At 38.6% G+C, this 144,179-nt stretch overlaps 1 protein-coding gene across 4 annotated transcripts; it reads right to left on the bottom strand.

The window, feature by feature from the left end:
* Window positions 1–23,360: 23,360 nt before the first annotated feature.
* On the bottom strand, window positions 23,361–95,123 carry LOC136881048 (cilia- and flagella-associated protein 70). Of its 4 annotated transcripts, none has more exons than XM_067153645.2 (5): window positions 94,990–95,123; window positions 89,773–89,903; window positions 82,591–82,711; window positions 69,844–69,993; window positions 23,361–23,634 (listed from the first exon to the last, which is right to left on the bottom strand). In XM_067153645.2, the coding sequence occupies exons 1-5, from the start codon at window positions 94,990–94,992 to the stop codon at window positions 23,617–23,619; spliced, it is 423 nt and encodes a 140-aa protein (XP_067009746.2). In that variant the 5' UTR covers window positions 94,993–95,123; the 3' UTR covers window positions 23,361–23,616. The 4 variants fall into 4 exon arrangements, with proteins under 4 accessions (XP_067009746.2, XP_067009745.2, XP_067009747.2 ...); XM_067153644.2 differs by lacking the exon at window positions 23,361–23,634 and adding an exon at window positions 39,721–39,849; XM_067153646.2 differs by lacking the exon at window positions 23,361–23,634 and adding an exon at window positions 39,721–39,849 and having other exon boundaries at window positions 89,784–89,903.
* Window positions 95,124–144,179: the final 49,056 nt, after the last annotated feature.

Raw genomic sequence — 144,179 nt, 5'->3', positions numbered from 1 at the left:
TTTGAAATTTGATATCTACATTAGTATTCCCTGGTTGTTGGACATCCCATTTATGGTAAATAGCATCAGTGTCAAGTTCAAATTACACTTTAGCTTTATTTCAGCCGTTGAGTGTTTAGATATAGATTACCATTATTATGAGGTCTGCAGTAAAAATTCTTTCTTACTTTTCAGCATTTTGTCTCTCTACAGGAAATGCCTCAAAGTACGTGACATAATAAATGAGCTGGATAATATACCTGAGGATATAGACACTCCCAGTGAATTCAGTAATGATAGGAAGAAGAGCTATGCCCAGACAGTGACACGGATAATGGAGATAGGTGTCCTCAAACAATTGGAGACTCCATTGTTATTTCAGAAACTGATCCTGAAGAAGAAATTTCCAGTTTTGAGGATGAAATGAAAAATGAAATGGTGTATGGCTTTTAGTGCCGGGAGTGTCTGAGGACATGTTCAGCTCGCCTGGTGCAGGTATTTTGATTTGACTCCCATAGGCGACCTGCACGTCATGATGAGGATGAAATGATGATGAAGACGACAAATACACCCAGCCCCCCTGCCGGCGGAATTAACCAATGATGGTTAAAATTCCCGACCCTGCTGGGAATCGAATCCGGGATCCCTGTGACCAAAGGCCAGCACGCTAACCATTTAGCCATGGAGCCAGACAGTTTTAAGGATGATTTTGTTGTTGTATGAAGACGATTGTTGAAGAGGAACGCTGCGATGACTGTGCCTATATTTTCTCTCAGTAAAGGTGTCTCTTTTGAGGTGTTTGATGAACTGATGTTACCAACCGATTATTTCATCCAGTACCTGTGAGAGGACACTGTGGTTTGTATTAGTTTCCATAGTAATTTGTATGCTCAAGAAAAACAAAAGACTATTCCTCCTATTAGGTCAGATGAAATATTTTAATTTTTAGGCCTGCAATTCTTTTTTGGCTACCATTGTGTGCCAAGAATTAGAAATTACTTATCAAATGAACCAGATCTTGGTGTATCTCTCATACAGGAGACAATGAAATGTGACCGGTATTTTCAAATTCTGGCCAATATTCATATACAGCAAATTTTCCGATAAGAAATAATGTTGAAACACAGACAATTCGTTCCACAATCCAATAATATGTATTGATATAAAAATGATCCATGCGAGAAGCAACTTTCCTACGTCTTTTAGAACTCTTTGCCATTGCCTTGATACTCTCATGACTCCTTTTGTTGCATCTAGATCCTATATTTCTTCTTTTCTCTTTAATATTATGCAATTAATTTATGTAGACTTTGTGTAAAATCTCGCATTACACTTACCTTGTTCATACTTATCAATGATTTACTTCTTAACTTTCACTGTAATCATCTCCTCCTTACTCTTCAACATTTTTCTTCACAAGGCCCATTACTTTAGTAAAGTTAGGCTACTAAATAACAGACATTACACTTAGACACAAATAACTTTATGAACACATGTGATTACAGTTCTAAAGTATACAGTAGAATATGTATGGATGTTGACTATACAAGCGAGGCACAGTGACACTTAGCAGACAAATCAGTACTAATCATAGTGCAAAACCTCACTCTTTTTTCAAATCAGATTTTATTAAAAAATTTTTGCTTGTCTTGCAAAATACTCACAGAGAAAGTTGCTTGCAACCCAAGGTTTTTTACTGTACAAAGTTTCCCAAAGCTACAAAAACTATCTGTGAAATATTTATGTACACCACCAACAAAAGTATTTTCTGAGAGACTGTTTGGCACAGCAGGACTCACATGTGTCAGAAAAAGAAGTAGGTTCAATCCCAACAGAGTGAGAATGCTTGTTTTTTGAACAAACTCTGAACACTATTAAGTTACAAATTTTCTTCTTCTTCTTTTGTGAATTTAGCCATTTAAGGATAACATAGAACTTAATGCTTTTTTTTCCATTCCTTCTTTTCTCTTCCCAAAACTTCTTCATTCTGTCGCTTCTCATCTTTCTCTCCTCTTCGGAAATGCTCCATTCGGGCCTCCGTTTTAGTGGTTTCTCTTCAAATGATTTTAGACTGTCGACTCTTTTTCTGGACTCTCTTCTATTGTGGATCATTTGTAATGTGATTCCAACTTCTTCCACATCCTTCTTGACCTCTTCTACCTACTTGGAGGCTGCCTTTAACACCATGATGTATTTGAAGATCCTTTTGGTCAGCCATTTGTCATCCACTCTTACTAGCTTGTCCATAAAATTTCAGCCTCTGTTTCCGCATTGTGTCCGTGATCTTTTCAGTGTACTTGTAGAGCTCCTCATTTTTTCTCTTCTTCCAAATCCCATCAGCAGTCTTCAGTGGTCCCAGAATTTTCCTCAGAATCTTCCTTTCCTTCTTTTTGAGTTCTTGCAGCTCCCCTTTTTAAAATTTAAAATCAGGCACTCTGAATTGTACTGTTTTTAATTCTTTCATTTGATTTTTTAAATATCATTAAATACTTTTTTGATATTTGGTTTGTGGAAAGATTTAAACTTCTGAATAGTATACATACCACAATATATTTAATTTACAATTATACAGGTATTGAAATATTAACATAAAAATAATAAAATAATATTGTATTTAGAAATTTCTATTTTACTATTTTATTTCAAGAGCAGAATGGCTGTGTACGTTACTGCACTATGGCTATGGAGCCAAGCTCTACATTTAGGAGATGCATGGATTCGAACCCCATCTTTAGCTAATCTGATAATAGTTTTCTGTGGTTTCCCATTTTCAATTCCAGGCAAATGCTGGGACAGTTCCTATTCATAGACCACAGCCAATTCCTTCCCCACCGAACTCGATAGCTGCAGTTGCTTAAGTGCGGCCAGTATCCAGTATTCGGGAGATAGTGGGTTCGAATCCCACTGTCAGCAGCCCTGAAGATGGTTTTCCGTGGTTTCCCTTTTTCACACCAGGCAACCAGGCACCAGCATTGTTACAATGGTTTAATTAAAAGAGATCGGAAGGGATACCTTTTTCAGGTGCTATGTGCACTGAAAAAAAGAAAGCCATTTTCATGGGGCCTTAGGCTTAGAAGGCTCATTTTGGTTTAAACAGTTTAAAGAGTGATATGGAATATGGGAAATTGCTGCGAAAGGTGAGTACCTAAGTTCAGTTAGCGTTGTGGCAGATACATTTAAAGAAGAATTTGAAAATTATGTTTAACAGGAGAAGTAATCTCTTCACCAGATTTATGATGCAGTTGAGTCTGGTTTGTACTGGAAATGTTTATCATCCCGTATACTTGTTCATGAAGCAGAACAATGTGCACTAGGCTGTACCTTAATTAAGACCACGGATGCTTCCTTCCCATTCCTAGGCCTTTCCTGTCCCATCGTCGTCGATGCAACGTAAAGCAAATAGTAAAATAAAAAAATCCTTTCCCCTCCTTACCCAGTTTCATTCGCTATCATTCATTTCATCTTCATTAGCTCTTCAACTGAGGTTGGCATCAGGAAGGGCATGTGGCTGTAAAAATATGCCAAATAAATTAATCTCACCTCATCCCCGACCCCGCATCAAGAAACAAGACCAAGGGGCAAACAGACAAACAAAACATTTTATTTCTAGAATGAAAGTACCTATCAGAGTATTGAGACAAATACATATCGTTGTTGCACCTGCGAAAACCGCTATGCAATAATTTTGTGGGAGAAATACTGACCCGCAACTTATGCATCATTAAGGGTATGAATTCTTTGAAATTACTCACACAATATTGAAACTTAGATGGCAGAAGCTTAACAGCCAAAGTTCTAAACTGAAATATTTCACACAGTGGTTTTCATAAGTACAATGACAATATATTAGTATCGAGTATCGACAAAATCTGGTATCGACCCATCTCTAGTTCTTAATTAATATTTTTGACTGATGTCGTTGTTTTCCTTGTAGCCAACAGGTTTCGGAGTCTACAACTTCCAGGTAAATTGTATGCAACACGGTTCATACCTACATATAAATTCAGCAATGTTTAGTGGGGAAATGGCTGGTGAAGACGTAGCAGAAGATACTGAGTCTGCTCTCGTACCTATTTGGCGTGCTACTCACATCACCCCATATAGTGCAGAAAATCTTCCTCCTGAGCCTTTACCACTAATGGCCAAGGATTCTCTAGAATCTATGGAACCAGAGAAAGGTGACATAACTCCCACCGATTTTGGAGAAGGAGAAGAAGGAGAAGGAGGAGAAGAGGAAGGAAGAGAATTTTCAGAAGAAGATCTGATTCGAGCTTTGGAAGCACTAGAATTAGAAGGCGAAGAGGAAGGGGAATACGGTGCTGAACATTATTTGGGTAAGTACAAAATATACAGGCTGAAACAATACTCATGGTTAAAAATACATGGTGTAATCAGTGGTGAAGCATGGGAATTTTTCATGAAATAATGATAGTGATAACCTATTTTATTTAGCATATGGCTTTTAGTGCCAGGAGTGCCAGAGGACTGTTCGACCTGCCTGGTGCAGGTCTTTCTGTTTTGTGCCCATTGGCGACCTGCACATCTGGATGAGGGATGATAATGATGATGGTGATGATGATGAGGTAGGGAGATGGCAGTGTTGGCAAAATGCTTACTCCTGTTGAATAACACCAACAGGTCAGCTCAAGGTTTATAACGTCCCCATCTGATGGACGAATCACCATTAACAACATCATATGCCCTCACTCCATATGAGCACTGCGGAGAGGTTTGGAATTGAATCCAGTCTTTTGTCACTCAGTCTACTGATTAGAAATCGATACCACCAGCTAACCACAATGTCAGACCATACACATTTGATGCCTTAACAGTCATGGCCACCAGACAGGCTATCATAATAATAATAATAATAATAATAATAATAATAATAATAATAATAATAATAATAATAATAATAATAACTTTTTTTTTTTTGTGAGGGAGTGTGGAAAATCTTTCATGAGACGCTTGTGAGTGTCCGCACTCAACAAGTGTGTGGAAATTCTTACCCACTAAAAACCACACTCCCTTTTCCCACGACATTTATCTCCGCCCCGGAAACCGCTCTCGCATTATTTTAGGACGGATGTCGTGTTTAATTCATCTTGTGCTTCATCTTCCTTCTTCTGCTTTATCGTCTGTCGTAATTGTCCAGGTCCTTCTTCTTCTGACACAGAATATTTTCTACGTAGAGTGCCACCTGGTCCCAAGATTCTTGACTTCGTAGCATTACTGACACGATCCCTTCTGGCGTCAATTCTCCCTGCATAACTTCTAAGGATCTTCTTTGTGGTAGCCAATGAACACACACAAAGAAAGTATGTAATACGTCATCGATATCACCACAGTACATGCACACTGGACTAGTTGCTAGCCCTAGCCTATGAAGAAATTTTCGGAAGTATCCATGACCTGTCAAGAACGGTGTGAGATAGTAGTTCACTTCACCATGATTTCGGGCAACCCATACGCCCAGAGAAGGTATCAGTCTTTTCGTCCATTTCCCTCTAGAATCATCTTCCCATCTTGTTTGCCATCATTGCATTCTGCGACTAAGAGCCAAAGCCTTTGCCCTTTTCCTTCCTAGCTTTTCTTGTGTGAGCCAAATTTCTTGTCTTTCGAAGGCCAACAAGTCAATAGGTGCTACTGCTGTTACTACTAGAATCACAGGTTCTGATACTGTGCGATATGCGCAAGCAATTCGTAAAGCTGCTCTCCATTGTACAGCCGCAATTCTTGTCCGATATTTCACAATTTTTAACGATTCAGCCCAAATTTCCGAACCGTATAGCAGTATCGATTGAACAGTCGACATGAGAAGCCGCCTTTTACTAGATTTCGGCCCCTTGATATTTTATAAAAAAATACACATAAACCCCGATATGCAATCCTCTTCACCGAAAAGAAGATCCATTTTAGTTTTGGACATTTTCCATATTAGATAGATTAGGAACAAAAAAAAAAAAAAAAAACTTTACTGTATTGACTTATGTTTGTATATATTGTATATAATGTATATGTTGTATATAGTGTATATATTGGTATGTTTATATTGGTTAAAAAGGTCCCAAACCTTGACCTAAAGGTTGTTTACAGGCTGAAGATGCCCAAAATAATGGGTGAAACATGTACCTGACCAAATAAGTCTACATAAAATCATGTAGATAATAACCACATTAAACGTGGAAAGTATTGAATAGGTGGTTTTTTATTAAATTATCCTTGATATCTATCCCTTGATATTTCCCATGAGTCTACTCAGTGCATTCATGGTTTTCGCTGCCTTATCTGTTACCCGTTGGATGTGGTCCCAATATGTAAGCTTAGTATCAAGCGTTACACCAAGATATTTTGTGCTCCTAGTTGTTTCGATGGCTATCTGCCCGATCTGCATCGGTACAATAGTATTAATCCTTTTCCTCGTCAGGAGGACAATTTCCGTTTTATGATCTGCGAGTTCTAACTTGTGATTTATCATCCATTCTTTGACACGTCACATCACCTGATTCAATTTAAATCGAGCCAGCTCTAGGTTACGGGTTACTATCACAGCAGCCACATCATCAGCATAACCCACAAGTTTTACATCTTCTGGCATCTCCAGCCGTAACAAACCATCATACATGATATTCCAAAGGTGTGGTCCGAGAATTGAGACTTGCGCTGCACCAGCTGTGAGCTGACCATCTTCCGTGTCATATAACAATGTACGGTCTTTCAAATAGTCTCACAGTATATACATGAGATATTCTGGTAGCTTGAAAGTTTCTTGTAGAGTTTCCAAAATATCATTCCATCTTGCCGAGTTGAAAGCATTTTTAACATCTAGTGTCACAAGAAGCATCAGCTTTCTAGAGTAATGATTACCCATTTGAGCTCATTCTGCTGTCTTCACCACTTCCTTCACAGCATCTAGCGTTGAGTGACCTCTGCGAAATCCATGTTGTTTGTCAGATAGGTCGCCAGCTAATCGGACTGCTGCTAGTATTCTCGGTTGTAGTAGCTTCTCTAAACCTTTCCTGGCAGTGTCCAGCATACATAGAGGTCTGTAACCCCCAGCTTTCCCTTTGCTGATCAGAACCAATCTAGCTATCTTCCAACGAAAGCTAAAAATTCCGGCTTTCAAACAATGATTATACATTCTCAACAGCAGTTGAGGACATAATTAGTATTTCTGCTGGAATACCATCTGGTCCAGGGGCTTTCGTATTTCTAAGGGAATTAATTGCTGTTATCAACTCTTCAGTTGTAAAAGGTGGTACATTATCTAGTTCCTTCTCGGCCTTATCATCAATCCTCTCTGCATGATCAGGGAATAGTGTGTGTACTATTTCTTCCATGGTGCGTGGAACCATGATAGGGCTTGGTAGCATCCCGAATTTCTTCATAACAATTTTATACCCTAATCCCCATGGATTTTCATCCATTTCCTTAGACATTTACCACCACTTGTCGGCTTTACTCTTTTTAATTGTATTTCACAGTCATTTCTTATAGTCTTATACTCTACTGAGAGAGCTTCATCGTTATGTCGTGCTCTTTGTGTCCTTCGTCTGAGTTGCAGGCATTGTTTCCTCAGCTCAGCAATTTCTTCATTCCACGAATAATAATAATAATAATAATAATAATAATAATAATAATATGCCACAGTACCACCACATTTGTCACCTTTGTGGACTTTAAGAAGGTGTATGACTCTATCAACAGACAAACTGTAGTCGAAATCCTAGGAGAGCTCAGTGTGGACAAGAAGACCACAGAATTAATCCGCCAGACTCTCACAGACACAACATCTCAAGTGAAGTTTCTAGGTGAACTATCAGAGCCTTTTGAAGTGCATACAGGAGTTCGACAACGAGACGGCCTCTCCCCAATCCTTTTTAACTCAGTGTTAGACAAAGTCATCAGGGAATGGGGAAAAGAAATCGAAGGTATAAACGTTGGTACTCGGGGACAAAGAATTAACATGAAGTACCTAGCTTTTGCTGATGATCTAGCTATCTTTACCAAGACTAGTGAAGAAACCAGGTATGTCATAGAGAAGTTGCATGAGATAGCATCAAAGACAGGCCTCCAAATATCGTATGAAAAGACTCATATCATGGCTAATGGACACCAGAATATCCAAAGATCCCCACTACAGACAAATTATGGAATAATCACACAGGTCCCTTCCTTCAAATATCTAGGAAAAATCATTGTACCATCCAGATTGGACAGGAAAGCTAATTTAGAAAGAGCCACCAAACTCCTGAAAGCATACCGAATAACATGGAACCACTACAATAAAAGAGTGATGCCACGAAATGCAACACTTCGGCATTATAAGACTGTTGTTCTTCCAGAAGCCTTGTATGCCTCAGAAACCACATCTCTAGAAGGCTACTCTAAAGTTGATGAAATTGAAAAAAAAAAAATATATATATTCTTAGGAAAATATATGGCCCCATTCATGTAAATGGTATATGGATCAAAAGGAAAACTGTAGATTTGTACAAAGCAATCGAGAAGTTCACCGATACCGTACACAGGAGACGATTGAAATTCTATGGCCACATCTGTAGAATGGAGACACTGGATATCCAAAAAAACTGCTTGGTATAATTAATTCAAAGAAGGTCAAAATAAGCTGGTTTGAGGAAATAAAGCAGGACTTAAAAGAAATGAACATCACAGAAGATATCATTAGGGATTGCAAGGCTTTTGGGAATCTGGTTGCAAAGCACACATTCACAGAAAAGGCTAAAAGAACCACAGGGAAACAATGGACGGAAGAACGCAAGAAACAGCATAGCGAGTTCATGAAGAGATTTTGGGAGGAGAAGAAGAGAGGAAAACCATCATCAAGCTAACAAGTTCCAACGCACTCTGTAAACGGGCATAACAAAGAAAGAATAATAATAATAAATAATAATAATAATAATAATAATAATAATAATAATAATAATAATAATAATAATAATAATAATAATAATAATAATAATAATTAACTGGGTGAGTTGGCAGTTAGGAGTGCGCAGCTGTGAGCTTGCATCCGGGAGATAGTGGGTTCGAACCCCACTGTCAGCAGCCCTGAAGATGTTTTTCTGTGGTTTCCCATTTTCACACCAGGCAAATGCTGGGGCTGTACCTTAATTAAGGCCATGGCTGCTTCCTTCCCATTCCTAGGCCTTTCCTGTTCCATCGTTGCCATAAGACCTATCTGTGTCGGTGCAACGTAAAGCAAATAGTAATAATAATAATAATAATAATAATAATAATTGTGCTTTCAAATATAGATACAATTGATCTGAGTGAAGAATCAGAGATACTTATTCCCATTGATCAACACCATTCTTTGTTAGCCTCTATCAGACATACAGAAAATAAAACAAGTGATATTCATGGATGTGAAAATAGTTTTAATTTTAAACGAGCAGATTTTTTACACCTTTATGTTCTACTTAGGGAAGAAAACTGGAATGATATTCTGAATTGTGATGATGTAAATCTAGCTGTAGATGTATTTTATGATAAGTTGTATTCAATTTTTAGTAATAGCATTCCCAAAACTAAGCACTATAAACTGAGGTATCCATCTGGTTCACTAAGGTTTTGTTACATAAACTGAAGGTTAAAGAAAAAATTAGGATCATAAAAGGGAAAAAATAATTTTAATTTGGTTATGTACACTGACTGACAGAGCAAATGCAACACCAAGGAGGAGTGATTCGAAAGGGATGAAAGTTGGGGAAAAAACAGAGTCGGCACGGAAGAATAATTGATGTTTATTTCAAACCGATATGCAGGTTACACAATGCGCACGGCATCGACTCAGTAGGATGTAGGACCACCGCGAGCGGCGATGCACGCAGAAACACGTCGAGGTACAGAGTCAATAAGAGTGCGGATGGTGTCCTGAGGGATGGTTCTCCATTCTCTGTCAACCATTTGCCACAGTTGGTCGTCCGTACGAGGCTGGGGCATAGTTTGCAAACGGCGTCCAACAATGAGATCCCACACGTGTTCGATTGGTGAGAGATCCGGAGAGTACGCTGGCCACGGAAGCATCTGTACACCTCGTAGAGCCTGTTGGGAGATGCGAGCAGTGTGTGGGCGGGCATTATCCTGCTGAAACAGAGCATTGGGCAGCCCCTGAAGGTACGGGAGTGCCACCGGCCGCAGCACATGCTGCACGTAGCGGTGGGCATTTAACGTGCCTTGAATACGCACTAGAGGTGACGTGGAATCATACGCAATAGCGCCCCAAACCATGATGCCGCGTTGTCTAGCGGTAGGGCGCTCCACAGTTACTGCCGGATTTGACCTTTCTCCACGCCGACGCCACACTCGTCTGCGGTGACTATCACTGACAGAACAGAAGCGTGACTCATCGGAGAACACGACGTTCCGCCATTCCCTCATCCAAGTCGCTCTAGCCCGGCACCATGCCAGGCGTGCACGTCTATGCTGTGGAGTCAATGGTAGTCTTCTGAGCGGACGCCGGGAGTGCAGGCCTCCTTCAACCAATCGACAGGAAATTGTTCTGGTCGATATTGGAACAGCCAGGGTGTCTTGCACATGCTGAAGAATGGCGGTTGACGTGGCGTGCGGGGCTGCCACCGCTTGGCGGCGGATGCGCCGATCCTCGCGTGCTGACGTCACTCAGGCTGCGCCTGGACCCCTCGCACGTGCCACATGTCCCTGCGCCAACCATCTTCGCCACAGGCGCTGCACCGTGGACACATCCCTATGGGTATCGGCTGCGATTTGACGAAGCGACCAACCTGCCCTTCTCAGCCCGATCACCATACCCCTCGTAAAGTCGTCTGTCTGCTGGAAATGCCTCCGTTGACGGCGGCCTGGCATTCTTAGCTATACACGTGTCCTGTGGCACACGACAACATGTTCTACAATGACTGTCGGCTGAGAAATCACGGTACGAAGTGGGCCATTCGCCAACGCCGTGTCCCATTTATCGTTCGCTACGTGCGCATCACAGCGGCGCATTTCACATCATGAGCATACCTCAGTGACGTCAGTCTACCCTGCAATTGGCATAAAGTTCTGACCACTCCTCCTTGGTGTTGCATTTGCTCTGTCAGTCAGTGTATAAAGAATTAAGAGCAAATATTAACAAGGAAATGAACATTGCATTCAAACAATACATTGAAAGTACTGAGTTAGAAATACCAACGAACATACATTTATTCTGGAATTTTATAAAAAACAAAAGAAAAAACTGGAATAAAAGTACAGTGATGAAATTAGATGGTAAAGTATTCAGTAGTAATGAAAGTATTGGGAATTGTTACGCAGAATATTTTTCTGAACTGTACTCAGAAATTACTGCATCATACAATCCATTCTGTTCAAATGGTAACTCACACACACAGTTGGATTTGCTTCTCTTGGTTAGAATAACTATCTATAAGATCAAGAAAGCAATAACGAAACTCCAGCCAATGAAATACCAGATGGTATTCCTCTGTTTATTTTTAAGGGATGCAAAGATCAATTACTGTATCCATTGGCAATACTGTTCAATATGATTGTTAGCGCTTCGATTTTCCTGATGCTTGGAAATATTCGAAAATTACTCCTATTCCCACAACTGGTGACCTTCGCTTAATCAGTAATTATGGATTAGTAACTATATTGTTAACTCCAGCAAAGCTATTTGAAAGTATTCTTTTTGAACGTATAATGAATCATGTAAAACCTATCATTTCTATTCGTCAGCATGGGTTCATGCCAATGCGTTCTACCACCACAAATTTAATCCAATTTTCAGAGTATATTTCAGAGCATTCGGATGAGAGAGGCCAAGTTGATGTTGTATTTACTGACTTTCAGAAAGCTTTTGACAAAGTAGATCATGATATACTTTTGAAGAAAACTGACTCCTTGAATTTCTCTCAGGGCTTTTTCTCCTTGATAAGATCGTACATAGTTAAAAAAAACAATATGTGTATTATAAAGGATATTCATCTCACAATTTTATAGCCAATTCAGTTGTACCTCACGGCTCAAATCTAGGACCTTTACTGTTTCTAATTTATGTTAATGATGTTGTAGATGTCGTGTCTAAGTCTGAAGTATTACTCTTTGCCGATGATCTGAAAGTATTTTCCTCAATTAAATCCATTGATGACTGTAAGAATTTACAAAATTATCTGAATGCTATATCATTGTGCAGTAAAGAAAATAAATTATCATTCAATGTAAGTAAATGCGTTAAAACGTCTTTTACAAGATGTCGCCAGATCATTAGGTATACTTATAACATCAACGGTTCCGTCTTGAAAGAAGTCAAACAAAAGGTGGTTGTAAGGGGCCCATAGACGTGCAATATTATTGTGCAAAATGGATTGTACAATATATTGTTAGCTGTCTATAGACGTACAATATTATTGCACAAAAATCGAGTTTGTGCAATAAATAGAATCATGTGGAGATAATATTGATAGTTGTGCAATATATTGTGCAAAGCGGTCATAGATGTACAATATGTGTTGCAATATATAGTCAGTCCATGCCGGTATTTTATTTGGTGATTATATTGAGTGTCACTGATCTTTGCTGCGTTTTGATCGCCGTTGGCGTTAAGTGCCAAAAAGAAGCAGAAACGGAAAAGAAGCACAAGGGCCAAACAGTGGTTTCTAGACAGAGAAAAGTGCACTCATGAAAATTTACTCAATGAACTGAGAAAATGGGAACCAAATGATTTTTGAAACTTTCTGCGCATGAATGGTGAATTGTATGATGAACTCCTCGCTTTGCTCTTAACGTCCCACAGAGCCGGAAGGCCATGGTACACTTCGATAAACACCAAAAGAAACTTTTTCTCTTCCTGTGTGCCCGCCATCACGATACCTTCTCCAATGCTTGTTGATACCAACTGGCGGGAGGACGGGATATTGCACAATATTGCCAACACGCAGCACAGTATTTTGCGATTTGCACAATATATTTCAAACTTTCTTGATTTCGTACAATATATTGCACAACCCTTCAATATTAAATACACACTATCAATTTTATTGCACAAACCCCGATATTGCGCAATAATATTGCACATCTATGGGCCCCTTTAGGTATTCAGTTCAATACAGATTTGAAATTTGGAAGTCATATTGAATATATAGTTAATAAAGCCTATAGGAATTTGGGTTTCATATTTCAAAATTCACTACATTTTCAATGTACAACATTTATTTTACACAACTCTTTAGTAAGACCGAAACTAGAATATGGTTCTATTATGTGGAGTACTTCAGACACTAAGTACAATACATCAAATTAATTGATACAGTACAAAAGCAATTCTTAAAGTATGTGTACTGGAAACAGTCACACGAGTACCTGTCTTGTCCTACTCCACAATGTTATCACACTTTGGTGTTAAAACTTTGGAACAAAGACGTAAAAAGTCCATGATGTTATTTTTGTATAAAATATTGAATTGTAAAATTAATGATGAAGAGTTACTTGGAAGTATACCATTTTATGTTCCTCAGAAGTCTGGCAGGTTCAAGAATTTATTTTACATTAAGAAATGCCACACAGAAACCCATAAGAATTCTCCTCTTAATAAAATTCTGAAACTCTATAATAAATTAAAGACATATAATTTGGATATCTTTTTCATGAATCAAATCAACTTTGAATTGGTGTGTGATACTTTCCTATAATATTGTGCCGTTTCACAATTCTTTATAAGAGCTAGAGCAACAAAGATGGAGTCTCTGCGGTCAAAATCTCAAATAAAATACATTTAACGTCAGTACGGGCCAAATTATAAGTCTTTTCGTCAGTTGGTTACGGTAATAGCCGCGTTTAGAAGGCGCAGAAAAAAATGACAGATGGACATTATTTGAAACCATTATTCAAGAAAAAAGATGCTCATTTTTTATTATCTAATCTGACTTCGGTGTATTAAGAAGACGTAAAACTCATTTTAAAGGAATTATCCAGCGGAGCGATATATTGGAGATTTGGAAACGAAGATTAATTCCCGACTACACGCTATTTTGCGGAGATCAAGATTTAAACGCCGCGCGGGAGATTTAATACGAGAAACAATAAGAGATAAGATATACTACTGTGGAACTACGTCACGCAGTGACGCAAGCCCTTGATGAAATTTGCCCGACACCGTTTAACATTGAAAGACACTTACGGACCAGTAATTGAATGCATTTAGGCTGATAAAAGACGGCGGAAAGAAATTTATTTTCAAATCAGAATATACCGAATATATGTCTTAGACAATTCTGGACTATTTATTGATTTAACTGTGTCCCAGTAAAAACCTATGCAATCTGAGCAACGCAAGAGCTATAGTACTTGGAAAATGTCAGCAATGAGTCAAATATTCTATCATTGTTCTGTTCCATACGCACGAGTCTTCATCATGGGTCTGTAAGGAAGCAAGGCGATGCTGCTTGGATCCTGACGAGGCGAGACGATGTTGGCTGTCCCGGATGACCAGTGAGCGATGATAAGAAGCCACGATGTACCCGACCACTTGTGGAGGAACCAGATGACCAGTTCCTAGTCTCAGATGACCGGAGAGGAGGAAACGCCGAGACCATCTTGAGCAAAGCTAAGTCCAATATCCAAGTCGTTTTCGTAAGTAAGAAGATATTATTTCTTTATTTGCTTGGTAATATTTATTTGTGCGAACACAGTGCGTAAATAAACATCTAGCTAAATTGATTGGAAGTAGGTACTCATCCGTATGAAACGTCAATTCCATTTGTAGGCGTGGTCACCAAGTGATGTCCCGATCGTAATGTTTTCCAGAGATATGCGTGAAGAGATCGCTAAAATTATTATTATTATTATTATTATTATTATTATTATTATTATTATTATTATCAGTGATGTGTAAAGAATGAAGTAGGCATTTATATCTGCGTGTCCTAAACTTAAGCAACGTCAAATTGTTCGAGATCATGCATAGGATTTGTGTTATGAAGGAATGGCAGTAGACTACTCCAAGTTACGTTAAATTTGGCACTATGACTGTAGTAAATAAAGTAGGCATTTTAGTAATGTCGCGGCACGTTGATGTGCAAGTCAAGGTAATGAATTACGTGATGAAGTGATAGTGTGGTTATATGAAATAAGAGTAATAATTAACGCGTCATGGATATGATATAGAGTTGTTGATGATGTATGATGGTTGTAGTTATTGTTTCTTCGAGAGAGAGTCATAGTTGCATGAAATAAGGTCTCGTGACTTCAAATGTTATAATTGAGAAGGTCACTGATTTCTCGCCAATTCCACGCAATGATTCTAAGCCTACGCATTTTATCTAGCTCAGGACAGGATTTCGGGACGTGTAGTGCAATGTTTCTTTTATCCATATTAAGTTACCTGGAGAAGCATATGCTTACTCTGGATAGATTTAAGCCTTCACTGATTCGCTTAGGAAGATCTCGAGAACTCTCACTGAATAATTACATTTCTGTATAAATTTCAATCTATAGGCCGATCACTGGTGACCTAGGTTTTCGAAGGAGAATCATTTCCTTTTAGCTGGAGATAGTGTCATCCGATTAAGTAGATTTTCCATTAGTAGCATGTGTTATTATAACCCTGTATAACCAGTGTGGTGACGTTTCTTGCTACTTCGTACGCACGTAGTCTATGTCAATAAGATAAGGTCATATTACCTTAAATTCATGAATTAAATCTTGCGAAGATGTTACTTATTGGATGATTACGGCTTACAATGGACGTAGCTTAGCTCATGATGTGTAACACAAGGAAATATGAGTGTCTAAGAAGCGACTAGATAGGCAGAGATCAATATTTAAGACGTAAAACATATACGTGTGTACTTGTCAGAACAACGCAAGAAGAGTTTATAATAGCCTTATTGATAGTCTTAAAACTACAGACAGCCAATCAGTCAGTGAAAATTTAAGTAATGTGACAGTTTTTAGAATAAATATCAAGTGTTAATTACCATAATCTAATGCGATTTCCAAGAATGGTTGACTTAAACAAATGGAACTCCATTTCTTGACTGAACAATGGCTCAGAAATTCCATATGCGATTCTTTATTTCTCAAAGGAATACAACTAGAAAGACTGTAAATAATAGTTGATAGGAGTTTTCTTTTCTTTTCTGTGGATGCATCCTACATTTTTAATGTAAATAACTTTCATGTTTTATTTTCTTGCCAAGAAGGCACTTGTAAATACTATTAGCTGTGTTCAATTTAATTTATTTACTCATCACCCTACTCGCTAGGTGAATTGAAAGAGAAGGATAGGGCAGTTTCTTTTTAAGAATCTTCCCACATGTTACATGTCATTTACACTATTAATTGATGATTTCGGAGATGAATGAGTACTAAGAAAGGAAGCTATTTAAGCCGAGAAGGCATTCAATCATTTAAGGTGAAGTCGAAAGACGTGATTTTTCCAAAGTTATCGACGGACATGGATTACTAGGTCGACAATGAGTCACTCATTACAAAGGCTATTTCATTAGTAAACTTTTGAAATATTTTCTTGAATATCTGATTTAATATTTAAATAAATTTTGAATGGTGAAACCTAAAAACTCTTTCTCTGTGTTCTTAGCATAAGGATTAGTTGTAAGACTGTAGTGGTAACGATCGACGACGATTTCCTTAAGAATTAATGAGAATGGTACCTAACTAAATACGAGTAAGAGACGTCTTTCTGCGTTAGTTAGAGAATACCTTTGATTGACCTGGACGTTTTTCTGTTGCGGAACTCACACCCGTAGAACTCAGTCACCTGAATTATTGAAGTTAGAGCTAGTCTGGATCTCTTGTAAGTAATAATAATAATAACTTAAATGTTTCCACCTTTTCAATACAATATATTCACAAATTTACAAAATTATACGGTACTAGTTTCGACCCATCTAGGGGTCATCATCAGCCGTATTGAAGCAAAGATCATTTGTGGCAAAATCCTAAGACAATATTATTTTAAAGAATAACAAGTGAAATGAGATGTTATGGTAATAGTTAATAATACAAGGAATATACATAATAAGAGGTTTTTAACAAAGAATAAAGTATAAATGGGGTGTTGTAAAAATTATAATCATGGAAATCAGTAAGTTCTTGTATTGAAATGAAATATGGCTTAGGAAGAGGGCTTAAGGTGGGGCTGAAGGGTGCGGGAGAAAGTGTAATTGTCTTGGAAAAGTACCTTTGATTAAATTTAGGATTGAGTTTAGGTTGGCTGCATTATTGTTTCTGAGGAAAGTGATAAATAGATCGAAGAGTATGTTGGGTTTCTCTGAGATTTCATTGAGATTGTGACTGGCATTAAAGTATTGGTCTAGGTGTATGTAGTAATTTTCCATTATGTTCAGTAAAGGGCCCTTGTTTGCTAATACGAGGATGTCCATGTCTTGTTCAATATTGGTGAAATTATGGTTATAATCTTGCATGTGTTGGCCGATGGCTGAAAACTTGTTGTATTTTATTGCGTTAGTGTGCTCGTGGTATCTGATAATGAAGTTTCTCCCGGTTTGCCCGATGTAGGTTTTTTTACAGGTGGTACATTTGATCCTATAAACTCCTGATTTTAAATAACTGCTGGTCTTATTGATGTGTGAAGTATTGTATAAAACATTCATGTTCTTATTGTTGGTTTTGAAGGCTATTTTAACGCCTTGTTTCTTAAAGATGTTGGTTAACTTGTAGATATCATTGTTGAACGTGAAGGTGGAAAATGTTAGAGGTTTGGTTATTTCTTTTTTGAGGGTAGTTTTTGGGCGATGTTTGTGTTTATTGATTATCCTTTCTATAAAATGATTGCTGAAGCCGTTGAATTTTGCGATTCCGCGGATTGTGTTGAGTTCGTTTTTTAGATCTTTATTGGACATAGGTATGCTGAAGGCTCGGTGAACTAGGCTGTTGTATGTGGCTCGTTTGTGGGACTGGGGGTGCACTGAATCTTGGCGAATGGTGGAGGCTGTTTGAGTGGGTTTTCTGAAAATTTTATAACTGAAAGAATCTGAGTTTCTAGTGATGGTTAAATCTAGAAAGTTGATTTTTTGATTTGATTCGGATTCTAGTGTGAATTTGATATGAGGATCAATATTGTTGAGTCTTAAGAGGGTGGTGGGTGCGTTAATTGATTTCTCATTCATGATTACAAAGACATCGTCGACATATCTGGCCCAAAAGAGAATGTTTTCGAATTCGTTGTCAATTTTGGTGTATTCGAGGAAGTCCAGGTATATTTCTGCTAAGATACCTGAGGCCGGTGACCCCATTGCCAAACCATTTTGTTGATATATGACATTGTCAAAAGTGAAGAAGTTATTGTCGATGATAAGTTTTAATATTGTGATAAAGTCTTGTATCTCTAGTTTGCTTAAGTGGCTGTTTTTGTTTAAATTGTTTATAATTATCGGAATTAATTTTGATACTTGTAACGGCGCAATATGCATACTGTTGAGTATTATCTCTGTTTTCTGTAGGCCCTACATGTCTTATTTCATTCTTATAGTTGTTCTTTTATTTCTCCTTTTCTATTTGAATTCACAGTTTTCAAATGACGTATAAATTAAATACTTTCTTTTTCTTTTTAGAATATCATTTTGCATAATGTGTCATGTTTTAAGACTAAGACTGTATAATTTAACTGTATAACTGAATGTGTTACTTTGTGTTAGGCACTACTGTAAAATAATTATTAATGTAGTAACTGTATATTTTTTATTGTATTACCAACTTTGGGTAGTTCATTGTATTATTTGTATTGTCTTTTTTTTTTTTTAGTTAATGTTTAGTAATGTAACTATTAATTGTACTGTATATTGTGAACATTGTAATTGGGCAAAAGCCTGTTATGTTCATAAATAAATAAATAAATAAATAAATAAATAAATAAATAAATAAATAAAACCTTAGTAAAAAACCTAGATTCAACAAAGCATTGCGGCACAAAATGTAAACAAACAGGTTACGAAACATGACAACTACAGAATGGATGTGGAAAGCGGCATGGAACCTTGAGAGATAATGGAATGTAGCCTTTTGCTATGTAAGAAAATGGAGAGGGTAATTGCTCTTGGATTACAACATTTATTTTAAAAAAACGAAACAAAATCAGAAACTCAAAATTGAAAGAGCTTTACAAAGGAAAATTAAAGAGTTATTAAGGATGCCTGCAGACATGCACAGTTTGCTAAAAGAAGTTTATCACTAAATTCAAACCTATAGAAACCCTAATCTGACGATACATGTCGACTAAAATGAGGGCTAGTCCTGTTCTACACAAATATAGAAATAAAACCAAACACAGAGGTACTGTAAACTTGCATCACTTCAGGTAATGTGCATAGATTTTTGGTGCATATGCAAGGCCTCCCTTGGGAGGCAATCTGAGGGATAATTACAACATAATACAAAGGTTAAGAAAAATAGGTATTGTCTCCAAACAAGTAGTATATGATCTTAGCTGAGAAGCTAAGTCATTTTGACAAATTTAGCAGTGAACGTGAAACTCGAGGGCAAACTCCTGTGTAAGAAAAAGATAAATTATCACATTTGAATGAAGTTAAAAACCAAAATAAACACAAAAACAGTACTTACCCTGAGACCGGGTTTCCCACATGGGGACTGAAGGACGAGCACGTTCACTTGCTAAGATGGTCAGATGATCAAAGACCCCGATCCTACCTCGCTCCCACCGAAGAAGCGGGGTAAGATCGAGAAACAGGAAATAGTGCAACCACCAAAGAGAACCAATCAGAATGCAGAATTCACCTTTGACTTTCACATTCACATATTACATTTACTTTTATTTTCTCCAATCAAAATTCTCTTCATTCTTACGGACACAGCAGTAATAAATGTTCAAGAGAATTCATCATTTTAGTGAAAGAAAACATGCTTTCAGAACTGCGCGTGTAGTGTAGTACAGGGTGGTACACAATAATGTGATCAAAAATGAAAATATTAAAATTTACAGATTAAATGATAATTTTTGATACAACCTATAGAGTTTCTAAAACATAATTTAAAATGATCTGGATAGGTCCAGTTTTATGAGATCAAAACAATTCTTTCAAGTCCAAAAGTTCAAACAGAATAAAATCTTGTAATTAAACAAATATTTTAATACAGTAAAATAAGAAATTTCAGTAAGTTCTCACTGCTGCCTTTATAGTGCTGATATAATGAACAGTTTAATAATGAACATGCATCTGTTACAGAGAGCTCACACTGACTATCAGGACCAATGTTTGTAGCTTAGTGTAGTATATGTTACAAGTGCCATGCCTAAAAGCTGCTGCAGCTGCTAGTACAATGCATATAGTGCATGAAGTATTGTGTCTGAGGCTGTTATGTGAATCATAACTAAAGGGGACTTGACGATTACTCAACATTGTCAAATCCCTTATAAAAGTAGACAAGTGCGTGTGTAATCAACTTTGAGCCAGCAGAAAATGTGCCTCTGTGGCTTAGCAGGAACCTCCATTGTGGTGACTGTTTTCTCCTTGGAAATGTCGCGTGGTAATACAAAAGAAAGCAAAAAAATAAGTTATTGAACTGTCCAATAATATGATCAGATGTCATGCTCTAATTGTGGATAGACTCTTCTTCTGTTACGAAGTCTTGTCCAGTTTATGTTTGTTGAATTGAACAAGTAGTCATTTTTTATTTTACATTTCAGGAACCAAAAAACCATCTTATTCCTATGGTTGGGATGATATCCAGAAGATAGCCAAATTAGAAGTTGACAGTAAGTATGAAATTTTTCATTTTATGTTTTCTAGCTGCTGAGATGCAAATAGAGGCTTGTGTGACAGTTTCCTTCTGATTGTTTTAGTGATTTCAATCACTATTGATCTGCATTTAGAGCAGTTGCCCAGGTGGCAGATTCCCTATCTGTTGTTTTCCTAGCCTTTTCTTAAATGAATGAAAAGAAACTGGAAATTTATTGAACATCTCCCGTGGTAAGTTATTCCAATACCTAACTCCCCTTCCTACAAATGAATATTTGCCTCAATTTGTCCTCTTAAATTCTACCTTTATCTTCATATTGTGATCTTTCCTACTTTTAAAGATACCCCTCAAACTTATTCGTCAACTAATATTATTCAACACCATCTCTCCACTAACAGCTTGGAACATGCCACTTAGTCAAGCAGCTCATCTCCTTTCTCCCAAGTCTTTCCAGGCCAAACTTTGCAACATTTTTGTAATGCTACTCTTTTGTCGTAAATCACCCAGAACAAATAGAGCTGCTTTTCTTTGGATTTTTTCCAGTTCTTGAATCAAGTAATCCTGGTTAGGGTCCCATACACTGGAACCATACTGTAGTTGGAGTCTTACCAGAGACTTATATGCCCTCTTCTTTACATCCTTACTACAACCCCTAAATACCCCCATAACCATGTGCAGAGATCTGCACCCTTTATTTACAATTCCATTTATGTGATTACCCCAATGAAGACCTTTCCTTATATTAACACCTAAGTACTTACAATCATTCCCATAAAGAACTTGCACCCCATCAACACAGTAATTCAAACTGAGTGGATATTTCCTATTTGTGAAACTCACAACCTGACTTTTAACCCTGTTTATCATCATACTATTGCCTACTGTCCATCTCACAATATTATCGAGGTCATTTTCCAGTTTCTCACAATTATGGGCATTGTGTCATGTGTTTACGTGTTTATCTATTATTTACAAGTTCTTTCACATTTGTGTTTTCCACTCAACACTGATTTTATGACTGTAATTGAACACATAGCTCGGTGGTGTGTTGAACTCCTAATCTGCAACACAGCCTCCACAGCCCAGTGTCATTCTAAAACATTTCACTCTACAGCTAACAAGCCTCAGTGAACTCTGATGGAGTCACTCAACACTGAATGACTTATCATGAACTTGCAATCATCTTCTAACTGCTAGTGTTCACTTGCTGCTGACTTATTCAAGACTAATTAGAATTTTCTGACACCACTCGTTATACAGGCCCACAGATGATTCTCATAGTTTCCACTTCCAAATCATTCAGGTGCCTGCTCCATTGTTAATGAGTTTCCAGCTTCTTCTAAGGAGCTCCCTTATCAGGAGCCTCAACAACTCGGCGGCATTGTTGTTTTACTTGCTGCTGGTTATGCACGCGTTGTCATCCCTTCCCTGCACTCTCAACCTGCATCATCACTATATATATGCTCCTGATGAATACAGAATGAGCCAAAAGTTAGGTGACAGTGCTGTCATAGGAAAGGCTAGTATGCTGCTGACGACCGAAGAACATGTGAAGATCATCCTCATTGCAAGTTATAAATCTCATTCCTTATTAACGGTTGTTATTTTACAAATAAAAGTATTTACAAAATCCTCCTTATCAATAAAAATCAGCTCATCTATTAGATGAAACAAAGTCTATACATGTTTCAGCCTATTCTCAAGGCCATCTTCAGTAGCAGAACAATCATTACATAACACAAACAAATTAAAAATCGTGATGAACTGAAATGACAGTGATACATACCGAGGTGCAAAGTCCTCTCGTCTGATAGGTCATTCTTGATTGTCAAATAAAACTTGCTGACTGTTAAAATGAAAACACTGTGCTAAGCAGTGTAGTGAGACTGTCAATACCATGTATTAAAACGTGTGTAACATCTGTAATGAGAAAAGGAATTATGAGTGGATGAAATTAAAAATAATGTAAGAAAAGAAAACTCATTTAACTTACTTGTAAATAAAAGTTGTCGTCTTGAATGGAGATGATCTTGTCAGTCGCAAGTCACATTGTCAACTAAGCCTGTGTGTGGCTCACCGTGTATCTGTGCTGATGTGGTTGGGTGGGGGAATGGAGAGGGAGCGGCGAATAGGGAGCGACGAGGTGAGTCACAGGAGGAGGGTATTGAAGGAAGGGCAGGTCTTGTTCTAGAATGTCGGTAGTGAAACTCATTTTTATTAATAAATTGTTCACTAATCATGATCACTGTCATTTCACTTCACGATTTTTAATTTGTTTGTGTTATGTAATGATTGTTCTGCTACTGAAGATGGCCTTGAAAATAGGCTGAAACATGTATAGACTTTTTCATCTAATAGATGAGCTGATTTTTATCGATAAGGAGGATTTTATAAATACTTTTATTTGTAAAGATCATCCTCATGTGTGAAAATCAGAACTCGCATGTGATGGCTGCAGATTTGAATGCATTATATCAAATCAAATCAAAATCTCTTTATTTGCAAATGAGGTGTCTACCTCGGTGGCAAATGGTACACTAAAATACATTATTGTCAAGCACTAAATTTTAAATTAACAGGAGACGAAGAAAATTTTCCTAGAATACAATATTATACAATTTACGCTAATAATTTTTTCTATTAAACACACACATCATCCTTAATAAATTTATATTGTTTACAAAATTCTACTTATAATATCTTACAAACATAGTCAACTCATATACAGTACGGTATGTGAAATTACTTCTAATAATACTATACAACTGGTATAAGATTAAAATTAACACTGAATTTATTTACATATTTATATTTTACCCATTTTGGAACCTAAGTAGCATTATACCCTGGTAGGGAGGTTGTTTCTCAGAATCTGCTGTTAAGTCTGGCCACACTCTTTTGGAAAATAGATTTCCATTATTCTGTTGATGATACCTGCAAAGATAAAAAGATTAAACAGGCAATAGTTAGGAAATGGTTCACGATAGGACAAAACAGTTTGTGGTGTTGAAATGCTCAAGAAAAAACTTGTGGAAATGATGTGTTGATGTCTATTGTTTCATTTAACCCAATTGCTTCATGTTTAATGGTCCCGCACACTCGCTTAGAAATCAAATTTAAATCGTCTGCAAGACGAACTACTGTGCACAGCTCTGAAAAAATGCCATAAATGGAACAACAACCAGAATTTTTATGCACAGTTTTCAGTGAAGCATTCAAAATAATTGTACTCAACAACAGCAATGTTATAATGAAGATTCTGTATGGTAAATCTCAAAACTTTCGGGTGTATGTACAGTAGAGGCACTTCACACTACTCATTGTCTCTTGAAAAATTGGGGTCTAAATACATTTATCTTTGCTCCAGTATGAACCTGGGACATCAGAATGCAGAGGGCAAAGTAGGCCTTAATTTCATCCTCATTTGTGTCAAATCACTTGTCGCTGTCTTTTTCCATGTGGGTCCGATAATTGTTCCATAACATGAATATTTGTCTCACGCACAGTGTGGGAAATGTTGGGTCCATAAACCCCAAGACTACAGACAACTCTGATTCAGAATTATCTAAATATTTACCTCTCAATTCTCCTGATACCCCCGGAGAGCCTGTGAAGTGATGAATAATTGGTTGGTTATCACTATTACTAACCCACACCTCACTATGTTTTGGTTTCGCATGTGGGGTTTTAGGTATGATTTCATGGTTTCTTGTATCAGACCAACTGTCACTTTCACTTAAAATCTCTCCTTTAATGATATCATAATCACAATCACTGTCTTCCAAATCCAAAACACTTTCAAACAAGTCAGCAATAGCATTGCTGTCACTTGCCTCTACTACATCCAGAACCATGGCTAGGAGTATGACTGACATCTGATGAGATGTTGGTACTTTCAGAGGCTACAATTAGGCAATAAATAAGGGTGCAAGTTCTTAGAATGAGAGCTGTAAATAAGCCACATTTCTGTTCTGTTCATAGAAGTTCACACAAGGGAAACCTTTGCAGGGGTGATCAAAGTATAAGCTAGTACATACAACTCGGTGCGACGCGTGAATGTCTCATCGTTTGAGTTTAAGGCCTGGCCAATACTTGCGTGAACATCGTGTCAAATGAGTCGAGTGGGTTAAAAAACGTAAGTTGAGTTCATGATGACCGCCGGAGTGATCACATGTGTCCTTAGGTTTTCCACAACCCACAAACATCATATGTGGCCAATGTGGACTTCCAGTGACAATGCCGTCACCCGACTTTTGGCTCATCCTGCATATTGTACATTCTTCTTTCAGAATGATGACTTCCTTAAATATTACCCTCTTTTTACTTATTTTTTCCATCAACAAGTGTAATGAACAAAACAGGTGGCATTATAAAGGAGGTGACTGTACTTTTATGATTAGTTTGTGAACATTTTCATTTTGCAAATTATTATTATTATTATTGCTATTATTATTATTATTATTATTATTATTATTATTATTATTATTATTATTATTATTATTATCATTATTATTATTATTATTATTATTATTATTATTATTATCATTATTATTATTATTATTATTATTATTATTATTATTATTATTATTATTATTATTATTATTATTTTACTCTTCCCAGAAGTCCATCTATCTGAACAAGATGTTAGAATGCGAGAAGAAGCACGTGCTAAAATATTGGGTGAACATGAGGACAAACCTGACCTTCCACGATCACCAGCACCAAAAGACATAGAAGATTATCAAGAAGATTAATACCGTAGATGTAGTGATCTTAAAATATGCTTCTTTCAAAATTCACTTCCATTTAATTTATGGCTAAGTAACAGAAATGTTGTTATACCTGATAATTAAAAATATATTCATGTATGAAAGAAAGTATGGAGTTCATTAATTTCAATTTTGTGTCTGGTCAGCATTTTCAAAGAACTGCATCTGTGATGGCCTTGATGTTTCCTTAAAAACATCCTGTGATGTGCATGGATTATCTAGGAGGGGACAGATAAGTAGGTGGCTTGGGTTTTGTTCAGCACCACATTCACACGAGGTGTCTGCGTTTGCTGGAAGGATCTCCTATTTCTTCAGGTTGGTCTTGCATCAAGGAATGCCGCCCATTCTTAAGCGGTTGAGTGACCTCCATACAGGGAAAGGTAGGTCGGTGCCAGGAGGTAGTTCTTCCTCTGGTGACATATCTGTGGACAGTGAGCTCCTCCATCTGTTAAGATGAGTTGTCTCTGGTGTTCCCTCCAGTGGCAGACTTCTAGAAAGGAAGCTCATGCGGGATCTGAGGCAAGACCTTGCAGCTTGGTGACCATAGAGTGAATGTCGATGGTCATTCTCCTGCTTTATTCTCTTGGCGTCTGCAGGACTGGCCCTCTGGATATTGGGTTTGGCTATTCTAACAATCGGGTACAGTTTCTACACTGGCGTTGGTTTTAGGCATCCTGAGATTATTCTTGCAGTATTGTTGACTGCTGTATCAATGCCAATCTCTTCTACCCTGCTGACCAACATCTGATAGTGAACATTTTTTTCGACCAACAGAACTTGAACCAACCAACCATGGTGCCATATATTTCCTTTGGATTGTTCCACATTCCTTTGTTGTTCCCTTTTCACCTTAATGAAGTTTCAAGAGACCGGGTGAGTTGGCCGTGCGGTTAGGAGCGTGCAGCTAAAAGCTTGCATCTGGGAGATAGTGGGTTCGAACCCCACTGTCGGCAGCCTGAAGATGGTTTTCCGTAGTTTCCTATTTTCACACCAGGCAAATACTGGGGCTGTACCTTAATTAAAGCCATGGCCGCATCCTTCCCATTCCTAGGCCTTTCCTATCCCTTCGTCACCATAAGACTTATCTGTGTTGGTGTGACGTTGAGCCAATTGCAAAAAAAAAAAAAGAAAAAAGAAAAAAAGAAGACCATCAAGAATTGATGCCTTAACGATCATGGCGAGTAAAGAGTCGGATAATATACTAGCAGTCCCTGCAGCTCTGTCCATATTGAAGTAAAAATTAGAAATTGGAAATGAACATTGGTCATAACAAGAGTGAGTTGCCAATAATAACTTACCTCTGATCAACCTCTCTCCTCAGCCTTTTCATCAATTATGTGTCAATCTGTAGCAAAGGAACATTCCACTTACTTCTGAATTCATGATGACAGCCGGAGTGATCACATGTGCCCTTGGGTTTTCCCCACTTACTACAAACATCTTCTTTTAAAGATCCCAGGCATATATTTCCTTTGGATTGTTCCACATTCCTTTGTTGTTCCCTTTTCACCTTAATGAAGTTTCTCTCACAGGATGAAAAAATGTAACGTTTTTTGGACTTGCTCCACCTGTCGATACTGACGCCTTTTCCGGGGGCTCAGTTGGTAGACATGAGGTATCCATGCATGGAATGTCCATGTGTACGAGCAATATTATTTAGAGCATTTATTAGAGTCATAATTTTGGTATTAGGGGTGTATAGAGTAGACATGTGGCAAACCTTCTATCTTCTCTATATATAAAAATGGATGTTTGTTTGTATGTCTTGAATGAACTCAGAAACTACTGGACCAATTTCACTGAAAATTTCACAGTTTGTTCTTATTGCTCCTGGGAGGGTTTAGAAAGTGGTTTGAATGTAATCTGTTGGCTAGATTTTATTATGAGTAATTTTATGTAATTTAATTGCAAAGCTGCACCAAGATTGGATTGACAGATGGACAGATTGTCACTAGACGACAGCAGCTTATGCTATATTATGATAGTCCAGTAAGAAATGCTGTATATATAAGGATGGTAACACACCACCATGTTTAATAAAGTATTTTTCTTGCTAAGAGGTTCTTGACCGTGCCTGTTATTTGGAAATAGCAATTTAACATGGCGTGATCAAGATGTGCTTTTATGTCATAGGACCAACTTTGATAGGTCTGCCCAGTTAGGAGAATGTAGCTGTGTAATGGATGTAGAATATCAACAGTGGAATGACACGTTTTATCATTCACTCATAACAAAAATCAACTGAGGATTCCCAACAAGGAAAAAAGGCAAGCCTATACCTAACTAATCTATATTTATATATGGTTTGTACCACATCTCCTCCTAAACCACTGGAACAATTTCAACCAAACTTGGTACACTTCTGACTTGTATCAGGAAATAACCACGTGGTGGTATGACAACCCAAGCACAATAAGGGGTAGGGTACGAGGGGGGGGGGGTGAGATATAAAAATAATAAAAAATATTGTTGAATCCATAGTTTTCTGGGTCCCTGACATGAATAGTGGCACTCCAGATTTTTTATGATTCCAAGTTCAGCCCCTTTGTGGTGAGGAATGAGGGGGGAGTGAGATATAAAAATAATTGAAAATAATGTCAAATCCACAGTTTTCAAGGTTGCTAAGTTTAATAGTGTATCTCCAAAATTTTATCCCTTAGGGATGGGGGCGAGGGCGGATTGAGATATAAAAGTAATCATAAATAGTGTTGAATCCATCGTTTTTGAGGTCGCTGAGATGAATAGTGACACCCCAGTTCTAGGGATTGGGGCGAGAGGGGAGTGAGATATAAAAATAATTGAAAATGGTGTCAAATCTATCATTTTTGGGGTCGCTGAGTTGAATAGTGACACTCCGGTTTTTAAAGTCAAAGTTCAGGACACTGCAATAGATAATGAGAACAAATTTGATAACATACAATTTTGGGCTAGGTACGTAGATGATACATTTACAATTCTCGATGAACGTACCACTGACGCAACTACTACCCTTAAAACCTTAATTGTATAGATACATACATACATTATCATTATAGACTGTTATGGCTTTCAGCGTTCAGTCTGCAAGCCTCTGAGAATTTACTAAACGTCGCCACAATCATCGATTTGCAACTAGTGTTGTGGCCTCATTTAGTTCTATACCTCTTATCTTTAAATCGTTAGAAACTGAGTCTAACCATCGTCGTCTTGGTCTCCCTCTACTTCTCTTGCCCTCCATAGCAGAGTCCATTATTCTCCTAGGTAACCTATCCTCCTCCATTCGCCTCACATGACCCCACCACCGAAGCCGGTTTATGCGTACAGCTTCATCCATCGAGTTCATTCCTAAATTAGCCTTTATCTCCTCATTCCGAGTACCCTCCTGCCATTGTTCCCACCTGTTTATACCAGCAATCATTCTCGCTACTTTCATGTCTGTTACTTCTAACTTATGAATAAGATATCCTGAGTCCACCCAGCTTTCGCTCCCGTAAAGCAAAGTTGGTCTGAAAACAGACCGATGTAAAGATAGTTTCGTCTGGGAGCTGACTTCCTTCTTACAGAACACTGCTGATCGCAACTGCGAGCTCACTGCATTAGCTTTACTACACCTAGATTCAATCTCACTTACTATATTACCATCCTGGGAGAACACACAACCTAAATACTTGAAATTATCGACCTGTTCTAGCTTTGTATCACCAATCTGACATTCAGTTCTGTTGAATTTCTTACCTACTGACATCAATTTAGTCTTCGGGAGGCTAATTTTCATACCATGCTCATTGCACCTATTTTCAAGTTCCAAGATATTAGACTGCAGGCTTTTGGCACAGTCTGCCATTAAGACCAAGTCGTCAGCACAGGCCAAACTGCTTACTACATTTCCACCTAACTGAATCCCTCCCTGCCATTTTATACCTTTCAGCAGATGATCCATGTAAACTACGAACAGCAAAGGTGAAAGATTACAGCCTTGTTTAACCCCTGTAAGTACCCTGAACCAAGAACTCATTCTACCATCAATTCTCACTGAAGCCCAATTGTCAACATAAATGCCTTTGATTGATTTTAATAATCTACCTTTAATTCCATAGTCCCCCAGTATAGTGAACATCTTTTCCTTCGGTACCCTGTCATATGCTTTCTCTAGATCTACGAAACATAAACACAACTGCCTATTCCTCTCGTAGCATTTTTCAGTTACCTGGCGCATACTGAAAATCTGATCCTGACAGCCTCTCTGTGGTCTGAAACCACACTGGTTTTCATCCACCTTCCTCTCAACGACTTATCGCAGCCTCCCTTCCAAGATGCCAGTGAATACTTTGCCTGGTATACTAATCAATGAGATACCTCGATAGTTGTTGCAATCCTTCCTGATCCCTTGCTTATAGATAGGTGCAATTACTGCTTTTGTCCAATTTGAAGGTACCCTACCAACACTCCATGCTAATTTTACTACTCTATGAAGCCATTTCATCCCTGCCTTTCCACTTTACTTCACCATTTCAGGTCTAATTTCATCTATTCCTGCTGCCTTATGACAATGGAGTTTATTTACTATCCTTTCCACTTCCTCAAGCATAATTTCACCAACATCCTTTTCCTCCTCCCCATGAGCTTGGCTGTTTGCAACACCACCAGGATGATTTCCTTTTACATTGACAAGATATTCAAAATATTCCCTCCACCTCTCCAGTGATTCCCTGGGATCTGTTATGAGTTCACCTGAATTACTCAAAACACTGTTCATTTCCTTTTTCCCTCCTTTCCTAAGATTCTTTATTACTATCCAGAAAGGTTTCCCTGCTGCTTGACCTAGCCTTTCCAGGTTATTACCAAAATCTTCCCATGACTTCTTTTTGGATTCAACAACTATTTGTTTCGCTCTGTTTCTTTCATCTACTTACAAATCCCTGTCTGCCTCGGCCCTTGTTTGGAGCCATTTCTGATAAGCCTTCTTTTTACGTTTACAGTCTGCTCTCACTTCATCATTCCACCAAGATGATCACCTTTTCCCATCTTTACACACAGTTGTTCCTAGGCATTCCTTTGCTGTTTCTACTACAGCATCCCTGTATGCCACCCATTCACTTTCTATATCCTGAACCTGCTTACTGTCTACTGTTCGAAACTTCTCACTAATCATATCCAGGTACTTCTGTCTAATTTCCTCGTCCTGGAGATTTTCTACCCTTATTCATTTGCAGACAGATTTCACTTTCTCTACCCTAGGCCTAGAGATACTTAGTTCACTACAGATCAGATAGTGGTCTGTATCATCGAAAAATCCGTGAAAAACTCGTACATTCCTAACAGATTTCCTGAATTCAAAGTCTGTTAAGATATAGTCTATTATGGATCTGGTACCCCTAGCCTCCCATGTGTAGCGGTGAATAGCCTTATGCTTGAAGAATGTATTCGTAACAGCTAAACCCATACTAGCACAGAAGTCCAGCAAACGCTTCCCATTCCCATTAGCTTCCATATCTTCCCCACATTTACCAATCACCCTTTCATATCCTTCAGTTCTATTCCCAATTCTCACATTGAAATCGCCCATTAGCACTATTCTATCCTTGCTGTTGACCCTGACCATGATGTCACTCAATGCTTCATAAAACTTGTCAACATCATCCTCATCTGCACCCTCACATGGTGAATACATGAACACAATTCTTGTCCTAATTCCTCCAACTGACAAATTTACCCACATCATTCGCTCATTTACGTGCCTAACAGAAACTAGGTTGTGTGCAATGGTATTCCTGAAAAAGAGCCCTACCCCAGACTCTGTCCTTCCCTTTCTAACACCCATCAAGTACACTTTATAATCTCCTATCTTTTCCTCATTATCTCCCCTTACCCGAATATCACTTACTCCTAGCACATCCAGATGCATCCTCTGACTCAGCCAGTTCTACCTTCTTTCTTCCATAAGCCCCATTAATATTGATAGCTCCCCATCGAATTCAATTTCGTTCGCTAAGTTTTTTCCAAGGAGTCCCTCGCCTGTCAAATGGGAGTGGGACTGCATTACTCCCATAGGTCCGAGGCTTGCTTAAAATGTTCTGAGCTCGGTAAATTCATGAAGCAGGATGCTACCCTACTTGCACATAGTCCAGGTGAGGATCTCTCCTCTAACGGGTTATGGACCACCGGTGAATTGTATAGTCCTAGCCGCCTGAGCACAAGGAGGGCTATGACTCAAAATATGTCCGAGATGCCCACTCCCATTCCATAGCAACTGGTATCCCGACTCTCAGGACCACTTACTAGGCCACTCAGCCGTTGCCCATGGTTCACGAACTAGGACGTGACTACAGTAACCCACAAACATGAACCATAATAGTATAGATCCACAAATTAAACTTACATTAGAATCTGAAAATAATAGATCAATTAACTTCTTAGATTTGACAATGAACAGACTTCCTTCTTCCTTTACATACAGTATCTATAGAAAACCCACCCAAACAGTGACTACAATAAGGCAAGATTATTTACACCTTCAAATGCAGAAAAGTGCCACATACAACAGTTTGGTGGATCATGCTTTTAAGATTGCCATGTCAAAAACAAATTTGAATAAAGAGTTAAACACCATCTGCTCAATTGCTAAATTCAACGGCTTTAAAGAGGAGTTCACTGAACGTATAATCAACAAATTTAGACACCGCCCAAAAACCACCTTAATTAGAGATAAACCCAGTTATAACACATTTTCAACTTTCACTTTTAATAAAGATATATATAGGGTTACTAACATTTTTAAAAGATGTAACCGGTTTCCAGTGGTTACATGATACACAGTTAAGAAAAGGGGAAAAAATGAAATTACATGTCACCTTAAAACTTTAGCACCAAATAAAACATCAAATGAACTGCGCCAATACAAACAAATGAACATCAGGATGGGCAACGTGACGACTAGGATAAAGGAATGTGGACCGGGTCTGGGAAACCTACCAGGGCCATTGGGATATGAAGGCTGCGGGTTTCCAGAAAAATCAACAGTGATCCCTTCATTCAAGGCATTATTTTCCAAAATAAACATTACAAAGAAAATTCAGAACAAAATTCATCTATCCAAACAATCCAGTCACGATATTTCTGGAATACAATTAAGATGTAGTTGCCAAGAGCTTTGCTTTTAGGTCAAGAGGTTAAGTAAAGATATCTTAACATAATGCAACTTCTACAATACAACCCTGAGTCTAACAAGAACCACAGGATACATATACAGTATTAAATGAAAGTTAACCTGCTTTCTAAGGCATCTGAGTAATTGAGTGGCGAGCCTGGGCAAGTAGGGCAAACTCCTATGTGAAAATACAAGCGAACATTAAATGTAAATTAAGGTGGAACTGAAACCAATAGTGCTTACCCTGAGTAGCCCATCCCGGGAGCGAGGATTTGCCGACACTGGACTCACGAGAAAACGAAATACCATAAAATCTCGCCTCACTCTCTGAAAAAGGCAAGGCTGGCCCCGGTGTGATCACCAAGTGACGAATCAGAGCATAGGAGTCTTCCAATCGCCACCCAGATTCAACCAATCAAAACCCTTTATCACGTCATGATGTTTTCACAATATTCTTGAAAATCACCTAATTCTAATCGCGAACTTTCCCATCTTCCAAAATTAGTGAAGACATGCTTCTAGAATGGACAGGGGCCAACATACCCTGTTCTGAAAGTCCGCGTCACAAAAATTTCCAGAACATCACTGAACAATAATAATAATTTGCAATCTAGCAGTTACATTTCCAGGGAATACAAATAAAATATTCTATAATAATATTTTACACCATACAGTAAAGATTTCTTTGAAAGAGGCATATTCCACAGATCATAATATCCAAGATGATATTTTACACAACTTAGCAAATGTTTCTTTGAAAGAGATTCTCCACAGGTCTCAAAAGACATAACATCAACATCCCTTTTTGAACTAATAACAGAAGTATGGAAATTTTACATAACTCCACTTCAATAAATAAGTCCAACCCTTTTACTAAATCAAGTGTCTACAGGTTTTGTTGTGATGACTGTAACTGTTCATATTTAGGACAAACTGCGCTGTCAAGATCAGAGCTAGTTACGTGGATCGCCAACCTCCGCTTGGAGACGGCGTCTTAAAGAAGAAGAAGGACGCAGCTTCAAGATTAGATACGCTGAGCATGTCAACACTATAAAGTACAATAGATATTCTGCTGTGGGTAACATATCCATGATCTAAAACACTCCTTCAATGGTATAGAGCAGGACATTGAAATATTGGAATCTTTAAGTAAACGTCCTTTGCTTGATGCTACCGAACATTGTTATATACATTTAGACCAGTATTTTATTTCAAATCTGAATATGAACAATATTTTTGAAAAACCTAAAATACTTTTCTATTTCCTTACAGCATTTCATAAGAATATTAAAATTTCAACAATAGTTTGGTCTTTCGCATAATGGGCAACACATTTTCTCGCTATGCGCTTCCACCAAAATGCCCCCCAGATTCCCCTTACTCAATCACTCCTCAGCCCCTCCCCTCAGCTTCCCCTCCCTCTCCTCACCTTCACCGGCCTACGGCACGTCCTTGATCAGAGCTTGTCGTATCACACAGTCTCTCTCTACACTTCGTGCCATTCAAGAGCCGTCCGAGGTGAGTCTCATATAAATATATAATTAGACAATTTGACTTTCTATGTTGCCCCTTCCCATGCCCCTCTTTCATGTACATTCTTATAATTAGCATTTTTTTCTTTATTCTTTAGGTCCTGCATTGAACTGGGAAATACTGTTCTTTTAGTGTCTTATGGAATTCACTCATAACACATTTCCACCTCATTTGACATGCTGTAGTAATAAGCTAATGGAAACAGACACAAGCAACTGTTCACAACTGTGTCCTTCAAGATTGATTTCATTACTCACAGAATTACTATCCTTATTCTGTACAAAGTACACAAGTCTTAAAATCAGACTGTTTTTATCAGATATGAAGTGTGACAAAAGTCAAACCCAGGACTTTCAAGATCCAGTTTAGCTGAAATTCACTCATTATATGTCTTCTTAACTTATTGTATTTGACCTGCAAGTCTTAAACTTGCTAAAAGGAAGATAAATATTCTAGTCATTTTATTCAGGAATTATTTTAAATGTAAGTTGTAATGTACAGTGGAACCTTGGATTGCGAGTAACTTGGTTTATGAGTTTTGCAAGGCGAGCAAATATTTTAAATAAATTGTGACTTGATAAGCGAGTGAGGTTTCGCAATACGAGCGTCACGTGTACGTACGTTTCCACCTCGCCTGTGCCTTTGTTTTCCGCTCCCCCTGCCACTCTCTTTCCTGGGAAAGTGTGTGTAATCATTTCCCGCGCTGGACTTCAGTTGGCGTGCCTCGCTCGCATAGTCAACACCGATTCACAATTAAGTATTTATTTTCCACCTAGTCGATACAATGATTGCTTAAGGCAATTTTTAATGGTCAAAAGTGGTACATGTTTCGTATATTATCAACATCTTCAGCCACATAACACTGTTTAGATGAAAAATGTATAAAATTGACAAAGTAATGCTTTAGAGGAAGTGTCCTTAAAATTCTCCTCTAAAGCATTACTTTGTCAATTTTATACATTTTTCATCTAAACAGTGTTATGTGGCTGAAGATGTTGATAATATACGAAACATGTACCACTTTTGACCATTAAAAATTGCCTTAAGCAATCATTGTATCGACTAGGTGGAAAATAAATACTTAATTGTGAATCTATTGAAGTGCGATACGGACCATGAAGCTGATTTTATGTAATAGTCAACACCGTACGAGTGTACATGTTTTGTTTCTGTCATCTGTGATATAACTGTTCTGCAATGATGGGCCCTGTGAACGAAAAGAAGGCTAAAAAGGAATTCGGTCGGAAGAAGGAGATGATTACAGTGGATGAATCTGTTCAATGACAATGCAATGTCACATTTTCGTGAAATCCTCAAAAAGAGGCAAAAGCAACAGTCATTGGACAGATTCCTCGTTAAAGTTGCATGAAAAGAAAACACTTCCAATGAGCCAACCGATAGCTTTTTTTTTTTTTTGCTAGTTGCTTTACGTCGCGCCGACACAGATAGGTCTTATGGCAACGATGGGACAGGGAAGGTCTAGGAGTGGGAAGGAAGTGGCCGTGGCCTTAATTAAGGTACAGCCCCAGCATTTGCCTGGTGTGAAAATGGGAAACCACGGAAAACCATTTTCAGGGCTGCCGACAGTGGGGTTCGAACCTACTATCTCCCGAATACTGGATACTGGCCGCACTTACCAACCGATAGCAGTGCTTCCGTTAGTGAAATTCGTGCTACACAGTAACTCTTCTCATGTCATCTCTCGTCTCCCTAACACCAACAATGATTCTATTGTAAGATAAAGTGCAGTTTAATTGTTTTATGTTATATTTTGTTTTAGAAATGTTATGTGAATAAATGTTTTTGTGTTGTGGACGAATCATCCGAGTTTCAATAGTTTCTTATGGGAAAATTTGCTTTGATATACGAGCGATTTGGATTACGAGCATGTTGCCGGAACGAATTATGCTTGCAATCCAAGGTTCCACTGTATTTTATATTGTGTAAGTGTAATTATTGTATGATTGCCTGTTGCTATGATCTGTGTTCGACTGAAGATGACGCCAAACAGCGTCAAAACTAGTATTGAATAAATAATTGATGTAATTTAATCTAAACAACAAATTGTTTTGTATCAAAAAAGATGGACCATTAAGTTCCTTCAAAACTTCATTATTCTCAGTTCAATACAGACCAAAGATGAAATGTTTAACTAAAAGAAAATGAAGTGTTGCATTTTCCTTGCCGCTCAGTGGATTTCTCCCTTTTCTCACACTAACTTAGCACTGTGTTTGTCCTATTTTGTGTTCTTTTCAATCTTTCTATACGAGACATAACCTCAAAGTAAATAATAAACTACAGTGATAGCTATTGCTTAGACAAAGAAGCCTTATCATGAGATATACCAGGAGCTCATATACCAGGGCAAATCAAAAAGTAAGTTACATTTCCAAGTAATGGCCATTTATGAAACCACCTATACATAGGCAACACAGCTATGGCACCATATAATATCCCTTTCAGACCGTGTACGCACAATTGTGCGGGTTCGTATTTTAGTTATCCCTGACCGTATTTGATGTTTTTTCGGTGCTAGACCAGACTGCAGTGATTGTGCAGGACACGTGGCGTGTATTTCAATTGATTTTAGTATGCGCTTGACCGCCAGGGCGAAGAAAGAAGAGTTTAAAAAGCACAGTTGATCGGCGAGATGGCAGGAAGCAGTAGAGCCGAAAGTAAATATTTATTTATTGCGTTTATATTAATCTAGAAGCTTTACTGAATACCGGAATATATTCAATGAAGTGTGTACATTGGTATGTGAACGTAAATTTTGAAGCTACACCATCGTACGTGATACAACGAGGTTTTGAATTTTGATGCGCACAATTGTGTGGGTCCTGTTTTTCGGATGTTAGTTTTTATTTTGTAAAATAAACTATCAATATGTGTATTGAGGAGCATTTTATTCAGTTTTTGACATACAAACAAAAATTCACACCTCCAGTTTTCTTTTAGGTCTGAAAGGGTTAGAAGTTCACTTTTCCATATGGTCCCCAAGAGACTGTAAACATTTCTCAGAACGGTCAACCAAAATTCTGGATGCATAGAAATCACCTCCAGTGCTATGTAACAGCTGCTTTCACCTCCTAATCGTTTCGGAATCATCGTCCACTGAGATTCTTTTTCAGCTTACCAAACACCTGATAATTGCATGGCGCTAAGTCTGGACTGTATGGAGGATGTTGCCATATCTCCCACTTGAATCGCTGCAGCAGTTCGGATGTTTGCTGGGCCGTGTGAGGTGTTGCTTTATCATGTAACAAAAATCACACTGGCACTCAATTTTCTGAGCTGCTTTCCTTTAATTGTCTTTCGGCATAAATTATACGTCAACGACATTAAAGATATATAGACTGCTAAACATACTCGTTACAGCGCCCCTGGTTGAAGCACAGCGAACTAACTTTTGCCTACAACTGTCATGGCGGCTGCCACTTCTTGGTCTTGACAGTTAGCCCAGTTCAATGAACTGATGAGATTATACGTTATTGCAATTTAAAGATATATTTAAGAATAAACACGACATTTTCAAACATGCTTAATGTTGCATTGATGTTATAATGAAATAAGCGCAGTGAATATGGTGAGCATTTGCTTGGTTAAAACGAGAATTACGTGTGTAGAAGAATGGATAATTCGGCGTCATGCACTAACAATAAAGTCATTCACTACAGAAAGACATGTTATACGTACAGCAGTTCATTGAGGAATTCACACGCGTAGAGAAAGATACCCTGCCTTTCATGACACCTTCAGTGTCATTCTGGTATAATTTTTGAATTTTGCTTCTTTGTCTGGTTTGTTACGTTTTATGCTTTTTGCTACTTATGGCTACTTTCTAAGAACTGCTGAGCGACATGTAGCACAGACGTCCATTGGTTGCGGTGTACAATATCTCTACGGCATCCTCTGCCTGTCGTAAGGGGCCATTAAATGGGGTAACCCCAGATTCTAAAGTTGAGAACACCTGAGCCCTGGTTGAGTGTAGCATTCCTTCCACATACGGTATCCTACCAGCTTTACCACTTTAATATTTCTACCGGACCTCTCTTGGTCAAACCTCGCCTGACTTCATTCGACTGAATTCATAGCCTTCATTTATTTATTTATTTATTTATTTATTTTAACCTTGCACACCTTCTCAAAGACTGTACTCCATCACACAACAACTTCTGCAGAGCCTTTCTATGGCAGATTCAGAGGAAATAAGCATATGTTTTGCCTACAAGTGTCATGGCTGCCAGTGGTTCAAGTAGATTCAAAGATGGCCATCAGATTAGCAGTCTATATTTTTAATGTCGTTGTTATACATGCATCACACCCTCCATGTCAAAGAACACTCTCGCCGTTACCTATTCTGCTCAAGGTTGGACCTTGGCCTTCTTTCATGGTGGTGATGTGGTGTGCATCCATTCCATCAATGTTCTCTTTGTTTCGGGGGTGAAGTAGTGGACCCACATTTCATTCTCTGTGATGATTAGCTGCAGAAACTTGTTGCTCTCCACAGAATACCATTGCAAAAATGCCAGTGACGATTGGAAATGTTGTCCCTTGTGAACATCGGTGATCAGATGTAGGACCCATCTTTGACACAGTTTATGAAATCCAAGGTGCTGGTGAACAATAAGTATATTTTTACCAGAGATTAATTTTTAAGAACATATTTCTGTTTTGATATCATTTTTCAAATAATCGTATTTGAGACAGGTGCTGTTCTTGTTATTTTAAGGCATTTCTTCATGGAGAACACGCTGCCATACAAAATGTTCAGCATGCTGGCGATTTCCTGCAGTATTGTGCGCCAGTTCTCTCTAATGATTCCATCCACATGGTCAACATTTGCGACAGTACTGGATGTTGTGAGCCTGCCTTCGCGATATTCGTCCGTTAGATCCGAGCAGCTGGCATCATATTGCTTACACCACTTTACAATACCTGGGTGAAAAATTGCACACTCATCATATACAGCAGTGATTTCACGATGAATGTCTGTGCAATCGAGCCGTTTAGCCCATAGAAATCTGAATGGAAAATTCTAAATTCCCATGGAGGGAATTAGATATTTTTCACCAACAGAGCATGTCAAAAATGATATGTTTTTTACATAGAAATCTGATTGTTGTACGCACCTCCAATTTGGAGTGAACATCCAGTTGACACACCATTGAGCCCAGCCCACTCTGCACACACAATACGACAGGATACCACACCAGCCTTCCTCTAGGATGTGTCAGCAGTTACTGTAGCTTGCTCCGCATTGGCCACGATCACGACACACAGTGTGCTCTCGCGGCAAGCTAGTGTAACTTACTTTTGGATTCGCCCTCGTATTACATTTTTAGTACCAAATTTACACAGTGATGAAGAAGAGACAGGAGTATACATGAAAATGAACTTAAACTAATAGATCTTTATTTTCATTAAAAATAAGGAAAATACAGATTAGGATGGACATTCTTTTGTTGGACTTAAAAAAAAAGTCTTTTCAAGTACAGAGATATTCAGTTTCTATAAAGCCAACAGAAAAATGAGTATATTTTTACCAGAGATTTTTTTTTTTTTAGAACATATTTCTGTTTTGATATTTTCCAAACAATCATATTTGAGACAGATGCTGTTCTTGTTATTTTAAGGCATTTCTTCATGCCAGCTATCCAGAATGATTCTAACATCTCTTATATGGATGATTCTGTTACGAAGACAATTAGACAAGTTGAACTGTAAAGAAAAGAGAATTTGTCAATAAAATTGTTAACAGTATAACTAGGGGTCATGGATCACACTCTCAAAGAAAATATCTCGGTTACTTTTTTACACAGGGAGGAGTAATATTACTACAAGGAGCTTAACCATGGGGCAAGAAAGACACATAAAAAATAAATCATTTGGCCACATTCACTTTCCATTTCTTCTTGTAATTATACAGTCTGGGATGGATTAGAAGAGCTTCTTTTGTTGGGTGCTGATCCTCCGGTGAAAGAAATACCACTGTAACCTAGCAGGCAGCATCTGTTCTGCAGGTTGGGAGTGGACTCAATGAAATCTGGTAGTTAGATATAAGTGCCTTTGGGGTGGCAATCTCACCATAATAATAGCTTATATGATGTGTCAGAGTATAGAGGACAAATAGTTAAAGAGCACCCCAGAAATTTCCAGGGAGGGGTAAGAAGTGGATGGAGGTCAATGGTCCAATCAGTTGTCAATGATCTGCATTTAGAGCTCTCTCCTATGTGGCAGATTGCCTATCAGTTGTTTACCTACCCTTTTTTCTAAATGTTTCCAAAGAATTTGCCTCGATAATATATTCCAATCCCTTATTTCTTATCCTGTAAATGAATATTTGCCCCAATTTGTCCTCTTGAATTCCAGCTTTTTTTATTCATATTATGATCTCTCCTAATTTTAAAAGCTCCACTCAAGCTTATTTTTCTATTAATATCATTCCACACCATCTCTCCACTGAGAGCTCAAACTATACCACATATGCATAAATATCTCCAGGATAATTTAATGAAACCACCTGTTCATTGCATACCATGCATAACGTCATTTTCAGTATGGAACAAGAATGAGAATTGTTACTTGTAACTATACCATATAGTTGAGCATCTCGTCTCCTTACTCCCACGTTTTCCCAGTCCAAAGTTCGCAACATTTTCGTAACTCAAATTTGTCGGAAATCACCCAGAACAAATTGTACCTCTGGATCTTTTCCAGTTCTTATATCAAGTTGCCCTGATGTGGGTCCCATAAACTGGAACCATACTCTAATTGGGATCTTACCAGAGACTTATATACCCTCCCCTTTACATCCTTACTACATCCTCTAAATACCCTCAAAAGGAAAAGCAGTCATCTTCCTATAGGCCATGAAGGCCCTGGGAGGGATGAAAGGTAAAGGCTTCCACTGTCCATAAACTAGGCACTTGGTGGGGTAGAGTGGCTAGCTCTACGCATGGCACCTTTGCCCCCAGGAATTAACCTAGTACTCATTCTTGGTGTAGGCTGAGTGAATCTCTGGGCTATGTGCACCTCCAGAACTAAATACTGTATTTACACGAATAATCCCCGCACCCTAAATTTAGGAAGGCTCATTTTGAAAAAAATTAAATGAACTAAAATTCCTTTCATTGAAAGAGTAAGAGAGGTGCAAACAAACATTTCATATCACTCCGCGAGGTTCACATGGTCTTTACGCAAATACAAACGTGTAAATTTATGGATATAGCTGCTTTGCCTGAACATATTTGAGAAATACATTATCACTGCTATAAAATATATTTGCCATGAAAATTATCAAGTAGGCCTAGGTATTTCATTAATCTGAACTTGCAGTAGGCTCGATTCCCCATAGAACGAAAGATTCGTTGTCTCATGCATCACTAGTATCATCTCCTGAATTACCAATTTGTTGCACACCATGTCAAAAACACTTTTCACACGCAGTCTTTTCGTAACTCAAATTTGTCAGAAATCACCCAGAACAAATCGTACCTTTGGATCTTTTCAAGTTCTTATATCAAGTTGCCCTGATGTGGGTCTCATAAACTGGAACCAGTGGTGAATAATTCTTTTTCGTGCAATGTAAACAGTTGAAACAGACACACTGATGAACTCGGTGTTAGTTTTGTGATTTGGTAAAACCTTGTAAATTCGAAGTCGTTGGGATGCAAAAATCGGACTTTAAATTGTGATTTTGAATTAACCACCAACTCGTACTTCAGAAATGCCAACTCTTGCCACATTAAAACGTATTCTAAGATCCGTTACTGCATGCAATTAACATTGATTCACAGTTTAAACCTTTCAAATGCAATGGAAGAGAACTGTTTCCAAAATGTATCCAACAAGGTGAATTTACAGTATTCAAATAATGCACTTGGATAACTCACTGACAATCATAACCTCATGCAATGAAAGAAAAAAAGAAAAAAACATTATTCAAAGATGAGAAGTCTATGCTGGCTCCCCTGTGCAAGTACTTGATTGTTGTGACTGCCGGTCAGCACCCGTGAAATCCAACTGGTGCTCCTCTCCAGGGCGGGCGGGCTGGCTTTTAAGGCCTTCAAGCCAGCGCGTGTAAAGAGATAAGTACGGACCTGGAGGGAGCATCAGCCAGATTCTGCTGGGTACCAACCCGCAGCCACGAGAGGCTAATGCCTCTCCATGCTGCTTTATTAATCAAGAATACATAGAGTGGCAATAATACAGTGTACATGTACAACATTGGCCCTCGGCCTGTCTTTAAAGTATAAAGTGTAACTGTTTCCATTCATTACTATGGAGCTCAGGGCTCAAGAAAAGGTTCGCGTACTATAAATGAGTAATTCATCACATAACAAATTTCTAGAAATAATTCCATTGAGAGCGGCCTTCTGGGGGTTTGTAGCACTTCCTGCGTATACACTCGTTTAGGCCAGTACCATTTTCGAGTAAGCATATGCCGTAGGGGGAAAAGAGGTAGAGCCATGACGTATGCTACCCATGCCACACATCCTGTTACTTGTGGTAGATTAACGCCCCACAGAGGGCGGCGGCCGTCTCAGCACAATTAATACGAGTGGGCACTCTGAAAGCTTGAGCCCATGCTGTTTGGAGCTCAGGTGACACATATGCAATACTGTTCAGTGTCGCATCGGTATACACCCGTACTGAGTAATGAAGAGGTCCTATCCTTCTGGGGGTTTGTAGCACTTCCTGCGTATACACTCGTTTAGGCCAGTACCATTCTCGAGTAAGCATATGCCGTAGGGGGGAAAGAGGTAGAGCCATGACGTATGCTACCCATGCCACATATCCTGTTACTTGTGGTAGATCAACACTCTGTAGCCTCGGTAGGAGGGTGACATATTGCAATACACGGCGCTGGACGTCGTCTGTCAAGGATAGGGTTTGGTAATTGGTATCCACAATCACTCCAAGGTAAGTGAGTCTTGTAGTAGGCTCCAAGATGGACTTATTCTGGTTAATGGTCACTCCTAACACTAAGATATAATAGAATGTCTTCGACGGGAAGCTGGTCTCCATATAACAGCCAATCATCTAAATAGCATATAGCTGAAATTCCAAACTGATCACTGAGAATATCCGTAACTGCTAAAGATCATCGTTGCATTACCGATGGGGCTAACGTATGCCCCACCGGAAGGCGCGTGAAGGCGTACTGCCTTCCTTTATAATAAACTTCATACAAGTGACGATGTGTAGCCTGTAAGGGTAACTGATAAAATCCCGATTTCAGATCTATTTTTATTGTAAGAGATTGTGGCGGAATACGTTGCAAGGCCCGAGCCGAAGTGGCCATGGAGAACTTTGGTATAGTATATGCGTTCATCCACCGACTCAGATCATGTATAAGACTGGCAGTGTCATCAAGTTCACACTTCACACTCCACTAGAATTGCACTATCAATGAGATCTTGAATCACTTCATCCATCAAGGATGAAGACTGAGTAGGTATAAAGGCAGGTGGTGCTGCAGCAGGCTTTGGCAGGCTGACCCTGTTGTACACTATGTTCTCGGCATACCTCCCCATGGGAGTGTCCTGGTAAGGTACTTTGGAGACCACTGGAACTGCAATGGACTTGTAGGACGTTGGGCGTCGTTTCTCAGGCTGGAAGTCTGGGAGATTCTATAGTTGTGGATACTGTGAGTCCGGTGGAAGCAATGGTTGCCGAATTGGGCGGTGAAAGCTACCTCCGTCCCAATAAGTGTCGTAGTCATCATCAGCGTGCTCAGTATTCTGCTCTATCGGTTCCCCATTGTCCGATGAGCTGCCATCCTGCGAGGATGGGCGGCGGTCGTCGAAATCCACTATATCCCATGGGCTGGAGTGCCGTGTGATATTCCATTCCGGACGGATGATAGGAGCCTGGGGAAAATGCTCCTGATAATCCTGTAATAAGTCTGGATTGTCCGGCTTGAAGGTTTGCCAGTAATTGCGAAGGGTTGTTGCTATCGACGACTCCGGGCAGCTGATGACCGCCGTCTGCGGAGGACGTGTAGGACCACTCTTCCCCGTTGCAGGCAGCCCCTCTGATAGGGCTGCCACTGCTGTTCGTCGCCGTCGGTGTGTAGGTTGACACATTCCGAATTTGTTGTGACTGCCGGTCAGCACCCCTGAAATCCAACTGGCGCTCCTCTCCAGGGCGGGCTGGCTTTTATGCCTTCAATATGCCTTGTATTTTCACGGAAAGTACCCGATGTCCTTAAAACATCGTGGCTTATCGAACTTTCCTATGACGAGGGGAGAAAGTTTTTCGCTTCCGTCTGCATTGCAACACATTACAGTGACCCCATCTCCTTTTAAAATGTCTGTTTGGGCTAGGCATAAAAACAAAAACAAAAAAAAAACCAATGCAGTAAAATTGACATTGACAATACCGTTTGTTGCACACGAATTGATTATAATTATGAACCACGCTTTTTCACCAACTGTCGGCATCGCCAAAGAGAATCAGCAGTGTTTGCGGATTCTGCTTCTTCACATACTGCCTGTTACGTGATACTGTGGCATTCCTTAAAATGCTGAATACAAAACAATTACAATTTCACTCAAACTTAGCAGCTATGAAACAAACTGTCGACACACCGAAGTGAGTGAAAGTGCGGAAAGCTACCCTTGCACATTCTGGAAGATGCATTCTATCATGACAGAGAAATTTTGAATTTAAATTACTGTGTAAAATACTGTTTCTTTTAAAATGTAAAGACAGTTTTAAATTAAAAGTCTGAATTGTTTTTGATTTAAATATGACATATGGGAGCAGTTTTCTTCAAAGCATAACTGTACACCAATTATCAAAACCTAGGTGTGCCAGGAGTGTGTTGCCAACATTGTCACAAATTAAACCCGCACTCCAATTTCGTGCCTCAAATTTTTTAAAAGAATATGCGCGGATTATTCGCGTAAATACAATACACTCATAACCATGTGAAAAGATCTGTAACCTTTCTTAACAATCTCGTTAATGTGATTACCCCAATGAAGATCATTCCTTATATTAACACCTAGGTACTTACAGTGCACCCCATGATGTACTATCGCTCCATCTGAACAGTAATAACTGAAAGGACTTTTCCTCTTGGTGAAACATGCAACCTGACTTTTCGTCCTGTTTACCATCATATCATTGTCCGCTGTCCATCTCGCAATATTGTCTAGGTCCCCCTGCAGTCACACACAATCCTGCAGCTCATTTACTATTCTACTCAGTATAATATCATCTACAAATAGTCCTGTAATTCCAGCACTTCACTCTTATCATCTATATCTATAAGAAAACATAAAGGTCCATTCACACTGCCCTGCAAGACCTTGCTCTTAATAATTACAGGATCAGATCACACTGCACCTACTTTAATTCTCTTGAGTCCTATTTTCTAGAAATTTGACCACCCATTGAACAACTCTGTCTAGCCCAATAGCCCTCATTTTCGTCAGTTATCTCCCATGATCTACACTCTCAAAAGCCTTGGATAGGTCAATAGCGATACAGTCCATTTGACCTCCTGAAACTAAAATATCTGTTGTATCTTCCTGGAATCGTACAAATTGAGCTTCACTGGAATAAGCTATCCTAACCTGAACTGCCTTCTATTAAACTAGTTAGTAATTTTGTGAACATGTTTAATATGATCAGAAATAATGCTTTCCCAGAGCATAAAGACAACACAGGTCAAGCTGACTGGCCTGTAATTATCCACTTTATGCTTGTCACCCTTTCCCTTGTACACTGAGGCTACTATTGCAACTCTATTAATTTGGTATCACTCCTTAATGCAAACAGTAATCAAATAAGTATTTCAGATATGGCACTGTATCCCAACCCATAGTCGTTAATATATCCCCAGAAATCTTACCAATTCCAACTGCCTTTCTAGCTTTCAACTTTTGTATCTTTTTTATAAATGTCTGATATAGGCAAATTTCAGTAATTTGCCAGTATTAGTTGCCTCCTCTATCTGGACATTATCCTTATATCCAACTACCTTTACATACTGCTGACTGAATACTTCCACTTTCTGTAAGTCCCCACATACACACCCCCCTTGTTCATGAATGATCCCTGGAATGTACTTCATGGAACCTATTTCTGCCTTAAAGTATCTATACATATCCTTCCATTGCTCCCTAAAATTCATATGGCCACCAGTTATGTTTGCCATCATGTTATCCTTAGCTGACGTTTTTGCTAAATTCAATTTCCTAGTGAGCTCCTTCAATCTCTCCTTGCTTCTGCAATCATTCCTAGCTCTATTTCTTTCTAATCTGCACCTCCTTTTTAATCTATTTATTTCCCTGTTATAATTTGGACGTGTACCACGCTGTTGTCATCACAACATTGTTGTATGGTTTTGGACCCTTTATCAATGTTACTTGAAAAAGTTTGAGTGCTTCCACTAATGAAAACTTCAATCCATCCTTAGGATCAAAAGGGTAGACCATATCACCAATATTACTCTTCTTGAGAAAGCGCATTCCAATAGCATAGAATCATCCATCATTCATCATCAGCATAGATGGATTCGCCATGTCCGTTGGATGAATGATGCCAGATTTCCACGCCAATCCTGTATCGTGAAATTTGTTGCAGCACCAGACCTTGTGGAGCCCCCATGAGGTACTACAAGGACCAGCTTAAGCACGCTATTGAAGATGACAGGTCTTAATCCACAGACTTGGGACTCGCTTGCTCAAGACCATACAGTTTGGCGCCAGACCATCCCTACTGCTATCAGTCTGTTTGAAGGGGAACAACACAGATGTGAAGAGGCCAGGAGAGAAGCACGAAAACTCTGTGCAGCATAACCATGCCCTCGTCCACAATTTTGTGCAATATGTGTAGTCACTTATTCCATGCTAGAATTGGTCTGTTCAACATCAAAAGTACATCCACAGACAGAAGTGAATTATTGGAAGAAGTTAATTACTCAGAAACCAGTTAAAGCCGCCTCCGCTGCAACCGATTTTGGTCATTTATCCTGTCATGTCTTCATGAATAAGGACCCTACAGTACACACCGAGATCATGATTTAACATGCTATTGCCTTTTTGACACTGCTTTGTGGTTGTGAAGCTTGGACCCACTACAGTCAGGATATCAAATAGCTAGAGCGCTTACATCTGCACAAACTTAGAGTATATCCATCTTGAACATCAAAGGGGAGGACCACATCACTAACCTTGCATTTCTTGAGAAAGCGCGTGCTATAAGCATTCAGGCTTCCACCACTGGCCATTGCCTCAGATGGGTAAGGAACCTTTGTTGCATGAGTATACCAGGCTTCCTCATCAACTCCTGTATGGTGAACTCTGCTCTGGCACAAGACTCCGTGGAGCCCCTTTGAAGCATTTCAAGGATCAGCTAAAGTGTACTATGAAGGGAGCTGGAATTAACACTCAAATCTGAGATATGCTTGCTGAGAATCATTCATTTTGGTGCCACACTGTTTCTACATCATTTACTGTGTTTGGAGAGAAACAACATAGACATGAAGAGGATTAAACGACAAGCATAGAAACTCCATCAATCTCAGCCCTGTCCTCCCCCAGCCATTCCATTTGATTTGTGTGGAGGTATATCTCACGCCAAGACTGGGCTACTAAGTCATATAAAGCACATTCACAATGCATTGTGACTGTGTAAATGTTGAAGAATATATTTACTCGGAAATGAATTGCAGCTGACGACGATGATGGGTCCTTTCCATTCCTTACCACTTTTAAATGTACATACCTGTTTACACACACCTTAACAAATGCTTTCAACCCATCCCAATGCTGTTTACATTTTTAATTTACCATTTTTCATTGATCATAACTGCTTTTTAAAAATCTCCCCATGCCTCTCTTATCAACCACATGGCATTGCTTAATGTTCCTATTTTTATGACATTCCTTTCTATTCTATTCTAAAAATATTGATTCCCATAGGGAACCTGAAGTATTTTTTCCAAATGGGTAAATTATAATACCAATTAGTTGGTCCGTTATTGGACATTAAAATTTTCCAGCTAACTCATTCCTGGTTGCCAGCATTTCACCCCAGGGTTCCAAGTTGAGCTCATCAGTTGGTAAATAGCACACCTACCAAGACACATGGCTAGTGCATACCGTGGAGGTATCTCATAGTGTATTGGCACTGCCGGTGGCTCCAAGTAGCCAACACAGTGGCCTCCACGGTATGCACTTGCCATGCGTTTTGGTAGGTGTGTTATTTACCAACTGATGAGCCCAACTTAGCACACTGGGGTGAAATGCTGGCAACCAGGAATGAGTTAGCTGAAAAATGTATAATGTCCAATAACGGACCAACTATATTGGTATTATTCCTTTCTATCACATTTATTTTAAATTGAAACAAAGACAGCTATATGATCATTTACACCATCTAACATTTCAGTTTTACTGTAGAGCTCATCTGGTTTTATCAGCACCGTGTCTAGAATATTTTTCCCTCCAGTTGGTTCCATCACTTTGTGATTCAGTTGTCCTTCCCACATTAACTTATTCACCATTTGTTGGTCATGCTTTCTGTCATTCACATTCCCCACCCAGTTAATATTTGGTAAGTTCAGATCACCAGCTACAATAACATCCCTTTCTGTGTCGTTCCACACATAGCAGATTATCTTATCAAATAATTCTGCATCAGCATCAGTGCCTGCTTTGCCAGGTCTGTACACCCCAAAAACATCAAGTTGCCTATTGACTTTATAAATCTTACACCTAGGATTTCATGTTCCTCATCCTTAACCTTTTTGTAGCTTACAAATTCTTCCTTCACAAGTGTTAATTCTCCCCCTGCCATTGTTCCTAACCTGTTGCTATGATAAACACTCCAGTTCCTTGAAAAAATTTCTGGCCATAAGACCTATCTGTGTCAGTGCGATGTAAAGCCACTAGCAAAAAGAAAATTTCTGCATACACTGAAACTGTTTGTATAATACTAATAAATAATAATAAAATATCGTAAATAAAATATATAAATAAATAATACTAAAAAATGAATAAAATACTTGAAGTAAATTAAATTAATAAACATAATTAATCGAAATGTTCGTAGTATGGGCGCCAGAGTTCACCAGAATGGATCCCTCGAATTTAGATAGAGCATAATAATTCTTTATCTCCCAGGGCGTGTACATAATGCTGCGTACTGGTAAATCTGCTTCAGGCCTTACCTAACTTCATCAATAACTCCACTGATTCTAAAATATCTAACTATATTCTTAATAAAATCCGTGCATGAGCACCTCATCAACACACCAAAATACACTTATAATACACAAACAAAAGATTGCTGGAAGACTCCATATTTACAACAACAACAATGAAAACAGTGGGAAAATGAAAGCGAGAACTAAGCCACCATTTGTAGTTAGTTTGTTGAACAATGTACATACATGTATATAAGAACCCTTCACTGTCTCTGTATCAACACGACTTGTAGATTATCATAATCAGCACTTATAAAATTACACAGATTCTGTACCTTGTAATACTGTGTTCACAGACTTTAACACTTGTTGTAAAGATATATGCATTTGAGCAACACACACTTGTCGTTCCTCAGCATAAATTATGGAAAGTCTGAGATAGCTTTCACCAACATATAATGCCAGGCCGCCACAAGTGTTAAAATACCTAATGCGTAAGAACTCCACGATTTGTCGATCAGCCACTTTCCATGAACATAACAAGACTCCGTTCCACGAACGTTTGAAGTCCAGTCCATTGTAGCACTCGAATACCGTATATCCAGTTTCACTCCCTTGTGTGTTAGCACTACTTCTTTCCCGTACAATGTGTCTGCACTACTTCCTTCTTGTACAGTATGTCAGCACTCCTTCTTTCCCGTACCGTGTATGTGGTTCCCGACACGGCGCGTCCCATATGGCTGATAGGAGAAGCTCCTGTAGATATGCAGGACAGGTGTGAATAAGGCTTAGCCAAATAAGCACCCGCGGATCAACTGAGGTAAACAGAGAAATGGTCAACGGCCTCGACGGCAGAAGAGGACATATCCCAATGGCAGAGAGGGCGGAAGAACCGAATCAAATCCACTTCGCGTCTGACTTGTAGCAAGCGGCAAGTGGTCAGCGTCTGATCACCAGAGGTGCGGCTGTAAATATGCTCCAGGAACTAACAATCCCTGATTCTACACCACTAGCGAAAGCTAGAAGATTGCTTACAAGCAGACATGACTCGTACAAGTAAAGACAAAATTATCTCAGGTGGACAATCCACCCACTCTAAAGTGGCAACCAAGCATTCGGATTCTGGGGAGCTTGGGCGAATACGAGAGAGCAAGTCGGAGTGCTCTGATAAACTTCCACGAAAGACTCACACTTTCATTGGCACATTCAACATTCAGACACTGATTCAAACAGGAAAACTGCACAATCTCACAACAGAACTTACAAAGCAGAAAATCCAAATTCTGGCCCTACAAGAAACATGCTTCACTGATTCAGAAACGATGGATTACAATAATTATAGGATCTTCAAAAGTGGAACAAACAAGAAAATTGGTAAAGGAGCAGCATTGTTAGGAATGGCCTTCTGTGTAGACAAAAAAGTTTTGGATTCAGTAATAGAGATGAAACCCATCAACAATAGGCTTATGACCTTAAGAATCAGGCATACAAACAAAAAATACACCTTTATTAATGTGCATGCACCAACAAATGGAGACAATAAAAAGGAGCCTGAAAAAACAGAAAGATTCTGGGAAGAACTTGAAACAGAAATGGCCAAAATCCCTAAAAATGATGTGAAAATTCTACTCGGTGATTTCAATGCACAGCTTGGCAGAGAATACAAATACAGGAGGACAGTGGGAGACTATCCAGCCCACAGATTCACCAATAAAAATGGCACACGCCTCATTGAGTTATGCCAACAAAATAACCTCAAAATTATGTCAACATCACTCCGGAAGAATCCCAAAAAGCAAAAAACTTGGCGATCACCCATCCATCATTTAGGAGAATTTCAGATTGATCATGTAGCAATATCATATGATTACCAAAAGGAAATTCATGACGTGCAAGTGCGCAGAGGTGCTAACATCGATTCGGATCATTATTTAAGCAGAATCAAAATTAAATTCACACCCAAATGGAAATTCAACAGAAAAACATCGGTGATTCCAAAATTTGATCTGCACAAAATCAAGGACTCCAAAATTTCAGAAGAATGGGAAAAACGACCTGCGGAGAGCTGGGAGAATTTCCAGACTAAAATCATCGAAACGGCGAAGGACCTAATCCCTCTTCGCAAGAAACCAAAACATCCTTGGTGGAATCAAGAATGTGAGACCGCACTAGAAGAAAGGAAAAAGGCATTTCAAAACTACAATTGTAACAAATCAGAAGAAACATAGAAGAAATTCTTCGAAGTTCGCAAGCATGTATCCAAGATTTTAAGACAAAATAAACGGAAATACGTCAATGTCCAACTGAAGTCAATTGAAGACAACTTCAAAAATTACAACACACACGATTTCTACAAGACCTTTGCGAACCAAATTAAAGGATATTCCCCATAGAACCTTTGCTTTCGGAAGCACGATGGTAAACTAGCCTTGACAAATAAGGAAAACTGCCAAGAATTAGCTACATATTTTTCACAGCTTTTAAATTGTCCAGAACCCAAAAAGAGATTCCCGAAAGTACAGCCAGAAATCATACCGGAAAATTCGGCACCACCAACTCAAGAAGAAATTTATTCACATATCAAGAAACTTAAAGACAACAAAGCATCAGGGGAAGACGGAATTGTAGCTGAACTTCTGAAAAATTTAGGCCCAAATTCACTCAGAGAAATTACACAAATAATCCAAAACATTTGGCAAACTGAAAAGCTCCCGGATGACTGGAAGATTGCTCTAATCCATCCACTACATAAAAAAGGCAGCAAGTTAGACGTAAACAATTACAGAGGAATCTCTCTTGTATCAGTCACATACAAAATACTATCAGTCTGTCTCTTGCATAGAACACAACAACAATTAGAACCCAAATTATCAGAATTTCAAACAGGATTCAGACCAAACAGGTCATGCCCAGAACAAATTTTCAACCTCAAAACCATACTTAAACTACGAGCCCTCAGACAAAAGCCTACAGTATGCACAGTTGTAGATTTCAAAAAGGCATATGATTCGATAGACAGACCCTCACTATTCCAAATTCTAGAAGAGAGAGGACTAGATCCCAAAACCCTAGAACTCATAAGACAAACACTAATGGGCACAAAATCTAAAGTGAAATTTATGGGAGAAATTTCAGAACCCTTCGACATTCAAACAGGTGTGAGACAAGGTGATGGACTCTCTCCTATTCTGTTCAACGTCGTCCTAGACAAGGTTATGGAAGAATGGGAGAAGGAACTCAAGAAACGTGAATCTTGGAAACCGATCCGATTGGGCTTTCCCAAAAACCACCTCTACGTACCATACCTTGCATTTGCGGACGATCTGGCGATTTTAACAGAAGATGAGGAGACTGCCATCAAGCAGCTTGAGATACTTAAGGAATCTGCAGAAAAAGTGGGACTACAAATTTCATTTGAGAAAACTAAATTCTTCTGTTCAAAGACAGATATCATGAGCCTGAGAACAAAATACGGTAAAATCAACCGGGTCTCGTACTTTAAATACCTCGGAGAATTCATCGAACTGACAGGCCTTGAGAAGATCTCACAGAAAAACCGTCTCCAAAAAGTCAAGAAGGCATTAGGGTTAGTTCAAGACATCTACAACAAAAAATGCATGTCAAGACAGACAAAAATTCGGCATTACAACACAGTCATAAAACCAACAGTCCTTTACGCAAGTGAAACATTGTCACTTAACAGTAAACAAGAATTAGAAGAAATAAAAAAGCAAGAGAGGAAGATCATCAGGAAAATCCTAGGAGCAAGATATACCCAAGATGGTTACAGGCTACAATCAATCAAAACAACAGAAAAAGTTTCAAACATTGAAACTGACATTAAGAAAAGACGAATGAAATTCTTTGGACACCTCACAAGATTACCAGAAAATCGACTGTCAAAAAGAATATTAAGTTATGTTAGCTCACTTAAGAATTCAACACCTTGGCTGGACGAACTTCGAAAGGACCTCAAAAACGCAAACATATGTGCAACAGACATTTTAGAAAGAGAACCTTCAGACACAAAGTCAACAAGTGGGAAGTTACATCAGAGCAACCAAAGCAAAAACAGTGCAGACCGAAATGGTCGGAAGAACGTAAACAAGCCTTCTTAGAGAAAATGAAAGCCTATTGGAAGAACAAGAAGAACCCAAAGAAAGCTTGATTGAGTTGTTTGCTTAACGTCTTCCATTATTGGGAGAATATGCTAATAATAATAATAATAATAATAATAATAATAATAATAAATCGAATACTGACAATGATATCTCTCACTTCTACATATAGTGCGAGGATGTGATATATGTACTATCACAACACTACCAACTTACTAAAACATACAAAACTAAACAGTTTATTGGCATGTTTTCTTCCAGTGATATGACCTTTATCCAACTAGAGCCTACAAATCACACTTACTCAATATACACGCTCATTGACCACATTGTGACAAATAAGCCATACAAAGTTATAACTCATGGCGAGATTCTAGTTCCCATAATCTCCGCTCATGACCTTATCTACCTATCATGCTCCCTCCGAATGCCAAAATATAAACCTAAGTACTGTATGTTATTTCCCGAAACACAAAAGACATTGATATGGACAGGTTAAGACATGATGCTTACAATCTATCCGGTAATGACATCTACTGGACAATATAGACACGAAAGTAGACAAGTTTAACTCCCTTGTAATCACTCTGTACGAAAAACACACCCCTAAATGACAGATAAAAGTTACTCACTCATCTTCCTTAGGTAAATAATGAAATTAGAAACATGATTGGCCACCGCGATGCACTTTATCGATGCTTTGCGACCAAAGTGACTTTGAAAATTATCGGGTGTTTAGGAATGGAATTAAACAGCTCATTAGAAACCGTAAAGTTACTTACTTATGAAACATGACTGCTAATATGAATTATAGCAGTGTTTGGAACATGCTTCATTCCTTAGGCATAGGAAGACCTCAGCAACAACCTCACATGCCGGACATACCACTCAATAAGTTAAATGAATTTTTCACTGAAGAAAAAACACCATCTAGTGTACTAAATTTCCCAAAATCAACAGCCAACTCCTAACTAATAACCCTTTACCTGACCAACAACATTTTACATTTCACCCTGTTACTACTAATAAAGTTTAAAAAGTATTACATTCTATCAAATCAAAGCAAGAGTGAATTATATCCTTATAACTTTCTTACACAACATTATTGGTGCTGTTTTACCAATCATTACCCACATTTTTAAACTACTACCTTATAAATGGAACCTTTCCTTCACTATAGAAACAAGCCCTGTGCCTACAAAATCTGACCCCTCCCAACCATCCAACTACAGACTAATTTCTATTTTACCTCCAATTTCTAAAGCACTTGAGCATCTGGTTCATGAGTAGGTGTTGGAATACTTAAATGACCATTATCTCTTTGTCGTACTGCAGTCTGGCTTCAAGAAAGGACATAGCACAGTAACAGCCCTGCTGAAAGTGACTGAGGATATACGACATGCAATGGACCAAAGGCAAGTGACAATACTTAGTCTCCTTAATTTCAGTAACAAATTTTACACTATAAACATCCAGATGAAACACTATTTAAATTGAACACCAAAGCAATAACTGATACACTGCAAAAGGTTGACAGAAGGATACTCAGAACAATCATTAATAAAAAACATCAGGTGGATGGACAATGGAGATTATTGCCTAATGCAGTGGTTTATAGGGAAAGTGAATCTATAATAGATACGATGAGAAAAAGGAGAATTGCCTTTTTCTGTCATCTTTCTAGATTAAATGATAATAGGATAATAAAACAACTATTTAATTACTTTTGGAAAAGTAAAACAAAAAATAATTGGTTTAAAGAAGTTCAGAATGATTTAGAAGAGCTGAATATTACAATGAAGCAAATTGAAAATAGAGAAGAAAAAAGGATTCTCAAGAACAAACAAATAAAGATTGTCATTAAAAACTGTACAACACAAACAATATGTCATATCTGATGAAGAAAGGGCAGCCAGAATGAAGAGGTTTTGGGAAAGGAAGAAGATGATGCAAGCTAAACCTTCAGTTAATTCTTTGTTAACGTAAATGTATTTGGGTTTGATTTTAAGTGCTCCAATGTGGGTGTAAACTATGTAAATAAATAAATAAATAAATAAACAAGATGAAATCCTACTATTTTGATCAACAAACTATTAATTTCTGTTCATTATACCTCAAAAATCACTTGCAATGGATTAACCCTTTATAAAACCTCTCACTAGCTAACCAGGAAGGCAGGCACCCCGCAGGGCAGTGTCTTAGGCACTTTACTCTTTATTTTGTACACAAACAACATTTCATCTAATTTAAAGAATTGTAGCTACCATCTTTATGCAGACGATGTACAAAAATACTGACACTATGAAGGCTGGTCTCCTCGGATTAGCATTAACAACAACAGTTTAAATGTAAACTGGTGACACCACCAACATGTTAACTGTTAAATGTTAAATACTGGTTCATTTAACGCCATGTCCACACTTATAAACATGTTAAACTTGATCCTTTGTTCACACACAGCTAGTTCATCATATCAGTTTGTGTTAATACAATCAGGTGGCGTCTTGCAGTTTTAAACAAGGACATTGCACTCAGATGAAGATTTGGCCTTTGTTATTGCCACTGTTGCTTCTTGCAGGATTTTGAGAAGGATGATGATGATGATGATGATGATGATGGTGGTGGTGGTGGTGGTGATGATGATGCTGTTGTTGTTGTTGATGATGATGATGATGATGATGATGATGATGATGATGATGATTGTTTAAAGGGGTCTAATATCTAGGTCATCGGCCGTTCTTGAGAAGGTAAGAAAGGAGAATGTGGGTATGACAATATCTGAATAGAAGGCACAGTGTGAATGAAATTCTGAATGAGCTTGAAGTAGAAGAGAGGTTTGGATTTTAAAATGTTCTGTGAATGTCTGAGCACGATTTTAATGTTACCTATAAAAACTTTGCCGAAGCCATGCCAATACCACATGATCAATGAATTGATTTAACATGTTTTCCGATCCCACTGAAAGACATGCCAACATGTTAAATATGTTAACTTCAGCTTATCAAGTTAACATGCTAAGTCAACTATGAGCCAAATGTTCATATACATTGTGAATATCAAGATATCATTTTTTAAGATGTTAAATGTTCATCAGTGGAGACCCAGCTTAAGACCTCTGATTTGCCTCAAGCCGTAACAGGCATCAATGCTGACTTTCAGCAACTTAATGCTTACTCCTTGAAAAATTCCCTCCTCCTTAACCCCTCCAAGAATCAAGCAATCATTATTGGCTCTCAAAAAGTGTTGACCACACTATGATACGAAACTATTCCTCCAGTATTAATGAATGGCAGAGTTATTCCATTCAGCCAAACTGTGAGAAATCTTGGAGTGACAATGAACAAAACTTTGAATTGGTCTGAATATATTAAAAGTGTTGTAGAAAAATATTTTCGATACTTCATTCTCTTAAAAGAAACAGCAATATTTTTCCACATAATGTGAGAGTCAAACTCTACAATCACTAGTGCTCCCCATCCTCGGCTACTGTGATGTCATGTCATTCCCGTAGATGCAACATAAGAGCAGACTTCCAAACTTCAGCGAATGCTTAATTGCTGCCTTAGATTCATTTAAAGCCTGAGTTATGATACACATGTCACCCCATACTATCACACATTTGTCCGGCTCCATGGTTAAATGGTTAGCGTGCTGGCCTTTGGTCACAGGAGTCCCGGAGATAAGTTTTAGTAGGGTTCAACCTTTTCAATACAAATTACAAGTTGTATAAGATGTTATCTACAACATTTATTCAATAGTGGTACTGGTTTTGACATATACAAATGTCATCATCAGCCTGAATCACACAAATCACACAAATTGAGCAACTACATATTAATTAAAATTGCCGTGATGACATGTAGTGATACACAACATCATACACTATTTTTCACCAAATAAATATATTGATTAAATTTTTAACATGCTTTAGTTGTACCATCAACCTTTCCTAATCTATTTTTTACACTTTGAATGTGTGAAAGTCTTTAAAAGTTTCTTGTTACTGTGTGTTAAAATTAAAGTGATATACTCATAGCAAATACATAATAATCTGATCTTGTTGGTCTGTTTGTATACAAATGCTCATCACACATCATTTTACACCTGCATTTACAATTTTTTAGTGATTGTCTGTCAATTCATTAAAACCACTTGTTATTCAAATGTTGTCCAAGTAAGAACAGTAATTTAGTCGATAACACATTGCTCGTGTAATGGAGCTTGTGGAACTATGCGTTTGTATATCTCATAAAACACATTATCTTAGAAAGGCTTGTTACACTTATTAAAATTGACACTGAGACATCTATAAAATTGTATAAGACGGTATTGTTTAAATATGGTAGTTGTTTGCCCTTCCATTCTTCTCTTTGGGCATGATACAGGTGATCTAAAATTTCTCAGTCCAATCAGGTAGATTTAAAGAAGCCTAAAGAGAAACCAAAGCAAAAGAGGAATAAGTATTCAAGTTTAATGGTCCTGGACAACTAATGGTGTATGTGAATACAGTATATATGGCTCACCTTGGACAGCGTGCTGAGAAGGTTGACCTGTGAAAAGGAGGTGCGGACTACATTACGTGCTGACATGTGGAGTGTAGTGAGGCAGATATTAGGCTGGAGAGGAGAGGAGGGAGCGGAGTAGGGGGTGGGTAGAGGGGCAGAATTTAAGGCGGGTCTTGTGAACAGTTGGTGGGGGTGTGTAACATGATAAGAGTATTGTGTATCGTGCAGAATATTCAACGTCGATTTGGAAGATCAACACACCTAAAGACTTTAATTAAAAAATCAAAGAGGATGTTGGTTTCTTTCTGAGATTTCATTCAGGTTTGAATTGGAGTTAAACAACTGATCCAGGTGAATGAGGCAACTTTCTGTGACGTCAAGAACGGGGCCTTTGTTTACATTCACGAGAACCTCTAAATCCTGTTTCATGCTACTGAAGCTATGCTTTGAATCTTGAATATGCTGTCCGATTGCCAAATATCTATTATATTTTATAGCATTTACATGCTGCATGTATCTGATTTTGAAGCTCCTCCCGGTCTGCCCGATATACGAGGACTCATAGATATTACATCGGAATCTGTAAACACCCGATTTAAGATAAATGTCAGTTTTATTTACTGAGCTGGTATTATATATGATATCCATACTTCTGTTATTGGTTCGGTACACAATTTTAGTATTGTGTCTCCTCAGAATGTTCGCAATGCTGTAAATATCTTTATTGAAAGTGAAGGTTGAATAATAATCAGGTTTAGTTTTTAGTTTTTTCTCTAGTTAGAGTTGAATTTAAATGGTATTTGTGTTTGTTGATGATGCGCTCTATAAATGCATTTTCATATCCATTATATTTAGCTATGAAGCGAATTGTGTTCAATTCTTTATCTAAATTTTCTTTAGTTAACGGTATTCTGAATGCCCGATCTACCATACTGCTGTAGGTAGCACATTTATGTGCTTTAGGATGGGAAGAATCTTTCCTGATGGTAGTGGCTGTCCGTGTTGGCTTCCTGTAGATTTTATACCTAGGTATTCTATAGAAGAAGGAAGTCTGTTTAACGTGAGATCCAGAAAATTTATGCTTCTATTTGATTCAGATTCCAGAGTGAACTTTATCTGCGGATCAATATTATTTAAATTATTGAGAGTGGAGACTGCATCAGTAATTCTTTCATCGAGGATAATGAGAGTGTCATCCACATACCTGGCCCAGAATTTTATTTTCGCAAATGCACTATTCTTGTTAATTGCCGTATGCTCCAAACAGTCAATATACTGTATATCTCTGCCAATATCCCTGAGGCCGGCGACCCCATACAGAAACCATCTTGCTTGTATATACAATTATTAAAAGAGAAGAAATTATTCTTGACTATTAGTTTCAAAATTAATACTTATTCCTCTTTTGCTTTGGTTTCTCTTCAGGCTTCTTTAAATTTTTCTGATTGGACTGAGAAATTTTAGATCACCTGTATCACGACCAAAGAGAGGAATGGAAGGACAAACAACTACCGTATTTAAACGGTACGGTCTTATACAATTTTACAGATGTCTCAGTGTCAATTTTAACAAGTGTAACAAGCCTTTCTAAGACAACATGTTTTATGAGATATACAAACGCATAGTTCCACATGCTTTATTACACGAGCAATGTGTTATTGACTAAATTTCTGTTCTTACTTGGACGACATTTGAATAACAAGTGGTTTTATTGAATTGACAGACAATCACAAAAAGATTTTAAATGCAACTGTAAAATGACATGCTTTGATTTGAACATTTGTTTTAACTTTAACACACAGTAACAAGAAACTTTCAAAAACTTTCAAATTCAGAGTGTAAAAAATAGATTAGAAAAGGTTGATGGTACAGCTAAAGCATGTTAAAAATTTGAATCAGTGTATTTATATGGTGAAAAATAGTGTATGATGTTGTGTATCCCTACATGTCATCACGGCAATTTTAATTAATATATACTTGCTCAATTTGTGTGATTTATGTGATTCAGGCTGATGATGACATTTGTATATGTCGAAACCAGTAACACTATTAACCCCTCAGCATCGCAGCCGTTTAAAGAGCTTCCTATCCCGCGGCCGGATGAGATTTCAACTACGCGCAACTGAAATACATTGATTCACTTAAAGCGTTACTATTAGTATAAGAGTGGCCCGATATTCACGAAATTTGGAATTCCTTATGGTAGAACTATGTACATGAAGATAATTACATAATTGTTTCACATTTCCTTAGTAATTTAGTTCCGTGTGATAGAGTTCGAAGCACTCTTCGAGACAGAGACCCAAGGCACACTCCTGGCAGCAGTACACCGATGTCTTCTTTTCACCGTGTTTTGAACACGCGATACAACGTCTCTGAGGTTTGGATTTCTCACTCTTGGGTGCTAATTTCCTGATAAAACGTATTTCCTGCAACCTTGGAACTGTATTATCTGATGCGCGCCGGCCTTGAATATTTCGTTTCCCGCCCGAGAAGCGTATTTTGTACTACGTAAACAAACCTTCCATCAGCTGAAACTGATAAGATAACTGCTCAATATTTGTCCCTGTGACTTGTCTAAATATTATTGGAGAATCTAGGAATCATAATTCACTGTTGAAAGCTTCCCTTTGACCTGTATGCGTATCTATAGCCTCCTACACTAAATTTCCAAGTACTGGTTCCTCCTCATCGTCACTCTCATCATTTACCACTGCTACATCATCTATTTCATTATCACTACTGCTAATACTGCCACTACTACTTCCGACTAAACTTTCATTTGAATTATACAATATTTCAAGCACACTACACTCAGCAGGAGCTAGCCATTGAGCGCGGTGCATCACACAAGCTGATGAAGCTGCAGCGGGACCGAAAGCGGCAGGACGAAACTGAATGAGGGGAATAACATTTATGACGAATCAAAACAACTCGATACATATTTCAGATTAAAAGGTCGATACATCGTCTTTCAAATGAGATATATACCATGCACAACTGCTTCTCGTGTCGTATGACAGAAAGCAGCACTAACTGATGCCTATACAGAGTACTCGTAGAGAGTTACGAAAAGACTACAAGCTGAGAAATAAAGACAAATATAATAAATAAACCGCACTCTTAATACAAAATTAGAGCAAAGAACATCACACGAAAAGACAAACTTCTCAGATCATCATTTCTTTATTTTATTCTGTGGGAAAGAATGAAGCAAACGGACTATTAAAAAAGCAGGGATTGGTGCTCAGACATAATTGACATATACTTATCCTTGCAAAAGCAGCTACACTTTAACGATTTTCAATACTTATTTAGAACACTGATAAACCCAAAAATGTCTTCTTGGAAACAAAACAATTTGCATATCCATAACACCAAAACTCTTCGCGCTATAGCCGTAAATGCGAAACCATGTATGGGTCTATACCACGTATAGAGGTCGGCGCTGAGGGGTTAAATAAATGTTGTGGATAACATATTATACAACTTGTAATTTGTATTGAAAAGGTTGAACCTTACTAAAACTTATCTCTGTGATCTCTGTTCAATATGGAAACAAAATGAAGTTTATACCTTTGAACAGGAGTCCTGGGTTCGATTCCTGGTGGGGTCGGGAATTTTAATCATAATTGGTTAATTTTGCTGACACGGTGGCTGGGTGTATGTGTCGTCTTCATCATCATTTCATCCTCATCACGGCGTGCAGGTTGCCTGTGGGTGTCAAATCAAAAGACCTGCATCTGACGAGACGAACTTGTCCTCGGACACTCCTGGCACTAAAAGCCATACGCCATTTCCATGTGTCACACATTTCATGACTGAAACCTAATAAACAATGAACATATCACATATTGATACAGATATGCCGACTGCTCACTGAAGGTAGACCACTATACATTTCATCCCAGCTTAAGTATTTGTCCTCCTTTCACAGTCGTAATACGCATTCTGGTTCCTCCCTTTCTATTCCTGTTCGCCGATCCTCTGTATATAACAGTTCCTTTGTTGTGACTGGTTCCAGACTTTGGAATTCCCTGCATGTCATCATCAGAAATACCACCTCATTACTTAAGTTTAAGACTGCCGAGACTACCCGTTAAATGCAGCTGACTAATTTGTATGACTAGATGAGTGAATGACTGTCAGTTAGAAAAGTGTAATATATTGATGCTTGTTGTTTAAAGGGGCCTAACATCGAAGGTCATCGGCCCGTGTAATGTATTATTGTGTAGATTATTATTATTACTATATATATATATATTATTAATGTACTCTTAAGCTCTACTTCCAGTGATGTATCACTACAGTGATTATGTGTAAGAGAGGACCAATAAATAAATAAATAAATAAATAAATAAATAAATAAATAAATAAATAAATAAATAAATTAATTAATTAATTAATTAATTAATTAATTAATTAATTAATCAATCAATCAATCAATCTCTTCTCAGCCATGGTTCAATTCTTATTTCAGTGTCTGGTAAATGTCTATCTGTCTGTCTATATATCTACCTATTTATCATATTACTTAATTCTATTCCTTTCCTTACAATTTTTTTACAGTTTAACATTTAAAATTTTATCATGCTTCCTATACTGTTATCACCGCTCCCTAGTCCACCCCATTTCCCTGAATGTACCTCCCCAGAACTCTTCTAAACAGACCCCCTAACTTATATGTACCATTGCAGTTCATGTCAAGGCCATCTGAGTGTAGGTCCCTATCTCCTACTCACCCATTAGAATTTACAAATCTCACTCTCAATTTCCTGGATACCCATTCTATAGTCTTGTTTAAATCCCCAATCATCCCCCAATCAGTATCTCTTCTACACAGTATCCACTGATAATAATCTGTGCTTCCTTAAACTTGTTCCGTGCTGCCGTAACAAGATCCCACTCATCCGCAACTATGTTAACACCCATTCCTGCTTGCTTTACGTTATTGGTACCAACAAGGGAAATTACCACCTGCTCCTTACCCTCTTCCCTCCCTTCTATTATCCTCAACATTTGCCTTAACCTAATTCCTGGATTATACTCTATCCTGGTCTTCCCACAGACAATATACAGCTGGTCAAAATGTCCTTATATCTTTCTGCCTTATTGTGCTCTGCAGTGTTATGACAATACCAAGTCCCTTCTGTTGAAAAGCACCCACACATTGTCACCTCTACCCCCCAACCCCCCATGCCAAATTTTACTGTGGGTATGGTACAAGCTGGCATAAGAATGAGTAGGTCCAGAAATCCTGTCATGAATAGTTATAAACTAGGGAAACATATCATTCTGCAGTGCACCAGTTTCAAACTATTTGGCATAACTATCTGTGACAATTTAAAGTGGAATATATGGTGTGAAGAGGCAAGGTGCAATGCAACAAAAATCCTGCAGTTCCTATATAGGAATTTAAGATGGTTTAGTCCATGAGCAATAAGATCAGCTTACCTTTGCATGCTTCAGCCCATACTGAGGTATGATCTACCTGGTTGGCATCCGACAACAGCGGAAAACATGAGTAAGCTGCAGAGAGTACAGCGCCGCATCAAAAGGCTAATTAACCATCACTCCCCCTCCCAACCATTAAGGTTACCTTCCATTAAGACAACAGCCAAACAAACTGACCTGATCCTTCTCTCCACCTCTATAGAAATTGATCCCTTCCAACGTCTATAACTTGTTTATCGTTCAGCTCAGGGAGGCAAAGGAGTTAACCTTTGCCCGCCTTTTGCCCGTACTTCTGCCTTTCAGAAGGGTTTCAATTGGCATTCTGCAAAGCTATGGAACTGGCTGTCATGGGATGTCAAGAACTTTCAAATGTATATACAGAAAAATGTAATCTAATGGAACTGCTGCATGAGTCTGTGAGTGTGTGTATGAATGAGTAAATGTTTGTTAGAATGAAAGGAAGCTTGTGAGCACAAGAATGATCAAATGAATGAATGATTGGCTAACTATCGATAGACAGAATGAACGAGCAGTAGGAAACTTTACACACACACATGCGCGCTCTCTCTCTCTCTCTCAAGAAAAGGCAATACAGGATGTGCCCACCATGAACTGCAATACATTGTTGAATTCGTCGAGGCATGGAGTCAAGGAGGCCCTGGATCGCTTCCTGAGGAATTGTGGCCTATGCTTGCTGCACTGCGCATGTCAGTTGTTCCAGAGTTGTGGGTGGCTGAGGACAGTTGGCCAGTTGTCGACCCGTCATGGCCCACACATGCTCAATAGGACTGAGGTCCGGGGATCTGGCGGGCTATTCTAAGGTTGTGATGTCGTGGAGAGCTTCTCTGGAGATGTGTGTAGTGTGAACCCAGGCATTGTTCTGCTGAAACATCCCATTAGCAATGTTCACCATCATAGGGACAACCACTGGCGGGAGTACCCTATCAACGTACTGTCGAGCAGTCGTAGTGCCCTCAACAAGCACTAATTGTGATTTCACATTAAAGCCAATAGATCCCCAGACCATAATGCTTGGTGTTGGCTCTGTGTGCCTCTCGACAGTAAGATCTGGGCGGTCCCTCTCCCCGGTACGTCGGCGCACACGATTGCGGCGATCACTGCAGGCAAGACAGAAGCACGATTCATCACTAAAGACAATCCTATGCCATTTGTCGACCCTCGTTGACCTTTCTCGACACCAGGCCAGCCTTACATGTCGCTGTTGTGGGGTCAATGGAACACCTCCTGCAGGGACACTTGCTCGTAAGCCAGCTGCACGCAGGCGATTACCAACTGTTTGTTGTGTAACGTGGGGTGCCACAGCTGCTCGAATTTGCGCTGCTGTTGCATGGGGTTCCATCCGGGCCATCCGAATGATGCGGCGATACTCTCTCACAGTTGTCCGTCGCTCTGGGCCTGTGCCAGGTCTACGAGTGTGGGTACCTTCATTTGACCACTGCTGCCATACACGTTGTACCGTAGATGCCTGTCGGCCAACACGTGCAGCAACAGTCCTTAGCGATAATCCAGCCTCACACAGCCCAATTATCCGAGCCCTCTCAAACGGCGACAGTTGTTGATAGCGTGCTCTTCTCTGTCGTCGAGGCATGTTTGACGGGGAACACTTCACTGCGCGGACTGGAGTTGATTCCTCCGCGACCAATCACGCGGGGAGACCTGTAGCAACAATCCAATGGGTCTGAAACTTTGATCGTTTACATACCTACATGGCATCATTCCATATCTTGAAGATCAACACAAACGACCAATGCCTTCATGATGTTGCAATTTCCATTTTCTTAAGTGTATATATATATATACACTGACTGACAGAGCAAATGCAACACCAAGAAGGAGTGGTCAGAACTTTATGCCAATTGCAGGGTAGACTGACGTCACTGAGGTATGCTCATGATGTGAAATGCGCCGCTGTGCTGCGCACGTAGCGAACGATAAATGGGACACGGCGTTGGCGAATGGACCACTTCGTACCGTGATTTCTCAGCCGACAGTCATTGTAGAACGTGTTGTCGTGTGCCACAGGACATGTGTATAGCTAAGAATGCCAGGCCGCCGTCAACGGAGGCATTTCCAGCAGACAGACGACTTTACGAGGGGTATGGTGATCGGGCTGAGAAGGGCAGGTTGGTCGCTTCGTCAAATCGCAGCCGATACCCATAGGGATGTGTCCACGGTGCAGCGCCTGTGGCGAAGATGGTTGGCGCAGGGACATGTGGCACGTGCGAGGGGTCCAGGCGCAGCCCGAGTGACGTCAGCACGCAAGGATCGGCGCATCCGCCGCCAAGCGGTGGCAGCCCCGCATGCCACGTCAACCGCCATTCTTCAGCATGTGCAAGACACCCTGGCTGTTCCAATATCGACCAGAACAATTTCCCGTCGATTGGTTGAAGGAGGCCTGCACTCCCGGCGTCCGCTTAGAAGACTACCATTGACTCCACAGCATAGACGTGCACGCCTGGCATGGTGCCGGGCTAGAGCGACTTGGATGAAGGAATGGCGGAACGTCGTGTTCTCCGATGAGTCACGCTTCTGTTCTGTCAGTGATAGTCTCCGCAGACGAGTGTGGCGTCGGCGTGGAGAAAGGTCAAATCCGGCAGTAACTGTGGAGCGCCCTACCGCTAGACAACGCGGCATCATGGTTTGGGGCGCTATCGCGTATGATTCCACGTCACCTCTAGTGCGTATTCAAGGTACGTTAAATGCCGACCGCTACGTGCAGCATGTGCTGCGGCCGGTGGCACTCCCGTACCTTCAGGGGCTGCCCAATGCTCTGTTTCAGCAGGATAATGCCTGCCCACACACTGCTCGCATCTCCCAACAGGCTCTACGAGGTGTACAGATGCTTCCGTGGCCAGCGTACTCTCCGGATCTCTCACCAATCGAACACGTGTGGGATCTCATTGGACGCCGTTTGCAAACTCTGCCCCAGCCTCGTACGGACGACCACCTGTGGCAAATGGTTGACAGAGAATGGAGAACCATCCCTCAGGACACCATCCGCACTCTTATTGACTCTGTACCTCGACGTGTTTCTGCGTGCATCACCGCTCGCGGTGGTCCTACATCCTACTGAGTCGATGCCGTGCGCATTGTGTAACCTGCATATCAGTTTGAAATAAACATCAATTATTCATCCGTGCCGTCTCTGTTTTTTCCCCAACTTTCATCCCTTTCGAACCAATCCTTCTTGGTGTTGCATTTGCTCTGTCAGTCAGTGTATATATGTGTATATCTTGCATGGTACTATTTAAGTATATTGTAAACTATGTAAATAATATCTCATCTTAAGGTAGGTCTAGGGAACTTTTTATATGTGCAGGGGCCTCACCCTATATCTCTAGACCTTCCATATTTCTGTACAGAATTGTAGTAAATAAATAATACTAATGTATTTTTCACCTAGTTGCCGGCCCCGTGGTGTAGGGGTAGTGTGCCTGCCTTTTATCCGGAGGCCCCGGGTTCGATTCCCGGTCAGGTCAGGGATTTTTATCTGGACCTGAGGGCTGGTTCGAGGTCCACTCAGCCTACATGATTAGAATTGAGGAGCTATCTGACTGTGAGATAGCGGCCCCGGTCTAAGAAGCCAAGAATAACGGCCAAGAGGATTCGTTGTGCTGACCACATAACACCTCATAATCTGCAGGCCTTCAGGCTGAGCAGCGGTCGCTTGGTAGGCCAAGGCCCTTCAGAGGCTGTAGTAGCCATGGGGTTTGAGTTTGGATTTTTCACCTAGCATTTGCCACATCCAAATATTCTCATTTGATTGATTGATTGATTGATTGATTGATTGATTGATTGATTGATTGATTGATTGATTGATTTCATCTCTCCCAATCATGTACCTCCACACACTAGTGCCAGCACTCAGTGTTCACTGGTGAAATGTGTGGTTTATAGACAGCTGCCTGAACCTTGAATCCCTGCCCTTGTATCTCTCAGTATACAGTTGTGGTGCTGACTGAACAGTTAGTGTCATTGTGGAATTCAGGGGTGATGGTATCTCATGACATCATGTGATTTGCCCAAACCCCCTTCTCAATGCTCAATGGTCCTTGTCGGCTGACACATGTGACATTCGTTTTGTTGTAATTTTGTCTTCCTAATTCTACTTCACAATCGCACCTCCAATAATCAGCTTGAGGTAACATGAGAAGGGCAGAAATAGCCGTGACTGACTGTCTAGTGACTTGGCAAACAATGACCATTCCTCATTTCAAGTCACTAAGCTCCCTTGCTGCACCCATTCTGCAGGTATCTCATAGTACGGAGCACCAATGAGCCCCCAGCCAGTAGCGGCAGTCGTAGTAACATCCAGGCTCTAGTTTACGTGTACAGAGAGGTGTCTATATATTTTTGATCAGATAAGGTATATCCTTTATATGAGTAGGTTTCTGATATGAGTGTCTGCCGGCCCTGTGGTATAGGGGTAGCATGTCTGCCTCTTACCCGGAGGCTCCGGGTTAGATTACTGGGCAGGTCAGGGATTTTTTACATGGATCTGACGGCTGGTCCGAGGTCCACTCAGCCTACGTGATTAGAATTGAGGAGCTATGTGACGGTGAGATAGGAGCCCTGGTCTAGTAAGCCAAGAATTACGGTTGAGAGGATTTGTTGTGCTGACCACATGACACCTCGTAATCTGCAGGCCTTCGGGCCGAGCAGCGGTCACTTGGTAGGCCAAGGTCCTTCAGGGCTATAGTGCCATGGGGTTAGGTTAGGTTCTGATATGAGTAAAAAGAAAGTAAAAGAGAATATTACAGACTATGAATCTCATTGTTGAATCCGTATTGACGATTGAACTTCTTACAAAATTGTGCAAAAACTATTTTAATCCTCCTAGTCAATGCTATATATATTTTTATGTCCAATTAAGACAAAAGTTCACACATAAATAGACATGTTTCAACCCAGCATTGTGTCATCCTCAGTAAGACATGATGATGTATTAAAAACATAGGAGACACACAAAATGAAATGTTAGTTAAAAAGTTTTTAAGAAACATGATGAAAGTTAAAAAACTGTGAAGTGTTGATCGTTAAAATAGTCTTGAGCTGGTAGGTCTTTCTGTTTCGATGTTTTTTGTTCTCCTTTGGTGTGGATCAACTGGTATCTGTGTACTGTTGTCTTAGTTTTTGTTTCTGACATGGGCTCATGTACTTAAGCATTATTGAAGTTGAACCGTCTGATTTCAGTCTGTAAAATGGATAATACAAATCGAATTAAGGTTGAAAGGTGGTGACTGACAGGAACAACATTTAGGTTAAGTTATGAAGAACAAAAATTAACTTACCATACGTGGCCCGTTTGTATCACCTGTGTTCTCTGATTATGGAGTCTAGCTTTCGACTGACTTGCTCTCGCAGTCGAGACGCAAGACTTGTTGCTGCTAGGAAGTGGAGTGGGGAAATGGGGCGGGGCTTGTGGGAGAATGAGAGTATGCGGAATAATGGGGGCGGTGACTGAAATCGAGTGTAATAATTGTGAGTTCTTATGTTCCTGTTTTTACTGATCAGAATAAAAGAATAAAAGTTCCCCATATTACGTTCCTTTTTTTTTTTTTTTTTCATTTGTCTCATTTAAGTCGAGGGCTGGGTTCTTATACTGATCCATACTGATCAATACCCCCGCAAGCCGTGCCCCATTTGCCCACTCCACTTCCTTGCAGCAACACGTCTTGCATCTCGACTGCGGAAGCAAGTCAGTCGAGAGCTGGACTCCGTAATTAGAGAACACGGGTGATACAAGCGGGCCACGTAACGTAAGTTAATTTTTGTTCTTCATAACTTAATCTAAATGTTATTTCTGTTAGTCACCATTTTTCAACCTTAATTCGATTTGTATTATCCATTTTACAGACTAAAATGAGACGGTTCAAATTCAATAATACTTACGTACATCAGCCCATGTCGGATCACAAAAACTAAGCCAACAGTATACAGATACCAGTTGATCCACACCAAAGGAGAACAAAAAACATTGAAACAGAAAGACCTTGCAGCTCGAGACTGTTTTAATGATCAACATTTCACCGTTTTTCATCATGTTTTATAAAACCTTTTAACTAACATTTCATTTTGTGTGTCTCCTATACTTTTAATACATCATACATATCTTACTGAGGATGACCCAATGTCGTCTGACTCATTGGCTGAATGGTCAGCATACTGGCCTTCAGTTCAGAGGGTCCCGGGTTCGATTCCCGGCCGGGCCGGGGATTTTAACCTTCATTGGTTAATTACAATGGCTCGGGGGCTGGGTGTTTGTGCTGTTCCCAATATCCCTGCAACTCTCACACCACACATAAATCTATCCTCCACCACAATAATACGCAGATTCTTACACATGGCAGATGCCGCCCACCCTCATCGGAGGGTCTGCCTTACAAGGGCTGCACTCGGCTAGAAATAGTTTTTGCACAATTTTGTAAGAAAAAGAGAATATTGTACTTACATCTATTGCTTGTTGGAAGCACTGCTCATACTCCCATTCTCTCTCATGTTGCAGATTGATCAAGGCTAGATATGCCCAGACTATGGGGCAGCTACTATCTAGTCGGAGAGCTTCAGATAAAGCCATCTCAGCTTCAAGGTACTTGCGTTGCTGAAAAGTAAAACAGTCATATCAAATGATGCATACTATCTTCTATATATATAAAAGACCATATCCCGACTGATTGAGTGACACATTCATCATTGCCGAGCCAAAACTACTGGACATAAAGAAATACAATTTTGAGGATACATTTATATTACAATGTAGGGGCTTGCTAAGGGAGAATTTTTGGATATTCCATCGCTAAGGGGGTGAATGGGGGGGGGGGTATTTTTAAAATAAGTGTATCTATATCTCAAAACTTTAAAAGTTTACAGATGTAAAAATTGGTATTTAGAATCTCCTTTAAAAATAAAGAAAAATGCATATTTTTGTTTTAGGAAAATCCCACTAGGAGGGGTGGTAAAGGGGTTGAATGCCTTTAAAGAGGATACTTATATCTCAGAAAGTGAAGATATTACAGACCTAAAAGTTGGTATTTGGAATCTCCTTTAAAAATAAAGAAAAACACATTTTTTTGTTTTTGGAAAATCCAATTAATGGGGCTTAAACAGGAGTGACAAATAGGGTGATTTTTAGAAATTTTTAAAGTGAGTGTATCAATATCTCATAAAAGTTTACAGATGTAAAAATTGGTATTTAGAATCTACTTTAAAAATAAAGAAACATGTATTTTTTGTTTTTGGGAAATCCCACTTGTAGGGGTGAAGAAGGGGTTGAATGCCTTTTATGATAATACTTATATCTCAGAAACTGAAGATATTACAAACTTGAAAATTGGTATCTGGAATCTCCTTTAAAAATAAAGAAACATGTATTTTTGTTTTTGGAAAATACAATTAATGGGAGTTAAACAGGAGTGACAAATGGGGTGAATTTTTAGAAAGACTACATCTACAGTATATCTCAGAAATGTAAAATATTAAAGACATAAAAATTGATATTTGGAATCTCCTCTAAAAGTAAAGAAATATAGTTTATTTGTTTTCTGAAACTCCACTTAAGGGGACCTAAAAAATGGGTGAAATTTTAAAATGAGCATGTCTACAGTATATCTCAAAAACTTAACATGTTACAGAAATGAAAAATGGAATTTTTAAAAAATAAAGAAATATGTATTTTTTGTTTTCAGAAAAACCACTTGTGTGGGGGGTAAAAATGACTGAAAATGGAGTTGAATTCTTTTTATTTGGATACTGATATCTCAAAAACTGAAGATGTTACAGACGTGAAATTTGGTATTTGAAATATCCTTTAAAAATAAAAAGTATGTGGTCCCAGGAATTAACCTGGGAGAAGTCCTTGTGGCTCCGGGAAAATGAGAGTGAAATGCATCATTACCGGGTATCTGAAACATAAAATATTGAATTCAGCAAGAGAATCCAACTAGCCTCTTTCACTCCAACTCCAGTACGTAACCTACAAGAGGTGTCCCTGTTAAGCTGAGCACCTCAGTGGAAGGTTGGCTAACCAATCCCAGCGGGAAGCTGGGTCAGTGAGCCGATCAGTGCTGGGGGCTTCAAGGCTTACAACCTTGATAGTCAACAACTCATCACTTTCGGGTGACCAACTATACATACTTGTGTGATAGACTGTATCAAACATGAAGTACGAAAACAATAATGCTAGATCCCCAGGTGGTAACCAATCCACCCCTGTTCATGACGGGGCATATAGGTCGACGGATTCTGGGGGACCTATGCCTTCATGTGACCCAGTCAGAACTAAAAGAAAAAGGAACATCACATACCTAGCTACGATCAATATTAACTCCCTGATCAAGACCGGGAAACTTAAACACACTCTTGAAATCCTGAAAGACAAGAGCATCAGCATTGCAGCCTTACAAGAGACTAGGTTCCCAGATGAAAATGGCATGGAGTCTCAAGAATATAGAATATATATAAGGGAAAGGCTGGTAAGAGAGTCATGATGAATGTACCCTTCCTGGGGACAGGGTTCGCAGTACACTGCAAACTAGTTGCTAGCAAACCGGGCAAGTTGGCCATGCGGTTAGGAGCGCGCAGCTGTGAGCTTGCATCTGGGAGATAGTGGGTTCGCATCCCACTGTCGGCAGCCCTGAAGATGGTTTTCCGTGTTTTCCGATTTTCACACCAGGCAAATGCTGGAGCTGTACCTTCATTAAGGCATGGCCGCTTCCTTCACATTCCTAGGCCTTTCCTGTCCCATCATCGCCATAAGACCTATCTGTGTCGCGACATAAAGCAAATAGCAAAAAAAGAAAAGTTGCTAGCATACTTGGCTTCTCTTCAATCAGTGACAGAACTTCAGTCCTATCCTTCAGGTCTAGCAATAGGGGATACTCTCAGGTTAACTTCCATGCTCCTACCAATGAATCTAACAACAAAAACCCAGAGACTACAGATCAGTATTGGGACACCCTTGAGGAAACCCTAGACCACATCCCACATCATCATATGACAATATTGCTAGGAGATTTCAATGCGCAGATTGGGAGAGAAGAGAAATACTGGAAGACTGTAGGAAGATACCCCACCCATAACAGAACCAACAAGAATGGGAGAACGGCTAATCAGTCTGTGCACCAAGTATGGATTACTCTTCAATACTCAATACTCAATCAATACTGATCTGCATTTAGGGCAGTCACCCAGGTGGCAGATTCCCTATCTGTTGCTTTCCTAGCCTTTTCCGAAATGATTTCAAAGAAATTGGAAATTTATTGAACATCTCCCTTGAAGTCTACGGCTTTTAAATGCCTACCTAGGAAGGCCATGACATGGCGCAGCCTAAACAGCATGATGGGCGAATTCCAGATTGTCCATGTAGCAATAGACAGGAAGCACCACTGCGACATTATGAACGTAAAGGTTTTACGAGGAGCTAACGTAGACTCTGATCATTTCCTGTCCATGCTTAAGATGAATCTGAAACCACTGTATAAGACTAAGGCTATGCTTATGAAGAAAAAGAAGATTCCTAGGTTTGATATCACCAAACTTAAAGAAGACAATGCAAGTTACCAAGAGAGTCTGAACCAACACATCGATAGGGTTAACACTGCTAAAAAATGGGACCCACTTCGGGATGCTATAACAACCGCAGCTCAGAAGATGATCCCAACAGACTTAAAGGAAACAAGCACCCATGGTGGTCTAATGAATGCGATGAGGCTATAGAAGCCAGGTGACTAGCATGGCTTAAAAGGGAATCATCATAAAAATGAAGCCAACCTACAAGCCTTTATTACACAAAGAAAGAACACCTCCGGTATCATAAGAGGGGCAAAAATAAAATAAAACAAAGAACTGATTAAGCAAGCCGAGAAGGATTTTGGAAGAAACAACTCTAGAGATTTATACAAAGGTCTAAAACAACAGACGTCCCAGTGCACACCCCAAACTTTTCACCTCTAGAGAACAGACGGATCACTGTGCCTCAATGATGATGACTGCATCAAGACCCTAGCTGATGATTTCCAAGGACTTTTGAATGCTGAAGAACCTGCACAGTTAGAGAACCAGCTAACCCGGACACCGAAGACATCCCTCCTCCCACCTATGAAGAAGTAAAGGAGACCATTCAACTTCTCAAGAACAACAAAGCCACTGGAGAAGATGGAATAGTAGCAGAAATGTTGAAACAAGCTGATGAGCAAACATTTAGGTACATACACAAAGTAATCCTGGACATATGGGCTAAAGAAAGGCTCCCAGATGATTGGACATCAACCGTTATCCACCCAATCCACAAGAAGGGAATCAAAACAGATCCCAGTACTATAGAGGAATATCACTACTTGCAGCATCGTATAAAATCTTTTCCAAGATTCTGGAACGGCACATAACAAGACAACTGGATAAAGAATTAGGAGAATATCAATTAGGGTTCAGAACTACAAGGTCTTGTGCTGAACAGATACAAAATCTGAAGACCATCCTTCAACATAGCAAGAAAAGGTGCCAACAGTGGGTAGCTATCTTTGTTAACTTTCAGAAGGCATATGACTCCGTGGATAGAATCACACTTTTCAACACCTTAAGAGAACTGGGACTAAATGAAAAAATTAATAAGTTGGTGCAAGCCACCCTGCACAACACCACTTCCAAAGTTAAGTTTAGAGGTCAATTATCAGAGAGCTTCACAATCAAAACAGGGGTGAGGCAAGGAGATGGTATCTCATGCATATTATTTAACTGTGTCCTGGAAAAGATCATAAGAGAATGGACCAGGTCATTACCTGAGAACACCGGATTAAGGATGGGGTTTAAAGCAAACAACTTGAGGATTCCATGCCTGGCCTTTGCTGATGATCTTACTTTATTAGCAAACGACACGTATGAGGCCACTATGCAGCTTCAAACACTGCACTCTATAGCAGCTAAAGTGGGTCTCTTGATGAACATTGGAAAGACCGAGTTTATCACCAACATCAAAAATGACCCTACAACAATGGGAGTCAGTGATACAAAGCAGATCAAGAGAGCTAAAAATGTGAAGTACCTCGATGAGTGGATATCGGAGGACCTAAGTGAAACGATGGCTCTTGAACAAAGGAAAATCGAATTAGACAAGGCCTACCATGCCTGCAGAAAACTGTATGCCTCAAAGCATTCATCAAAGAATGTAAAACTGAGACACTATAATGCAATAGTCAGACCATCAGTCCTCTACGCAGCAGAATGCCTATCCCTAACTAAAAAGACTCCACTGAGAGTCCTGGAAGTGCAGGAATGGAAATTTCTTAGAAGAATAATAGGGCCAAGGATCCTACCAGATGGAAGGCGATGGTACAAACCCAACAATGAGCTCTACCAGCATCAAGAAAACCTTCATAGATGCCATCAGAAGAAAACGTCTAACTTTCTATGGACATTTACACAGAATGGATCCTAATAGATTATCTCATAAGATCTTCAAGGTTGCTAACAAAGGCAAAGCTACTGGATTACCATGGACCAAGCAAGCTGACAAAGATCTTGCAGAGCTTAATATAAATCAAGCCACCATAACTGACAGGAATGCATACCGTTTAATGGTCAAAATGAAACCTTTCCTAACATCCCTTACATCAGCTAGCCACAAAGGATCTGGGAATTGGTCAGAAGAGTGCAGGAAAGAATTCAGCAAGAAAATGAAGGAATACTGGGCCAACAGGAAGGCTCAAGAGGCCGCTAAGAACACAATCTAGTACGCCAAAATGGGCAGATAATGACAAAAACACAGCTAGAACACAAGCACCGTGGTCTGCAGATGGCCTAAAAGCAAAGAAAAGAAAAAGAAATATGTATTTTTTGTTTTCGGAAATCCACTTAGGGGCGAGGGGGGAAAATTGAAAAATTAGTTGAATTATTTGTATGAAGATACTATTATCTCAAAAACGAAAGATGTTGCAGATGTGAAAATTGGTATTTGGAATCTGCTTTAAAACTAAAGAAACACATATACCTTTGATTTCAGAAAATCCAATGAAGGGGGCGGGGGAGAGGGATGAAAGAATTGAAAAATTAATTGAATTAATTGTATGAGGATACTTACATCTAATAAAAACTAAAGTTGTTATAGACGTGAAAATTGGTATTTGGATCTACTTTAAAAACAAAGAAAAATGCATTTTTGGAGGAAATCATCTTGGGGTGTGGGGTTGAAAAGGAGTTGAATTCCTTTTATGAGGACACATATTTCAAAAACTGAAAATGTTACAGTCGTGATAATTGGTGTTTAGAATACCCTTTACTAATAAAGGAACAAGTATTTTTTCCCCCAGAAAATTCACTTAAACGGGGAGGAGTGTGAAAGGAAGTAAAAAAAGTTAATTTTTTTATGTGGATACTTATATTTCAAAACTGAAAGTAACAGACAAGAACATTGGTATTTGGAATCTCCTTTAAACATAAACCCGCCTTCTTTTTCTTGGGGGGGGGGGTAAATCATCTTAACGGCGGTGGGGTGAAAAAGGAGTTGAGACCAATTGATTTCACTGTTCATAATGTACTTGATTCTGATCATAAACCGATCATTTTTAATCTTTCCTGGGTTCGTTTTCAAGAGACATCTTTTCCTTTGGAGAACTTAAAATAAGATTACAGTAGATTCTCCTGGCAGATAAATAAAAATTTAGACACATTTGAAATAAACGATAGGAATGTTATTGACCATGCAATTGTTCACCTCTACAATAAGGTCAATAATGCACAGAAGTATATCATTTGTATCACCAGAAAATAACAACAACCTACATTCAACTAATGTCACCCACCCTAATAATAATAATAATGTTCTGGACCGTCGTCAAAATGTGTGGACTGCGCTGGAAACGGGTCCTCTGGCCAGGTAATGACTACGAATGCAGTCTGGCCACAGGTTCAGTACTGCCAAGGTACCCAAGACGACACCACGCTGGATTTCCTCAAGGATTTGATCCGTATTAAAAATGCTTATAGGAAAAGACAGCAAAGATTTAGGGACCCAACTGACCGGGCAGAATACATGGACCTAGCCTGGGAAGTACAAAATCGATTGCTGGAAAGAAAGATTAAAAATGGGAGGAACTTTGCCGTAATCTCTCAGAAAACGAGTCAGATTGTGAATTTTGGTTGATTCTCCCAGAAAACGAGTCAGATCACGAATTTCGGCTGATTATATATAAAACGTTAAGCATTCAATTATAAATTTCAGTATAATACCGTCGGAAGAACAGGTATCTTGCTAGTGTATAATAAGATGATGCCATTACAGCACGACTATGTTTTGGAGACTTTTGACTATGAAGAGACAGGGGTAAGTTGGCCAGCTAGTGAAAAATTTTAGGCAACTGATGGGTTGACAGTCAGGTACAATTGAAATCTATTCTGTACCAAATGTAAAGTTTTTTTGTTGTGGTAATTTTATGAAGTGAGTGATATTTAAGTGTACCAAGTACTCTCTATATGAACAATTTTAAATTAGCTAAACTTGGGGGTGCTCATCTTCCAAACTACTGCAGATAGAGCACTGACATTTTGTATGGTAATACCAGCAGCCTTTATCTCAGGTTTAAAAGCATTTTGAGCAAAATTAAGGTCAACTATTTTATTTTTGTTTTACTTTTCTTTTGTAATAAGTAAACAATATCACAATTTTTTCCACATATACTTTTTATGAAGAAAGTTTCTACCATTGTTAAATAATTAATTTATGTTTGACATGGAGGGCAGTATTAGTTTTAAAGGTGGTACAAATTCCATATTGTTATCCTTAATAGTTTACAAGATGAGCACCTCACAGCTAAAAAAAAAAAAGTATTGTTGAGAGAAAAACCACTTCAAAGTTTAGATTCCGGTAGTAGAGAAAACCTACTTCTTGTGATTTAAAACTTCCCAGCGCCATACTCGGAATCATCCATGTTTTCCTTCTTCCGTTACCTCCTCCCATCTTTCTTGCTTCCATGGTCATCTGTTCTGCTTGTCTATCGGCATATTTTTCTTCTGCAGGTTGTCCATTATCTGTAGATGTCTGATGGTGTTCAGACCTGGTTCAATCCCAAGGTGGTTAAGTACTTATGCTCTCTCACTGTTTCCTATGTTAAAGGTGAGAACACTTTCCAGTACCCCCATTTTGGGGGCATTATATCCAACAAACATATTCTTGGATATTTTAGTCCATATCAAATTGCTGAATGACTCATTCAGGTTCTGGGTTTGACCATGCAAATATTTTCTTTGAAGGTCTGGATGGAACAAGCCCTAAAATATAGGTTTTATTGCATATAAAACAGGCTCAAGCAGATCATGTGTTTGTAGGTTAACCTTTGAGGAGAATTATACTTGTATCATGAATCTGTAAGGCACAGTCCATTTTGAGGCAAACATCTGTTGAGAGTTTATGTAAATATGTGCACCATACTGCTTGCATCTTTTCCAAATCATGCATATTTTTTCTTATAGTTTTACCATAATAATTCTTCAGCTTGTAAGTTTTACTACCAGATAATCTCTTTACTCCTTCCAAGTTAAGAACAACACCAGAAAACAAATTCAGACATCAGAGGAGGAAAGGAGGAGGAAATCAGTTAGAATGAAGAACTATTGGGAGAAGAAAAGAGCACAAGCATCTAAGAAGTGACTGATCTGACGTACCCCAAAGATGGGTGATTCGAAATGAATAATAATAATAATAATAATAATAATAATAATAATAATAATAATAATAATAATAATAATAATATAATAATAATATAATAATATAATATTATTATTATTATTATTATTATTATTATTATTATTATTATTATTATTATTATTATTATTATTATTATTATTATTATTATTATTCCAGGGTTTGTATGGAACGCAGAGATGGTGAAAGAAGGTGTGGGCTTGAATAGGTCTAACTACAATAGCAAGAATTGAATTAAAATTGTAAAAGGTTATATTTCTTTTAGAATTTCGAACTTAACAATTTTTCACTGAATGAACATAACAATGAAACATCAGGTACAAAAGCAATCTTGAAACAAGACTAGGAAAGTCCAAGATTAGTGATTTTTACAGATTCTAGGCTTCAAGCCCCTAGTTTTACAATTTCACAAATGGAAGTGGTATTATTTAGTTAAGGGCAGAAGTCCCCAAATTCAAGAGCACTTGCTCCCTAAATTACAACATATATATATATATATAGCCTCCCAAATGCACACTTTACTGTTACAAAACTTTGAAAAGAGCTTACAGGCTCTCAGTTTCTTCCAGCCTACTCAAGGTAACATCAAAACTTGCAATCTCTGGCCTCTCAAGGCACCACTTACAAATAGAAAATAATTTTATACAGGGGTATCTAGTACCCAGCCTACAGGGCCTTTGCGACAAAGAACAGGTTAAATAAACAGCCCGAACTCAAACTGAAAGGAGGCGTACACTGCACTCCAAGATAATGAAAACTTAAAAACCTACAGGGCTCTAGGCCGATGAAACAGGGGCTAATCCCAAGCTACTTGAGGTGGCTCACATGGAAATAATGGTAATACATTACAGGAAAAAAGGTTGCTAAATCGCAGACACCTCAAACTAAGATGAAGGGGAGCTCGAGAGGGTAACTCACTCTCTATCCCTAATTTACAATTAAAGATTTTATACATTAGCCAAAAGAACCTTTACATTTTAGAAAAGTAGTGTACATAGTAAAGATTCGGACTTTGTGGAGGTAGCAAGAAAAAATGAAGTTATGTGGCCATTACCTTATAGATGTTCTGCTGCTGACAAAAGAGGCTGCCCACCTCCTGCTTAAACACACACATTAGAAAGACGATGATCAATTGACAAGGAAACGTGAAAAGCTGCAGTTTATAAACCCTCAGGGAAGGTTCAAGTTCATTCAAGACTAATCAGGACACACCCTCCTAATTTTTATTGGTTAACACAAAGTGAACAAGAAATGTGGGATTGGTTGAAAATTAATTACAAAAATTAGTGATTGGTTAGATTCAAACCCGGCAGAAAGAAAAGGAAGTATTGCCAACCCAAAAATAAATGAACATAGATCAGTTATGAAAAACCTAGGAATACAACTTTAAATTATAAGTTCTCTCACTTTGCACCAGAGTGCATGATCATAATTTTTAGTGGTGTCATCTGTAGAAAAATGTCCAAACTTCTTGATGTATAGCAAAACAAAACAAGGAGAAATTCAGTCATTTTAGGCAACTTCACAATAACAAAATTACTTAACATTTCAGTGGTGACATCTTCTGATTAAAGTTCCATCTTGTTGTGTTATCAGTTTCACAGTTTGACCAATAGATGAGTTCATATAGGCGCTAATTTTGAATGCACGGCGTTGAGGTGTACCTTCTAGTACAACAATAATACTAATAATAATAATAATAATAATAATAATAATAATAATAATAATAATAATAATAATAATAATAATAATAATAATAATAATAATAATAATGAAATATAAAAATTAGTAGGATAACTTGGATCCAGGTTAGGAAATATGACAACTACAGAATGGATGTGGAAAGTGGCATGGAACCCTAAGAGGTAATGGAACATAGCCTTTCTCTATGGGAAAACAAACAAACAAACCAGTAACTGTCTTGGATTACAACATTTATTTAAAAAAGGGAACAAATCAAAAACTCAAAATTGAGAGGCCTTTACAAAGGGAAATTAAAGTTATTAAGTTTTCCAGCAGACATGCACAGTATGCTAAAAGAAATTTAGCTCTAAATTTGAATCTATAGAAACACTAATTTGATGATATATATCGACTAAAAAGAGGGCTTGTCCCAATCTACATAAAAATAGAAATAAAACCAAACACAGAGGTACAGTAAACTTGCATCACTATCTAAAACTCTTCAGGTAATGTGCATAGATTTTCAGTACTTAAGTAAGGTGCCACAGAATTACCGGGAGGCAAACCCGAAGGATAATCACAACATTATACAAAGTTAAGAAAAGGATATTCCTTCTGAACAAGTAGTATATAATCTTAGCTGAGAAGCTATATCATTTTGACAAATTTAGCAGTGAACATGAAACTCGAGGATAAACTCCTGGGTAAGAAAAAGATAAAATATCATATTAGAATGGAGTTAAAAACCAAAGTTAAGGTAGAAACCGTGCTTACCCTGAGACTGGGTTTCCCATGAGGGGACCGAAGGACGAACACGTACACTCACTAAGATGGTCAGATGATCAAAGACACAGTTCCTACCTCGCTTCCACCGAAGAAGCGGGGTAAGATCAAGAAACAGGAAATGGTGCAACCACCAAAGAGAACCTATCATAATACAGAATTCATCTTCGACTTTTATATTCACCAATTATATTTACTCTTATTTTCTCCAATCAAAAGTATCTTCTTTCTTGCTGATACAGTCATAATAAATGTTAGAGAAAAGCCTTCATTTACAAAACAGAAAACTCACGTCCAGAACTGCGTGTGTAGTATGGGCTGACACATAATAATTGGAATCAAAAACTAATATAGGCTATTAAAATTCACAGATTAATGGTAATTTTATACAACCCATAAATAAGAGTTTCGAAAACAGAATTTAAAATGATTTGGATAGGTCCTGGTTTATGAGATTGAAACAAGTTTTCAAAACAGAATAAAATCTTATAAACATAAATAATTTTTAATACAATAAAATAAGAAGTTTCAGTCCATTCCCACTGCTGTCTTTATACTGCCACAACATTGTGGAGTGCTATAAACATGTACCAAAACTGTAGTATACAGTGATCTAAGTGATCTCAGTAGAGTGAAGTGGCAAAATGAATGGAATCAAACCACTAAAAGAAGTACGACTTTCCAAATATACACAACAGACTGAAACTAAAGTTACATTTAATCCATATTTAACAACTTTACTTTACTTTGACAGAGAAGTGAGAGGGATCTCAGTACCGACAGACCACCCTACAGGGAGTCTTCCCACTGTCCCTCACAAGCAAAAAGAGTACAAGGACCACCAAACCTAAGTGGACGGATGGAAGGAAGTGGGTACACAGCCAGAAAATGAAAGCGTACTGGGCCAAGAAAAAGCAGAAGACCTTAGCTAAGAGTTAAGATAAGCCCCGTGGTCCCTAGTTGGCCAAAACGAGCCAAAAAAAAAAAAACATTCTACAGATAAAAAAAATAAGTATTGCTTTAGTTTGGCATTGGTTTCAGATTTCATTCTTTCTCCTTTCAAAGTTACAGATTGAAAACTGCACCATGATATTCCAAACACATTGTATACAAGGGTTGGATCAAAAGTCATTGCAGCTATTTTTTTTTTTTCTTGCAGATCACAAAGTGCTGTTTGTCTTGTGGAAGCTATGCAGGCATAGCATGTATTTACAAAAACAAATGGCTCTGTGATTGCTGGTAGTAGCACAGAGAGTGCTGGAGCATCGTGCGAGATGGAAGTAACCCATGTTAATCAATACGCATACATCAGAATAGCCATTCTCCAGGGGAGAAATGCAAGAGAATGTCACAGTGTATTGGTGGATGCCCGTGGGATTAATTCCCTCCCATTGTACAGCAGTATGGTGGGTAGGAAAGTTTCAGCAAGGCCGTGTGGCAAGCGGAGATCAGCGATGTTGGGGACGACCTGTCAGTGTGCGGACTAACGTGGCACGTGCCTAGCGTCCATCATCTGTCTTCCTCCAGGAGCTGCTCGATGACGGTACGTGCCATGTCGGTCCGCACATTGACAGGTCATCCTGAGCATTGCTGATATCTGGTTGTCACACATCCTTGCTGAAACTTTCCTACTCATCATGCTACTGTACAGCAAGGGAGGGTATTATTCCCATGGCCTTTCACAAATTCACTGTGATATTCTCTCACATTTCTCCCCCCAGAGAACAGCTATTTTGATGTACGTGCAGTGCTCAACATGTGTTACTTCCATCTCGCACGACGTTTGCCACACAACTGATTTCACAGCGCTCTCTCTGCTACTACCAGCAATCACAGAGCCATCTGTTGTTGTGAATACACACTATGTCTGCATAGCTTCCACAAGACAAATAGCAGTTTGTGATCTGCTTGCATATCTGCAAGAAAAACAACGGTTCCATTGAATTTTACCCCAACCCTCTTATTAGGATATTCAGTGACACTGGATTTAGGTAACTAAATTATCCTAAACTATCTACCTACTCTTAAAATAGCACTAACCTCGTACAAGGCAATTCCCAGGTAACACCACGTCATTGTAGAAGGGGAGACAAGTGATATAGCATAGAGAATCTTTTCAGCTTCTTTATGTTGTTTATATTTCAGGTAACAATTACCCAGTCTGGAAAATATGAATAATGGATGCCACTTATAAAATGTCATTGTAATCTGTACAAGAAAGTATAAGTACTGTATAATCTGTTGGTTCATGCATTGCAGAGATGTTTGGTGATGATAAGTGTTACCTCCAACAAGATGGAGAACCACCCCACTACCACCGTGATATCAGGGCCTATCTCAATACCACACTTCCAAACAGATGTATTGAACAAAGAGGTAACGTAGAATTCCCTGTGCATTCTCCTGACCTCATGCCAATGGACTTTTTCAAATGTGGATACTTCAAAGATAAGGTTTGCAGTGTAAAACCCGTAATGGTTGCGTTGAAAGAGGAAACTGCAAGGCAATGTCTTGTAGTTCCAAATGCAATGGTTCGTAACATTCCTGACTCAATTGGTCCATGTTACCAGCTGTGTCTGGAAAATAATGGTAATCAGTTTAAACATCTGCAAACACACAAGGAGCAAGAGCCTTGTTTTCTTTCTTTTCTGGGCCTGGTTACTTTAATTTTCTGCACTTAATTGTCTTTAATTTAAATGAAACCATTAACCTTGTATCTGTATTAATAAACACTGAATTTATTGTAAGTCCAAGAGTGAGTACATTTTTTGGGCACTGTATTATTCTGGTATCACTTTTATTCCATTTTAATGAAAGTAAGCCACCTGGGCGACTGCCCTAAATGCAGATCAGTAGTGATTGAAGCCAAGAGGCAAAATAACACATTCACTGAGTTTGAATGGCATTTTCAACAAGTGCATTGACAAGCAACATTATAAATACACCATGAGAATTGCAATTTGCCCTCAGCTGAGTCTGGCAGTGATTCCACTCACTTCTGTTTCTAGCTTTCATCTTTCCTATCTGATTTCCTTGGTCAATTCAGTGTTTCTGATTGCTATTTTCACCACTGAAGATGTGCACTGACAGATATGTTGTGAAATATGGAGTTCACCCTCATTGCCGCAGGAGTTCTCAGTGTAGAGTAGTGACCACAGGGTGGGTAACTGAGTCAGGGGTTGCTTCTACTTGTACCAGGCTCATTGCTTTCATCTTTCCTATCAAAATCTAGTTATCTTTGATTCCTGATGCTGTTAAGTTTGCAAGATCCAGTAAGTCTCTCATTTGCACCTCTTTCATGGCGTTACCCATAGTGCTATCTCTAGTAGGCCAAGAAGCACTGGTGGTTCATCAACCAGTAAATATCCATGCATATTGTAGGGCTTCAAATAACCTCATCAACTGTCTGAGAATGAAAAAAAGCTGATGGAATGGAGCTTAAGCTAACCATATGTAGCAACAATAACATACTGGGCAACCAACAAATCATGATCCCTGGAAAGGGATTAGAACTACAAGTACAACTCATCATCACTGGCCATTACTCGTATCCGAGTATACGTTTTCACCTGCAGTTCACGTTTAGTCCACTTTGTGCAGATGACGTTGATGGCTTAACAGACCAATCCTTGTATAGAACATGCAATCACATTTGGTACACCTGACAGAGGGCGGTGAATGTGGTTGGGTTTGTCTGAGTTTTCTTCTAAGACGAGCCTGTGTTTGCAGTCTTTGACACTCTGTTTCAAACTGCTGGACAGCAGTAGATGTGGTTGCATGTTAGGAAGGGTGATCTTCAGCAAGTGTGTGCCAATTACTAGGGTCAATGTTTGTACTCTTCATGGTCTTTTTGAGTTGATCCTTGTAGCATTTCAGAAGGGCACCGCAAGTCCCCCTGCCAGAACTGAGTTCACTGTACAGTAACTGCCGAGGTAGTCTATTGTCACTCATGCGGTGGACATGTCCAATCCATCTGAGCTGGTGACTGATGATGGAGGCTTCTATACTGTTCATTTGTGTTATTTTGAGAACTCCAACATTGGTTACATGATCCTCCCATATGATATTCATCATGATCCTAAGCTTCTGCTGGTGAAAATATTGCAGTTTCTTGATGTAACAGAGATTTAAAGTCCATGTTTCACATCCATACAGTAATGTAGAGACACCATCAGTTAAGTGGATATTTCTAGATCTTTATTTGAAAAGACTTTGCAGAAAAGATGTCCAAATGCTCAATGAGCAGCTCGTATTCCATTTTCTATATCCATCTCCGAGTAACAACGTGTCAAGAGAATACTCCCAAGGTAGAAGAAGTGAGTGGCCTACTTGTTCCAGAGATGAATCTGAGATGGTGATGTTGAAGTCTGGCAAAATGATTCCAGGAGCAGGTTGTGTAAGAACATCAACAAGTACAACTACCAGTCAACGTGGCAGCACATTGTGGCTCCCGGCCTTGAGACTCTCAAATGAGAAGAATTACCATTCCTAATAAAATATACAAATTGGATGATACTGTATAAAACTTAGGAAACTTACAGTTCATAAGTTATGAATTTCATTATGGTCAGTATTGACAACTGATCACTACCAAAGGGTAGTGAAAGGTCCACCTATTCAATACCATTAGCTTAATATAGTGTCCTATATAATTGGTACTAGTTTCGACCCTACATACATTGGGTCATCTTCAGCCATGATCTAATTGGAAATATATGTTTACACACAACCAACAATAAAGAATACAATTTGGTATGTCTTAATTTAAAACCTAAAACTTTGATGAAGTCGGACTACACATTTAAAATTGAAACTAAAATGACATATTAAAACTGTTGTGGTTGGTGTTGATCTAAGTCAATGTCTTTATAGTAACCCAGTGTTCTTGAACTGATCTTGGAGTTGGTACTCCTTATCTGTATAATTGAGCCATTTGACTTATAAATTATGTCTTGTTGAATAGTAACATGAGTAATGGTTTATATCTAGCTTGAATGGGACATTCACAACTTGAATAAGTGTTCAATTCCATCAGATGTAGTGATCTATTGTTTAATTCGGTTTGAAGTGAATGTCCAAAAAAGAAAGTATTTGAAGTGAATTATTGAGAAAAGAAGGGAAGCTAGAAGATCGAGATTAACATACAGCTATATGAGACTCACTCCTATGTTCCTCGTAAATTGTGTGCACTTGACATGGACACCAACACCAGACAGATGGTTAAGAGGGAGCAGGAGTATAGCTTATGATGGCAGGGGTTGGAGGAGGGATGGGTTGGTAGGGATGAACTGATTGACGGCCTTGACGTGTCTTTTTTTTTTTTTTTTTTACGTTTATACTTTGCGTATATAGGAATGATTATTGTGACCTGTATGCCATCAAGAAGGGACAGCAGAATTTCATTTGGTCTTTTAAAAATTAGTATATTTTACTTATTCTGGAAAATGAAGAAATATGGACTCTGCAGAAATTTTTTAATGTAACTAGAAGAAAGTTATGTTTGAAAAAATGTTAATTTGAATGTGTTTTGAATATTATTGTAATATTTCTTTTATGCCATTTGGGGAAACCTCAAGAATAGAATATGGAACTGTAAATGAACATTGCAAGAGCTAAGCTATTAAGTGACCTTGTATTTAAATTTCATTTAGTTGTGTTGTATTAGTGTTGTGTATCAGTTAAATTGATTTCAAGAAGCCTCAAGAGAAAAACATTTAAAGATTGTAGATTTTTTATGTAATCGAAAGAAAATTGTAATATTGTGCTTCGACGAAACACGTGCAGTACATAACTTTTGAAACAGTAGGTACTGCACACGGAGAGATAGGTGATGCAATTCCTCTTGCATCAGCAGGTTAGGAAATGACCATATATGGTCATGCAATTGGATCGGTCAGAATAACAAACTTTCCAATTGGCGAAAAATGGGAATCTAGAGAAATTCGGTGTCCTATTGGTTAATTGTGATTTGCCCATTTCTGGCCTTCTGCCGGCTTTATGTGCATGATGCGTGTTGTCGGCGTCTTTTCCATCCGACCGCTCTTGTGAGCGCTTGCGCTCGAGGGCTTCCTGTCGGGAACTTCTGCCTTTCATGGTAAGTGCTATTTTTATGTTTTTCTGCCATGTTGATTTTATTTAATTCCTTCTAGTGTTTCAGTATTTTCTCATTTAATGTAACTTTCAATGTTTTAAATTTAACGTGTCGGAGTTTGCCCTAGATTCCCGTCATCAATAATTTCACTTTTCTGAATGACTGTGTTTTTGACAGACAGTCACTTGCATTTTGCTATTGCCAATATATTGTAATTCTGTATGATCTTACTATGTTAAACCTTGTGTTTTGTAAATTTACTCAAGTATCTTGATTATATCTTTATTTTGGTTTAGTGGATTTGTATTTTGTTAATTTTAATATAGTTGAGCTAAAGGGTGATTGTCGTGAACCTTTTTTTCCCCATAACGGCATACTTTCCTATGGACCTCAATAGGGCTCCAACATGTTCCACAATCCTTTCTAAGTTGTCGTTTATTAGACCTATAAGTCTTGTTTATAAGTCAACCGTCGTATTTCCAAGCTTAGATGTGAAACCGTTGTTACATTGAAATTTTTCTATTTTCCCTATTTATTTTATTATTATATTATGTGTTCACGCTCATGGCCTAATGCATGTTATTCTAATTCATATTATTATTATTATTATTATTTTTCTACTTCGTATTTCATTGGTTTTATTATTATTATTATTATTATTATTATTATTATTATTATTATTATTATTATTATTATCTTGTGTAGACACGTTCGATTGAGGCCACATTGATATCAGAGTGTGTGTTACGGAAGAAGGGGAGGTTGACGATAATCGTTCTCGGCTAACTTTTGTAAAATTATCTTTAAAGCTTAATTTTGAGTATGTTCCTCACATGTTTCTTTTATAGGTTGTAATTGTTAAGTGTGCATTCTTAATTTCTGTTTATTTGTTTTTCATGATTCTTGCTCGAGTTCTACACATCACGAGGGAGCTGCCTATTATTTCCTGATGAGGCAGTCGAAAGTGTTTTTCATTCCACGATGTGCAGTTTGTGTTGATGTGTTCTCCTTGTAATTAATGGCTGTAGGAAATGGTAAGTCACTATTTGTAACAAATTTTTTCTGTTTCGTTGTTAATTTTCATTAAATATCTTTTGTGTCAAGCCTTCCACTGACCACGTGTTTTTTTTGGTGAAGTGATATCACATTGTGTGTGCCGTGTTTTAATTTAAGTCTTCGGGGATAAATTTCAACGTGTGTTCATTAACTTACTTTCGTCGAGCCGCGTTCCGATCGTAACATCTCGGTGATCCCCTGTTGTTTTGAACTTCCGGTATGCCATGAAATTATGCTAAGTACTTTACTTTCTTGTCTGACTTTATGTTATCTTTGAATGGCTGGTGTGCTTATCTGTGGGAGACAGTTGGTTACTGACCTACCTCAAGATTATGAGCGCTCAATTCATCTTATAAAATTGCTCGTGTCATAATCTTCTTGTGCGTTTTCCAGATGATATAAATTGTAGTGTTGTGTGTTATACTAATCATCGTGTTTGGGTCAAGTTTTAGCATGGAGTCACATTAGTTTTTCCAAAACATCTGTTTCTGTAAATTTTTGGCAACAATTTTGAGGTTAAAGTTCGTAATTTTTCGTCTATTTACTATCAGATACTCCGAGCACGTCAAAGCCATAAGATATAACAGATTCTCTGCAATAGGACAGCACATACAAGACTCTAAACATAATTTCACCAAAATTGACCAGGACATGGAAATACTTCAAATTATTAACAAAGACCCAAAGACAACTGAAAATTATTTTATTCACCTTGACCAATACTTCAACCCTAATTTCAATTTAAACAACGTTTCTGAAAAACCCAGTATTCTATTAGACTTCCTCATTCTCATTTTCAAAAATGCTTAATTTCCAAACCTGAATTTTATTTTCTATGCCTTACACAGTTCCTACCCACGTTTTCTACCTTCAGGAACCCATCCTCCTGCCCCACCTTAAACTACTACTCCTCCTTTATTTCCCTATCCTATCCTTTCCTTTCTTCTTTCTTCATTCCACTTCCTGCTCTATTAATCATCTCCTATCTAATTCAACCCCTCTCTACCTGCTTTTACTTGCTTTAAACATTATTTATATTCTGATCCACACCTATTTATCTTCTATTAACATCATGGTTTTTCTCTCTTTTTCTTTTTCACATTGAACTGTGTATTATAATATCACTTACAGTTCAGATCACTATATTTATATTTAAATTTATACTTTACGCCATCTCTACCTGAACTCTTATCTTCAGGAAATCACACGCTACGTAAATGCGTTTCTCAATTGTTCTAATATTGCACTTTTTAACTTGTTTCTTTTCACAATTGTTTTTTATGTCAACTGTTCTTCATCTCCAAACTTCAAGAATCTGACATACGAGATTATATAAACCTTAATATATATTTCTATCGTCAGGTATATTAAACTGTATTGTATGATGTCACACCTAGCAATGTTTGCAGGCTTGATCCTTGAACTATTTAATTTTTCATCGAGTTTCATAAACATTTGGAAGCACAGTACCGGTCAGCACATATGTCCTGATGCTCTTCATAAACTTGCTTCTGGCTTCATTTATGTGACTGATCCTCGACTTCTTCAGGATTTGAGTTTCATAAACATTTGGAATCACCGTGCTGGTCAGCATGTGTCTTCTGCTGCTCTTCAAGAACTTGCTTCTGGCTTCATTTTTGTGATTGATCCTCAACTTTTTCAGGTTTTTGGGGAACTTTCAACATGCAGTGCTAATTCCTAAGGTGTTATAGTGCTTAATGAACTGCAACTGGTGAAAGATTTGCATTGTTTTTAATATTTTAAGTGACTGGCTGATAATGACCCAGAACAGTGGTCGAAACAGGTACTACTTGTAATCAACTAGGAATGTAACATTACATTTCTAATTCTACTTGTATTGAAATGGTTGAACCACTATATATCTTATTTCAATTTAATTGTGAACTCAGTTCAATACGGAATATTATGAAATTCTTATCTTTAAGTGTTCCATGTATTTTATTGAAAAACTACCCAAGGTATGTAGGGTCAAAACTAGTTCTATTTACATAGGACAATATATTTAGGTAATGGTAATGAATTGTTAAACTTACAGTGATTAAATGAGTGAATACCTGATGCTCACAAGATGCATATCATGTGGAGGATCATCCAAGGTCTCTATTTGATGATAGTATTCCATTGCTTTGGGCATGTCATTCAGTTTATAGTGACAGTGGCCCATCAGACTCCAAATGCAATATTTCTGTAAAAGTAAGGATAGTTAAACATGAGTTGTATAAATAATGGAAATGAACAAACGAGTGACAAGTCAAGTCATATTTAGAGAAAGATGGAAATACGAGAAGGAACATGTAATAGCATAAAAAAATGATAGGTCTGTGTGGAATGTGGGAGCAACAGAAAGATGAGACAAGTACAAACATCAGCTTGCATTTGGGAGATAGTGGCTTCAACCCCAACTGTCAGCAACCCTGAAGATGGTTTTCCGTGGTTTCCGATTTTCACACCAGGCTGTACCTTAATTAAGGCCACGGCTGCTTCCTTCCCACTCTTAGGCCTTTCCTATCCCATCGTCGCCATAAATAAAACCTACACTACCGGCCAAAAATTTCCGGACAAATCATACGTACCTGCACAAATATGTTTAACACTCCAGTAGTCCTGCGGATCACAATAGTGATCCAGCCGTTTAGTTTCTTTCGCTCCTGTTTTCTTGATATGATTGTTGACCTTGAGCATCTGTGTACCTTCCTCGCGCCCCATCCCTCCTCTGATAACGCAGTAGTCTGCTAACCTTGACTGATGGTTGTTGGGGTATAAAGCAATTTATTCTTGTGGATCACAACTGTGATCTGTGCGACCACTAGCATGACTTCTTTTGACTTTGTTTGTTTTCTTATTACGGTGTCTAATCACAGTTCATGTTCATATATCTAGTCCGTTTTATGAGTTTATATTAATTATTGGTATATAAGTACAAAATGGATGACTATGAGAATATAAATTGATGGCTGAATGAACCAGACAGTGAGGTACCTCAAAAACATTATGGAGGGAGTAAGTGAAACAAATCACAATGTCCAGTAAATTTTTCAGGTATTTCTTATAAATGCATGCATAATTATATCATATTGTACAGAAAAGAAGTTCTTTTCACAATGCATAATCATATTCATTGAATAAATAGCATAGAATAGCCTTATATCACAAAAAAGTATGAATCACAATTGTAATCCGCGCGGCCACTGACGTGACTTTTCTTCGCGCGACCGCCAAAGTGTTAATGATTGTTTAATGACAGATTGTATTACCGTAACCAAGTTTCAAAGGTTTTCAGGCAACAGCAACGAGTTTATGTTCGATGTTCAGCATCGGAAAATATGCATCCTGTCTGTATAAAACCTACAGTGAAACATGGAATGGTTTCTGTGATGGTTTGGGGTTGTTTCACATTCAGTGGAGTTGGTACACTACGCCGAATTCAAGGAGCAATGGATAAAAATGGCTACCATTTATTCCATCCTATCTTTTTATGCTCTTCCCTCTGGACAGCAACTTGTTGGACGTGGGTTTGTCTCCCAACAAGACAATGACTCCAAACACAAGTCTCGCTATTGCATGAATTATCTGCAAAACAAACAAAACTCTGGGGAATTGTTTTTAATTGAATGGCACCCCCAGTCCCCGGACTTAAATCCAATTGAGCTACTGTGGGAGGAGTTGGATTGGTGTTCCCCATGGTGTTCTGGTGATCTGTGGGAATAAATGTGTGCATATTGTCTATTTCTTGCTCAGATGTAATGTAAAAACAAAGTTTTCTTGTAAAATATTAGTTTTAGAATATATATTTGTCAATTCCTTGCATAGGTATGTTCTTTTAATCTCAGTCCATTCTTTAACAGTTCAATGCTTGTCCAGTGTATCTGTGTAGGTGCAATGTAAAGCAAATTTAAAAAAATGAAAAATAGTAATTATCCTTCAGAATACCTAGGATTAACAACCAGAAAAGACATTGAAGAAATCGAGAAGAAGGAAAGAAATATTTTAAAGAAACTTCTTGGACCAAAAAATTGTGCTTACACATACCAATTATGCAGTAACAAAGAAATATATCAAACCTGCAGCAGATTTCAGATACCATATGCAAACGACGGGTTAAATTCTTTGGACATATTTTAAGAATGCCCACGACAGACTTACTAGGAACTTTTGTAACCATTTCAACAAGCCCAATAGGAAAGGCTTCGGGAGATAGTAGGTTCGAATCCCACTGTCGGCAGCCCTGAAAATGGTTTTCCGTGGTTTCCCATTTTCACACCAGGCAAATGCTGGGGCTGTACCTTAATTAAGGCCACGGCCGCTTCCTTCCCACTCCTAGTCCTTCCCTGTCCCATCATCGCCATAAGACCTATCTGTGTCGGTGCGACGTAAAGCAACTAGAAAAAAAAAATAGGAAAGGCAACTCTTATGACAAATGGTTTGTTAATACTAAGAAAAATGTGCAACAAATGAACACCATGGATCAAGATATCCACAACAGAAACACTTTCAAAAACAAGATACACACATTTGCGGGGTTCCTAGAGCGAGAAACAGCGACCAAGAAGAAACAATGTTGGACGGCTGAAAAGAAAGAAGCTGTAAGTAAGTGAATTAAGGAATACTGGCGCCAAAAAAAACTGAAATCATAACGAGTTATTTAAATGATCCATAGCTGGCCAAAATCGATTATGAATTAATGAAGACCAGAAGGACTATCTGCACATCTTCATCCACTTCAAATGGATGGGCTCTTTCCACATCAATTCCAGTTCTTCTGCATCCATTCATTCTCAGACCCCTACAAGGTTGTTTCTGCAAGCATCAGTATTCATTGTGGAACCATCTTATGTGGAAGAGTAGGATAACCATTCAGTACAATCCACTGAACAGAGAGATTTGAAGAAAGATGTGATAAGCCAAAGAAAAGTGGATGAGAGATAAGTGTGAAGAGCTTGAAGATCTGCAACACAAACATGACTCCTTCCACCTGAATAAGAAAGTAAAAGAACTAACTGGGCTGACCAGAGGAACACCATCGCATATACTGCTGGATTAAATAGGAAAAGTACCTTGAATTCTTCCAAACACAACTAAAAGTTTAGGGGGAGTACCTAAAGAAGCTCTTCAATGGTAGCAGAAATGAACCTTTATACACTGAAATGATGACTAATAAAGGTCCAGATCCAGACAATTGCCCGCTTTATTCAATTATTTAATTTTTAACATCAATAATTTCAATACAGAACAATGAAGTTTTTATCTTTAAATAACATACGGTAAGTTAAAAATTTAGCAGCATGTTAAAATTCTTGCGTTTATCCAAATATACTTGGGAACTGTTAGCTAACACAACGTTAACTCTTGCAAGAGTCATGATCAGTGAGAATCTAGAAGGCAGTGGAAGAACCATGTTATTTTTGATGTGCGCTAAGATGCACTTTTGTTGGAACACAGCTGTAAACCAAAATGCATGTCAACATTTATGAGAAATTTTTGCCTTGAGCGTAAACTTTCTCTTGCAATATGAAAAACTGAGAAAAGAATGCATGGTTCAAATTTCTCTTCTCTTGGAAATTATTTCCCAGTATGTAACCATTATAGAAATTAAGGAAACTAATCGATCCGTGCTCAAAGCTAAAAGTGATGCTTGGCAGAAAATTTGTAATGAATTCAAAAGTGCATACTGACATTAGCCAATGTATGATCAAGCAACTGAAACAATTGTATGAAAATCATTTCTTCTGTTTCTAACTCTTTCAAGAAAAGGCTTAATTTTTCTAAATATTCCAGATACAGAAGTTCTGCATTTAATGCACCTGCCATATTTTGAGCTAACGGAGAATTTAACTGCTTGAACCTCGGCAGTTAAGTCAACTGAGAGTTTAACAGATTGTTACTCTTAACCAATATTGATTAAATGCTAATTTGGTGAAGTTCACTGTTAAATTATTTTAATATGCAGTTAAATGTTAACTGAAGTTGAATAAACCGGGCCAATATCTACCCAAAGTTCATCAGAATGATAGATGAATAAAATATAGATATTCTGGAGAACTTTAAAAATGGGTTCTAAGAAACAGGAAAATTCCACACGACTGGTTTGAGTCCACAATTCCCTTCCCAAAAACTCCAGAACTCACCACTGTAAGTTTTATGGAGTCATGTAGAAACATATTAATCTGTTTTGTAGACTTTGAGAAAGCCTTCATCTGTATCAAACATCATACATTAATAAAAGGTTTTTCAAGTTGGGTCTTGATGGTAAGGCTTCTTAAGAATGTCTACTCACTACAAACCTCAAAATTAAGAGTGGAAAGATCCATGTCAGATGAAACTGGTGTCTATAGAGGTGTGCGTTAAGGATGTGTTCTGTCTCTTCAACATATACTCATTGCGGATGTTCAAAGAAGCTCTTGAGTATGTAACAACTAGTATTAAAGTTGAATGGAGAAATAAATAACATCAGATATGCTGATAATACAGCTCTACTTGCAGATTCAGACCTAAGACTACGACACATTTGCGGTTAATTCGCAGTTCTCGAAGAGTGTTTCCTTTATAGCAATGACTCATCACATGTAGTAAAATAATATCTCTGTGATGTTTACAGAAATTTTATTGTGATATCATGTATGAAGACAAGTTTTTCTTCAGTGTTACAGTAGGCCTACTTGCATACTGCAACAAGAATGCTGAAAATTTGAAAACATGAAAAAATGTTGCCACGAGTGATATACCACAAATTTCCTCGTCTTCAAGGCGGGATAATACAAGAAGAATGCACTTTCACATGGAGCCTAGCCTATCTACCTTACACCCGAAGGTCGCTGACCTCTTTTAAACTTAGTCGCAGTGTGTGGATGTGCAAACAGTACAGCCTACTCATACAGTAGTTGAGAAGTGTGAACGCAGGTATGAACGCGCGGAAGTCTTTTTAAATTTTTGAATAATTTAGTTGTGAGAGTTTTCAACTGTGAATGTGTACATTTTCAATATGAGAGGTCATAAAATGAAATATAAAAGTTTAACTGAAGTGAAAAACTGAAAATAATATTTATTGTTGGCATAATCCACATGCGTTTTGTAAAGCTTATGTATTTTTTTTTTTGTGTATTCAGTTTCCTCTATTGTATCTTGCAATACAACATAAAATGTTATCATTGCTTTTTTGTTTGTTCATACATTTCAATATTTTAACCAATGACTTAATTTTTACTAGGCTTAAAAGAAACACTGCAGATAATTTGCAGTTTTCAGTAATTCGCAAAAGTTCGTGCATTAATTACCATGAATTATTGAGAATCCACTGTATGGTGTGAATGTATGTTAGGTCTTCAGTCCATAGGTTGGTTGGATCCTTAAATGGCAGCTCCAGAGCTAATGTGGTTTTTATTCACTCACTCACTCACTCACTCACTCACTCACTCACTCACTCACTCACTCACTCACTCACTCATTTATTTATTTATTTTCTTTGCGTTTAGGCCATCTGTGGACCACAGTGCTTGTGTTTTAGCTGTGTTTTTGTCGTCGTCTGCCCCTTTTGGTGTACTGGATTGTGTTCTTAGCTGCCTCTTGAGCCTTCCTGTTGGCACAGTATTCCTTCATTTTCTCGCTGAATTCTTTCCTGCGCTCCTCTGACCAATTCCCGGCTCCTTTGTGACTAGCTGATGTAAGGGATGTTAGGAAAGGTTTAGTTTTGACCATTAAACGGTATGCATTCCTGTCAGTTATGGCAGCTTGATTAATATTAAGCTCTGCATGATCTTTGTCCACTTGCTTGGTCCAGGGGAATCCAGTAACTTTGCTTTTTGTTTATTCATTTATTTATTTATTTATTCATTCATTCATTCCTTTCATTCTTTCTTTCTTTCTTTCTTTTATGATGAATCAAATGATCTATATGTTGATTCCCATAGCGAACCATAGGGAATCAACATCTGCATTATCTGATGGCAAGGCAGGCATCAATTTTTTAAAATGAGACGAAGTCTCTCATAATGCACTGCACTGTCGGTGGCTCCAAGTAGGCTACGCAATGGCCTCCATGGTATGCACTAGCCATGTGTGTTGGTTGGTGTGCTATTTACGAACTGATGAACCCAACTTAGCACACTGGTGCAAAATGCTGACAACCAAAAATGACTAAGCTAGAAAATTTATAATGTCCAATAAAGGACCAACTACAGGGTAAGGTCATTTTTAAAAAGAAGGAATAGATTTCAAATATTTATTTCTTCCAAACTACAAAAGGTAGAACTAAAATTCCAACGTTCCTGGACAGAAAAAGTTTTAAAATTTGAACAATCCATGTAGAAGTGCCGCTGTTGCAAGTTCCAATCCTGGCCACATTGGTGCTGGTGCTTGTCGTGCCCGGCCACATTGCACGTGACGCACTGGTGCTTGTCAGTTGCAGTGTAAGCAAATAGCGACATAACAGGAAAAGGCATTTTGTGTGCTGCAATTAGCAAAACTAGAGTCCATTATTGGAGTTCAACATGCTTTTCACCGTCGTTTTAATAAACAACCGCCTCGGCACAAGCAGATTTACCAATGGCATCGATAGTTCGTAGATGGTTTCATTTGCAAAGAGAAAAGCATGGGACATCCACGCACATCAAATGAAAATGTTGAGCGTATTCATGCAGCCCAAAGAAATCCACAACACGCGGAAGGAAGGAACTTTACATTCCTCAACCAACAGTATGGCGAGTCCTGAAACACCGTCTGCACCTGAGGGCATAAAAACTGCAGTTATTGCAGAAATTGCATCCAGACAACTACAACAAAAGGTATAACTTTTGCATTAGCATGCTAGATGATAAGAAAGAAGACAATTTTTCTGAACGATTAATCTTTTCAGATGAATGCACTTTTTATCTTTCTGGTAAAGTTAATCGGCATAGCGTTAGAATTTGGGCAAGTGAAAATCCTACAGCAGTTATTGAAAATGAAAGGTCATATCTGTAGAGAAAGTTTATGGACCTTTCTTCTTCATGGAGAAAACTGAGACAGAACTAACCTGTCTAGACATGCTTCAAAACTGGTTATGTCCTCAAATGGAAGATGATTCCGATGACTTCATCTTCATGCAAGATGGTGCCCCGCCTCATTTTTCTCAGCACGTTTGACGTTACCTAAATGACACAATTCCAGGACATTGGATTGGAAAAGGAGGAACAGAAGATAACCTTCATCTCCTGTGCCTCCCAAGTTTCCAGACCTCACTCCTTATGATTTTTATCTGTGGGGTTACGTAAAAGACCATGTGTTTATCCCCCTATGCCTGACACTCTTGAAAGTTTGCGACATCGAATTGTTGAAGCTGTGAATTCGACAACTAGAGACCACCTGATTTGTGTGTGACAGGAAATGAGCCACCGTTTTGATATTTGTCATGCAACACATGGTGCTCATATTGAAACCTTACAAAACTGAAAAATGTAATTCTTTGTCCTTCCAGGAACGTTGGAATCGTGTTTCTATCTTTTGTAGTTTGTAAGAAATAAATGTTTGAAATCTGTTCCTTCTTTTTGAATAACCCTGTATATTGTTATTGATGAATCAATGTTATTTACATATATACAAAGTTTGTGGACGAATATGCACTGTCACAAATTCGTATAATCTTACAATTCTAGATCTAGTTTTCTGACCCATTCTACTGCTTCAACTGATGTATGATGGATATCCGTTATCATTCCTCTGATAGCACGATGAAGGCAGTCAGCAACAATGTGGTGGATGGTCTGCAAGGAGGTACCACAGTCACAATTTGCAGAGGTAGCCCTCCCCATTTGTGTAGCAAATATCCACATCTGCCTTGTCTGATTCGGATCTGGTTAATGATCTTCCACTGACGTCTGGGAAAGTAGGTGTATATTGACTACTGAAGACTGCTTCCACTGGATTTTCCATGAGCTGGTAACTTTGAAGGAGGATCCTTCAAGGTTAACTGCTGTGTGCCATGGTGGTTTCCTTGATTTCAAATGTTGATGTTCTGTTTGTGCAATATGTTGGTGAATGAGTAGTCTTGAGGAAAAAAGTTTTCAGCACAGGAAGTGTTAAAGATGTGCAACAAAGTGGGAGACCTTCAACTTGACAGGAAACTTGTACTGCCGTCATTCAGTCTGTGGCTAGACCACCAATGAATTGAACTAGAAAACATAGCGCTGAGTTGGGAATTCAATGATCAATCTTGCGTGACCACATGAGGAAGAAACTGAAATTGAAACCTTCCCAGCCTGTGACTGTGAATTAATTATCAGACAGGGATTTGGAAAGGCACCAGACAGCATATGCCTTGCTGTTACAAACATTTCCAACACTGGCAAGGCAGAAGGATGTTCTCTTTACTGGCAAATGTGCCGTTTACCTCAGTTAAAGAAAAAAGAAAATGGAACATAATTTCCTGGGCTTAAGAGAATCCCAACTTTTATCAAGATATTTAACATAACCCTCCACATATGATGATATGGGTGGGCTTGAATTCGGACTATCTATTTGGCCCTTATTTTTTTGATGGACAGTAAGTCAAGTATCCTATATCAACATGCTGAATAACTGGTTATGTCCATAGATGAAAATGAAATGGCGTATGGCTTTTAGTGCCGGGAGTGTCCGAGGACATGTTCGGCTCGCCAGGTGCAGATCTTTCGATTTGACTCCCGTAGGCGACCTGCGCATCATGATGAGGATGAAATTATGATGAAGACGACACATACACCCAGCCCCCGTGTCAGAGAAATTAACCACTGATGGTTAAAATTCCCAACCCTGCCGAGAATCAAACCCGGGACACCTGTGACCAAAGGCCAGCGCGCTAACCATTTAGCCACGGAGCCGGACATAGATGCAAGAGGCAGGCATTAAGAAAACTGTCTGGCTGCAACAGGATGGTGCGCAAGTGCACTTTGCATTTGCCTTCCGTGACTGGTTCGATGAAATGTTTCCAGATCGTTGGATTGAAGGTGTAAGTGAACAATCACCTGTGCTGTTGCCTTGGCCCCCACACAGCCCAAAGCTCACCACTTCAGATAACGCACTTTGAGGCTTCATTAAGCAGAAGGTACAGCAGTGCCATTGTGTTTCCAATGATATCTTAAATTCTGCTGTTCATCATGCTTTCTGAGAGGTGATGCCGATGATGCTCTGGCAAAATGCAGATGAGAACCTGATGCTGTATTCATTTCTGCAGAGATCATGAATACATACAGATATCATAGATGCTAAACAGGTACATTTCCATGCATTAAATATACACTGAATGACAGAGCAAATGCAACACCAAGAAGGAGTGGTTCGAAAGGGATGAAAGTTGGAGAAAAAACAGAGACGGCACGGACGAATAATTGATGTTTATTTCAAACCAATATGCAGGTTACACAATGCGCACGACATCGACTCAGTAGGATGTAGGACCACCGCGAGCGGCGATGCACGCAGAAACACGTCGAGGTACAGAGTCAATAAGAGTGCGGATGGTGTCCTGAGGGATGGTTCTCCATTCTCTGTCAACCATTTGCCACAGTTGGTCGTCCGTACGAGGCTGGGGCAGAGTTTGCAAACAGCGTCCAATGAGATCCCACACGTGTTCGATTGGTGAGAGATCCGGAGAGTACGCTGGCCACGGAAGCATCTGTACACCTCGTAGAGCCTGTTGGGAGATGCGAGCAGTGTGTGGGCGGGCATTATCCTGCTCAAACAGAGCATTGGGCAGCCCCTGAAGGTACGGGAGTGCCACCGGCCGCAGCACAGGCTGCACGTAGCGGTGGGCATTTAACGTGCCTTGAATACGCACTAGAGGTGACGTGGAATCATACGCGATAGCGCCCCAAACCATGATGCCGCGTTGTCTAGCGGTAGGGCGCTCCACAGTTACTGCCGGATTTGACCTTTCTCCACGCCGACGCCACACTCGTCTGCGGAGACTATCACTGACAGAACAGAAGCGTGACTCATCGGAGAACACGACGTTCCGCCATTCCTTCATCCAAGTCGCTCTAGCCCGGCACCATGCCAGGCGTGCACGTCTATGCTGTGGAGTCAATGGTAGTCTTCTGAGCGGTCGCCGGGAGTGCAGGCCTCCTTCAACCAATCGACGGGAAATTGTTCTGGTCGATATTGAAACAGCCAGGGTGTCTTGCACATGCTGAAGAATGGCGGTTGACGTGGCGTGCGGGGCTGCCACCGCTTGGCGGCGGATGTGCCGATCCTCGCGTGCTGACGTCACTCGGGCTGCGCCTGGACCCCTCGCACGTGCCACATGTCCCTGCGTCAACCATCTTCGCCACAGGCGCTGCACCGTGGACACATCCCTATGGGTATCGGCTGCGATTTGACGAAGCGACCAACCTGCCCTTCTCAGCCCGATCACCATACCCCTCGTAAAGTCGTCTGTCTGCTGGAAATGCCTCCGTTGACGGCGGCCTGGCATTCTTAGCTATACACGTGTCCTGTGGCACTCGACAACACGTTCTACAATGACTGTCGGCTGAGAAATCACGGTACGAAGTGGGCCATTCGCCAACGCCGTGTCCCATTTATCGTTCGCTACGTGCACAGCACAGCGGCGCATTTCACATCATGAGCATACCTCAGTGACATCAGTCTACCCTGCAATTGGCATAAAGTTCTGACCACTCCTTCTTGGTGTTGCAATTTGCTCTGTCAGTCAGTGTATATATGCTCTATGTGGATAGAAAATAGGCATACTAGGACTTTTTGTCCTCTCTGTACAATTCAAAAAAAATCAAGAAGTGGGCTTATGGGAATGAAGCAGTTATTCTGTGGCCCTCAACTTAATTTAAATCTATGAATGAAATTTGTTATATGCTATGTTTGGTCTATCCTCCTATATGGAGTAGAACTGTGGACTCTTGAAACAGTGATGGAGCATAAACTTGAAGCTTTTGAGGTGTGGGTATGCCGAAAATACCTTGGGCAGCACAGATGATCATCCAAGAAGACCTACGCAAAGTAGGATCAAAAGGAGACCTGCTAATTAAAATAACAAAAACTGCATATCATGGTCATGCCCTTTGACATGTAATATAAGGGGCAGTCAAATGAAAACCAAACACCTGCTACAACATGACTATGGAATGATTTTATTCAAAAGTACTTATCAAAAGCGTTAATACATTTATCTCACTGGGAAACAAGACGATCAATTCCAGTTTTTTGAAAGAGAACCCACAACTGCACCCAGTCTTGCACTTCCTCGTCTGAATGAAACCGACGTCCACAGATGTCTTTCATCAGGTTGCCAAATTGTGAAAATCTCAAGGTGAAAGATCTAGGCTGTATGGAGGATGTTGAAGCATTTGACAACCAAATTGCTGAAGTGTAGCCTTCACCACATTGAAAGTATGGGGGCAAACATTATCATGCAACAGGATGGCTCCATCCGACAGCATTCCAGGGCGTTTTGACTTTATGGCACATTGAGTTTCTGCAAAGTGTCTTCATAGTTCTGTGCATTGACTGTGGTTCCATGCTCCAGGAAGTCAACAAGCAGAGGGCCCCTGCAGTCAAAGACGAATGTCATCATGACTTTACCGGAACTTCTGTGAACAGATTTGGATTTCTTTTACAGGGGAAAATTGCGATGTTTCCATGGTTGGCTTTGCTGTTTGCTATCGGGCTTGATATGGTGGGACCATGTTTTGTCCCTTGTGATGATACGGGATAGAAACACATACTCTTCCTTGTGGTACCACTGCAGATGACACAGACATGTCGCCATTCTGTCAATCGTTTGTCCCTCCATCAGTTAATGTGGAACTCACTGCATGAAAATTTGGTGGAAATGCAAGTGATCTTTGATAATGGTATGCAGAGAGCCATGGCTAATGCTGACCTGAACATGAATTTCTTCCTCTGTGATTCGTTGGTTTTCCCGAATAAGGCCATCAGTTCGGCATATCACATCAGGAGTAATAGCTTGATGAGCCTGTCCTGGGCGCACATTGTGATGTGCACCCTTCTCGGAATCTCCTATACCCGTCGTGCACACTCATCATGGACATGCAGTGTTTGCCATACACACCAGACATGCGACAATGAGTTTCGCATACTCCAGCACCCTTATCCACCAAAAAACAAACAACACTCCTTTGCTCTTCTTTGCTTCTCTCATTTTTACAGCTGGACAAACACAGTAGACCAATCTGCGCACCAAAAAAGACATAACCCAACAACTGCCTGCACTTGTGAGTTGTCACTATGCAGATCTCCTACCACAGCAATGGCAGTATCGATACGCAACAACAGCGATGCCACCTTTCGGAGGCAATATGTGTCACAGCAGCTGTTCGGTTTTCATTTGAAGGGAAGATCAAGGGAAGGAAAGGAAAAGGCAGGATGATTAATCTCCAATAGCTCAGGACAGAAATATAATATGTGTCATAAGAATTGCCAACCTTCGTTAAATATACAGCATTACAAGAAGGAGAAGAATGTAGTTACTGACTATTTTTAGTGGCAGAAGAAAAGTATCTACTATTTCAGTTAAGAACAAGATATTATGTTAAGATACTCACCTGATCCTCTTTGGGAGAACAATCTTCCAAGTGTGAGAGAGCATCTTTATAGCGCGCAGCTACGTAGTGATTCACACTCAGGTAGTAGGTATAAGGTACAGAGGGACCATATATATCCATATGCTGTGCCAGTGCAGTCTCAGCTAGCTGGAAAGAAATATCTGCAGAACATAATTACTAATAACAAAACTGGAGCAAAAGCTCCAGAAGCAAATTTGTGTAATTACCAGATATACCATACCAAGCTACTGGAGTCCACAAGCCTGAAATTCGGGGGAAAAGTTCAAGGTTAAACTTTGACGGCGACGCTGATGATGATGATTCATCTGGTGCCTTCTGATCAAGAAACACTTCTCGCGAGTTCACTTGCAGCTGTAAATGAGGTACTTTACTGCATATCAAAATAATGTATTTCTAGGGCTTGGCCTCTCTGTCCACCATTTCAACCTCCAGCAGAGTGAGGCGTGTGAACTGTTCAACTGTCACTGGGCCAGCGCTCATTGGTTGGACATCGCTACAAGTGCCATCGTTCGCCACTATGTCGCTGAGGCCTCGAGGTGTGAGGGGACAACTAGACCACAAGTCTTCTACATCTGGTAATTTCCATGAGCTTCGCGAGACTGGCACATCTCGAACGGCCGGCCACAGGTATATAAGACAGGAGCGACTTGCCAGCGAGTGAGTTAGCAAGCAGGTCAGTTGGAGCTCAGCCGAGAGTTTGGAGTTGGTGTGGTTCAGTCATGAGCTTAGTCAGTGACCGCCAGCAATTGTCACATGAAAGTGCAACTGAGGACAGTTCTGCGAAGTGCATGAACTGCCATGACTGTTGGACTAATTCTACAGCATGGACTGAAGGCAAAGGTGAGACCGTGCGGCTGTGTGATGTGAGACCTTCTGTGTGAATATAAAATTGTCTAGGTCCGCACAAACTGTGTAGTTTGTGGCCGCTTTGAAATACAGTGAACAGTGAACTGCTCTAGGGTGCAAGTGCATATGTACGTAAACTGTGTGACACAACTGGTTTAGCTTGTAAGAATAATCTGTAGTGCTAGTACAAGTGAGACACTATGAGAGAGAGTGCAAACTGTATAACTGTGTATCCTAAACAATGAATACAAGTTGTGTTGTTGGTAAGCCTGTGTGTGTAGTATGTAGCTTTAGTAATTAGTAAACAAATCTTAGTGTAGAAACTACCAGTCTAGTGTTAATTTATCTACTACCCTGCCAATTCGTTGAATATTATCTATATTTATCATATGTTAAACAATCTTAGGAAAATTATATAATTCTACTGTTTTAATTTACAGCTTGAAGCCCACATAGGTGCCATCAGGTTCCGGAAATGTGTTCCTCATGGTATTTGACAACACATGATATTATGACAAATCTGTTCTTTTTTACCAATTGCACTCCATGAATTTACCCAGGAAGTGAAATGTTTGTAACAAATAAAACACCAAGTTCTATTTTATGGATTTAAAGCTAGTAAACATTTCTTCTGCCCTGTTCATTGTTTTTAAGCTCACGTTATGCCTTGTAATTGTCAACAATCCTCATCTGCTGCCTTCTCATCACAGAAGGTTGACAATTATCATGGAGTAATTTTTCCTTTCTTGTGCTTCCTGTATCAATTTTATTTCTGGCCTGGTTAGCGAATTTTACCTGGACTTGAAGGCTGGTGCAAGGTCCACTTATGAGAACATTTGAGAAGCTATCTGACAATGAGTTATTGGCCCAGTCCAAAAAGGCCAAGAATTGTCGCCAAAAAACTTGTCGTGCTAGGCATCTCTGCCCACATCCATGCTTATGTAACGATCACTCACCTATTTTCGGCTACCGTCATCTGGAACTCCATCTATGTTCATATACTCGCCGATACTTCATTCATCTAACTGGCCTTGGACTTTCTCTGCTGCCTCGCCATGCATCCGTCCTGGTGAACTGCTGACTACACACTGAGTCTCCTCTGGGTTACGTCATCCGCTACGTCAGTGTCCGATATTTCTCGACGTTTTGTGTACTTTTTTCCGGAACTTTCTGCAGCGGTATAAAGGCTTCCCCCACATACTCGGTCTTCAGTCCAGCACTGATTCCGAGTGTGGTTGGAGGGTCGTCTGAGGACTTCCCAGTATTTGCTGGGAAGCTCCACTTCTTTTATTTGCTGTATTGGGTGAGCAACAGAGTATTTATTTTATAATTACCACTATTATTCTTCTCCTATGGATTTTGGAGTTATCTTCATTTCTGTGGCCGGTTTTCTTTTAAGCCTGATATGAGTGATATTGTTCCTTAACAAATGAACATCGAGTAATATGCAATTTCAAGAGTTGGTGAGTGATTGAACTTGTGGCCTGGACGGTACAACTTATCACATAAAACTGTTTCTGCATTTGGCAATGTTTATACTCAGGCGACTCCCATTATTGTGATTCCCGTCCTTGGTCCTTCCCGTGCCTTTCTTCTCCCTTTGTTTACTTTTTTGGAAATCTGTGTCCATATTCTCCGAGGCTTATAGGTTACCATGTTCATTTGATTAGTCACATATTATAACTTGTAAATGGTCTAGGGATTCTATTCTAATGTACGTCATTCACGATGAGTGTTTTCTTTTGTGTGTCAGGTTACAAAATTTTGAGTCGTAAAATTTAAAATTAATTCCCTTTGTAGAAACAATATACTGTTTTGATTAACCTTTTTTCTTCTTATTATTACATCCACTAACCTCCCATTGGTCCCAGCTCTTTTCTCCTTGAACGTCTTGTCAAAGAATCTTAATCAACCAATACGTTGTTGCTATAAATCGTCACACTACCCTTCTTCTACCTTGCCTTTAGCGATCAGTTGTATCCAGCTGTGCTTGTTACCCTCTCAAGCAAGCAAGCAAGCACATTTAGGGTGGTCGCCGAGGTGGCAGATTGCCTGTCAATTATTTTCCTCATATTTACACGTATTTATAATTGTTTCTTTCATTTTTTCTTAAATATTTTCAATGAACGTGGAAATTTATTGAACATTTCCCTCGATAATTTATTCTAATCCCACATGGTTTTCCGTGGTTTCCCATTTTCAGACCAGGAAAATGGGCTGTACCTTAATTAAGGTTGCGGCCGTTTCCTCCCAACTCCTAGTCCTTTCCCATCCCATTGTCACCATAAGACCTATCTGTGTCAGTGTGCCGTAAAGCCACAAGCCTACTTTTAAAAGTTCCACTCAAACTTATTCTTCTACTTATGTCACTCCATTTCAACTCACCACTGACAACTTGAAACATACCGCATATTAACCATTGTGGTTTGATTTTGTAATGGTCCGTACTGACTACAATCTCTACTCCAATAAATACACATTTGATATTTAAAATCAGCCTTGTCAATACGCTATACTGCATAGTTGAGCATCTCGCCTCCTTACTCCTTATTTTAAGCGTTTCACCTTGTCTTCTCTAAAGTGGATTCTTCAAATTGAAATAGGTGAAAACCTTTAGCTTTTGTTTTACAATATATTGCAAACATTTTGCTACCCCGCACAGCCACACAACAAAACTAAGATAACCAAAATGATCGCCAACGCCCAATGACAGATGTGGCACTATTTAAGTGCCAGTAAATCTACCGACATGAGGCTGACGTATTTGAGCACCTTCAAATACCACCGGACTGAGCCAGGATCAAAAGACACTGGAAGTTAAGAAGAAGAAGAGGACTGATTTTAATTAATGGTATACCCCTTAGCTTATGTTACTTGGCAAGTTGTAATAAAGTTTTCTCTCTCTCTCTCTTTTTTTTTTTTTTTTTACCCTCTATGGTTAGAAGTTAAGGGAAGGTGTTTTCATCCTGAAGGATCACTCTGTTATTGCTGGAACTAATCTATTTTGTTCTTTCTCTGGAGCCAAGTGGTGAAGGATCTGGGTCTTACTAGTGTTAAGTTCAAGTCCAGTTTTCTTGTGTGCTGTGGCAAAATCATTTAAAATGATCACAAATTCTTCCTCCAACTGAGTTACAAACTCATTGTTATCAAAATAAGCTCAGTTAATGCTACAGAAGATGATTAAGTTCACACTTCTAGTCTGCTGTAAGTAAATTGAATTCCTAGAAGAAGGTGATCTTTTCTATTGTATCTATTGGCTCACTGAGCTAATTTTCTTCTTCAATACTTGTCCTGTGTTTCTAGTCTTTTACAACCATTCTGTATCTTCCTTTTTTATGTTTATCTAGCATTTTTCTTCCTATTTGCCACATTATCATTGTTTTTATTGGACTACATCTTTAAGAAGAAAAAAAATTGTTATGCATCAACATAGTATTGAAAACTGTCAGGGAATAATTTTATTGTACATAAACTGAAATACTGTGATAAATGAGGGTGCTAATTATGAAGATGGTAAGTTTTTAATGAAAGACTTTAGGAAAAGTAATCATGCTTACATATTTACCTCTGTCATCCTCAGTTTTATAAGAAATCTAGCAGTGCTGAGGAATATGTTGTCACGAGGATCTGGAATTGGGCACCAAAATAGCTGATCCATATCAAGTAGTGGGAACTTCAGAGAATCAGAATCAATAATGCCATCATAAAGCCGATATGCTGAAAAAAAGAAAACATAAACAAAATCATTTTTGCTTATAAAAAATGTTTTTTACAAGTTGTTTTATATTGCACCGACACAAATAGGTCTTACATAAAATTAGCTTCATGGTCCGTATCGCACTTCAATAGATTCACAACTAAGTATTTATTTATTTTCCACCTAGTCGATACAATGATTGCCTAAGGCAATTTAATGATTAAAAGTGGGACATGTTTCGTATATTATCAACATCTTTAGCCACATAACACTGTTTAGATGAAAAATACATAATTTGACAAAGTAATGCTTTAGAGGAAGTGTCCTTAAAATTTACATAAGATTGACAACATTAAAACAAACAAAAATCTCAAGAGAATTAAAGGTTCAGACAGCTGCCCTTTATGTTCTACTCGACAAATATATTCATTGTATATCGCCTGTGTAAGACAGACAATCTTTTGTGAGTTTACGAACTTTTCTATAACACTCCATATTTATTTTCCAGCCAACAGAATTAAAGGCGTTTTAAAAATCAATTAAGAGTATATACAAAGATGTCTGATACTCAGCAAACTGTTCATTGATTAGCCTTAGTGTGTATCTGATCCACAGTAGACCCACCTCTGAAACCTGCTTGTTCTTGGTGGAATCTCCTATCGCTGGCACTACTTATTCTGTTCAGTATGATTCTTGATATCACTTTTCCCCCATATGAGTGTAATATTATTACCCTCCAGTTATAACTATATGAGAGATTACCCTTCCTTGGTATCTCGATGAGGACTCCCTTCTTCCATTCCTCAGGAAGGTGTTCTTCGTTCCATATTATTGTTTCATTGCTTATGTAATCTCTTATCGTGTTGATGGTTCTACCAAGATATCTGCATCCTCTGAAATGGTTTCATCTTCTTCAGTTCTTGTTTCCTCTCTGAGATTATTGAGTACTTCTATGAAATGCTGTCTCCATCTTTCCAATTATAGTGTCTCAGATGTCAAGGCTACTCCGTTTTTTTTATCTCTGATTAGTTTTTCGCCTGATACAAGCTTTCTTGTAATGGCATATACTTCTTTGCTGTTCCTGATTCTTGCTGCTTCTCCTGCTTTTGTTGCGAGTTGGTCTGTAAACACTCGTTCATCTCTCATACTTTCTTTTTAACCTCCTTGTTGGCCTCCCTGTATTTTTTCATTGCTGCTGCTTTCTGGTTCCTTGTTCTGCTGGAATTGAACAATGCCTTGCACTTTCTATGCTTTTGGATTGTTTCCGAAGTGTCATCCGATATCCATTCTTTCCTCTCTGATTCCCTGACCTATTTTAAATTGTATCTTAAATACATTTTGCACTTCAAGTTTCCCAAATTTTCCTGAGTTGAAATGTTTCATTCATATAGCTGGCTGTTTTACTGGCACTGCCAACTTCAATCTAATATCAGCAATCATAAGGTGATGGTCACTCCCTGCATCTGCTCCACATTTATTCCTCACATCCAGGAGTGAATGTCTCTATCTTTTACTTATTGCCAAGTGATCAATCTGGTTTTCCGTACGAAGATCAGGTGACACCCATGAGATCCTTTGGCAATTCCTATGTCGAAACAGTGATCCACCTATATCCAATCCAAAATTACTGCACAGGTCTACGAATATCTGGCCATTATTATTTTCTTCTCCTATTCCCTGTCCACCCATGATTATTTCTCTTCCTTCATTTTCACTACCAATTTTTACATTTAGATCTCCATTAATACCACAATGCCCTTCTTTATCCTTGCCAGTGTTGATGTCAGCCTATCATAAAACTCCTCCTTCTCTTCCTCTTCTGCTACCTGTGTTGGCATGTAGCACTGCACTATGGTCACAGGTCTAACTTTGGTTCTTATTCATACAGTATCCCATGTGATACAAGGGTCCATTCCATTATGCTATTCTTTGCCTTCTTTGTGAGTAAGACACCCACTCCACTTGCATGCTGAACATTTGCTTCTCTACCGAAGTAAATGAAGACACCACTCTCTTCTGTCCTCACCTCTCTGTAGCCTGACCATATTGTTTCACTGAACCCAAGTATCTCCATTTTATACCTTTTCATTTCTGCCATTACTTCCCTCAGTCTGCCAGTTTCATAAGTAGTTTTCACATTCCAGAATCCAATTTGTGTCTTGTATTTCATTGCAAAAATTGTCCCCATAAAATCTGGCCAGCACAAATTTTGTCTGGTTTCTGTAATAAGTTTGTTTCAGGTATGCAAGTTATTAGCCTACAGCACCCTAGTTCAGTGGATGGGCTGCCTCCTGTCTGCACTAGACTGCAGAATTTTTCTGTAGGAGTTATCTGCTTTAGCCTTTAAAAATCTCTCTTTACCACAAGGCAGTGTTTCCTTCTTTGTTTATCCCCAAGAAGAAGGGTTGCCTCCTCCGCCAGCTTTACCGTACCAAAGAACTCCTTCTCCGCCATTGCTACCATTGAGGTCTTCACCAGAGCCCTGTTAGCCATCACTTTTCAGGGTTCCTATAGGACAGCGACTGTAGCAGTCATAGGGCATATATAGCCCCCGCTGTATAACATCCCTACAGGCAATCCCCTATTTCATGTCGTGCCTCCCACAGTATAGATGAGGGATTGGCCTTCTGGGAGACAGCGCCTAAAGGGACCATCAAAATAGGCATGAACCAGTGTGGTTCTGTGAAGGGAGCCAGTATTTCATATATCTTTGCAGCACCATGCTTCTGGAGAAACACCAAAAAGAATGAGCTTATTACACCTGGCATTTCTCAACCTGGAAAATGTATTTGATCATGTTATGCATCAGATAATGCAACATGTGTTGCATGGCAAATGTGTGCCAGAGTTTCTCATTGACTGGATCCTGATACTACGTGAGAACACTAGTACTAGTGTAAAATGTTCTGCTACCCTCTCTAGGAGTGAAAGTGCGATCCACATTGCCACTGGTACTCTTCATATCTGTCATAGATTCCATCTTGTGTGATCTGCATGAGGATGAGATGACTGTTCCTTGTACATTGCTGTATGCTGATGATATCATACTTGAAGCCAGCATCAAAGAGGAAGACTACAGGGCTATGTTCAGAGACATAGTAACTGCCCAAGCCAATTCAACCTGACCCTAAATGTCTAGAAGATTTAATATTTGGAAACTAACCCTTTCACCAATCCAGGCCTAATTTTATCTTTTCCCACAGCCCTATGACACTGTAGTTTATTTATGATCCCCTGCACTTCCTTGAGTGTAATATTATTGACATTATAATTCTCTTTTCTATGAACTTCCCATTATTATTATTTTTTACATTTTTATGCCCAACTAAGGAGCACAGTTGAACTCGTTTAGTTGATGTTTTTGCTTTCTTCTTCTCTCAAAATCTCTTCGTCCTCTCACTTTCCTGCTTTCTTCTGTCTAGGTGTCAGTAGTTCTGGTGTTGGTTTTGTCTGCAAATTGGTGATTATTGATCAGTCTAATGGAAACAAGAGAGGTCCACCTATTCAATACCATATAATGTTATAAGAAAAATTATAACATTTTATTATACTCGGTATATATGTTATAACATTTTATTATACTCGGTATATATATTATAATTTTTCTTATAACATTATATGGTATTGAATACGTGGACCTCTCTTGTTTCCATTAGATTCTCGGTTCAATACGGAATAAACATGAAGTTTTTAAACTTGAATTATTGATCAGTGTCTATTTCCATCCATCCCACATAATTTCCTCAGTGATGTGGATTTCCTGGAGGTCTGTTTCAGTTTCACTAAAACAGTTGTCCTTGGTTCTTAATGAAAGGGCAAGGTTGAAAATTCTTTGAGTTATTCTATCCTCGCTCATTCTGAGAATATGCTCATAGAATTTTAATCGTCTCTTTCTGAAGGTGTGCGAGATTTTTTTGGCATGACAATATATTCCCATTATTGACTCTCCTTTATACTGATGACACTCTACTCTCAAGGAGCAGAAGGTTGGATTTCTAAAACATCAAGTCCAAAAATGAAATGACCGTTTCAGCCAATGTGGTGTTTGTATGAATACCAAGAAAATTTAGTACAACAGGATCAATGTGAATGATGGTATTTTTCAAGTTAATGATGACAACCTTAACCATCAGATACCTGGGATCCTGTTTGTAGAATCTGAATGATGAACTGCAAGCGAGGATAAACACAACTTAGATGTAGTGAAGAGACATTACTGGTGTGCTCTGTGACCATGAGACGCAAATCCAACTTAATCCTCAACTGAAGTTGTGGATTATTGTAATTTAACTGGTGTTGTGGTGCCTATTTTACTCCAAAATTATTTTGATGGCCAAGGTATATAGCAGAATGTCTGTCTGTTCCTCATACAAATCTATACTGTTTCACCAATTTGAACCAAATTTTGTATACTTAACTTTTAGGACACTGCAGGTAACACTGTCTACAAGCAATTAGAACAGGCCTCTCCATTACCTAGATTTAGGCAATTTGGCACGTTAGCATAGGCTAATAGAGGCGAAATATCGAATTTGTCATGTAAGGATGGGACATAGTTCATTTTAATCCTCGCGATACGAAGAAAAAACTTGGTATGCCACTTTTTAAGGCCCTAAAACCAACTGGTTTTGAGATATTGGCACCACATTACCCCTGCTATAGGAATTGGATGAAGAAATGACCGGTTGTACAGTATCCATGGCAACGTCAGCTGGAGAGGATTCTACAATACAGGGCTGGTGTTCAAAATAGGTATGTACGTAAGTGCAGGCAAGACCAATGAGAGATTCTGTTCAGATGCTTTAAACTCATAGCTAGCGTTAATCTTCCGAGATACTTATTGTTTCTGTATCCACATTTTCATACTCTTATCAGCATAATGATTTCGAACAGCACCAAAGTGCTTTCACTATTTACAAGGCTGATTTCTAATTAGAGTTAACCTGCGGAGATACTTACAGTTACTGGATCCACATTTCCAAACTCTTATCTGCATATTCGTTATGAATAGCGCCAAAATATTTTAAAATTCATAGACAGTGTTAAACTGCTGAGATACTCTTATGGATACTGAAACCACATTTCCATAACCTTATCATAATAATGACTGTGAACAGCACCAATGTGTTACTTTCGCTATTTACAGGGCTGAGAAATAGAAGGAAAAAATCCTGGTCTTATCCTGGACCATGGCTCTCTTCATGTTATATCAATTATTTTGAACAAGCTCCAATTTCCCAGGCACAGTGAATGAATGCTCTCCACATATTTCTGTTCATATAGGTGTCTTCTTTCATAACCTGTTGCAAATCTAAACGGAGTTATCCGTGGTAGTTAGAAGTGAAAGAAGGTGCGGGCAGGAATAGGTCTCAACTTACAAAATTACAGTTACTTTTAAAACTTTAACAAAGGTTATATTTTCTTTTCAAAATCAACAGATAACAACAACAGAGTAACAGGTACCAAGTAGCAGGAAAACAATTTAAGAAATTACAATTGTTGCAAGATTTGGGCTTCGAGCCCCAAGATTAATTTCTGAGCTCTCAGCTCACCACCACAATAGCTACAGGGCAGAAAACCCCTAAGTACAAGGAGCACTTGCTCCTAATTACAATGTTAAGAGGGATAGAGCAGACCCGCTCTCAATTTTACAAGCCAATCAAAGGCTACAACAAACTTCTTTCCTAACTGCCCTTAAGGCACACATACAGAGAAACAGGGGTATCTTGTACCCAACCTACAGGGCCTTCACATGAAGAAAACAAACTCTGGGTTAATTAAATGGCCCAAAAAAACCAAATTGACTGGAGGCGTAGCTTGCACTCCTACATGAAACTTCTTAAAACCTAGGTGGCACTCGGCCAGTTATACAGGGGCTAATCCCATACTAGGGAGGTGACTAGTTGGCAAATAAGTTTAAGACTTTAAGAAGGAAGAGAAAAACGGTTACGAAAACATAGTCACCTCAAATTCAAAATGAAGGGGAGTTCGAGAGGGTGAAGCACTCTCTATCCCCGCTTTACAGATTTGTAATTAATAGATAGACAGAAAAGAATTTACATTTTAAAAGGGTAGTTTACATACTAAAGGTTTCGAACCCTCCCTGAGAGTTAAACTGCTGAGCTAGCAAGAAATGAAGATGTTAACAGGCCATTACCTTGTAGATGAACTGCTGCTTGGAGAAAGAGGCGCTTCCCGCCCCCTGCTATATATATTCACACACTGCGAAAGATGTTACTGAAGTGGCCCTGAGACCAGAAAATCAGCAGTTTTTATACCCTCGTGGAAAATTCGAGACCTTTCAAGAATGAAAAAGACACACTCCTTCAACTTTATTGGTAGACTAGGAATTACACATGGAACCCTGAGGAAGAAAGCTATGATTGGAGGAAAATTACTTACAGAAATTACTGATTGGTTAAATTTAAAACTGGCGGAAAGAAAAGGGTTATACTGCCAACCCAAAAAATGACTGAAAGAAATTTAACAAAGAACAAACTTATGAATACCAAATTGCTTCAAAAATACAGTTCCTTCACTTCGCACATAATGTTAATATTTGGTCATATAAAGGGCTTCTATTGTTTATTGGATCATTTAAATTCTTATTAGTATTGAATTTTTGGTCCAAAAATATGTATAAATTTTCGAATTCGGTCATTAGTCTGCCTCTTTTTTAGTCTTTTTAAAATTTGAAGGTCCTGTTCAATTGTGGGAAAGTTGTGCCCAGTTTCTTTCATGTGATTGCTAATTGCTGAGTGTTTATTGTGTTTCTGAGCATTGAAATGCTCGGTGTAGCTAGTTATGAAGCTTCTTCCTGTTTGTTTGATGTATGAGCTGAGGCACTTGTTACATTTTAATCTATAAATACCGGAGCCTGAGTATTTATTATTTTCAGAATTTATTGTATTGTGGTTGAAGAACATTTTTTGGTTTGAATTTTGAGTTTTGAAAGCTATTTTGATCTCTTGATTTTTTAAGGTGTTGGTTATTTGATGTATGATTGGGTTGGTATACGTAAAGGTTGCGTACTTCGATTTATCATTTTTTATTGGGGAGAGGTTTGTGGATAGTTTCAATTTAACCTTATTAATTAGTTTGTCTAGACTAATGACCGAATTAAAAAATTTATACATATTTTTGGACCAAAAATTCAATACTAATAAGAATTTAAATGATCCAATAGACAATAGAAGGCCTTTATATGACCAAATATTAACATTATTCAATAAAGTAAACTTTCAGGACAATTTTTTTTTAATATTTTCAAAATGGTATCAATAAACACTCCTTCCACGTCAACAAATACATCACAACCCCCTTCCCCTCCCAACTTACGTAATTCCCCTCCATGTGCCAATCTTAAGCCATTAAATGCTTCACGCCCCTCCGTTTCCCCCACTATACACAACTCCCTCTCGTCCACCAATCACAAGCCTACAACCCCGCCCGCTCCAACCCATCCCCCTCCGGCCAGACAGCATACATACAACACAAGAAGTAAAAACGTTAGTGATCACTAGTATCCTGAAAACGCTTCACATAACAAGTCAAACGGGCCAACAACGCCATAGGTAAGCACCAACATCTTTTCTCCAACAACACTTTGACATAACCTTCCCAAGTTTTATCTTTTCATTCTCATCAAAACTAACTACAGTTTTTCTTCATTTCAGAACCAACCAATCACAACAATAATTCAACAGCCCCATCAAATTTCCACAATATCTTCAATAATATAAATTTCCACTATCAATGTTTTGAAAATATATTGTCATCAGATGCTAGTTGCTTTACGTCGCACCGACACAGATAGGTCTTATGGCGACGATGGGACAGTGAAGGGCTAGGAGTGGGAAGGAAGCGGCCATGGCCTTAATTAAGGTACAGCCCCAGCATTTGCTTGGTGTGAAAATGGGAAACCACGGAAAACCACCTTCAGGGCTGCCGACAGCGGGGTTCGAACCTACTATCTCCCGAATACTGGATACTGGCTGCACTTAAGCGACTGCAGCTATCGAGTTCGGTGTCATCAGATGAAGAAAGCAACAGCCATTCATCCTTCGCGTCAAAATCATACCAACGTAGAGAATAACAGCTCATCATCATCTCTACAAACTTACTTGGATGACTTAAAATAAATTTAAACTAACTATAAACTTCGTGTCAACACAATCTCACCGAACAAATCTACATATAACCTATGAACTGTTGACCATTAAACATCACGGGCAAATATATGCTAACGTTAAATAATAGTTGCCCAGCAAATTGGAATGTTTTTCCTTTACATTTTATATTCAACAATGTACTTTATTTCATATTTATTCACTATATATTAGCATGTTATTTTACTTATACTTCAAACATTGACTACGGCTTTAAGCCATCAACTGTCACTTATAATTATACAACACCTCCATCTTTAAGTGTACTACCTAAGAATCTACTAGTTTCTTCCACTATGTGTTTGATATCTAGTATTGACTAAGGCTTCAAGCCATCATCTATGCTAGTGTACCATCAAATGACGTCCTATTCATCAATTGCACTACTAATGATTTTATCATTATATTAGATTTTTAGTCATTCACGAACATTTTTACAATAACTGTAAAATTTTTATCTCACCTATAATCATCATCAAACACATTTTAGAATAATTTTAACCTGATGCCTGACAAAAATAATAAGGTTTTGATAGTGACTGAAGATGCCTCACAGTAAGAGGCGAAACATGTCTCACATTTAAAAAATGTTTTAACTTAAATGCCAACATCTTGTATTGTATTGAATAGGTGGAAATAAATATTAAATATTTTCCTATATACATCTTACATACTACTTAGTCCAGCAGCTCTCCTTCTTTCTCTCAATTCTACCCAGCCCAAACTTTGCAACATTTTTGTAATGCTACTCCTTTGTCGGAAATCACCCAGAACAAATCGAGCTGCTTTTCTTTGGATTTTTTCCAGTTCTTGAATCAGGTAATCCTGGTGAGGGTCCCATACATGAACCATACTCTAGTTGGGGTCTTACCAGAGACCCAGGTCTGGGTTCGATTCCTGGCCGAGTCGGGGATTTTAACTTTCATTGGTTAAGTCCAGTGGCCCGGGGGCTGGGTGCTTGTGCTGTCCCCAACATCCCTGCAACTCACACACCACACATAACACTATCCTCCATCACAATAACACTCAGTTACCTACACATGGCAGATGCCGCCCACCCTCATCGGAGGGTCTGCCTTACAAGGGCTGCACTTAGCTAGAAATAGCCACACGAAATTATATACTAGAGACTTATATGCCTTCTCCTTTACATCCTTACTACAACCCCTAAACACCCTCATAACCATGTGCAGAGATCTGTACGCTTTATTTACAATCCCATTTATGTGATTATCCCAATGAAGATCTTTCCTTATATTAACACCTAGATACTTACAATGATCCCCAAAAGGAACTTTCACCCCATCAACGCAGTAATTAAAACTGAGAGGACTTTTCCTATTTGTGAAACTCACAACCTGACATTTTCGAGGTCACGTTGCAGTATCTCACAATCTTGTAACTTATTTATTACTCTATAGAGAATAACATCATCCGCAAAAAGCCTTACCTCTGATTCCACTCCTTTACTCATATCATTTATATATATAAGAAAACATAAAGGTCCGATAATACTGCCTTGAGGAATTCCCCTCTTAATTATTACAGGGTCAGATAAGGCTTCACCTACTCTAATTCTCTGAGATCTATTTTCTAGAAATATAGCAACCCATTCAGTCACTCTTTTTTCTAGTCCAATTGCACTCAATTTTGCAGTAGTCTCCCATGATCCACCCTATCAAATGCTTTAGACAGGTCAATCGCGATACAGTCCATTTGAGCTCCTGAATCCATATGCAATCAAATAATACTAGAATAGTGCTGCTCATTAAAGTTAGTAATGTCACTTTCAAGGAAGATTAAATGTGAAAATTGTGGCTATGAGATCAGATGCATCCGAGTGAAGACTAAACAAACAGAGCAGGTTGTTTTGTTTCTTACCCATATTGAGAGCCCATTCTGCTTTTTTGTAATTCAGGATCAGGAGGTAAAAGAGATGTAAAACCATCCAACATTCCAAACTTCTTGGGTAGAAACATGTTGCTGCCTCCAGGAAGAGATTTGCTTCAATAAAATACTTGTAATGGCAGAGTAGGATTCCATATATAATCATTCTGGAAAGTAATTGTGATACTGTGAGCTTGCAGTTATCGGGAAGAGTAGACAGGACATAATATAAACCAATTTATCTAAGAGCAGGAACAATGAAGATGATTGTGTCATACAAAACTGGTCTAAACAGGAGGACAATAAAAAATATTATGCTAGAAAATAGTTGTCCATAAAGGTCAAACTTGTAAGATAAAATCAACTTTCATTTGCCATTTCATAATCTCTTCTGCTCCAATAGAATCACTACACATTTAGAATCAATTGCAAGTTGCTTTACGTCGCACCAACACAGATAGGTCTTACAGTGACGAAGGGACAGGAAAGGGCCAGGAGTAGGAAGGAAGTGGCCATGGCCTTAATTAAACCACGGAAAACCATCTTCAGGGCTGCCGACATTGGGGTTCGAACCCACTATCTCCCGAATACTGGATACTGGCCACATTTAAGCGACTGCTGCTATCGAGCTCGGTCCACATTTAGAATCATACTTTGTAAATAAGGATCTTGAATATTCACTAATCAACCCCCGCCCTGTGGGTGGAGGTAGTAGAATAACATCCATGGTATCCCCTGCATGTCATAAGAGGTGACTAAACTTAGGAGCATGTGTTGGCAACCATGGGGCCCTTAGCTGAGTCCTGCCATCGCTACCACTTACTTGTGCCAGGCTCCTCACTTTCATCTATCCTATCTGACCTCCCTTGGTTGACTCTTGATCTATTCTGATTCCAACAGTATTAGAGCACTCGAGGCCTAGGGAGTATTTCATTTCATGCCCTCTTTGGCCCTTGTCTTCCTTTGGCCTATATCTTCATTTTTTGAAGTGTCGGATCCCTTCCAGTTCTTCTCCAATTAATGTTAATAGAGGATGGTTACCTAGTTATACTTCTTCTTAAAACAATAATCACCACTATCACTAATTAAGTCATACCTTACACATAGGAGGCCGATGGTGGTTCTTGAATGCCAAAATCAGAATTACTTAATATCACCATCAGTAATAATAAGAAACAATGTTAGGTTCAATGGTCCATCCAATCAGTACACAATTGAACCTAAAATTCTTTCTTATTTAAACTGTATCAATTTGGATCTATATGATGGAGTTTGTAAAAAGTCACCATCGGTGTCGTCCAATGGTCAGTAGTTGGACCATTTCTTTTTCTAGTCTACATTAATGATTTTTCAGTGAACTTATTGGGAAAATCAATTCTTTTCACTGATCAATCAATCAATCAATCAATCAATCAATCAATACTGATCTGCATTTAGGGCAGTCGCCCAGGTGGCAGATTCCCTATCTCTTGTGATCCTAGCCTTTTCTTAAATGATTTCAAAGAAATTGGGAGTTTATTGAACATCTCCCGCTGTTGGTGGAGCTGCAGAGGATCAAACCAGCCTTCGGGCTGAATACCCAACATACATACTTGGTAAGTTATTCCAATCCCTAACTCCCCTTCCTATAAATGAATATTTGCCCCAATTTGTCCTCTTGAATTCCAACTTTATCTTCATATTGTGATCTTTCCAACTTTTAAAGACGCCACTGAAACTTATTCGTCTACTAATGTCATTCCATGCCATTTCTCCTCTGACAGCTTGGAACATACCACTTATGATATAAAATTCTTATAATTTTGTTAAATACCACCTATTCAATACAATAATATTCATATTATAATAATATCACAAGTAGATCTTCAATACGGACAAAAAATGAAATTTATAACCTGTAACATACCACTTAGTCGAGCAGCTCGTCTTCTTTCTCCCAATTCTTCCCAGCCCAAACTTTGCAACATTTTTGTAACGCTACTCTTTTGTCGGAAATCACCCAGAACAAATCGAGCTGCTTTTCTCTGGATTTTTTCCAGTTCTTGAATCAAGTAATCCTGGTGAGGGTCCCATACACTGGAACCATACTCTAGTTGGGGTCTTACCAGAGACTTATATGCCCTCTCCTTTACATCCTTACTACAACCCCTAAACACCCTCATAACCATGTGCAGAGATCTGTACCCTTTATTTGCAATCCCATTTATGTGATTACCCCATATTAACACCTAAGTATTTATAATGATCCCCAAAAGGAACTTTCACCCCATCAACACAGTAATTAAAATTGAGGGGACTTTTCCTATTTGTGAAACTCACAACCTGACTTTAAACCCCGTTTATCAACATACCATTGCCTGCTGTCCATCTCACAACATTTTCGAGGTCACGTTGCAGTTGCTCACAATCTTGTAACTTATTTATTACTCTATAGAGAATAACATCATCTGCAAAAAGCCTTACTTCTGATTCCACTTGTTTACTCATATCATTTATATATATAAGAAAACATAAAGGTCCAATAATACTGCCTTGAGGAATTCCCTTCTTAATTATTACAGGGTCAGGTAAAGTTTCACCTATTCTAATATTCTCTGAGATCTATTTTCTAGAAATATAGCAACCCATTCAGTCACTCTTTTGTCTAGTCCAATTGCACTCATTTTTGCCAGTAGTCTCCCATTATCCACCCTATCAAATGCTTTAGATGATATAACAGCTGATAAAGAGTTGCAAACAGTACATAACAAAACAAGGAAATTTTGGAGAAGTCTCTGGACTGGTTGCAGAGGAAAAATATTCTTAAATAGAGGTAAAACAGAAGAAGAATTTTCATCTAAAACAAATCAGCATTGGAGGACTACAGCAAGACTTCATTGAAACTTTATAGGAATTCCTTAAGGTTCTAAATTCAACAGGGGAACTCATAATCAACAGCTTTGTATAAAACTGTCCAGAGTGATATTCTTGCTGCATAAGCTAAAGAAGTTTGTTAGTGAACTTGAGATTATATCAGCATACTATGCTGATAGCATACATCTATTATATGGGATAGTACTGTGGGGTGTATTTAATAGAGCAGAAGAGATTATGACATGGCAAATGAAAGGTATTAGGTGCATTAAGGGAATCCCGTAAATGGAATCATGTAGGCCTACCTTCAAGAAACGAGGAATAATGACACTTCCTTCAATTCACATTTACCACTATTGACTCGTCATTGAAGAAAATCTCCCAAACCATTCAGTAACAGAGGAAATGCATTCATACAACACAAGAAAGAGATGCAACATAGACATTCCTCATGTTAAATTAAGGAAAACACAGAACTACTAAAAATATATAGGCATGAAATTATTTAACTTACTGTACTTCCCCTATAATGCTGAAATCTATATATATATATAAAATAATAATTTTGTCTGTACATTGCACAGAATTTAAAAAGAATGGTATTTCTGTATCGATCGTGTCCACAGTCACAAGGAAATGCACTTTTTATTTTTCTGTAATTTCTGTATGTATGTATGTATGTACGTATGTATGTATGTATGTATGTATGTATGCGCATCACGAGAAAACGGCTGAAGAGAATTTAATGGAAAGTGGTATGTAAAGTTGGGGAATAAGTCACCACAATCTAGGCCATAAACAATTTTATTCACGCTGAGTGAAATGGTAGTTTAGGGGAAGGTCTAAAATTTAATTCTCAAGTATTTATGTTATTAATGGTCCTATCGATAAATACTACATAACTAAAATTATATAGAAGTAAACTTCTGATAATTTATGATTTATACACTTTTATCATACTGGCTATGATAACAGAGATGAAAATGAAAATGAAAATAAAAACCTACAACCTGTTTTCCAGTCATTGACCGGGTCAGGAATGTAATGAATGAAACATATATAGGCTGTTATTACAATGGGGTCGCCACTCCCAAGGTGATTTATTAATGAGTGATAAATGCTATGAAATGATAATGGAGAATGTTGCTGGAATGAAAGATGACAGGGAAAACCGGAGTACTCGGAGAAAAACCTGTCCTGCCTCCGCTTTGTCCAGCACAAATCTCACATGGAGTCACCAGGATTTGAACCACGAGGCCGACGCGCTGCCGTCTGAACCACGGAGGCTCTGATAACAGAGATATTTGTGAATTTAGATTTTTGTGTTGCTAAGTCCATATCAACGCTGAAGCACGAGAAAATGGGTGAACAAAATTTAATGAAAATCCATATGTAAAGTCTGAGAATAAGGTGCTACAGTCTATGTTATAAATAATTTTTATTCCCACTGGATGAAATGGTAGTTTAGGGGAAGGTGCCTAAAATTTAATTTTTTAAATACTGGTACCTATATTATTGGTCCTATCGAAAAAATTTACGTACCATAACAAAAGTTATAGAGAATACAAGTTCCAATCATTTATGTCTTACACAGTTTTACCATACCGACTATGATAATATGATGAATTTCGACTTTTGTTGCTTAGTCCATATCAGCGCCAAGCATTGTTAACATGGAAGCATTGTTTAATTGTGTTAATTGGCGATGGATTTTTTCCATGCTCGTCTTAAAATGTACAACCTCATGGTCATCGGTCCATATCGACAAAGAAAAATGTGAAGATGATTATAAAAAATCAGAAACTTAAAGGAACGATCGTTTGAAGAATAAGACAAGAGAGAATCATGAAAGAAGGACTGCCTTTACAGAATCAGAAGAAAACTAAATGTGAAGGCCTGCAGTATCAAAAGCTCATAAAACTGATCAACAATAACATTATATAGGTAAACCCCATTATGCGGGAATTTGTTATCCGCAATTTTGGTTTTAAGTCTGGTGCTGCCATCTGTTAACAGTATGTGAAAGCTGTAATGTGTTAAGGCGGGTACAGGCATGCGTGCAGAAGTCTGTAACGTACACTACATCGCATGCCAGGTTAAACGGGGCAAGCGCATCTCTATAATACGTGCATCTTCTGTCGTGTTTGTCGGAACGTGAATCGTCAGTTCCAGTCAGTAGAGCTGTGAAGTTGCACTTGACAGGTTTCGTATTTAAAGTGCCGAGTAAAAGGAAAGAAACTGTGCCTGTCGAAGGAAAGATGCGTGTATGAAAGTCGTATTTGTTAGAAACAAAGTCAGAAGTTTTGGATCTCTGTGAGAAAGGTGAGCGTAGTGTTGACATTCAGCGTGCTTTTGGACGTTGTGAATCCACTGTAAGAATTATTTGTGACAATACGGAATCAGTTCGAAAAACTGCTCGATCTTCTACTAACTTAAGTGTGACTAGAGTGACCAAATCTCGCTCGGAAGCATGGAAAGAATAGAAAAAATGCTAAGCCACTGCATTGAGCATCACAACCAAAAACACATGCCTCCCTCTGGAGCTGATATTCAAGCTGAAGCCAAGAGCTTGTATGCAGAGTTTGGTTTATTATTGTGTGTTTCAGTGTTAAATTTTTAAGTGTATAAATTTTGCATTAAAATGTGTTTCAGAAACATGATAATGGTTTTTTATTTGTAAAAGTACTAAGAATCTCTGTTATTTTAACCTTAACATGTGAGTAAATGGAAACCTAACCCTATAATTTTCATATAAAATGACTCTTGATTTTGGCGAATTCGGTATGCGCGGTAATTCCGCAGAGTTAAAGAGGTCTACTTGTACTCACCATTGTTCTGATGTGATTTGTATCTTCTGCTGCCATTCATCTGCGGTAGATAGGATTACTGCTGTGTCCCAAGTGAAACAGCATTCCCGAATATTGGTGGAAAGTAGCTGGAGAGTTTGATAACTTTGCACATTTTGTATGATTGTTCCATTAACGATGGGTACTGCAGCTTCTTCTTCTTCTTAACAGTACCATATCAGGTCCCGCTGACGTTGACGATCACTGTGACGAATGCAGTACGATTTCTTGCTAGTTGGGAAAGTCTTTCAACACTGTGAATTCCAGTCCATTCTTTGATGTTTCCAAGCCATGATGTTCGCCTCCTCCCAACACATCTTCGACCTTGTATTTTGCCTTGTACAGTCCGCTGTAAGATCAGGTAACGGTCATTTCTAAGGATGTGGCCAAGGTAAGAGATCTTCCGATGTTTTAATGTTTGAACGAGTTCCCGACTTGCTCTTGCCCTTCTGAATACTTCTTGGTTCTTTAGTCCTGCAACCCACGAAATCCTGAGCATCCTACGATGGATCCACATTTCAAAGTCTTCCAAGCATTTCACTGATATATTCTTGAGAGTCCATGTTTCCACACCATATAGTAAGGCTGACCATATATAGCACTTGACCATCTTCTCCAAATTTTAAATTTAAGTAGTCTTTGCAAAATAAAGATTTCATTTTTGTAAATATTCTTCGTGCTATTGCTATCCTCTGTTTCACTTCTTTCTCAGGATCAAGTTGTTCAGTGACCATGGCACTCAGATATTTAAAAGTGGTTACTCTCTCAATCTGTTGGTTGTTTGGTTGTAAGATTGCTAAAGCATTGGCACATCTGCTGAAGATCATGAACTTGATCTTGTTTACATTTATTTTTAGTCCCATGTCCTCACTTACTGAACTAATATTATTGAACAGGAGTTGGAGACCTTCAAAATTATCACACAAAATGACTATCATCCGCATATTTTACGTTGTTAATTATGCCACCATTTACTTTTATTCCATATTGGTGATTTTCTAAAGCTGTTTGGAAAATTTTATCTGAGTAAAGGTTGAATAACTATGGAGATAAAACACAACATTGTCTAACTCCTCTTTGGATGGCTATCTTGTTTGTAGTTTGATTTCCGATTCGGACAATGGCCTTTTGTCTGCAGTAAAGATTTTCAATAATGCGGATATCTTTGCCGTTAACTCCTATATCCTTTAGGACTTCTACAAGTTTTGGAAGTTGTACTCTGTCAAATGCCTTTTCAAAATCAATGAAACACGCAAACACTTCTTGCTGTTGATCTAGACTGTTCTGAATTAGGATATTTAGCGTAAACAATGCTTCCCTTGTACCAAAAGAATTTCTGAACCCAAACTGTGTTTCATCGAGGTCTTGTTCACACTTAGTCTTGATTCTGTTATGTATTACATGAAGGAATACTTTAAGTGTGTGGCTCATGAGGCTTATTAGCTAGTAAACCAATAAAACTATTTAAGATGAATGTAAACATCTGACTGATAGCAAATGGTATTTACAGTATATCTGAATTTTTAGGAAAAACTGGTGCTCCACCATAAGCAAATATAAATACTGTATGTAATCCTACATTGTTTGAAGATGTTATTACAGTATTATCACATCCACTTATCGACGTACAGCTAGGTTAGTGCAAAATATGGTAGATCCTCCCCATTTCCTTTCACTGTTCTTCTATCGTCGCATCCGAGACCAGGACACTCTGTTTTGTGCTGTACTTACTATGTCCATCCACCATAATTGGGAGCTTTTTCAATCTATTTTCTTCTTTCTATTTTGTTCTTTTCTTTCATCTCACTTCTTTCTTTTAACATTTTCATAGAAGACATCCATTACCTGAGTCAATTTGATTTCCATAATTAGTCTTGAATTCTCCTTTATCTTAGTTTCCCATTACTCAGAGTTTTCCACATTTTAATATATCTCTAATTTCTGTTGCTCTTCTTTCTTCTCTCTTCTCTCTTTCCCTCTCCATTTGCCATCACCGGGTGAGTTGGCCGTGCACGTAGAGGCGCGCGGCTGTGAGCTTGCATCCGGGAGATAGTAGGTTCGAATCCCACTATCGGCAGCCCTGAAAATGGTTTTCCGTGGTTTCCCATTTTCACACCAGGCAAATGCTGGGGCTGTACCTTAATTAAGGCCATGGCCGCTTCCTTCCAACTCCTAGGCTTTTCCTATTCCATCGTCGCCATAAGACATATCTGTGTCGGCGCGACGTAAAACCCCTAGCATTTGCCATCATATTTGTCTTGTTTTTCTCCAACCTGATTCTAATTCTCCAAATATTTCAACTTTTCATTTACTGCATCAGACTGATTTTCTTTTTTACTTCTCTTACATCTATTCCTCAAATCACAATTTAAACGAAAAGTACCTTTATGTACCCTTGTGGGTTCCTTATGCTGCTGATATAATTTATAAACAGTCAAGGTGACCATATATTTAATAGCTTTAACCCATTCAAGTCACAATAATTAGTCACGTTGTTGACTGTGGAATCAGATTTAATTTGGCCGCCAGTAGTTTGAGGGTGCCTGTCGCACAAAAGCATGCATAAAATACTAATGAAGATAATTCACTCAAATTTTGCATTCATGCCATTGAAAATTATGACTTACCCACACTTCGTTCCTTGAATGACTGCTGGATGTGGAACAAATGTTTCATTTGAAATAATTTCAAAAAGCGGATGTGTGTACTCTAAAACATCAAAACTTTTGAAGGTGGATGGAATCTAAATTTTTAAGTATTTCTGAAACACCGCTGTATCCACAAAATGGATATATATATCAGAATTATTGCCTTTATTCCCTAATTTCCAATCACTAAGGTTCTCTTGTGTCACCGGCTGCGCGCTCTCTATCCTCGAACTTGGATTCATTTTCCAAAACATCATTATTGCCAAAATTGTCGCCTAAAACAGTGTCTACAAGTGCTTTCAAACTCTCGTCATTACCGCAATGCCAGTTTTACTGCATAATGAATACTGAATACCAGTGAAAATAAAGTGTTGTTCAACAGTGTCACACAGAAATACAGGCAGCATTGTTCAGCAACAGTACATGCCTCTTGTTCCTTACAGTGTGCACAGTATATTGCAAAGTGAATCTAATATCCGAAGATAAGCGAGACAATGATTCATTGTGAACTGAGTTCGTAATTTGATTCATGCGCCAAAACATCGCCCTCAACCACAGTTCATCAAATGATGTGAATGGGTTAAGATAATACACTAACTTGTAGACCACAGCTCTGAGCATTTATATGGAATAAGAAAGTAATTTGTTTACATGCACATAAGAGTTTCAATCATTTGAATGTGTGATCAACTTTGTCAATTACAACTGTATGTTGTTCTATTCTATTCTACTGACTGCACAACTCTTCTCTGTCAGCCCATGGTCAAGGAGTACTAAACCTGTCTTTTACTCAGAGGCCAGGTTTTTTTCCCAGCCAAGTCAAAGATTTTTACTTGAATCTAATGGTTGGTTCGAGGTAGTGATGGGAATATCGAATGTTTTAAACTGTCGGTAGACTACCGACTGTGAAGCGTGACTATAGAATGAAAACATTCGATAGTTTTCATTCAGTTTGAAATCGGTTATAAAGTAGTATTATACGTTTTGTACTGTGGTAGTACTAGTAACTAGTAATAAGTCATTTGCTAGTAACTACCAAAATGTGGATTGTTGTATTATACTACCAATTTTTATAGTGTGTTTCTTTTGTTGGTAGTGATAAAAGCAGAAATATTAAGACTAATAATAAACATTACACGATGTTCGAGTGAAGTGATAGGAAACTGAAATACCTACGTTGGTCTATAAAATAAGATAAAATGTCCCAATTAAAGTAATTGTGATCATTATTTTTCATTTTAAACAAAATGCATTTTTGAGTCCTTAACCACAAGTTAATGAATGTAAGATCATCTGTTCATAAAATAACAAATGTTAGGTAATTTCAGACGAAGGTTAGATTTACACCTTATTGTAATGACACCATATATTAAAGTAATGTGAATACAGCAAACTAAAGTAAATGAGAAAAACAACACATTCTCTTAGGACCAAGTAATAGTGCATATATTAATTTAAAAATAATTCCATTCATTTAAGGTTAATGTTCAATCATTAGAAGTTCATGATGGAAAGTATTTATACAAACTATAACATGATTATCTATTGATAAAGTGCACAATAGTAAAATTGCATTTATCATTATACAACTTTGAGTCAGATATCTATTCCTTTATAATAAATAACTGACTTCCCTCCATATCAAAAGAGGAGGCCGATTTCAGTGCTGACTAGTGGAAACAATTGGAATTTGTGATCCGAATGAAAAACCGAATGGAAACGGAAACAATCAGTTGTAACAGTTGATGTCTGTCGAATAATTTGGTAGTTTTCATTCGATAGTCTTGTCACTAGTTCGAGATCCACTCAGCCTATGTGAGAACAATTGAGGAGTTATCTGATAGTGGAATAGCAGCCTCTGTCTGGAAAGATAAGAATAATGGCTGTGAGGATTTGTTGCACTATCCACATCACTTCGTAACCTGTAGACCTTAAGGCTGATATGACTGATGATGCCGTCACACTGACCATATAGCACTCCAGTATATACAGGCCATATGATTGGAGTATTGTACAGAAGTTGTCATAGTAGGCTATAACCAAGGCTGGTATAGAAAAGGTTATCTCGTTACGCATGCATGAGTATTGTTCCCGCCTTTGATGACGTATGGAAAATTCTAAATTCCCATGGAGGGAATTATATATTTTTCACCAATAGAGCATGTAAAAAACATATCAGATGTAAGGCTTTTCAGGCGTTTGCTCTATTAACCAACATTTTGTCTTAGGTCTGACACTAGACTCGTCAGAGTGGGATGTGTCAGACCCTACCCACTGACGCTGGGTGTATGCAGGGGAGCTTATCAGAAGCCTATATATGAGGCACAGTCTGATAACTGCATATGGGAGATAAATCTCCACAATGGAATTATTGCCCGCCTAGCTATTCCGAATGGAAAATTCTAAACTCCCATGGAGGGAATTAGATATTTTTCACCAATAGAGCATCCCACTCTGATGAGTCTAGTGTCAGACCTAAGACGAAACGCTGGTTAATAGAGCAAACACCTGAAAAGCCTTACATCTAATATGTTTTTGACATGCTCTATTGGTGAAAAATATCTAATTCCCTCCATGGGAATTTAGAATTTTCCATTCGGAATTGCTAGGCGGGCAATAATTCCATTGTGGAGATTTATCTCCCGTATGCAGTTATCAGACTGTGCCTCATATATAGGCTTCTGATAAGCTCACCTGCATACACCCAGCGTCAGTGGGTAGGACATCCCACTCTGACGAGTCTAGTGTCAGACCTAAGACAAAACGCTGGTTAATAGAGCAAACGCCTGAAAAGCCTTACATCTGATATGTTTTTGACATGCTCTATTGGTGAAAAATATCTAATTCCCTCCATGGGAATTTAGAATTTTCCATTCGGAATTGCTAGGTGGGCAATAATTCCATTGTGGAGATTTATCTCCCATATGCAGTTATCAGACTGTGCCTCATATATAGGCTTCTGATAAGCTCACCTGCATACACCCAGCGTCAGTGGGTAGGGTCTGACACATCCCACTCTGACGAGTCTAGTGTCAGACCTAAGACGAAATGCTGGTTAATAGAGCAAACGCCTGAAAAGCCTTACATCTGATATGTTTTTGACATGCTCTATTGGTGAAAAATATATAATTCCCTCCGTGGGAATTTAGAATTTTCCATTCGGAATTGCTAGGCGGGCAATAATTCCATTGTGGAGATTTATCTCCCGTATGCAGTATCAGACTGTGCCTCATATATAGGCTTCTGATAAGCTCACCTGCATACACCCAGCGTCAGTGGGTAGGGTCTGACACATCCCACTTTGACGAGTCTAGTGTCAGACCTAAGACGAAAGGCTGGTTAATAGAGCAAACGCCTGAAAAGCCTTACATCTGATATGTTTTTTATGACGTATTCGCAAGATCTGGTGATAGCCTCAAGTGTGGCTGATGACTTACGCAATAATATTGACAGTCGTGTAATCAGTCTGTAATCGCCCCAACTTTCAATGTAGTTTACCAATTGTTTTATTATATACTGAAAAGTGTTAGGAGTAAAACGTCAACATTCACCAGCTCTACATTGACTACAAGTGACGCAAGTGCAATAAACAGTTATAACTTGAAAACAATATTCTCTCATCCATGGGTAACTGATGCAAATATTGAGCTCGAATTATTATTATTTTATGATTATTGTTATTGTTATTATTGCTTGTATGTATTAGCTATAAAGTGTTACATCCATTTAGTATTAGTATTATTATTTATTACACATATGTACATACAATATGATCATGCTGTTTGTGAGGTTATGTCATGAAACATGTACTATATATAAATATTCATATCAGTTCAGTTAATGTAAATATCTGTAAATTAATATTATAATTTATTCCTACCTGTATATATAAATTGTAATCCATAATTGTGAAACACACTGTAACTTCCAGAATGGTAATAGACGAGAACGATTGATAATATTCTATACATTATAACCTATGTATTAGACACTCTAGAATTTTCAAGCAGATTTTTTTCTTGTAACATATCTTTCTGGAAGCCTGGCCAGTATATATATATATATATAAGGAGAAGATCTTGACAAAAAGTGAGTTACTCTTAGGTAAGTTGTTTGAAGAGAGTTATGGTGTAGCAAGAATATTTATCTCATGTGACATGCAATCGTGCAGTCTCCATATTGAAGTGGCAGTCTGTTGTTTTTAAAATGGCGGCTTGTGATGTGAGTGTTTTGTTTGTGCTAACAGCGATTAAGGTTATGTGTGTGTTTAATTTGTAAATAAATGTGAATAAAATAATTGTACCAACTGACAGCATCTTGTGTGCATTTTTGTGGATATGTCACAAGAAGGCTTACGACAGTGTGGACAGGTCAAGGCTGCCGCAGGTGTTGGAAGAGATGCAGGTGTGCCAACGAAAATCACCAACCTTCTCCTGATGAGTGTGAGAAGTACCGGAGCCAAAGTGAAGATCCAAGGCCAACTCTCCAGGGAGTTTGAAGTGCAGAGAGGGTTGAGGCAAGGCGACACATTGTCAACCACTCTGTTTAACCTCTGTCTGGAACATGTTATGCGTTGAATACCACAGACTCAAGGGGGTAGCATTTGCAACAGAACCCTCCAGTATCTGGTCTTTGCGGACGATGTTGTCCTACTCAGGAGAAGTGCGAACTACCTGACGGAAGCTCTGCAACACATGAGCAAGAGGTCACAACATCTGGGCTTACAGATCAACAAAGATAAAACCAAGTATATGGTGAACACCCGAGACAAAAGAAGATTTTAAGGCGTGAGTGGCCTGGAATTTTCAGGTAACACCTATGAGTGAGTGACGCTGTTTAAGTACCTGGGCGCCCTCATGACTGAGGACAACAAGGTCAGTGAGGAGGTAAAGGCTACTTCGCCTTTCAGAAGTTACTGAAGACTGCAACACTGTCCAGAAGATTAAAACTCACTGTGTAACAGGTTATAATCCGTCCAGTTGTGTGTATGCGTGCGAGATGTGGATCCTAAACGAGCGCGACAAGAACTTTCTACAGGTGTGGGAGAAAAAGATCTTGAAGCTGATTTTCGTCGCGGTTCACGATGAAGTTGAGTGGCATATCAGGACCGATGAAGAACTCTATGCCCTGTATGATGACCTCGAGATACTCGCAGAGGCCAAAAAGAGAAGACTTCAGTATCTCGGACACATCGTAAGGATGGACCAGGACCAAGCAACGAAGATGATCCTTGACCAACAACCTGGCAGCTAACGAAGACAGGGGAGACCAAGGACAAGATGGCTGCACAACATTTCAGGAGATTTGGAGTTGTTAGGGATCCAAGGCTGGAGAAGGAGAGCTCTGGACCGAAAGGAGTGGGCGAAAGCTATTGAAGTGGCCAGGGCCTTTCATGGGCTGTAGCGCCAGGAGAGTGAATGAGTGAGTGAGTTTATTATATATTATACACGTGTCATATACTGTAGAAGTAAGTAAGTCTTTGTTAACTGTTAAGTGGGCTTGGCAGTCTGATATGTAATAGCAACATCTAGCTCAGTGAGGAAAGCAATGGAAAACTTCCTCACTACTCATTTCCCTAGATTGCCTCTTCAGTGATGCCTAGGCCATCTATAACAGCTGATGGCAGAGCTGTTGAGGAACAAACTAGCCTTAGAACTGAATACCCAACATTCATGAAATACAGAGTATAAACCTTATGAAACATATACTGTCTTCTAAGTACCATCAAATAAATAAATAAATAAATTATATTTTTCCTTCAAGATACCCCTAACCAGTACTTCATTTATAGCACCTTCAACCACATTCGATACTGTTTCTTACTCTGTATGAATATGTCACATAATTATATTCTGTGCTAATTTTGTTCATCGATATTATTTATGTGTATATATTATAAAGATGGAATATATCAGATAACTTTGAATAAATTTTGAAATAATACTTAGTCTAGAATAAGTTGTACCATTATAGTAAATTGTAAATACAATAAGAAAGAAAAGGAGCAGGTTTAGATAGATAACTTTGTATAATTTATGAAATAATAATTATACCTACTCATTCTGTTATGAAAAATTGTAATACTGCAGTCAATTTTTGATGATGTGTAAAATGAATGTAGATTGTTGAAATGTATGTAATATACCACCCACAAGGATTTGCCATATGTGGTATTTTCAATTAATAGTTATTTTCATAATTTTCATGCCATATTTTAAAATGTAATGATTAATTAATGTACTGTAATTAAGTTAATAATAAATAATACTAACGCCAACTTGTCTCTTCTTTCCATCATAATGGCCTCCTTGGTACCTTCTAGAGCAGTGCCCAGTTCATCTGAATTCAGACAATATATTACATATTCCAACCACATGTGGTGATAAACATCTCCATATTTACCGAGTCTCTGAAATGCACCATGAGGAATGATACGTTTATGAAAAATAAATTCAGTACCATAAGTTATAAGTAAAAATCAAGTCATATACTGAAAGATAGGAAAATAACATGTAATAGGAAGGCACAATAACAGGTCAGTGTTGGAAGAAGGAGCATTAGAAAGAAAACATTTTCCATTACCGAAGTTATAAGTACAGTTTCTTTAGTAATAATAATAATAATAATAATAATAATAATAATAATAATAATAATAATTGTTACGGAGTTATCCGTGGTAGTTAGAGGTGAAAGAAGGTGCTGGGATGAATAGGTCTCAATCTACGAAATTAAAGTTAATTTAAAATTTAACAAGGTTATATTTTCTTTTCAAGATCAAGAAATAACAAATATAACAGGTACTTAGTAGCCTAGCAACAAATCGAGAATGTACAATTACAGTAGTTACAGGATTTGGGCTCCGAGAGCCAGACACACAATTCTTGAGCTATAAGCCCAACTTTACCCGTATACAAGATTCAACCAAGGGGCAGAGGACCCCAATCATGCTCAAGAGCACTTGCTCCCAATTACATAGTAAAAGCCTCCTCGAGGCACACAGAAACAAATTTTTTGGGAAGAGCAACTCGCTATCAAAGTTCCAGCCTATCAAAGGCCACACCAAATTCCACCTTCAAGCTGTCCTCCAAGGACATAGACACAGGGGTAAAAATACCCAACCCACTGAGGCCTATTCACCAAAGAAACAGGACAATTACATGGCCCCAAAATACAAACTTGAGTGGAGGCGTAACTTGCACTCCGAATATACTTTATTAAAAACTATTTGGCTCTAGGCCGCTTATGCAAGGGCTAATCCCATACTACAGAGGTGACTTACATAAAAAAAAATTATATTATATTAGGAAGGGAAGAAACGGTTGTGAAAATAAGTTCACCTCAAAGCAATAGGAGTGGGAGCTCGAGAGGGTTAAGCACTCTCTATCCCAATATGTAGTTTAAAGAGATAGAATCTATACCAAGTGTCTTTTACATTTTAGAGGAAAGTTACATGGTAAAAGATATCGAACCTGCCCCGAGAGTTAAACTGCTGAGCTAGCAAGAAAATAAGTTATTAAAAGGCCATTACCTTATTGAAGAACTGCTGCCCGACGAAAGAGGCGCTTCCCGCCCCCTGCTACATAATTTACACTATGATAGATGTTACTGAAGTGGCCCGGAGACCCGAAAATCAGCAGTTTATATACTCTCGTGGAACATTCGAGACCTTTCAAGAATAAGAACACCCGCCCACAAGCTTTTTATTAGACGTCCAAAAGATTACATGTCAAAACTGAAGAAGAAAACCAGGATTGGTGGGAAATTAATTGCAGAAATTTGCGATTGGCCTATTTCAAAACTGGCGGAAAGAAAGGGTTAACATTGCCAACTTAAACAATGGCAGAAAGAAATTTAATAAGGAACCAACTTATAAATACTAAATTTCTTCAAAAAAAAAAAAAAAAAAAAAAAAGGGTTCCTACACTTTGCACTAGAGTGCACAATTGTAGTTCTTAAGAGGTGCCATCTAGAAGAGAATGTTCACACTTCTTGCTACAGCGGAAAAAAAAAAATACATCGAAAACGACACAGTTCAGAACACTTCAAAATTTACAAGTAGGGACATCTTCTGAGAAACTTGAGAATTAACACGGTAGTTAAAGTTCAGGCTTCCTCCAGTAGAGGAGTTTCAACTGGTGCAATGTTTGAATTAGCAGTGTGGAGGTGTACCGCCCGGTACAATAATAATAATAATAATAATAATAATAATAATAATAATAATAATAATAATAATAATAATAATAATTGTTATGGGGTTTCCGCGGAGCACAGAGGTGAAAGAAGATGTGGGCATGAATGGGTGTACAGAGAAAAGATCAACGTATAATTTAAATTTTATTTCTTTCCTTTGTTTTTCTTTCGGACGTTGGTAAATGACAACAAAACAGGAGCTTGTCAGCTCTTAATAACAAGAAAGAACAAAGTTCAGGTACACAATAAGTAGTCTGAAATGAGCTTGTAGCTCAAAAGTTACATATTCAAAAGAGCACCACTGCTCCATTCAATTAACCATATCCAGGCAGTGAAAGGTATTGGTATTGCTGAAGAAGCAAAATCAATGGTGATTCCAATTCAATAAACAGTATACTTAACAATTTAGATGGAAATAATAGCGCAAATAATCAACAAAATTACACTTTTAAAAAACTGAAACAATTTGAACAATAATTACAAATTACCTAGGAAGGTCAAATTCAGTGATAAGGAAAATCTCACACAATGTACAAACTTCATGGCGCAACATTTAAGTGACTTAATACTCTCAGAATGAATAAAATTTAAGCTACTTACATAGTCAAAGGGATATACACGGAAGGAAAAAATACAACTTTTAAAATGATAATCTTAGTGCAGAGCACCTTTAGAAGGCAGCCCCCTCAAGAACACTTCTGAGGAAGGGTACCCGTCCTAAATGTGAATACTCCAAGATGACACAGAATAAATGAGACAGCCCCAAAGTGGAAATTTACAGTTTACGAGTACATTGAGAGGCGTTGAACATATAATTTACAAAACAAAAGAAATGGGAACTGTCTCTTAACACAAACGACCTGACTTGCCGTAAAGGCTAAGTCATAAGAAAATTTGGTGACTGAAGGAAAAACGGGTAAGCTCCGGCAAAAGAAATTAAATGGAACACTACATTTGAAGATAACTACCAGAAAAATGAAAAAGCAAAGTGCTTACCTCTTGGAGGGGCCAAGAAGACCCGCCACCTCGAGAAGGCAACCTCTCCCTTCAGTGGTCACAATTCAAGGATGACTCAGAAGAGCTTGGCTCTAGTGAAGCGCTCCTCTCCAGAAATTGGGAAATCGTAAAACAACCAATGAGTGTCCATTATTTTCCTTCGTCCACCAAACACAGCTAATTTTATAATGACCAATCGGGGCCCAGGAATAAAATCTGATAAAGAACATCGAGTAGCATCCAGAAATTTTGAAATTGGTGCAATATGATGCAATTGGAAACTCCTGGAACCATCTAACCCGATCTAGCCCATGTACTACAGTATGTCCCAAAATATCTCAAATATCTCTAAACTTTTTTTGAAGATTAATTTTTTTTTACAGCAACCAAACAATCTTGAAGCAGTGTCATAAACAATTCCAAATATTCCCACACAGAAAATATAAACGAACAAACCAATAAATAAACACATGATCATACCAAATAAATACATGACATATATCAAATTCCCCACAGCCTTGCGAGTCCAAATCACATTTTCTTTCTTTCTTTCTTTAAATCACTACACATTTCATTTTTGAACCTATGTCTAATAGAACATCCATCAGATTAGTGATACCAGATTTCCTTGCCAAATCCTGTATGGTGAACTTTGTTCTGGCTCCAGACCTTGTGGAGTCCCCATGAGGCATTGCAAAGACCAGCTGAAGCACGCTATCAAGATGACAGGTCTCATTCCACAAACCTGCAACACGCTTGCTCAGGACCGTACAATTTGGTGCTGGACCATCCTTGCTGCTGTCAATCTGTTTGAAGGTGAATGATGCAGATGTGGAGAGGCCAAAAGAGAAGCACGAAAACTCTGTGCAGCACAACCACGCCCTCCTTCATCAATTCTGTGCAATCTATGAGGATGCTTATTCCATGCAAGAATTGGTCTGTTCAATCATCAAAAGTACATCCACAAATAGAAGTGAATTTATTGGAAGAAGTTAATTACTCAAAAACAAGCTAAAACTGCTGCCAACGACTCTATGTATTATTGTCCTCTACTCACCTCTGCAAGTCGTACCTATAATTTTGAAATTTCCTGTGTATAGGAAGACAGTTGTCACTTAACACCAAAGAAACTGGCAGTTCATGCTACACATTCCTTATGCTAGCATTGTTCTTAATTACAAATTGTAGGAAACATTAAGGTAACACTCCGGAGATAAACATTGATATGTTGGTCATTTTGGTGAAACTCTTTTTATGACTGAAATTGAAAGGATTGAATTTCTTTTTTCTTCTCATGAAGTTATTTTGCCGAATCAAACATTTTATCACTGTAAAAATGCTTTGTTTGCCAATTGTAATTTTACATTTAAATCTCATTTTTCTCCCATAATATTCTGCCTAATGTAACAAAATTTGTGTGGTATATTAAGAAACCTGCGTATGGAATTTTTGATTGCAGAATTTTTGAAGTAGTAGGGATTTTTAAATAAAAACATAAAAATTACACAAATTTAGTATGATATATCTCCTTATACAAATTATGTACAGAAAAATTGATATGTAGTGCTTTTAAAAGAAGTATTATATGTCTAATTACAAATTTACATTAACATGTTAATTAAATTTCATGAAAAAAATGTAATAAAAAATTTCAAAAACAAAAATTTGAGGCACAAAATTGGGGTGTGGGTTTTATTTGCGTCAATGCTGGCATTTATTTTTTCAAAATGAGCCTTACTAAAGTTAGGGTGCGGGGATTATTCGCGTGAATAAGGTATATAAAAGAAATGGTCATGATATCTCTACTTTTATATAGTTGACATTCCCACAAAGTTTCATGAAAATCCATGCATTACGTAAAAATATCTTTTTATCTCTGGAGTGTTGCCTTAAAAATTAAAGTTAGAAAAATAAATTCCTTACATTATAATAGAAAATGGAAATTTGTATTACAGCTAACCTCTAAATAAAGTATCTTGGCTTTGTCAAGGTCTCCCTCTTGTTCAGCTTCCAAAGCTAAGAACAGCTGTTGATGAAATTCTTCACACTCATAGTAGTCATAATTCTGTGGGTGCAGGCTGTTTATGTGTAGATGTATATTCTTTAACAGTGAAATATACACATCTTTCTGTGTTTTCTGTGAAGAAACAGTGGAATAAAATTAAGACTTGCAATAATAATAATAATAATAATAATAATAATAATAATAATAATAATAATGCTTTTCCTAGCAATCATAATAGTTCAAGTGATTACCGGTAGATGGCTGTTATGTCACGTCTCAATTTTATTAGTATAAAACTAGAGAGCTTAATACTTAAACTTATTTAACAAGCCATCCTTATAGATCAAAGGTTATTCTCAAAATGTCCTTACTGTCGATTGTGAATTTTGTTGCAGTTTTACAGTTATAAATACAGTTGATTTTTGTCTTTTAACTGTAAAATGATAGTGGTGGTGGTGGTGATTATTGTTTTACACTAAGAGGAAGTACAACTGGGCAACCATCCTCTATTAACACTAATCAGAGGGAAAATATGGAAGGGGTTTGACACTTCGAAAAATTGACATATTGGCCAAAGAAAGACAAGGGCCTGGAAGGCGTGAAAATGAAAGACTTCCTAGGCCTCGCAACCTCGTCAGGATTGGAAGAGGAAAAGTGTTGACCAAGGGTGATCAGAGAGGATAGGTAAAAGGGAGGAACCTGACACAAGTAAATGGAAGCAATGCCAGTGGCCAGCTAAGTGCCCTGTGGTCACCAACCCACGCTCCCAAGTTAAGAGCCCCTGGGGCCGTTTTAATCACCTTTTACGACAAGCAGGGGATACCGTTGGTGTTATTCTACGGCCCCCGCCCATGTGGGGTGTAAAATGATAGCATCCTGAGGTTGTAAATTGCCAGCAGAGACATGTTTTGTTACATTTGTGAACATTACATCAGATCTAAGCAATTAAAATGTACAATTGTAGACATGACATGGGCTTATGCCATATCAAGTAAACAAGGTGAAACTCTTTACATTTTGGAGAGAACTTTGCTCCGAGTCTTCAGAAGAAAATCTCGTCTCTTCACAAGGAAGACTTCTACAAGAATGAAGGTTTGAATTTAGACGTTAGTAATAGAAGTTCATTCATCACCAGATGGCTCACCGTACGCGGTACAGCACTAGCATTCGAAGCAGAAGCTGACGGCACCATCAGAATCGGCCTGGTGGGGGAGAGGTTAGCTCGTGTACACGTATATGAAAGTATGACTCTGACACAAGCCTGGAATGAAACATCTAGTGATGAAGAACGAACTGGATATCCAAGAGGAGATGGACACACTCAAAGTCACGTTCAAGGGTAACGGTTACAACAATATACAGATTTATAGAGCCTTGCATCCCAGAGGGACAAAAGCTCACAGAAAGAAGAAGTGAAAGCAAAGCTTACAGAAAGAAGAAATGAGGGGAACTGCCTACCTGCCTTACATCCACAAGACCACAGACCGAATTGCCAAGGTCCTCCGCAAACACAATATAAAAACTGTGTTTGGCACGGTCACCAAAATTGCTCACAGTTTAGGTAAAAGCAAGGACAAAGTGTCCGCACTATTACACCCTGGGGTGTACAAAATTCCCTGTACTTACGGCAAGGTATACATAGGGCAAACATGTCGGTCCATTGGGACTCGCATTAAGGAACACCAAAGAAATATCTATCCTAACCAGCCAGACAAATCAGCAACAGTACGTCCTATCATCGGGTCATGATGTTGTGTTCCAAGATGCTCAAGCTCTTATCCACACTAAACACTACAGGTTCAGGATTATACGGGAAGCTGTGGAAAGATGATATAGATGTTGATTCCCATAAGGAGTGAAATATTTGTCCCGTATGAGCAAATTTATAATACCAATCAACATCTATATCATCAGATGGCCAGACAGGCATCAATTTTTGAAAATGACACAGAGTCCCTCATAGTGCAGTGGCACTGCCAGTGGCTCCAAGTATCATACACAGTGCCCTCCATGGTATGCACTAGCCATGCATCTTGGTAGGTGTGCTATTTACCAACTGATGAGCCCAACTTAGCACACTGAGGTGAAACGTTGGCAACCAGGAATGATTTAGCTGGAAAATCTATAATGTCCAATAATGGACCAACTATATTGGTATTACAAGCTGTGGAAATATGTACAAAGCCTAACAATTTCAACAGGGACACTGGCTATCAATTAAGTAATAAAAGGTTGCCAGCCATTAATAATTAACATAGGTAGTTCCCTTCCCTGTTCCCACACTATTGTTATTTTGCTTTGTGTTTTCCAAATTCATATGTTCCTCATCACCAGATGTTTCATTCCAGGCTTGTGTCAGAGTCATACTTTCATAATGTGTGTATGCCTGTTATGTGACCCCTTCTTTCAAAGTAGTACTGCAGTGGTTATTGGTAACAACAGAAGTGAGAATTTGCTTTGGAATTGCCATGTTCTTGGAGCTTTGGTAGATTTAAAGTTGTGGCAGAGCTTGTGGCTTTAGAATTGGTCTCTTCAGCCATATAACAACCAGCAGGGTCTGCTTGCCATCAGACTGGGAGGGCTCAAGTCTGGGTAATGAAAATAAATGCAACAACTGGTATTTCCTAAAAAATAAATAATCATAATAATGTTATTGGCTTTATGCCTCACTAACTAGTTTTACTATTTTTGGAGATGCCAAGGTGCTGGAATTTAGTCCTGCAGGAGTTCTTTTACATGCCAATAAATCTACCGACATGAGGCTGACGTATTTGAGCACCTTCAAATACCACCAGACTGAGCCAAGATTGAATTTGCCATATTGGAGTCAGAAGGCCAGCGCTTCAACTGTCTGAGCCACTAAGCCCGGCTGTTTCCTAAAGGCTCATCTTTGGTGCATCTTTAGTGCTGTAGAAGAGTAAACACCTGCCATGAGACCTGCCTGCTCCATTCGACTGGCTGTTGCTGCTAGGAATGGAAGATATCTGCAACATTGATCCACAAACAGCACAATCATTATACTTGCCAGAGTGTACCCTAGTGTCAGTAAGGTACAGGTCTGCATTTTTCCATTATCACAGTCTCTACTCTTCCACAGGGACTTTCCATGAAGTTCAGTAGATGTCTGAATTCCTCCTACAACATGGCCAACAGTTCTGTACTCTTCGAGCCACCTTTTGAGCAGATTAAGAGGAAGAGAGGGTATAGGCCAGGGGAAGAAATGGGTGAGAGGGGCTGTGTCTACAGTGTTGTCACGTGGTAGGAGAGGGGCAAGGGAGCACGTGATTCATGCCTCATGTCAGCACGAGTTACGACAATGCTGTACCCAATGCGGAGCTGCCATACTTATTCAGTAGATGTCTTGACCATGTGGGTGTAGTTACTATCATATTACGTTCAAAACAGCATAGGCAGTATGGGACTCTAATAATACAAATACGTTAATGCGTTAATTCTTTCAAATGTGCTCAAGTTACAACCGGTTAACTGTGATGTGTTATAATGTTGGAGTGCAACTTTCTATTGTGCGCCGGTTCATTCGGCAACCAAGGTGAGTGTGACGAGGCAATGACGTTACTTCCACTTTAGTCTGTTCAAAAAGTGGCCCGGAGTATAGCCATTTTGGGGTGGTCTGATCTGACTGTCAACCAGTGCTGAAACTTATCCCAGAGATGCTCAGTTAGGTTTAGATCAAGACTTTGATTTCAGCCACTCCCGTTTTGATAAACTGCTCCATTATGGTCTTTGCTTTACGAACAAGTGCATTGTCCTGTTGAAAATGAAACCTGCCAGTTCCAATTTGTTGCCACAGGGTGGGTACCATAGACTTATCCAATATTACCTAATATGTTTCAGTACTCATGGTTTGAGGAACTAAAACCAGTAAACTAAGACCAAACCATGAAAAGGTACCCTGCATCTGTGAAGAGTATAGAGACACTTCCAATGCCAAAAGCATCAGAAAGAAAACTGGAGGGTTACAGCAATAAAAATGCTGTGATGGAGAATTTTCTAATACATACAGGTATGGCATCAAGGTACTGTAAATAGAGTGCATTTTACCATAATACAATCTGCTGATGATATGGCTCTTATTTGCAGAAGAGGAACATTGCCTGGAAGAGGCTGATCTTCTGAATATGCACTTGTTTGTCTACTTGGCTGTCTGTGGTATACGTAAAATTCTTCTCCAGACGATAGCTCAAATGCAAGCCTCCATAGCTCAGGCAGCAGCACGTTGGCCTCTCACCACTGGGTTCTGTGGTTCAAATCCCGGTCACTCCATGTGAGATTTGTGCTGGACAAAGCGGAGGCAGGACAGGATTTTCTCCGGATACTCCAGTTTTGCCTGTCATCTTTCATTCCTGCAACACTCTCCAATATCATTTCATTTCATCTGTCAGTCATTAATCATTGCCCCAGAGGAGTGCAACCTGGGCAGATGGCACAATTTCTATCCTCGCCGGAAGATGGGGGTTTCATTCATTCCATCCCTGACCCAGTCAATGATTGGAAAACAGGTTGTAGGTTTTTATTACCATAGCTCAAATGCATCATTGTGCTTCCTATCTTGCTTCTTCATGGTCAAGCTTTTCCAATCACTTGTCACTACAGGAAAGACTAATAATTTAACTACTTTAACCATTACAAGATATTAGAATCATTCCGTTTTGACGGTTTTCACTTTACAAAGGTGAAAAATGAGAGTATCCTCCTAATTCAATACAATAAATATTCCGTCATTAGACGGAGTAAACAAATTCAAACATGTTTCGGCTCGTTTGAGCCATCTTCAGTGAAAAATGAGGGGAGTTTGAAATAATTTACATAATATAAGTTGTAAAAATGCTAACAAACATAATGAAGGAGCAAATGAAAAAAACAACACACCTAGTACCCCTACGGTTTGGGGGTTAGAAGGGAGCGACAAATATTAGTGTTGATTCCATAGTTTTTGGGGTCGCCAATTGAATTATGGCACTCTGGATGCCATGTAAGTCCAAGTTCAACCTTCATCATGGGAGGTGAGAAGGGGTGAAAAAGAAAATGTTGCAAATGACCAAGATTAGTGTTGAATCCACAGTTTTCGAGTTTGCTAGGTTAATAGGTGACAGTCCCAATGATAGTGTACATCATTAGTGGAACGCGTAAACACATACAACTATCACTTTTAACAGTACATTGAAGACATCTACAAAATTCACATGACACATAATATTAACAGGTAATATAAAACCTAAAAATAAACATTCGGAAAAGTGCCGGGACAGCTCATAGAGCAATTTCATATCAAGACATGTTATTTGACCTATTTAAAATGGATGCTGTGGAGCAGCATGGCTCCTTTAGTTATATTATTAATTAGTTAATTATTAATAAGGATAATTATATTTTTAATTAATTAATAATTGAGGAAATTAGATGTAGGCAGCAATTACCAGCCAATTCAACTTCCATACCATACTCTGGAGATATTTGAAATAGTACTGGATGACCAACTAAGAAGTATAGTTTCCATAACACCAAATCAGTGTGGATTTGTTAGAGGCTGCAGTACCAGAGATTCAATCCATGACATGCGTTTGTTGATGGAAAGCTACAGAGAAAAGAAGAAGACTGTGCATTTAGCATTTTTAGACATGGAAAAAACTATTGACCAGGTCCCACATGACCTCATAGCTGCCTCTGTGGATCAGTGGTAGAGTGTCGGCCTCTGGATCCCAAGATAGTGGGTTCAAACCCGGCAGAGGTAGTCGGATTTTTGAAGGGCGGAAAAAAGTCCATGTCGGCCTATAAAAGATCTCTGGTGACATATTTGGTGTTTACCCGACAAAATTCATTAAATCTCAGCCATAGACGCCAAAGAGAGTTTCGTTTTATTCGGTCTGCCATCTAGTGGGCCTGGAGTAAAACGGAACATTGAAATTGATGAGCAGACAGCTAGATGGCATCAAATTGAAATGTCTGCACACGGTAGCTGAGGCCATACGATTATTATTATTATTATTATTATTATTATTATTATTATTATTATTATTATTATTATTATTATTATTATTATACATGACCTCATATGGCGAGCACTTCGCAGCCATGGAATCCCAGAGGTAAATGTACGATGGGCCCAACTTCCATATCATAATGTCACAAGTGTGATTCAAAATTGAGCTGGGCTCTCACTGCCTTTTAACATAACTGTCGGTGTTTATCAGGTTTCATCCCTCTCGCCCCTACTCTTCAACCATTTTATGGACACAGTAACGGCTGACATTCAGTGTCTCCATCCCTGGACACTCCTATATGTGGATGATGTGGTAATTTAACAAGAGTGCAGCCTTGCACTTCAGCAACAGGTGGAAAACTGGAAGCAGAGGCTGGGTGAGAATGGGCTTCAACTCAACATAAAAAACTCAGAAAATCTAAAATGTGGCCTCAAAACCAATAGCACCATTTCCTTCAATAAGCAGACTTTACAAAAAGTCCCCCATTGTTCCATAATAATAAATTCGGAGCTTAATCTATAAGGAAATAATTTATTGCACAGGAATATTTTCTAACACTTTTTTTAAACAAAACTTCCAATAGACAAAAAATACCAACCACTACAAACACATAACAGGATAGAAATAAAAATTCTCTTAACATCCTCCCCACCTTGCAATTTTCGTTTACACTAATCCACAGATAAAATTGCAACACAATGAAAATAGACAGCAGCATTCTACAATAAAACATTATAATCTTTCATTTGACACTGATGTTTCACACAATGCCTGTCTCTTCTGGAGTATTTATAAGTCCAAATGTTTTGGTATTTTCACTATTCTACCACTTCTTGTAGACTTCACCCTCAGGAGCCACAATGTCCAATTTAGGCCATCATTCAGTGTCATCTTTGAGCCATGTGGGACCTTCCCACCACTTACTTTCTACCAAAAACTTTGTGCTCATGCCTCTGGATAGTAGGTCAGCAGGGTTTAAAAACCCTGGAACATGATGCCAATCCTTCGGGTTACTGAACTTGCGTATTTCCTCACAACGATTTCCTACGAATACACTCCAGTTTCCTTTCGTCTTGATCCAGGTGAGCACCACTGTAGAGTCACTCCAAAAGTATGTTTTACAGTCTTGGAAGTTTAATGCCCTTTTCACTTGTGTGCATAACCGAGTGGCTATGACCGCAGCTAACAATTCTAGGCAGGGTATATTTGTCGGTCCTAAAGGTGCAACCCTAGCTTTAGCTTGGACCAACTGTAATGACACAAGAGAGTCCTTTTCTGCCCTTAGGAATATACACGTAGCATATGACAACTTGCTGGCATCAGCAAACACATGAATGGTTAATCCCCTGCTGTCAAATCCCCATGGTACAAGTCTTCTTAGAATCCTGCATTGTTTCAAAGGTAAGTGTTTCACCCAAGAATGGAATTTGTTTGTTATTTGTTGTGGTAATTCCTCATCCCATCCACATTTTTCTCTCCATGCTTCCTGCATCAATAATTTAGGGATTAATGCAACTGGACACAAAGAACCAAGTGGATCAAAAATACGTTGTACATTTGACAGTAAGCTTCTCTTAGAAGTCGAAAGTGTGGTTAGCTCAACTGTATTAATGATACAGAACATCTCATCTGACCGAGCATCCCACATAAGACCAAGTATTGAAACAATGTTCACAGGCTCTGATTTTTCTGGTGAACTGCTTATCCACCCTCTTAATTCAAAATGTGCTGAACTCATCATTTTAGTCGATGTTTCAATGAACTCGGTCAACTG

This window comes from Anabrus simplex, chromosome 9 (assembly GCF_040414725.1).
Source record: "Anabrus simplex isolate iqAnaSimp1 chromosome 9, ASM4041472v1, whole genome shotgun sequence".
Lineage (NCBI taxonomy): Eukaryota > Metazoa > Arthropoda > Insecta > Orthoptera > Tettigoniidae > Anabrus > Anabrus simplex.
This window is presented reverse-complemented; position numbering and strand designations above follow the sequence as displayed.

Coding starts and splice junctions, on each gene's coding strand:
- LOC136881048 (XM_067153644.2), bottom strand. Junction 82,712..89,772: donor ATGCATCTTGTGAGCATCAG/GTATTCACTCAT, acceptor CATATTTTCCAG/ACTGGGTAATTGTTACCTGA. Junction 39,850..69,843: donor GCTTCCAACAAGCAATAGAT/GTAAGTACAATA, acceptor TTTTCTTTACAG/TTCAACTTGTCTAATTGTCT.